The 140,361-nt window shown below is 32.4% G+C and overlaps 19 protein-coding genes and 1 pseudogene across 27 annotated transcripts in view; 9 read left to right on the top strand and 11 right to left on the bottom strand.

The window, feature by feature from the left end:
* LOC25485144 (protein TIFY 4B) overlaps window positions 1-1,353 on the top strand; it is a 6,613-nt gene extending 5,260 nt beyond the window's left edge. For both annotated transcript variants that reach the window (XM_013614312.3, XM_013614308.3), the window contains exons 7-8: window positions 1-4; window positions 899-1,353. The exon at window positions 1-4 is cut by the window's left edge and continues 205 nt beyond it. In XM_013614312.3, coding sequence (XP_013469766.1) covers window positions 1-4; window positions 899-915 — 21 coding nt within the window. In that variant the 3' untranslated portion in view covers window positions 916-1,353. The remainder of the gene's footprint in view (window positions 5-898) is intronic.
* A 2,013-nt stretch (window positions 1,354-3,366) lies between these two features.
* LOC25485143 (1,2-dihydroxy-3-keto-5-methylthiopentene dioxygenase 1) lies at window positions 3,367-5,393 on the top strand. Its single transcript, XM_013614307.3, has 5 exons — window positions 3,367-3,524; window positions 3,632-3,719; window positions 3,802-3,896; window positions 4,643-4,882; window positions 5,068-5,393. Exons 1-5 carry the CDS (start codon window positions 3,513-3,515, stop codon window positions 5,194-5,196), a joined length of 564 nt encoding a protein of 187 aa, XP_013469761.1. The 5' UTR covers window positions 3,367-3,512; the 3' UTR covers window positions 5,197-5,393.
* A 2,648-nt stretch (window positions 5,394-8,041) lies between these two features.
* Window positions 8,042-11,369, top strand: LOC25485142 (uncharacterized). Of its 2 annotated transcripts, none has more exons than XM_013614305.3 (6): window positions 8,042-8,260; window positions 8,402-8,481; window positions 8,994-9,099; window positions 9,587-10,240; window positions 10,337-10,537; window positions 11,111-11,369. In XM_013614305.3, the coding sequence occupies exons 1-6, from the start codon at window positions 8,159-8,161 to the stop codon at window positions 11,156-11,158; spliced, it is 1,191 nt and encodes a 396-aa protein (XP_013469759.1). In that variant the 5' UTR covers window positions 8,042-8,158; the 3' UTR covers window positions 11,159-11,369. The 2 variants fall into 2 exon arrangements, with proteins under 2 accessions (XP_013469759.1, XP_013469756.1); XM_013614302.3 differs by having other exon boundaries at window positions 8,183-8,260; window positions 9,014-9,099.
* Window positions 11,370-13,841: 2,472 nt separating this feature from the next.
* LOC25485141 (1,2-dihydroxy-3-keto-5-methylthiopentene dioxygenase 2) lies at window positions 13,842-16,850 on the top strand. Its single transcript, XM_013614301.3, has 7 exons — window positions 13,842-14,000; window positions 15,072-15,183; window positions 15,316-15,410; window positions 15,576-15,690; window positions 15,776-15,900; window positions 16,320-16,390; window positions 16,479-16,850. Exons 1-7 carry the CDS (start codon window positions 13,983-13,985, stop codon window positions 16,543-16,545), a joined length of 603 nt encoding a protein of 200 aa, XP_013469755.1. The 5' UTR covers window positions 13,842-13,982; the 3' UTR covers window positions 16,546-16,850.
* A 2,152-nt stretch (window positions 16,851-19,002) lies between these two features.
* On the top strand, window positions 19,003-21,217 carry LOC25485140 (heat stress transcription factor A-6b). The gene is made up of 2 exons (XM_013614299.3): window positions 19,003-19,578; window positions 20,326-21,217. Exons 1-2 carry the CDS (start codon window positions 19,282-19,284, stop codon window positions 21,019-21,021), a joined length of 993 nt encoding a protein of 330 aa, XP_013469753.1. The 5' UTR covers window positions 19,003-19,281; the 3' UTR covers window positions 21,022-21,217.
* A 7,293-nt stretch (window positions 21,218-28,510) lies between these two features.
* On the top strand, window positions 28,511-36,060 carry LOC25485139 (dymeclin). The gene is made up of 18 exons (XM_013614298.3): window positions 28,511-29,108; window positions 29,644-29,868; window positions 30,562-30,625; window positions 30,725-30,854; window positions 30,951-31,095; window positions 31,288-31,536; window positions 31,617-31,701; window positions 31,895-31,997; window positions 32,371-32,496; window positions 32,579-32,692; window positions 33,573-33,691; window positions 33,801-33,888; window positions 33,986-34,078; window positions 34,189-34,278; window positions 34,428-34,547; window positions 34,664-34,755; window positions 35,000-35,057; window positions 35,618-36,060. The coding sequence occupies exons 1-18, from the start codon at window positions 28,919-28,921 to the stop codon at window positions 35,693-35,695; spliced, it is 2,169 nt and encodes a 722-aa protein (XP_013469752.1). The 5' UTR covers window positions 28,511-28,918; the 3' UTR covers window positions 35,696-36,060.
* A 704-nt stretch (window positions 36,061-36,764) lies between these two features.
* Window positions 36,765-37,963, bottom strand: LOC25485138 (early light-induced protein, chloroplastic). The gene is made up of 3 exons (XM_013614297.3): window positions 37,690-37,963; window positions 37,385-37,447; window positions 36,765-37,238 (listed from the first exon to the last, which is right to left on the bottom strand). The coding sequence occupies exons 1-3, from the start codon at window positions 37,840-37,842 to the stop codon at window positions 36,894-36,896; spliced, it is 561 nt and encodes a 186-aa protein (XP_013469751.1). The 5' UTR covers window positions 37,843-37,963; the 3' UTR covers window positions 36,765-36,893.
* Window positions 37,964-41,992: 4,029 nt separating this feature from the next.
* Window positions 41,993-43,134, bottom strand: LOC25485136 (early light-induced protein, chloroplastic). Its single transcript, XM_013614295.3, has 3 exons — window positions 42,888-43,134; window positions 42,592-42,654; window positions 41,993-42,443 (listed from the first exon to the last, which is right to left on the bottom strand). Exons 1-3 carry the CDS (start codon window positions 43,026-43,028, stop codon window positions 42,099-42,101), a joined length of 549 nt encoding a protein of 182 aa, XP_013469749.1. The 5' UTR covers window positions 43,029-43,134; the 3' UTR covers window positions 41,993-42,098.
* A 2,327-nt stretch (window positions 43,135-45,461) lies between these two features.
* LOC25485135 (early light-induced protein, chloroplastic) lies at window positions 45,462-46,483 on the bottom strand. Its single transcript, XM_013614294.3, has 3 exons — window positions 46,295-46,483; window positions 45,997-46,095; window positions 45,462-45,865 (listed from the first exon to the last, which is right to left on the bottom strand). Exons 1-3 carry the CDS (start codon window positions 46,442-46,444, stop codon window positions 45,521-45,523), a joined length of 594 nt encoding a protein of 197 aa, XP_013469748.1. The 5' UTR covers window positions 46,445-46,483; the 3' UTR covers window positions 45,462-45,520.
* A 10,000-nt stretch (window positions 46,484-56,483) lies between these two features.
* On the bottom strand, window positions 56,484-57,700 carry LOC25485134 (early light-induced protein, chloroplastic). Its single transcript, XM_013614293.3, has 3 exons — window positions 57,404-57,700; window positions 57,132-57,236; window positions 56,484-56,997 (listed from the first exon to the last, which is right to left on the bottom strand). The coding sequence occupies exons 1-3, from the start codon at window positions 57,554-57,556 to the stop codon at window positions 56,653-56,655; spliced, it is 603 nt and encodes a 200-aa protein (XP_013469747.1). The 5' UTR covers window positions 57,557-57,700; the 3' UTR covers window positions 56,484-56,652.
* An 8,804-nt stretch (window positions 57,701-66,504) lies between these two features.
* Window positions 66,505-67,840, bottom strand: LOC25485132 (uncharacterized). The gene is made up of 3 exons (XM_013614291.2): window positions 67,280-67,840; window positions 66,959-67,236; window positions 66,505-66,745 (listed from the first exon to the last, which is right to left on the bottom strand). The coding sequence occupies exons 1-3, from the start codon at window positions 67,838-67,840 to the stop codon at window positions 66,505-66,507; spliced, it is 1,080 nt and encodes a 359-aa protein (XP_013469745.2).
* A 1,532-nt stretch (window positions 67,841-69,372) lies between these two features.
* Window positions 69,373-78,104, bottom strand: LOC25485131 (perakine reductase). Of its 2 annotated transcripts, none has more exons than XM_039829953.1 (7): window positions 77,957-78,104; window positions 71,264-71,434; window positions 70,783-70,986; window positions 70,506-70,678; window positions 70,299-70,395; window positions 69,973-70,126; window positions 69,373-69,645 (listed from the first exon to the last, which is right to left on the bottom strand). In XM_039829953.1, the coding sequence occupies exons 1-7, from the start codon at window positions 78,011-78,013 to the stop codon at window positions 69,470-69,472; spliced, it is 1,032 nt and encodes a 343-aa protein (XP_039685887.1). In that variant the 5' UTR covers window positions 78,014-78,104; the 3' UTR covers window positions 69,373-69,469. The 2 variants fall into 2 exon arrangements, with proteins under 2 accessions (XP_039685887.1, XP_013469744.1); XM_013614290.3 differs by lacking the exon at window positions 77,957-78,104 and adding an exon at window positions 71,764-71,923.
* LOC25485130 (perakine reductase) lies at window positions 74,490-75,809 on the bottom strand. Its single transcript, XM_013614288.3, has 2 exons — window positions 75,615-75,809; window positions 74,490-75,267 (listed from the first exon to the last, which is right to left on the bottom strand). Exons 1-2 carry the CDS (start codon window positions 75,763-75,765, stop codon window positions 75,092-75,094), a joined length of 327 nt encoding a protein of 108 aa, XP_013469742.1. The 5' UTR covers window positions 75,766-75,809; the 3' UTR covers window positions 74,490-75,091.
* Window positions 78,105-80,612: 2,508 nt separating the features above from the next.
* Window positions 80,613-83,303, top strand: LOC25485128 (transmembrane emp24 domain-containing protein p24beta3). The gene is made up of 4 exons (XM_013614286.3): window positions 80,613-81,021; window positions 82,254-82,440; window positions 82,631-82,738; window positions 82,921-83,303. Exons 1-4 carry the CDS (start codon window positions 80,809-80,811, stop codon window positions 83,052-83,054), a joined length of 642 nt encoding a protein of 213 aa, XP_013469740.1. The 5' UTR covers window positions 80,613-80,808; the 3' UTR covers window positions 83,055-83,303.
* Window positions 83,304-84,854: 1,551 nt separating this feature from the next.
* On the top strand, window positions 84,855-93,504 carry LOC25485127 (protein GFS12). Its single transcript, XM_013614285.3, has 16 exons — window positions 84,855-85,068; window positions 85,156-85,247; window positions 85,618-87,663; window positions 87,790-88,117; window positions 88,230-88,445; window positions 88,560-88,632; window positions 88,728-88,933; window positions 89,026-89,088; window positions 89,548-89,756; window positions 89,998-90,109; window positions 90,245-90,763; window positions 91,316-91,626; window positions 91,726-91,969; window positions 92,044-92,117; window positions 92,480-92,618; window positions 93,112-93,504. The coding sequence occupies exons 1-16, from the start codon at window positions 84,940-84,942 to the stop codon at window positions 93,262-93,264; spliced, it is 4,914 nt and encodes a 1,637-aa protein (XP_013469739.1). The 5' UTR covers window positions 84,855-84,939; the 3' UTR covers window positions 93,265-93,504.
* Window positions 93,505-102,507: 9,003 nt separating this feature from the next.
* On the top strand, window positions 102,508-105,269 carry LOC25485126 (stem-specific protein TSJT1). Its single transcript, XM_013614284.3, has 4 exons — window positions 102,508-102,854; window positions 103,969-104,209; window positions 104,304-104,424; window positions 104,767-105,269. Exons 1-4 carry the CDS (start codon window positions 102,655-102,657, stop codon window positions 104,955-104,957), a joined length of 753 nt encoding a protein of 250 aa, XP_013469738.1. The 5' UTR covers window positions 102,508-102,654; the 3' UTR covers window positions 104,958-105,269.
* A 48-nt stretch (window positions 105,270-105,317) lies between these two features.
* On the bottom strand, window positions 105,318-108,624 carry LOC25485125 (meiotic recombination protein DMC1 homolog). 2 transcript variants are annotated; one of them, XM_024769945.2, is made up of 15 exons: window positions 108,475-108,612; window positions 108,287-108,372; window positions 107,892-107,983; window positions 107,718-107,789; window positions 107,578-107,616; window positions 107,399-107,456; window positions 107,227-107,272; window positions 107,087-107,132; window positions 106,831-106,892; window positions 106,648-106,714; window positions 106,457-106,549; window positions 106,300-106,368; window positions 106,134-106,212; window positions 105,845-106,011; window positions 105,318-105,641 (listed from the first exon to the last, which is right to left on the bottom strand). In XM_024769945.2, the coding sequence occupies exons 1-15, from the start codon at window positions 108,489-108,491 to the stop codon at window positions 105,597-105,599; spliced, it is 1,038 nt and encodes a 345-aa protein (XP_024625713.1). In that variant the 5' UTR covers window positions 108,492-108,612; the 3' UTR covers window positions 105,318-105,596. The 2 variants fall into 2 exon arrangements, with proteins under 2 accessions (XP_024625713.1, XP_039685886.1); XM_039829952.1 differs by lacking the exon at window positions 105,318-105,641 and having other exon boundaries at window positions 105,651-106,011; window positions 108,475-108,624.
* A 2,434-nt stretch (window positions 108,625-111,058) lies between these two features.
* On the bottom strand, window positions 111,059-115,720 carry LOC25485124 (trafficking protein particle complex subunit 2). Of its 3 annotated transcripts, none has more exons than XM_039829950.1 (6): window positions 115,247-115,720; window positions 114,068-114,258; window positions 113,387-113,472; window positions 113,196-113,257; window positions 112,796-112,881; window positions 111,059-111,530 (listed from the first exon to the last, which is right to left on the bottom strand). In XM_039829950.1, exons 2-6 carry the CDS (start codon window positions 114,146-114,148, stop codon window positions 111,438-111,440), a joined length of 408 nt encoding a protein of 135 aa, XP_039685884.1. In that variant the 5' UTR covers window positions 114,149-114,258; window positions 115,247-115,720; the 3' UTR covers window positions 111,059-111,437. The 3 variants fall into 3 exon arrangements, with proteins under 3 accessions (XP_039685884.1, XP_039685883.1, XP_039685885.1); XM_039829949.1 differs by having other exon boundaries at window positions 114,068-114,173; XM_039829951.1 differs by having other exon boundaries at window positions 114,068-114,167.
* Window positions 115,721-128,900: 13,180 nt separating this feature from the next.
* On the bottom strand, window positions 128,901-131,642 carry LOC25485123 (AUGMIN subunit 2-like; annotated as a pseudogene).
* Window positions 131,643-132,982: 1,340 nt separating this feature from the next.
* LOC25485122 (protein argonaute 10) lies at window positions 132,983-140,057 on the bottom strand. 3 transcript variants are annotated; one of them, XM_024769924.2, is made up of 22 exons: window positions 140,038-140,057; window positions 138,648-139,130; window positions 138,212-138,420; window positions 137,625-137,774; window positions 137,379-137,512; window positions 137,037-137,146; window positions 136,852-136,958; window positions 136,632-136,770; window positions 136,432-136,548; window positions 136,247-136,354; window positions 136,074-136,145; window positions 135,797-135,919; window positions 135,541-135,700; window positions 135,314-135,435; window positions 134,843-134,980; window positions 134,607-134,749; window positions 134,456-134,518; window positions 134,302-134,365; window positions 134,077-134,212; window positions 133,893-133,966; window positions 133,582-133,708; window positions 132,983-133,460 (listed from the first exon to the last, which is right to left on the bottom strand). In XM_024769924.2, the coding sequence occupies exons 2-22, from the start codon at window positions 139,086-139,088 to the stop codon at window positions 133,261-133,263; spliced, it is 2,937 nt and encodes a 978-aa protein (XP_024625692.1). In that variant the 5' UTR covers window positions 139,089-139,130; window positions 140,038-140,057; the 3' UTR covers window positions 132,983-133,260. The 3 variants fall into 3 exon arrangements, 2 of the variants coding, with proteins under 2 accessions (XP_024625692.1, XP_013469734.1); XM_013614280.3 differs by lacking the exon at window positions 140,038-140,057 and adding an exon at window positions 139,833-140,021; XR_003006747.2 differs by lacking the exons at window positions 132,983-133,460; window positions 140,038-140,057 and adding an exon at window positions 139,833-140,024 and having other exon boundaries at window positions 133,893-133,976.
* Between the last annotated feature and the right edge of the window lie 304 nt (window positions 140,058-140,361).

Here is a 140,361-nt window from a genome sequence, read left to right as displayed (position 1 = left end):
AAAGGTCTGTCGCAATCTTTTCTTCAACTGTTAATGTAACTAAATAACGTTCATTTTTTGCTAACAAGAAAGAGACAATAAATCTCTCAAAAGTATATTAATTAGAGGATCTTCGTAAATAATAAATAAATCAGTTGTCCTGCTTGCTGTTTTGATATTTATCGTTTAGGGATATTTATAGTGTGTCTATACCTATATATAAAGACAATACAAGATTTTGACATGACTTTATTTTCTTCCAATTTTACCCCTTTTAGCATATACTATCTCCGGTTACTAATATGAGCAAAAAACCACTTTTTAGGTTAATTGAATAATTGATGCATCTTGTCTTTATTATTGACCAGATACATAAGTTATTCAATGAATCTGAAAAGTTTTTTTTTGCTTATAATAAGGACTAGAGAGTAAAATTAACAAACAAATGAAGGAAGCGGTTGACAATTTGTGTACAATTCATTGGTTTCGATAGTTGTTCCATTCCAACTGTAGATGAATATTAGACAATAAATGCAATAAATTAGACATACTAAACACAGTAGAAATACAGACGGGCGCGTTAGTTCTGTCTTTCTACTAGTAAATATGAAGGTGCTCACTCATTTTCATAATTGATCACATAACTAGGTTATTATACACCCAAAACCATAGTTGTGAAGTTCTCCACTTGTGACAACCAGTAAAGGAGGATCTTAGTTAGTTGCAGTTGTGTTGTATATAACTTATGTAGCAGATTCTTACTGTTTTAACTAGTTACCAGTTAACAGCAGATGATATTTGTGATAGTGATCACTAAAGTGTAAACCAATAATTGGTGATACACCAGCTATTGCTAGATTACCAGAATATTGTTCAATAGTTTTTGTCATGTGTTTATGTAATCTCGTTCTCTTGACAGATGTTCAAGAATGCTAAAACCTGAGACTAGATAGATTGTGCAGATTTGAAACTCGTAGATGATTGAAGAGAACCATGGGTGTATGACTGAAGAGAAGAGACCATAGCTTCTGGGATCCTATAAAAGAAACATTGGGCCGAGACTAGAGTGGTCAATTTTTAGTAGCTTTAACTGCTGGGAAATTTATTATGTTTAGGATAGTCTAGTTTCCTGCTGACCTGATCAATTTTGTAATAACAGTTCTTTAGTTTCATTTTATCATTCGGGAATTTCTTGCTTCCGTGACTTGAGGTTTACTAAGTTAGTAAAATGTAGCGTCAGGAGCAGCCATTTTCCCAGGAATATGTGATATGTAATGTAAATTCAATGTGCTGCTGCCTCTTCTTAATTGTTAATAGCTTTTGTAGCCTAAACCGGACTCTTGTTTTTATTACTTTGATGCTACCTTTTTTTTCCATCTATGTAGTACGCTGCATGAAGTTAGAATTCTCACGGTGTGTACCTGTGCTTGTGGAATTAATCTTCAGGTTATGGGTAGTTAGGTAAAGTCATCTTCAGAGTGCAGGTTTTGAAACTTGAACTCTTGACATTGAAATCAAATTTTTATTCTGGATGTTGCAATTCATTTCGGTGTGACTGAGTAATTATTATTACTACTTTTAAGAGAGAGAAATTTTACTTACTGTGAGAAGATGCTACAGTTAGTGATGTTGTTACCTATTTTGGTTCTGAATGACTTCAGTACTACCATTAAATGATGTTGGTGCTTTTTTGGTAGAACAAACGTGTAAAGCTTTGTTGAGCTAGTCTGAAAGAAAAAGAAGGCATATATTTATAAAATAGGGTGCTCAGATGTAGGTCAAGTAGTGGAGCCCATAGTTTTAAAGAGATGGATAAAGGTTCAGGGTTGAGTTTAAGAATTCTTGTAAAACAATCAGAGTAAAAAGCTCAGAGTGCTAACCTAAAGTTTCAAGAATTTTTTTTTTGGTAGCTACCTAAAGTTTCAAGATTAACGTATGGTGGTTTTCATATGTTAACTATGTTATATCAACTTTGTTGAACGTATCTTTTTAATCCATTTCATTTTGTGAACCTATCTTTTCTGTTGCAACACTTTCTTAGAATTTTGCAAAACTAACTGCACTAAGTTTCGCTCATGTTCAAAGAGAATTGGACCATTTATTATAATACAATCAAAATTGATACCACCTCTCTTTCTAATTACGAGACCTTTTGAGATTTTTTTTTGTCCACTTTTATAAGACCCTTTTGCTATTTTCAACTATATTAATTACTTCTTTACATACATGCCCCTATTTATTATACATCTTTTTCTTCAATGAGCAATAAACATCATATGGAAAACATAAATCAACTCTCTTTCTTAAGGATAAAATTGTAAAAATAATAGTGATTACAAACAACTTTAATACAAATATCCACTTTTTTTATTAATAGTTTAATGTAATTTATCAAAATTAAAGATGAATTTGTTTAAGGTGTTTTCGACCAAAGAAAAGAAATCAGTCCAAATTGATACATCTCTTTTTTTCTTTCTCTGTAATTGATGTATCTCTGTTCTTTTTTTTTTTTTGACAAAATTATGCATCTCTTTATATAATGTTATGTTATAAATATAATTGAACAAAGTTTTTTTTTTTTTTTGAAGAATAATTGAACAAAGTTATGAATCAAACAAACGAATTATACATATAGCTTAGCTTAATTTCAATTAATTTGATTTATGAATCAAATTAATTGTTTTACGAAACCATATTCAAATTGACTCGGCCCTACTAAACAGGAAAGCAATCTTGCAATTTTATCATTTATCGGTGAAATATGATAAATAAAAATTGTTTAATTACATTTTGTCGATTCTTTCTGTGCCATAAAATTAAATCGAGTTAACAAGAGAAGAGACTAGAATCATTCAGAAAAAAAAAAAAAAAAAAGAGAAGAGACCAGAAAATCATTTGTTGAAGCACTAGCAAGAAGAAAAAAATCTCATAAAACGACAATTTTTTATTTGACGCAACGCAATTTCATAAAATGACATTGTTGATATTTTTCACGGATAATATTACACAACATATCCACAATGCGTAGAAAAAAACATTAGACCACAAAAAAACATTGCACCACAATAATATAGAATTCAATTTTTTAAGGCTTAATAATAATTTTAGCCCTAATTTTTCGAAAGTTGCGATTTTTTCCTTAAGAAAAAAAGTTACAAAACTGTTCCATAAGTTTTGCATTTGCGGCAGTTCTGGCCCCCAAGACCAATTTTGGCTCGGTTTACGTTGACGTGACACCCTAAGTGAGGTGCCACATGTTTTTTTTTTATCATAAATTGCCATTGGGGGCCAAAAAAGCCACAGTTGCAAAACTTAGTGGACGATTTTGTAGTTTTTTTTTCTTAGTGACCCAAAATCGCAACTTTGAAAAAATTAGGAACGAAAACGGCTATTAAACCATTTTTTTTTTAATTACATTTCCCGTAACAAATATATAATATACTCTCAGCAGATTTTTGTGTTTGTAGGAAACGAATATTACAGTAAGCTTAGAGAAGAGTCATTGAATTGAAACTACTAAAAAATTGTTACTCATGGCGATTGAGGTGAGTTCTTATTCTTCTTCTCTATGGATTAATCTTAAACTAATATTTGTGATGTTTATTAATCTTAATATAAGATTTGTGATGTTAATAATTAAAAATTGTGACAGGCATGGTTCATGGACAATAACAATGAAGATCCAAGACTTCCTCACCATGGCTACCCCAATGAATTTGTTTTCTTGGACCAATTAGCAGGTTATTAATCATATCTCTTTATGTAATATATAGTTTTAATTTATTGTGACACAAGTTTAAGGGAAAATTGTAATTTTTGCAGAATTGGGAGTCTTATACTGGAAGCTGAACCCTAATGACTGTGAGAATGATCAAGAATTGAAGAACATTAGAGAAGCCAGAGGATACAATTACATGGTAATAATATTGCTGTGTTTTTAATTTTTATTTTTTTATTAAATGCAATTATTCATATTCAGTTTTCTAGTGGTACTACAATTACATGGTAAGACTGAAAATGGATTTTTTCTTGTGGGTTTAACATGTTCTAAGATTAAAACAGGGAACATATGACTTATTATCGTATTTTATTTTAAACAGCCTTCAAATTTTTGTTGATGTAAATTTCTTAGGACATGCTGCACAGAGCTTAGCAGCAACGCCACTGTTAGGTAAACAACTTATTAAGTGTTTATAGCATAAGCTCTTATCATATAAGTGTTTGTCTATAAACTATTTTTATAACAAAAGATAAAATTAGGTCAATTATTCCTATATAAGTTATAAGTTGTTTTGATAAGTTATCTTGAAGAGTTTATAGAAATTGGCTGAAAATAACTTACGGACATATCAAAGGTTGTTTTCATAAGCTCTACCGAACAGTCTCACAAATACTTATGCCGGTAGATAAACTCAAATAAGTCAATTCCAACATGCCTTTAGTTTGAGACCGACAATAATATTTAGGAGCACCTGCACTAGAGTTGTTAGAGATATGGCGATGTCAAGATTAACTTTTGGCCTGTTGAACATTTTGATTGGACTAATTGAAGGGGAATGTCATCTTTCAAAATTGCTAACCATTTGTTAAGGATGTTCTGGGTGTTGGTAACATATATCTTCGTATCTTGAATATTTTTCCGTACAATTTAAATATGTTGTAGGATTTACTTGATTTATGTCCGGAGAAAGTTGAAAATTATGAAGAGAAGTTGAAGAACTTCTACACTGAGCACATTCATGAAGATGAAGAGATTCGTTACTGTTTGGAAGGAAGTGGCTACTTCGATGTTCGAGACAAAAACGATCGCTGGATTCGCATTTGGATCAAGGCTGGTGATCTTATCATTTTACCAGCAGGAATCTACCATCGGTTCACTCTTGACACAAATAACTATGTGAAGGTAATCAACCTATCAATATTCTTGATTAAGGCTTCATTTTTGGGATGTGGAATGTAGAAAGTAATGCAGTTTTACCTTTAAGCATGTTAAAAACTTCAAATTGATCAAGATTCAAGGTGTTATATTGGATGATTAGAATTAATTGTTTTGTTATATGCATATGTTATGTATGTGGTTTTGTGCAGTTAATGAGATTGTTTATGGGAGAGCCAGTGTGGACAGCATATAATCGACCACAGGAAGATAACCCTGCTAGAAAGGAATACATTAAGGGCTTGACTGAGAAAACTGGTGTGCCACTTGCAGCTCATTAGGACCCTTAAATCTATGCAACTATATTTTATTTTAGACATTATAACTTTATGGTCTGTAATGGAACTATTGGAATGTTGTTGTATAGATTTTACCCTAAGAGGAAAAGACCTATATATCTATGAACCTAAAACAGATAAAGTATGGGAAGAATCTGTCTTAAAGAATTTTAAGAGCATTAGTGTTTGTTAACTTATGACCTGTTGTGTTCCGTCTACAGTTGTTCAATTTTGTTTGTCTGTTGATGAGATAATGACATATAATACTCATGTTTGTTATTATCATAATACTTAGAGATTATAGATTTGCTAAATTTGGTTTGGTTGCCTAAGGAAATACATGGAACCTTTTTATGTTCCATGTATGCGTCCTTGACCATATTTTTTGGATGAACAATCATTCTTATAGTTTTCTTAGAATACAAAACAATTGGATGAAATAGCTCTGTATTGAATTCACTAAAAAACACAATACAAGAGAAATTGATCGAATAAAATGTAAATTGACAACTTAATGAATTAGTAGAAAAATAGAAGAAGACTTAGTCTAAAGACCTAAGCCATTACTCTCAAGGAGAGTACCAAAAAGGAGGAGACTTTTCTTCAATATTTGATTTTTTTTTATTCTGACCTTGTATGTCAATTTTTTTTTTCAAATCTGACCCCTTATCAGATTTATTTCCAAAATGATCCACTTTCTGTTTTTGTTCGTTTTTTTTTTGTCGTTTTCTTCATTCCCGCCTTTTGAAACGGCGGGAATGAGCCTCCTCTTTGACACTTATTCTTTCATTCCCGCCGTTTGAAATGGCGGGATTGGATATTTGATTTTTTTTCATTTTGTTTTTTTGGGCAACATATGTATATTAAAAACACAAATAATAATAAATAAAAACATATTAATGATAATGATGATAAATATTAATTTATTTCGATATAGGTTTGGATTGTGAAATATTTATCATTATGATGAACCAATAATCCCGATGTGTTTTTTATTATTACTTTTACATCAATCAATTTGCAAAAATCCAAACTTTAATTCTTTCAGCTAACTCTAAATTAAAACGAGAATCATAATTACAACAACTCCATGTGAAACGATGATTTTATTACTTCGATAAAACTATGCATTTGCGGATTTTACACATCAGCATACCGGTCATAGTAGGAGAAATTGTCCGAGTATAAATAACCGATAGTTAATAACGTTATGTATTATGTGTTCAAATAAATTAACATTTATCATCATTATCATTGATATGTTTTTATTTATTATTATTTATGTTTTTAATATACATATGTTGCCAAAAAAAACAAAATAAAATTCAAATATCCAATCCCGCCCTTTCAAACGGCGGGATTGAAAAAAAAATTAAACAATAAAGCAAGTCAAACCTGCAGAGCCTATCACGCGCAGACATGTGTCAGAGAGGGGGTTCATTCCCGCCGTTTCAAATGGCGGGAATGAGGAAAACGACAAAAAAAAAAAAGAACAAAAATAGAAAGTGAGTCATTTTGAAAAATAAATCTGATAAGGGGTCAGATTTGATTTTTTTTTGAAATATAGGGTCAGAATAAAAAAAAATCTCAATATTCTTTATACCTTTGCTTCCAATCATTGGCCCCTTTTATAGAAGCTTAAGAGAATATTTTCTTGTTAGTTTTATTCCTTTAATTATTGGATCAAGTGATTCATGTCCCATGTGCTATTTTGGATCATAACATCGCATTAGAATCTACCGAAGAAATAAAAAAGATATGATTAATTCAAGTTAGATAGATCCGTTTCAACCGGAGAAGTTTTCCTCGTCCCATTTATTATTATTTAAAGAAAACAAATTGAACTTGAATTCTTCCTCGTCATGTTTTATTGAGTGGTGAATGTCATGCAAAATATAAATGAGTTAAATTATCGTGTTAAGTGGTTAATTAGCTTAACCAAATGACGGTCATTTAAAAAATAGAAAACTTCAAGTTTAAATTTTAGGTGAAACAATTAATGTTAAATTATATCATTACCACCATGTTGTCATTATTTTGACAGATCTACCGTTAAATATAGACTACATTGTAAATTATAAGATTCACAAATGCAATTTTGATTTTAAATATTTGAATCCTCACAAAACAGAATGCTTGTTGTTTAAGTGGAACAAAGGGAATTATGAAAGTAACTTTTGTAGGTCAATTTATCCTGCTAATGATGTTTTGAAGCGCATTTGAGATTAAAGGCCCGTTTGAATAAGACTTATTTTGAGCTTATATAAAACAATTTATGTAAATAAATGAGCTTTTTTGTATTATTTATAAGCTTGTCATTGTAGTTTATGAAAAAATAGGTTATGAAGATACAATTTTCCGTTAGTGAAAACTTATAAATCAACATAAAAGCTTATTTATTTGCATAAGTTATTTTTTATAAGATAAAAAATAAGTCAATCCAAACGGGCTCTAAGCTGTATATTGTTGGCTCTTACGATGTTAAGAATAGTTACAATAGTTCTACAATATATCAAAATTTTAAAATAGTTCATAATTATGTACTTTGTTAGTCAATATAGTCTCTAACACTAAAACAATCCCTTAATACTCACAGTAACTTTTCATATTGGAACTGAAATAACAATAAATAAATATTTATAAGGATTGATATGAGAATAAATAAATACATTAAATGATTAATTTGACAAAATAAACAAAGTATTTTAACGTCAGAGACTAATTACGAAGTGCATAATCAAACAGTATTTTAAAATTTCCTTGCATAATCAAACAGGATTATTATGATTATATGGACCAAAATAACTAATTCCCCATTCAAAATTATTTGTACCTTACGATTGAAATGAAGTTATTTATTTTGTGATATGTCTGTCTGGTTGAAGAGTGGTTACATAGGATAGGCTAAGACAAAGATCCTCCGATAATAATTCTGTTAAAGTACATACATAGTTTCTCTGTAATAATGACATCATTCTTCTCTGTAAACGTCACCACTTCACCTTCTCCCTGTATTCTTCAACAACGTTGTTTCTCCACCCTTTCATCCTCCACTCATCTACCACATGTATGTACTTCCTTTCACTCATATTTTTTCTTAATTTTCTCAAATCCCTTCTTTATGTAATGCAATTTTCAATTTTCCCTTTTCAGATTGATGTTTTGTTTTTCTGATTATGCTTAAAAAATATATCTTTCTCTTATTCAGAGTTCACTGCAGCAAAAAGGGAAATTTGGGGCTTTCCTATTGCTTGGTTTCAGACCATTTTCTTTCAATTGGAGGAGGAGGTAATAAAATTCCATATATTTAGGCCCTATTTGGACAACCAATTTTGTTAAGCACTTCTAACATAACTTAACATATAAGTGCTTATCTATAAGCTATTTCTATAAGAAAAGATAAAATAAAGTCAAATTGTTTTTATTTAAGCTTTCATGGAGAGCTTATGAAAATAAGGTTAAAACAGTTTAGGGACATGTCATAAGCCGTTTCCATAAACTCTTGCAATCATAATTCATAAGTGCTCATGTTTGTAGATAACCTCAGATAATTCAATCCAAATATGCTGTTAATTTTCTAAATATTGTTGCTTTCATTGTTATTCGGGGTTTGATTTAGCTTCCATTTTATGGTTGTATTGAGGGAAAAATGTCAATGTATCTAAACTTTATTATTCCAAATTAATTTGTCATTTTCCACCTCACCACTTTCACTGGTACAATGTAGTGTGTAATCTTGTAACACACTCTTACTGTTGAAGCTATGAATAGTAAATTGGAGTGTTTGAATCTAAAAACAGGAGAACTTTGATGTGTGCAGCCAATCAAGATGCAAAGGAAGCAGTGAAAGAAATAGGCGAAATTGATGGTCTGATAGGTGTAATGGGCGAAGTCGATTCTCATCAGGTAAGAACAAGGGTGATTTTTTCAACTTGTTTCTTATCCATCCTACCATTTCATCTTGTCTTGCCTTGTGGTCATCTGTTTTTGAATTTTGAGTAAATATATATACATGAAATTGGTCTGCCAAAACTATATGCATCGTTAAACTGGTCCTTCAATGTCGCATTTTTACCCAAATTAGTCATCAAAGGATGAAACTAGTGGTATGCGATGTTTGATTTTAATGACCAAATTAAGTGGAGGACTGATGTAATGTAGAAAATATTTTTGAAGGACCTTGGTGTTTAGTTTGCTCTTTATCTTTATCAAACTTAATTGTAGATTGTGATTCTGTAACCTGTTGCTGCTGTTGAATTTTGCCACCTTGCTTAACGGATGATGACACAAATTTACCCTTTCCCTGGTCTTGTTTGAAGTTCATGCAATACTAGGTAGTTAGAATATCAATTTGGCTATTCCATATTATGATGAGATTAGAACTTCTCTAAAGGTACATGACAAAAGTATTGAAGCTTGGTCGCAATTTTCCGGAAGAATATCTGGTGAATGGGATGGATTTGGAGCAGACTTCAGTAAACAAGGGAAGGTGATCGAACTGCCAGAGTCGGTGGTGCCTGAAGCATACCGAGAATGGGAGGTCAAAGTATTTGATTGGCAGACTCAATGCCCCACTCTTGCTGATCCAAAGGATCATGTTATTCAGTACAGGTCTGTTCAGTTACTTCCCACTGTTGGATGCGAGGCTGATGCTGCTACAGTATACAGTTCTGATGAAAGAAAAGTGAGTGTGGAAAACAGTGAAGTTAACGCCTTTGCTTACCAATCCAGTGGCTCTTATGTTGCTGTCTGGCAAAAGAAGGATGACTTGATAGAGTTGGAGTACTGCTTGATCAATCCTCAAGATTTTGAATCTCGGGTTAGGTTTATTCAGCGTATCTGTGTATTAAATAATACAGAGATGGAGCTACAAGGTATTAGAGTATTTCGTGAGCAGTGGTATGGACCATTCAGAAATGGCGATCAACTTGGAGGTTGTGCTATCCGTGATTCTGCTTTCGCTTCTACTGCACCCATGATTTCTTCAGATATTGCTGGTATCTGGCAGGGATCTAAAGCTGTCACCACTTTTGACACTACAAACACTGTGAGTGCAATGGTCTCTCTTATTACCCATTGTTTTTCATATATGTATTTTTCTTGTTTTGTTGGTTTCAGTACACTGCTTTCTATTTGACTCCAGGGGATCTTTCGAGAGCTTTTAGGTGACGAAACACAGAAGTCTGTTAGAGATGGAGAAAACAATGTATTACTTCCTAAGCAACTGTGGTTTTCTTTTGAACAAAACAAGGTTGGTGAAACTCTAAGTGAAGTAGGATGGCTTTTAGATCATGGGAAGGCAATCACATCAAGCTGCTTATTCTCAAGCACTGCAAAGCTGAAGGCAAGTTACATATTATAATATACCGTTTTTACTAATTATGTTCACATTGATAGCCATGGAGGATCACATGGATCCTAATTCTTCAATTCCATTTAGAAGAAAGAGAGAAAAAAAAAATATAAACAATAGGTTTGTATTTTCATCTTAATCTAATAATATACTGGCAAGTCACACTCACGAATAAGGTAGAGACCCTCTACTTTTCAATAGAAATGATAAATTTCATTACTGTGATTTTGTTTATATACCAGTTCTAGCAATATGTGTGTTTATACTCACAAAATGGATGTATCCAGTATACGAAAAAAAGGCACAACAAACACATGAAAGATATTATTACAACAAATATAACTCTTCTTCAGAAGCTGTATGGTCTAATATTGCATTAAAGTAAATAGTTTATAGTCGAAAGAAAGTGTACAAGCTGATTTTTTTAGTTCATTGTTTAATATGTCAGCATGAAATGTATGCCTATATAGCTTGCTTATTGTCTGGTTCAAATGTTATATTTTTTGTGGAACATTTTAAACTCTTCTGTTTAATGTAAAATAACCATACTCTTCATCTTTGCAGGAAATCTCAATAGCATTAGAAACTATAGCCTTGGAACATGTAGTATAGCCTTAGTGGCAATCCATTCAGATCCAAATTTGTATACATCCCTAAACGGTGTCACAATCCAAGGTGAAATTCATTTATATATATGATAAATTTATAGCAAAAGTTTGACTTATTTAAATGTTTGATGAATAATGTGATAAATTTGTATCAGAAGTCTTCCATATTTATATATCTCATTTTAATTTGTGTATATAAGATCGACTCAGTTTTATTTTCCCCTTTCATGGAAGCTTGTATCAATTGATTGCCGTGTACTGTGTTTACATTGCATGCAGATGAATTTAGTGCTTCGAAATTAAGTTATCATTCTGTGAACTTTCATTTGATGCAAGAGTGTGATTTAAATCCTCTTTCTTTTTCTAATATCTAAAGCGTTATTGATTCTAATCTATTTCTTTATTGGTTGTATGGAATATGAATACAGTAGTTATTAGTCTTTTTGACGAGAGGAAAAACTCATATTATTTCATTCCTCAGATAGTAGCAATACAAGATGGAATCAAATAAAAAACCTGGTGACGAGCATACAAATTTGCCTCCTTTGCTAAGCAATGTGCGATCGAATTAGTTTGTCTCCTAACAAAACCTATCTTAAAGTTTAGGAATTGCTGCAATAGAGTTCCTACATGCAGTAATGATATTGCCAAATTCGGCTTGATTTTTAGTCAACGAGAGGAATAGTTAGTTCTTTTTAGGTAGAATAGTTATTATTTTTTTTGTGTTAACCGTCCGTTCTCGGGAGAACAAGCTATGATAATCTGGAGTTTGACCACCAATCAAACTCAATTTTTACAATTCGTCTTTGTTGGAATTCATTAACTATTTTTTTTTGAAGAAATTAAGTTAACCCATCTAAATTGACACCTGGAAAAATCAAAATGAAAAGAGAATAGTTATTTAGTTAGACAATCGAAAATATCAGTTCATGTATATTCGAAAGTCCAACAAGTTGGTTTGTAAAAGCATCAAAATACACCTAAAGATTTAAAATATGAAAAAACCGAAAGTTTGTATTTTCATCATCTTTTCATTATCAAACAATTCTACTGATCAATACACCTCTCAATTCAATGTCGTGTTCAATGATTCGAGTTATATGACGTCAAAAGAAATTATATATATGAAACATATACTAATAGACGATCCTATAAAAAATATTGACATCATATGTATAATTTTTTTAATATTCCATCTGTTCAGGATTAACTGAGCCATTTGCTCAAATGACACATATTAAGACAAATATATAAATGAAGGAGAGAAAAATGGTTTTGAGTGTTCTTGTTAAGGATTGATGTATTCTCCATTATCATAAATGCAAAGTGGAATATATTGAATTAGGCGTGATGAAAGTAGTATTAATTAGAGTTATAAAGGAAAAAAAATAATTAATGATGTATTGAAAAATGAAATGACTCACTTATTTTGAGACACTTTTTTATTGAAAATGATTCAGTTATTATGAGATGGACGGAGTAAATTATAGTTACCCCCAAGAAAGTATTGTAATTATTTTGTGAGAGCATGCACCATGTATGTTTGAAGTTTTGAGGCTGATTTTTTGTCGCGTGTTAATCCTTCTGCGGCACGAGTCTTCTTTCATTTGAAGCAGCCAAGTCCATCTTCAATTGTCTATCATCCTTTTCCTTTTCCCACACAATTTTGTGTGAAATTTAGAGGTTTAGTATGTGACTTACAAAAGAGAGAAAGTCATACCATAATATTTACATCTTTTAAGGGAAATGCAATTTGGCACAAAATTTGGATTCACTAGAAACACGAAAAACATACAACCGTGTTTTCCATAAAATAACAATTTTCTTTGTTATTCACTCCCTCTGTTCCTTAATGTAGCCACATACTGTATTTGATTTTATTTTTGTCCGTAAATGTAAATCCTTTTTTAAATTACAAGATGCATTTATTATTTTTTCCTAAGCATACGCTTAATTAATACTATTAACTTGTCTTTGAAATTTGAAAAGTCAAATTTAATATACATACAAATAAAGGACAATTTGATAATATTAACACACAAAACAGACACATTAATTACACTGACAATTTTTTTTTAAAAATGTGAAAAAAACAAAGGAGGTTTACATATATGGACGGAGGGAGGATGTATTAAAGAATAGACAATATTATGTAAGGGTCAATATTTGTTTTGACAAAAAAAAAAATGATAATATTTGCGACTGTAACCTTTAATGTATCGTGGAAACATGAATAACACATAATGTAATTTTGTTGATACATATCAAATAATAAGATTATCGTGATATTCTTTTGGTTTATTGATAATGATAAGACCACACGTAATAATAAATTTAATGGTCTTTATTAACTACATACATCATTTAATAAATAAATCTAAAATGTTGATTTTTGATTATAACATGACCAAATGACATATCTCTTTATTATTCTCTAACTTATTTATTTTTCAAGAAAAAAAATTGACAAAAAAAAACCTTGTACCCGTAACTATTTTTTTCCTTCAACAAAGACATAAATAAGAGTCAAGAAAAAAACAAGGAAATAAATATTTTTTCAACAGAGACATAAATAGGAGTCAAAAGGAAAAAACAAGGAAATAAATAATTTTTTTTTTTTTGATAAAAAGAGAATATAAAAAATAAGAAAAAACAAAGAAAAACTTAACTAAAAATTTTGCAAGACTGAAGGGCGTTTTGGTAAATAAAGAGGGTGTGTTTGGAAAATTATGGAAAATATAAATCGCGTAACCATTAAGCATTTCTGGTAAAGTTCGATCGAGATAAACCTCGAGACTCAAACCAAAGCTCAAACACCATCATTCATCATGGTTTCATCCAACAAGGTATTATTCTTATTCCTCTTCATCTCTCGTGAATTTTTTCGATTATATCATTTTCGTAGCTTTGATTCAAAAAATTATACCATTTTCCCTGAAAATAATTATGTTGTTGTCAATGATTGTACCATAAATTATTTGAATTCAACTTCCACCGTTTCTCTGTGTTGATAATTTTAAGTTTCTGTAAGAAAATTACAAGCAAAAAATTACTTTTTAGATAAATAACTAATGTATCTGGTCTGAATTATCGACCAAATACAATACATTTGTTATTAAATGAATCTAAAAGTGAAATGTTCCTCATAATTAAGACCGTAAATAGTGAAGTGGGTTTGATAGGAATCTACATACATAATACATATTAGGTTTTCATATAGGCAAAAAAAATTCATGGTTAGTTTGTTAGGAGGAGGGGAATTGATTTGTAATAGGGATCAATCCCCCAACCTCCTATATAATATTACTTTGTCGTGCCAACCTTTACTACTGTGGGCTACTCCTTCTAAAAACTAAGATAATAGGTTTGGATTGTGGGTTGCGAGAATTGGATGCTTACCGTCATTTTTTGGGTCTGAATGTCCTATTGGAAATGGCTCTTAAATTGATGACTCCTTATTTGTGCTATTATTGATATGTTGTGAATATGAAAATATTTTGGAAGGTCAGTAATTATTTTTGCAACAGTCTTTTGCTTTGTTTTTGTTTTTGTTTTCCAATCATAAGTACATTTTTTATTTTTTTTTTATTTCATTCGATTTGTCACTTGAATTAAAAGGGTGAATTTTAAAAAATTGAGTACAAGATAATGGCTGATACTTGATATATATAATATAATCACCCCTTCAGCATTCTACACAATTGTTTTATTGAAATCTTAATTGTTAGTTTTATTGATTTTGTCGTCTAAATTGCACGCCCTCTTTTTTAGAAGTGTTATGCCCAATCTTGTTTATATCATATGCCCAAGTTGCTCTCTCAATAAGATGCGTACTACAACTGATGCTGTTACATTATGGGTTGTTGAGAGGTTGTAGAAATAAGATGAATCATATTTTCGTATGGCATTTTTCATAGGATTCCCGAGAGGAAGTTCTTCAAGCTTGGTATATGGATGATAGCAAGGAAGATCAAAGACTTCCCCATCACAAAGAACCGAAGGAGTTTGTCTCGTTGGATCAACTTGCTGGTAAGGTTCTTGTTGCATGTGTTAGTTATATTTACACGCTTCTTGTTGCATGTGTTAGTTATATTTACATGCTAATTGTAGGGTTTGTGTTCACAAGTCACGTCTGAACTTTGACTCATGTTAAAATTGCAGAACTTGGAGTCCTTAGCTGGAAATTGGATGCCGATAACCCGGAAACAGATCCAGAGCTGAAAAAGATTCGTGAAGAACGTGGTTACTCTTACATGGTTAGTGATGAGAGAAAAGTGTGTGTTTAATTATATGTAACATTCAGAACTATTTATGAAAAGCCTAACATTTTTTCATTTCGTTTTGATGTCAAATGTCTGCATTTTAACATTCCGGCTACGTCATGCTTTTTGAAATTTTTATCTGAGGCGCATTTTCTGCAGGATGTTTGTGAGGTCTGCCCAGAAAAGTTGCCAAATTATGAAGAGAAGATCAAGAACTTCTTTGAAGAGCATCTGCACACTGATGAGGAGATCCGTTACTGTGTTGCTGGAAGTGGTATGAACAGATTTCTTGTTTGATCTGATTTTCTCGTTACCATGCCTACCCTGTCAAATTGCTAACATTCCCTGTTTTTCTTTAGGTTACTTTGATGTCAGGGATCGCAATGAGGCTTGGATTCGTGTATGGGTGAAGAAAGGAGGAATGATCATTTTACCTGCTGGAATTTATCACCGCTTTACATTGGATGAGAGCAATTATATTAAGGTATCGACTGCATAGTTGTAAATTTGTAACTGTGCTACTTTCTTCTGTTGCTAATAGCAAATCATTCCCTTAGCTTATCATTTTTCTGTTAATCTGTCTCAATTTCTGATAACCTTAGCTTTTGAACTTTGGTTCTTTGAATTTAAAACATTGTCCGGTGCTCTTTTTGGAAGTCCTATTGTGCGTCTGCCCTTCACATACTTTTTATTAAACAGAAGGATGTGATTGCAATGATTTTGGTTAGTTGCATTCTTGAATATATGTTAAGATGAAGGTGTAACTTGTGATGTGACATATTGCAAGCCTATTTTTGTTATCTTTTAGTTGTTGATATGCATTTTCAACTTCTTTCTTTATCTTAACATTTGCTGAGATTAGTCTACTTCATATGTGTTTCTTACATGATTGTAATTATACAGGCATTGCGATTTTTTGTTGGTGAACCAATTTGGACTCCATACAATCGCCCACATGATCATCTTCCTGCTAGGTATGATTTAACCAGTTTAGTAATTAGGTAGCATATGGGACAATCAGAGAATTTATGTCGAACCTCATATTGCGATTTTAATGCGCAGAGGGCAATATATCAAGACTTTTGTGGAGAAGGATGTTGCTAGCCATGCTGTTGACGCCACTGCTTAAGATTGATTCTGCCTGATTGTAGCATGGGATAAAAAGGACCAAGGCTTTGATACTTTAACCAAGTTTGAGAAATAAATAATGATCTGTAAAACAAAGAAAGAAACCCGTTCTTTTATGTTGTGGTATGCAAGTTACCCTTTGAACCCTCAATGTTATATATATATATATATATATCCATGCCATTGTGTTTGTTGCCTGTGTTGTAAAATAATTGTATTTGCAATATTGTTATCAGAATTGCAGACAGAATAAAACATATACATCAATAGACTGTTAATGTTTTCTAATTCGAGTTTTTTGGTCAATTAGTTGTCCCTTGTAATGGTTATGAGTCCTACTCAATGTGTTCTTTGATTAAGTAGAGGCCAATACTAAACTGGGACTCGAGGAAAGCCCATAATGTAGTCCGCTGAATACTGCCGAATTGAGTAGGAAATAGGCATGGATCATCTACAGCTGCAGCTGTAGAAAGTAGGAACCCTTGTACTAAAACAATTCTCTTCTAGAAATTTCTGTCAAAATATAATGATTCTTACTTACAGCATTGGAACCATAGGAATACCATTAAGCAATTTGAATGTATTCATTTTTGCTTGATTTTTCATTTTGACGTGCTTTAAGGCAATGTTTGGAAGTTTTAAGGCAATGATTCTTAAATGATAGTTTCTCATCTATTTGACTAAAATCGTCCAATATCGAGGGAGTAGATAAAAATGTTCAGTTAAGTTTTCCCAAATCTCACCTAATAGACTAGTATCTATCTGAGTTGAGCTCGAGCTAAGTCTTAACAAGAAAGGTGTGAGTAGTTATTTAATTCAAGAGTGCCATAGGTAAGCACAAGGTTCAATTAGTATTGGGTATGAAACTACTGGTTCAGTGAGGAAGATGGGGTGATCAGTGGTATCAACTCTTAATTGCGTGGTGAGAAACACTACACCTAATCATTAATTTGCCTAATAGTCTGCGAAATAAAATGTGATTTGATACCAAAGTTTGAATTAAACAAACTAAATTAAGTACCCCAGAGAAAAAACAAAAAGCAGGACACGGGACACTACACTACAGTTATCTGCGATTTTGCTTTTTGAATTTTGATGGTGTCGGGCATATTCTAGTCTCATCTCTTTTCATTGGAGTATATAATTATTTTTTTAATATCTCTAGTTTCATCTCTCTAATCTCTATTTTATTTTGACAAGACCTCTAATCTCTCAAAAATATATTATTTAATTTGAAATGATAACCATATGTGGATACACGTTTCGATCTCTCCTTTGTGCCAAAAGGTTTGACTGCCCCACCTTCACTCGCTCTTAAGAATTTTTACATCTTGAAAAACCACGAAGAACAATTATAACGCAAATATATATATATATAACGCAACTTTTTTTTTTCATACATTGGTTTTCTTAGAAATCGACATGATTTCACAGCAAACATTGATCCAATGCCAACCAATGCCCATTTGATATTCCACGCCTTGTGTAACCAAAATCATTTCTCATCCGTCGTCTAATCAAGCATGTACATTCCCATTACTCATAAAAATTTTGAAGTCAAATTTAGCATTTCCTCTATATCAAAATATCAGTAAAATGGATTCAAAAAGTTAAATGTATTTGTTGTAAAATGTTGGACCATATATATCTATCTTTTAAAATTCTATTGTGTATATCTTATATTAACTTTTGCGTGTAATTTATAATCACTTATATATAGAAGATAAAAGAAAATAAGTGAGACCAGATAAATTATATATATTTTTTACAACTTTTGTGTCAATCATCTAACTCTTCTGTTAAATATATTTGTATGTTGATGTTGAAATAAAATGTATGTTTTGTTGTAAAAAAAAAGTATGTTTTTTAAGGACCATCTGAATTAGATTTTCTCAAGCACAAGTCCTCATCTGTAGCTTTTCATTACTCGGTCCTTGACAACAGACAAAGTTATCACTTTTTCATTAAAAAAGACCGAAAAGGAATTATAAATTAATATGTGAAGTACAAAGTAGAGATTGCACCAATAATTAAAAAGGATATGGACTAATCGGTAAGAAATTAACTCACCGATAAAGTTGTGAGTTCAACTTTCATGACTGTTTTGATGATTTTTTTGTCGTACAAACTGTCAATGTCTTTAAGTCTTGAAGTCTGTTTTGACTTTGATGAATTTCCGAAACTCAACCACCTAAACCCTAAACTTTATCTCATAAAAAAATAATTATGTAGTGTGAACTTAATGAACAAAAGGTTTTACCGACGGTTTCAAGAAAATAAAATAAAATGAAGTAATAGAAGTATGGAAGTGCAATGCAACGGCTTTCCCAAAAGAGAAATAAGAGAGAGGAGGGAGAAAAATATCTAGTCGACATCTTAGATTTGTCTTGTACTTTACCTTCCCCATTAGTCACTTGACCTATATAATAATATATTTCGCCATCTATAAAGAAAAGGGGAAAAAAACACAAGAACAATGGCATATAACATAACATAACAACTATTTTATAAATGAATTGAACAAAACTCAAGACAGCATGTACCTGCTTCATGTTCCTTCACTCACATCATTCCAATCAAAAACACTTCCAAAGATCATAAATCTCTCTGTACTCTCTCTGTGTGTCCCCCCCTCATGATATGATCTGATTTTCCTATTATGTTTAGTAATCATGATCAGTCTATTTAGTTTAAGTTCTCATTATTCAAACCCTACTTGCCAAACCAGATCCTTTTTATGAATATGAATCCTCATCATGGTGGAATGAAGGAGGAATTTGTAGGAGGAAGTTCTTCCTTTTCTGTGGTTGGTGAACCTCAACCAAGGGAAGGACTTCATGAAAATGGTCCTCCACCATTCCTCACAAAAACATATGATATAGTTGATGATCCTTCCACAAATCATATAGTTTCATGGAGTACAGGGAACAATAGCTTTGTTGTTTGGGATCCTCAAGCCTTTTCCATTATTCTTCTCCCTAGATTCTTCAAGCACAACAATTTCTCCAGTTTTGTCAGGCAACTTAATACCTATGTGAGTAGTAGTATTTAATTTCAACTCTCTACTCAAGTAGTGATGATATATTATATATATGTTTTTTTTTTCTTTTTTAATCTTTGGTTTTCTTAATTATTCTGATGAGGTGAAGCAACCCTTATCATCAAAAGAGACAATATATATGACATCACTAGAGAACATTTTTGTTTCATTCATTATCTGGAATAATGCAGTTCTAAATTGCATTTTGCAATGCAATATTGCGGTTGAAATATAAAAGTCTAAGCTATGTTTGGGAGTGAAGGACTTTGGAAAAAAAAAATGATTAATAGACAATCCTTTAGCTTGATTGTGTGAGTTATTTTTCATGGTAATACAAATTTCACCTAATAAAGGAAGTCAAAAAAATTTATTGGAGGAAGATTTTAGAGAATTTAGATAAATTCTTCGAATCAATTTAATGTTTAAACAATACTCTCAAAATTAAATAAACATCTATTTAATTAGTTGGAGATATGACATCATGAAGAAACATTTTTGTTTGTTTCTCATGATCGAGAAAATGTCTACTATATATGTGACACGATTCCAACACGACACTGATACTTTGGTTATATTCAATTAATTCTATTTTATTTAAAATTATTAATGATGTCTATGTGTCGGTGTCATGTCATACTTCTATGTCTACGTCAATGTTAATTAGTGTTCGTTTTCATTGAATGGAATTATGGATTGCATTTTGATTTGAAAATGAAGGAGAAATTTGAAATTAAATTGTAGGGGTTTAAAAAGGTTGATGCAGATAGGTGGGAATTTGCTAATGAGATGTTTCTAAAAGGACAAAAAATCCTTTTGAAGAACATTAGAAGAAGAAAAGCAAATCAATCTCAAGTAATGCAAGCACTAGACCCGTCATGTGTTGAGCTGGGAAGGTTTGGATCAGACGGAATCGAAGTGGATCGGTTGAGGCGCGACAGACAAGTTCTAATGGTTGAGTTGGTGAAACTTAGACAACAACAACAGAATACTAGAACTCACCTTGAAGCAATGGAAGGAAGGCTTAAAAGAAGTGAACAAAAACAAAAACAGATGATGAATTTCTTGGCAAGGGCAATACAAAATCCTAATTTCTTGCAACAGTTAGTTCAGCAGAAGGAATGGAGAAAAGAGTTAGAGGAAATTTTTTCTAAGAAGAGAAGGAGAACTATTGATCAAGGGCCTAGTAATGTTGAAGCAGGTGATGAATTAGGATATGTTGATAAAGAGTGCTTAAATTTTGTCAAACTCGAAACACATCAAGATGTTGAGGAAGATTCCAATCAAATCAATCAACTTGAAGTAAGAGATAAAGAGATCGATATTGAAGTGTTTTGGCAAGATTTGTTTAAAGAGGGTATTGAAGATGAAGTGGATATTGAAGATGTTGATGTATTGGCTGAGCAACTTGGTTATCTTGCCTCTAGTCCTCCTAAATAGGAAGCTTTTATCAAAACTTGGCTGCATTCCTGACTTCTTCTAGTTTGCTTCATTGATTAATGATTTAGCAGGTGACTGTATTTTCTTTTGTTACATACATACCTAAGAATATGCATGCATGGAAGCTGACTTTAATCTCTTGTGTTTCTTAAGGCTACATTTTGATTGGCTAACCGTATAACCCTGACATTTCAAATTGAAGGTGTGTTTGATGTTCGTTTACACCGACATGCATTTAAATATACAACCTTTTCAAATTATTAATGGTGTCAAGGGTTTCTTGTCGGTGTTACCGCTTCATAGTCAACACATTTGTTGAGTTTGGGTGGAAGCTTTTGCTAGCCATATAAGCGCATCCAAATAGGAGATACCCATTTTTGACGACATAAGTGAGTTTTACATGTACAAAACAGTCCTTTATAATTTTTTAATAATAATACCTAATAAACACTCAATCCCTCCAACACATCACCTCTAAATAAAGTTTCAAATGAATTCCACCAATAATTTTATATCATCAATTAATAACTCTATGATTACCTACTAATAGTTGAGTTTGGATCCTCTCAAATACCTTCATTTAAGAGAGATCGAGAGAAACTAATTTTGTGATTAAAATATTCAATCCATCCATTTTTGTTTTTCTTTCTCTCTCTCTCTCTATGTATTAATCTTCGTCACAAAATTAAATGAATAGTATTTAATCGCACACATAAATTGATTTGTCTTCGAAATATTAAATAATTTTTTATCAATCTCGTTTTTATTATTAAAAAAAATCGTGTCTAAACACTATTCATTTACTCTTGTATGATAAAAGTATACATACCCTCTCCAAATGAACTTCTCAAGCACTTGAGGATCCAAATTCCTAACAATTACTCATACTACCATATATCCAGAATCCAATGTATCATACGGGCGAGGTACATGTCTTGAGATCGTGTAATGTAGTATAACCCTTTTGCTTTGGTAACAGTTAGGGTAATTTAAAATGAAGAAACATTTTTTTTATATTTTTTTTTTATGATTAGGAATGAAAATCTTATTTGCATTTTTATTTTATTTAAAGAAGCTCTTATTTGCATTTGATTTCTTGTTCTTGGACTAAGCGTCTCTTTCGTCCTAATTTTTCATGTATGGTGTTTTGTGATGTATTTGTCTCAATCAACTTATGATTTCAAGCTTGGAATCTAGTTTAGATTTCAAACACATCTTAATTATGGCTAGAACTACAAGTTGCCAGAACAGAAGGTGGCTTTTACATTGTACTCATAATTTCTTATTTTTCCACACACAATTTTTGTCCTTTTCTACGTTCTTGCCCTAACATCCCCTCTTCTCTGTCTCTGTTAATAATCCTATAAAATTAGTTAGGGAAAAAGTCAAATATTGTAGAGAGTAATACTTAATCTGTATTCAAAAGGGACAACTTATTTCAACCATCAATTCATGATTCTTCTACATAACTCTCCAAGCAAATTTGTACCAAAAAAAACAAAAACTCCAAGTAAATAATTCCATATCATAACAAAATATTTAATTTCATTAATAGTTGAAGAATATTTGATTTGTTGAGAAGAGGGCTAGAGGTCCAAAAGTTAATTCTAACATAAATCGAACTTTAGTTCTTCGAACGATACGTTTTCTGGTTAACTCATTAATCACTTTAATTCGATTACTAGGTTTTGAAGAACATGTTATTAACCAAAACAACTTGAATATGCGAACAAGTATCTTTCAACTTAATTAGATAAGTGACGCAAGTTTCTTTCTTGAGAGGCAACGTTAAAACTCTTGAAATTGTGTTTAGTTGTTCATGTAGTTATACGCAATTGGAGAATTACAAAACGTGATTCATTAAAAACCTTATTATTTGCTCAAAATTGTGTGATTGTTGTGTCGCAAAAATTGAGTTGGATTCCATACCACTACTGCAATGCAATAGTTTGATTAAGCGATAAGAAGATTGCACAAGTCATGTATGACACGAACAGTGTAGCTGGCACGAGACAAGATCGATTACCTAGGAGATCAACCATTTGACTAGTATCATTTTGCAACTTTGTTATGACTTGTGTGACGTTGAATTTTCTACTGGGGCAATGAAAAGTTAATTTCATGAAGAAAATCTCTAACATGTGTTAAGTTAAGGCTTATGCAGTCCAATTAAATTGAAGTGCCGAAAATACATTACTGAAATGTCAAACATTGTTAGTTCAGACGCCGTGATCGGAGTTTCGAACCCGATCACTGCATATGTGTGTCAGTATCAATGATTATTTATCATTTCGCATATCTAAAAAAAAAGGCGAAGTCGTTAATTTCAGTTTTCACTATTCATTTTAAGTAAATTACATTTTCATTTTGAGTAAATTACATTATCTTAAAAATGCTTGAATTGCTTTTTTTTTTTTTTTTGATAGATAGAAGATGCTTGAATTGCATGATTACCTTCTATGATATCATAAAATTTACACTCCTTCTTGTTATGCCACAACAATACGGTTGACTTGTTGCTGCCTTGTTTTAATAGAATTTGATTGCTTGTTATAATTTATTTGTTGTCCATTTTTTTTTTATTACAAAGAGGGCTTAACACCGTGTTTTTGTCAAAAAAAAAACACACACCATGTTGTCCATTATTTTTAGGCTCCGTTAATTTTTTAATTTAAAAGTATAATCAATGAAAAATATTTCTCTTAGGCTCCCTTAATGTCAAAAAGAAAAGATATAGCATGTCTAATGTTAGTCTCTTAAGATATAAAAGAAGGTTTTTGCCTTTTCGTGTATTGTTCAAGTTTAATTTGAAGTAAGTAGTGTATAGCATCACGAAACATCATACTGAAAACGTTAGGTTTGGTGCTTTAAAAAGAGGTAACGTCTATGGTGTACAAGTTTACTAGGTCTTTCACAATGCAAAAACTTTTTTTACACCATTAGATATGAATAAGTTATGCCAAATTTATGACACACGCTATAAACCAAATCATTTCCCTCTTCCTCCAATGGAGAAAGTTCATTTGAAAACAAAAAGAAAGAACAAAGATGGTCGAAGCTTTTTACCTGCGACTGTACAATGGTGACTAGCGTTGATACATATAACATAAAAATAAGTTATCCAATAGACAGGCCTCACGAAGGTGAGCAAGGAATTGATGTTCATCTTCTTGATCCAGAATCGTGCTCACTCAAAATGGCCTTTAAAGGCGGTGGTCTAAAAAATCAACTTGATCAAATCTTGAAATAAATTGAGGGGTTTGCTTGGAAGAAGGAGATGAGTTGATTGGTGGTGGTGGTTTTGTGACCAAAGGCGGTCCACAAACGACAAACTAAAGGATAGAAGGTGGCAGAGTTCCGGTGAATATGTGACAAATGATCTGTTGGGTGTAGGAGATAGAGCTTGACAAGGGGAGAAAAATGGCGAGGGTGGCACAACCATATTGGTGACTAGAATATGATGGGACGTGGCCAAAAAAAATAGGGCGGTACGACTAAAGATGGTTTATCTTGACAACCCCATGCTTTTCTAAATCCGAATTGAGAACGAGTTGTACAATTTGAACAAAGATATTCATCAACGCCATAAATATCAAAGCTATTCTTCCAATTCTATGATTCATTATAAACTTTCTTAATCTTAATTCTCCGATTATCAAGAGAATGAGATTCTGATAATCTTAAATTGGTTGAATGATCATATAAATTTCAATCACATCTAATTTAATTATGAAAATATTTTATAGTTTCCTTAATTTAAAAAAGAAAAATAAGACATTCTCTTTCCGCTACTTTAATTTTTTTTCATCCCCTCCTCCACGTATTAGTCATTTGTTTGTTTCATTGAAGAAAAAATCTGAATCATTCAACAACATTATTGCTCTTTTGTCTCCCCTTTCACATATCACGGTTCTAGGATGGTGACACTTGCTTTCATTCAATTTTTGTATCATCAACTCGTAAAGATCAAGTGACAAATTGAACAATGCTCACAACAAAACATTGATCAGGATGAGACATTTTCATCGTGTTAGTTACAATAGTATCTGTAATGATCTTAAATAGAGAATGCCATGTCATCAAATGAAGCTAGCAAACTGTCATTGCAGTAAAGACACGTGGGCAAGTATTGGATGAAAAGTGTACATCAAGGAGTGAACAAGGCATATATAAGGGAAAGAAGGCATTGAGGATTATTTCTCCTGCGTTGCTTAGTTCTCTGTAATAGAATATTGAATCCATTACAGTATCATGGCTTAGCTTTTTGATACAATACTTTGCTCTTAATAATGATAGTAGCATAAATTAAAGCACACCAACCAACAATGATAATCACATCTGGGGCAAAAATAAAGTCTACTCTTGGGCGAGACTACAGTGGAAACAATTCAATTTTTTTTTACGAACAGTTCAAAAATTAACGGTCTAGATATTTCAGGTTAGGTTTTAGTCCTATGTCAATTGTCTAATGAGGTAACAGTTAAACATCTAAACAGTGAAGGCATTGACTTCTCATTGAACATTATATGATCAACAATGCTATTTATTGTGATACCTTATCTCGAGAATGCATCACAAATTTTCCGTCATTTAATAAAATCTCTTTCTGACCGGAATCCACGATGTGATGGGTGTAAGCTATGCGGTCAACTTTTTTTTCTTTTTTCTTTTAGATAAACAAAATGATAAAATCATTAAAAACTCAGTAGAGGAATCGGGGTTCGAAACCCAATCATGATATTCGACTTAATAATTTTAACATTTTTGTGAGTTCATGTAGAAATGATATAGTGTGTGGCCACGATGTGATGGGTGAATTTATTTTTCCCTATGTGATGAATTTATTTTTACGAGTGTCTCTTTCTTGAACAAAAAATAAGGATAATAGGGATGATTACAATATTATTGTCATTACTCCTTTGTGTCTTATTATAGCACACAATTTGCCAATTTTTTTTAACTCAATTCTAAATATTATTAGGATTACTAGTTGTGCTAATTTTATAGTAAGCTTTTTTTTTTTTATAGCAATTTTATAGTAAGCTAATATGTTACAACTAAAATATCCATATTAATTAGAGAAATTAAAAATAGTAGTAGTATATAGTTGGCTAATATATATGTATATAAAGTTGTTTTTAAGAAGCTGAACAAACTATATCAAAAAACCAACACAAACTCCTCTAGCACTAACTGTATTAAAGGAAGTTAAAGTATTCAAAAATCATAAAAAGACGATCTACATGCTACCACAAAGTAGCTAAGAAAAATAAAATTAGTTACAATATGAAAACATAATAAATGATTTAACCTCCAAACTTAATACTTAAAATAAAAAACAACATAATAAGATTTAAACCACCAAAATGCTGATAAAGATGGCAGCTGTTCTAATTTATTATGAAAATGCCTCATATTGCGATCCTTCTAAATAGTAAAAAGAGCTGAAATTGAAATAATATTAAAAGTCAAACGAGACTTGTTGGAAATAAAAAACTCCCAAAACCTCCAAACTGAAGAAAATGCTCAAATAAGAAACCTTGAAGAGTCATTGAGATACCTAACCATCCCGATATAAAAGCCAAAGTTGACCATTAAAAGCACAAGAAAATAACAAATGTTCTTGATCCTCAACCAATCCGCAAGTGCTTGAATAAAAAGATTCATTATAATCCATGATATTTCTCCTAAACAGATTCGTCCTAGTCACTAATTTATTATAGAACAAATGCCAAATAAAAATATTGACCTCAAGCCGAATTTGCTTGAGCCATAAGATATGACTACATCGGGCATCGATTGCCACATCCGAACTAGTCAAGTGATTTATTAAGCACTTTTGACCGTGTACATGTGAAAAGAATGAAGCTTCCAAATTCACATGTTCGACACACCAACATGCAAAACCACAAGTGATTATATAGTTTAACTAACTTTATATGTATATAAAGTTAGTTAAACTATATATCATATTTTTTGTCAAATAATCAATTGACTAGAGATTCACAATATAAGATGAATAAGTGAGAAAGTTGTGGTTCGAATTTCAATCCTTACATAATACAATGTTCTTATCAATTGAGCCAAAAAAACATATAAACTACTTATTTAAATAGGAATACTATTAAATAATTACTCCATTAGATCCTTTTAGAAGAAACAATTATTTTTTAATTTTTTGTAAAAAAAAATTAAATTTTAGATTTATTGAATAATTGATTTATCTGGTACTATATACTATAGACCAAATACGTGAGTTATTCAATAAATTAAAAAATTAATTGTTTTTATAAAAAGGACCAAAGTGAGTAATAAATTAGGGTATATTAATATTTCAATAATGATAAAAATTTCAAATAAAACAAATAATGAGAACAAGTGTTTATTTTTATGTCGGTGGGATTGAAATTGCCCAAGCACATTATATAAATTGTATGTGGCTAATTGTCACTAAGTGGGGAATGATATGCAATTGAGAACAACACCTTCGCACGAATTGACTCAAAGACTTTTATTTTTCTGTCATCAACAAGCTTACGACTTAAACTTAAGTTTTTGAGAGGGACTTGAACTTAAATTATGTGCTATGTTATCCCAACAAAAAAAAAGTTATGTTCTATACTAGTATATTCGATACTCAGACGCATCAGGAAAGAAAAAATAAATAAAAAATTCTAGATTGACAATTAATGGATTATGTTAGTCAAGCGTTAGGCTAAGTGCACACTGCATTTGCATCATTAAAATTGTCTGTATGAGTTATATTTTCCCATAACTATAACAACCTCATGTACAATTCTTTAGTTAATTGTCCAATTGCGATGTGATAGATCTATCACATTTTCATATCAAAAAAGTCCGAAAGCTAGGCCATACCAATTAATTTCCACAAAATGAAAATTTATTGAGGGAATTTGAATTGTCTTGTTTGGATTGTTGATTAAAAATACAAGTTAATTCAGATCACAAAAGATAACAAAATTCTCTATTAAAAAAATTTAACACTTGTTAATTTTCAATCTTGAGTTCAACCAAAAACCTCCAATTAAATTAGAAAATATTTTTTAGCATTCCATACAAATGTTTTTGTATACTTCTAACTAACATTTGACACAAGATTATGTAGAAAATTAGAAATAAAGAATGTGCTATTATTTTATTTTTTCATATACACTACACCCTAACAAAAGAACAAAAATGTATGCTTGTTTGGCATACCATTTGGATTTAAGTTGAAAATCATGTTAGAATTTTTGTTAGCGTTAGGCTAAATGCACATAAAGTTTAGTTAATTATACATTTGCAAAGTGATGGATCTGTCACAATTTTCATACATCAAAATCAAATATAAGTCCGAAAGCTAGGCCATGCCCATACCAATTAAACAAAATGAAAAAGCATTTAATTCTTATATATGACGTTTTCATTATTGTGTTAATCACATCTCTACTTGTCATATACACACATTCTAATAAAAAAATTAGAAATAGAAATTTTAGATTTATAAGAAGAAATTCGAGTTATGTCTTGTTTGGCTTCTACCACTCGGTGACGTCGAAAACCTTATTATTATTAACTGATAATAACCGCTGATCCAAACAAGTCCTTACAATTAATTCATTTTTCTCTGCAAAACCTTCGTTTCGAAGAAGCCTCCTTCTCGCTCTTCTTCTTTTTCTTCTCTTCTTCGTTACACTCTCTCTGTTCTCTCCATTCCCTTCACGAACCATCGAGATTTTCAAAACCAATCTCCATAATCGCGTTTAGATCAAATCATTTTCATCTTCTGCGAATTTTCACACAATGCAGCTTTGAAATTTGAATCTCCCACCAAATCAGACGCAACGAGATTTGAACAACACTATCGTTGAAAATAACCGTTTTTTTTCCTTTCTGAATGGGTTCGGTGTCTTCAACGCCGCGTAAGCGTGGTGAATTCTCGCCGGAGACGGCGGAGTATCTGATCGGGACTTTTGTCGGTGATGAGTCGTTCCCTTTCTCATCGGAGTTTTGGCAGAAATTGCTTGAGCTTCCTCTCAATGTTCAATGGCCTGCTGAACGTGTTCAACAAGCTTGCGAGCTTTTGGGTTAGTCTTCTTCATGACGAAGCTTCAATTGTTCCATTTTTTGATAATAGCATTAGTTTATAGCTTAGTTTTATTGAATTCTACGACTAGAATGTTGTGATATGATTTTGTTTTATCTCAAAACGATATTAATAGCAAGGAACTATGAACCACTAACACCGATACCAAATACGACACTGACACATTAAAAATTGAAAAGATGAATCAATTGAACTTAATCACATGTGTTGATGTATCGGTGTCGAACACTGGTATGTGTTGGACAGCGGACACACATTCCATCACAAGTGTCGGTGCTAAAGAGGCAAGGAGCTATTCATGTTGTTTCAAAATATTTGGATTATGATAGAATTGATTAATTGAAGTTGTATGGTAGATTGTTGAAGTGATTTTGGATGATTTTTAGTTTTAATCTCTCTGATTTGTATGGGATATCATGCGCTCATTATGATGATTTTAAGGTGAGTAAATTTGCTTCTCGTGTCGAATTCTTATGTGAATTTTGGATTTGGGATTTTTTTGAATTGTTTTGCAGCGAAAAACAATTGTCAAACCAGGCATCTTGCAAAGCTTTTGTTCCATCTAGCATGCTACTTGCAGGAGTCCATGTCTACTTCTGGTGTGCCGCCCTTGGTTTATGAAAAGGCTGCTAATGCAGTGTACATCGGTTCTGTGTTTTTGAAGCACTTGATTGAAAGTGGTATGCAGTTGTATCTATCTTTCGATGGTGATGAAGCTGTACTGAAGGATGTTTTGGGAGGTATGTATATAAGCGCGTGTCAGATTTTACTTTCGGGATCTTTAGATTAGAAGTTAGAACCATGAACTTGGGAGATTTCCCATGCAAAACCAAACACGCTATAATTATTGTTGTTTTCTCTTTAGAATTAAGATCTGCAAAACCATACATACATATCATTGTCATTGAACTGTTGTTTTCTCTTTAGACTTAAGATCTGCAAAACCATACATACATATCATTGTCATTGAACTTTGTTGCTGATAAGTATCCAAGGACTTGGGGAACCCTTCCTTAAAACCTAGCTATAAAGGGGGAAGAACCAAATCACTTAAATAAATACTCTACCGAGCATCGCATACTACTCGATGTGGGACTTGAGTGCCCCCTAATACCCAATTCCCTATCAGTTGCATTTATGATTCTGGGCGGTGTATTAGCATAATATTCATGTAAAGTGCTTGAGCCGAATTTTGGCATCTACTTGGGTAACATGCTGAACCTTATTGCATTTGATGTGATGTGATATATGCATAATTTCTTTCTCATGTTTGAATTGGAAATTCTTTATGTTTCATGTAATTCGTTTTTTTTTTTTTTTTTCTTTCCTTCTTTTCTCCTTTGAAGTATCTTTTGGTTTATATGTGTGTATTTCCAGTGTTTTTCAGATTTCTTAATATTTTTTTTTTTTTTTTTTTTTTAAATTTCATACAGATAAAACCATTGAAAATCTTGTTATGAGGAATGTACTGAACTTTATAGCATCAGTAGAAGTGAGGTATATTACAACTCATAGGCAACTTGACCGGTTAATTATCAGAGTTATTGCGTGAACTTTCTCTCCTGACAATTTTTCCCTTTTCTATTATTATTGTAGTCCAAACACATTTCTTCTACATCTAGAACTGCTTAATTTCTTGATTATTACAATGTCAACTCAGCTTCTATGTGGTTCATCTCCTGGACCAAATGATGTGAATCCATTTCTTGATGCAGCAATGGCTCAGGTTAGAAGCTGAGACTTTAACATCAACCGTTGGTCATTGAGTTATTCTGTATTTGCAGATAGTAAATAACAGGTTAGTGCATTATTGTTTTTGCAGGACAGTGATCTGGTTGGTTTAGTTGTTCGCAAATTGCTTCTAAATTTCATTACCCGTCCTAGGGTTCCATTCAATCGGGCAACTTATCCCATCTTTTATGACGGAAGTCAGAGTAGTGTGCTACAGAGAGTTGGTTCTGCAGCTGGTACGAACTGGTGACTGGATATGTTTTTCTATTTAATATCATGAATTTTTTTAAGTCAAGTATGCCTTTTTATTATTATTATTATTATTATTGTTGTTGTTGTTGTTGTTGTTGTTTTAATTGCTTCGAAATTTTTGTTTGGAAAGTTAGAACTTATTTGACAGGTTTATTTTTTGATTTATTGCCTTGCAGCAAATATTGTTTTATTGCCATTCAGTTATTTGGTCAGTTCTAGCGGTGAAGGGTCAAGAAACCCAATAGCGGATAGCAGTCTTCACGTGCTTCTTATTCTCATTCATTATCATAAATGTGCTGTGAGTGAGGACTACTCTGCCATTGAGAATAACAAATCTTCAGCTTCAGATTCATTAATCAAAGAAAATCCCCAATTTTCCGACAACTCATACTGCAAGGCCTTAGAGCAAGCAATTGATTGTGAATGTAATACATTTTACATATCTATCTATACCGTTTTAATTGATTGAGAATGCTAGCAAATTTTGATCAGTCTTAAAATGCAGTGGATCGTGTAGACATCGAGGGCAATGCACATAGTGGCCGACACATAAAGTTGCCTTTTGCTTCTTTGTTTGATACACTTGGCATGTGAGTATCTTTCTGCTTGTATATGTGTTTGACAATTAATATACTACATCCGTACAATGCTCACATATGCTTTTATTAATAGAGTCAAAGTCCGCAAAATAGAATTAACATGTTTGTAATTGTATGTTATACTCATGATGATTTTTAACATTTGTTGTTTTTAAAGCACCTGGCAACTTTTATTCCTCTACAGGTGCTTAGCTGATGAGGCAGCAGTCCTACTGCTTTACTCGTTGTTGCAAGGAAATTCTGCCTTTTTGGAGTATGTCTTGGTGCGGACTGATATAGATACATTGGTACGGGACAGCAAACTTGAATTTCTCTTATGAAAGATAATGGAATGAATTTATTATAGTTTTTTTTTGGAAAAAGAATTTATTATAGTTTATTGGTGAAATATCATCCATCTCCCTTGAGATATCTTGAAATGACATATATACCCCTTTTATTTCTTAAACAAACACTTGCCACCATTATTCACTTATTTGTCGTAGAAATCAACACTCATTTTCCCTTAGATCTGTCAAACGATACACACTTGCTTTAAGTCATTGTAAATGATATGGATTTGACCGATAACATCTAGAATGACTAAAGATTGAGTTTTACTCCGTTTCTTGTTTATCTTATGACATTTTTTGAACAAGATTTATCTTATGACATTAACAGTTAATGCCGATTTTGGAAGCTCTATACAATGCTCAAAGTAGGACACCTAATCAAATATACATGTTGCTGATTATATGTCTTATACTTAGTCAAGATTCTTCTTTCAATGCAAGCATTCATAAGCTGGTAAGAGTTGTCTTTCACCATTAGAATATGCCTGAAACTGCACCGATTGTGTTAAAGGTTAATTTGGTATATAAATGGACAGATATTGACGGGTGTTCCATGGTACAAAGAACGTCTTCTCCATCAGACTAATCTTGGTTCTCTTATGGTCATAATTCTTATCAGAACTGTACAGTATAATTTGTCTAAACTACGGGTATGATTCTTAAAACTTTGTTACATTATTAATTTACTCTCTTGTATCTAATTTCTACATTTCCCTTTTCTACTTGATTATATATATAATGCAAAATCTAATCCAATGGCCAATTAATATGCTTATTAGTTATTACTGAGAGGTGTGCTACTATTATCAGTATTTATTGGTGGAATATATGAACTGATTGATGCTATTGACTTTTATGTTTTATGGGAAATACTTTGTCCTGTTTGAGTTCACTTGATGGTTTTTACCCAAAAGGCCCAATATTGAAATCTCTTCTGATACTTTGTTCTGTTTGCGTAACATGGTTTACTGTAATAACCTTGGTCCAATAAAATGGGATCCTGTCTTGAAATTCTAGTGCTATTTTAGAAGTGTAAGGATTTATGTTTTTCTGTGAACATATTTTCAACATCTTAAATTCAAGTTTCAAGGACTCTATCTTGATAATGTAATTTTCAGTCAACTATGTAAGCTTTAAGTTTGCATTAGTTTGCCTACTTGGTCTAATGCTATATTTTGTTGGTCTGATCTAATAGGATTAGGGTATTGTGTACTAGAAGTAGCTTTGATGAAGAAAATTGGTATCTCTTTTAAGGAAAGACTGACAGAAAATTTACATTTGGGAAAGTCTGGGAGCTGGGTGAAAGGAAGGCATTGAGACTTCAGATCTGTTATCCTATATCTACTGAAAACAGTGATTAGATATATCATATCATTCATATGCCAATGGATACTCGTAGAATTGCCATGTTTCAATGTTAGAAATGTTTCTGATCCTTGTTTACGCAAGTAGTTTATGTGGATTGAACTATTAAAATGTTTTTGTATAGATTTCTTCCGCTAACCATTCTTTTATGTAAAAAAATGATAGGATGTCTATCTCCACACAACATGTCTGGCAACTTTGGCTAACATGGCACCTCATGTTCATCGTTTGAGTGCATATGCATCTCAGAGACTAGTCAGCCTTTTCGATATGCTCTCACGCAAGTATGTTTCCGTTCTTTCTTTACCTTTGTAATGTACCATTCAAATTTATACCTTTTAGAGCTTGTTATCTCTGGTTTAAAAATTTGTCACTATTCTTGCTTCTCATCAGGTATAACAAATTAGCTGATCGCAGAGATAATAAGCTTCATATTGCAAAAGACAACTCAATTGAAGGAAACAGCTTTGTAGAGGATGTGGTATATAATATATATACCATCTTGGTGCTTTTGTGACACTATTGATCACAATCTTTAGACCACTTCTTTTTCTAAATTGAGTATTCTTTTGGTGCAGTCAACTGAAATGCAGATTTACACCGACTTCTTGAGGCTTGTACTAGAAATAATAAATGCAATCCTGACTTATGCACTGCCTCGGAATCCTGAGGTTTGATTTGATTTTCTACTTGATTAATTGAAGATTTATTTCACCTGTTTTTGTCTAGTCCAAAACAGTCAAAATTTACGTTATGGTATTGCTTTATGTGATTGGAGCAGGTAGTGTATGCAGTAATGCACAGGCAGGAAGTCTTTCAGCCATACAAGAGTCACCCACGCTTCCATGAACTACTTGAAAACATTTATACCGTATGTTTAATATATTATATTTAAGTTGAAGTTACAATATCTGCTCACCCTATTAAACCTTGCAAATTCTTATAGAGCATGTTTTGCGCTATCTTTTTTACATCATTTTTTTTGTGTCATTGAAAAATGTATCTATTGAATATTTGCAGGTATTAGATTTTTTCAATACTCGTATGGATGCTCAAAGAGTTGATGGTGACTGGTCAGTCAGCGAAGTGCTCCAAGTGATAATTGTCAATTGTCGTTCTTGGAGGGGTGATGGAATGAAGGTAATATGGAAAAAAATATTGTGCTTTGTGGTGCGCTTCCAGTATGGAGTATATCATTAAGAATTTAAGAGGATTATTTTTCCTGCTTCTAATGTGGCTGTATTTTTTTTTGGCAGATGTTTACTCAACTGCGCTTCATGTATGAACAAGAGAGACACCCCGAGGAGTTTTTTATCCCATATGTCTGGCAGCTTGTATTATCCCACTGGTATGCTTCTTTGAGCTTCTTATTCACATAGTCTTGAGGCTGCTAGTCAATATTTTACACTTAACAGCTCAATCAAGAGTATTGAGGCTTGAGATACACTAGGTTTAGGGGAATTAATTATACTATTATTTATTTCAACTTTTATATGTTCTCTTCTACCAATGTTTTTTTTTTTTTCTTTCCCTTTTCCGCTATATTTTTTTCACTCTGCATGTTACTAATGCAAATTTTGTGTCACCTTCAGTGGATTCACGTTCAATGCAGAAGCCATAACTTTGTTTCCAGTTGATCTACACTCAGAAGTACGCATCTGATTCTCTCCTTTTCTGTTTGTGTATGTCTATGTACAGACAAGCAATGCAACTTTTAATCAAATTGTGTAACTGCGTTTTTTTTCTTTCTTTCTTGGGTGATAATTTTTTATTTTATTATATTATTGTTTTTATGATGGATAAATGCTGGCCATAACTATCATTTTCACGTCTCATTTGTGTACTGTAATGCATAATTAAAAGATACCCGTTTGGATTGAGCTTATTTTGAGCTTACGGAAAATAGGTTATGCAAATAAATAAGATTTTATATTAATTCATAAGTTCTTATTAACGAAAACTTTATCTTCATAAGTTGTTTTTTCATATACTACCTTAAAAACCTCATGAATAATAAATAAAAGCTTATTTATTTACACAAGCTGTTTTGCATAAGCTCAAAATAAGCTCAATCCAAACGGACGCTAAGTCTATAGTATGTTTGACAAAATCAAACCACACAATTATATGCATTGCGTGATGTGATCTCAATTTCGTATACCGATTTCTTCCCTTGTTTTGGTCATTGATTTGTTATGAACGAATTGCAGAAACTTGAAAATGGGGTGGAGGGGAGCACATTTCAAAATGGCGATTTTGACAAGCCCGAGTATCAGCTTGATCCATAACTGCTTGTATTAGTACAATGTGGCTGCCAAATTTATTAGTTATTTGTACATATGGACTAGTTGATAAGATTTCTGAAAAAAAGAAAAAGATGCTAAGATGTGTATTGTTCTCTCATTCTTTTTTGTTCATATAATGTGAGTGTAAAGGTTCATTTCGTTGATGAAGATGAGATATCCATGTATTGAATAAGCGTTGATGCTAGTGTTCATGCAAATATCAATCATACAGCTTTTGTAGATGTGCTCGGTTGCACCTCAGTCCTCACTAATGCTGTTGATCGAAGAATTTCACGTTCTCTATTATGTGACTACTTTTGTGTCAACATTTTTGTTACAATTTATACGAAAGAAATTTAAATTTTATACACCGTAGTGTTATATATAAGTTACATATTTATCATCATTCAATTCATCAAAAGTGTTGGAAGAGAAAGGGATATGTAATATTTTCGGTCGTAGTTTTATCTCACTCTGATGGCAGAAGTTCCTTTTTTTGTTGCTAATAGTAATAATGGCAGAAGTTCCTTTAGTTAGTTCTCTAGCTACAATATTGTAATAAACAATGGCTTCATAATTGTCAATTATATGCAAGTAAACTTTCATAGTTAATATACTATTTCATATACATCTCAAAATGCATTTGATCTGATTTATTATTCTCGAAAACAACCTTATATTATTGTAAGTAGTCAAAATCTGTAGCAGGAAGCCTCACAAAGAACTACCAAGATGAATACATTAAGAAACATATTTCTGGAAATGGATGAGCTAGTTCAATATGCACTCCACTTCCTATACACTTGATCTTTGATATTCTTGGGGGCCAGTAAAGCATGTCAATTCTGATTTCGCCAAGGCAATTTAAGTTATAAGGGTTCTCATGTTTACTACATATGAACAGAGTTTCTCGCAAGATTAGTGATTACAATTGAGGTTATCAACAATCTTGAAGCTGCGTTTGTCTATGTTACAATTACAATTTTTACGGATTATAAAAGCATCATTTGATTTATATGATTAACGTCGCCTAGAAAACAGGTTTTGGTTTCTGTGTCAAAATTACAGAATATATTAAGAAATGTGCTTATCAATGCTAAAATATTATTTAAGAAATTACATAAGAATATACATAAGGTTCTATCTTTGGCTTCTAACCACAAACCCTATAGACTTTAATCATGTCCCTATAAAACTCTACTTACACAAGGGCAGTACCCTTAACATATTCTGTAACAGCCAGAGCAATCAAACCCAACATAGCAATTCTTCCATTCCAAAGCTCTGCATTTGAGGACATGATACCTTTTGACTTAGACTCAACACTAACACCTTCAAATAATGGAACCAAAGAAGCAACTGTCAACAACACACTTGTATACAAGAACCATGGGATTCCACCACCAGATATTTGATCGAACAAACCCTGCCCTTTTGCTAATTCCACCCCCATTGCAGATACAAAACCAATCATAGCCAACCTTCCATTGATTCTTTCAGGTGCTGCCCCACCAAAAGCCATCAAATCCGAAAACTTTGTGCTTATCTGCCATTATATAATCATCATTAATCATTTAGAAGGTCTCATTAATTTTGACCAAAATCAGTACTTTACATTCCTACTCTTCTTGGACACAATTTTGTTGTAAAAAATAAAGTTGTAATTTTTTTATTACTATGCTGTATGCTCACCTTTGGTGAACGAGTAGTAGAGGCAGGCTGTGGAGTCACCTTTGGTTGCTCTTTCTGCCCTTCCTGAATAATGTAAAGAGACATTATTATCAATTAAAATGACACAAATGACTATTCTACAACTGGGGGACGTTATGGATTCTCTGGAATTTACAAAAACAACAATAATTCATGTGAATATTTCTTAAATATAAATCATAAACACATTTGATATGGTGGTTTTTCCATGTATATAAATTAAATATGCATGAACAAACACTATATACATGACCTTAATATTTGTTTGATATATAAACCTTAATTACCTCAGCCATAGATCGAACTTTCAAGCTAGCATTCCTTTTAAAGCTAGGCATATACACAGAAGGGATGTTGTTAAATTGGTTAACTCTAGGCCTGCTAGAAATGCTGCTTGTAATGGAGCTAGACATGATAGATTGATAAGATGAAACAGCCATTGATAACAAGTTCTTAATGTTACAATGCAAAAGTCAAGATCTAAAGAGACCAAGTATATTTGAAGATAGGATATTAATGAACTCTTTTACTACACCTTAGATGGTTAAGGTTGGTATGTATAGCATTGAAGAAGGTTGTTTATAGAGAATTAAAATGGAAAGCATTGAGTGATACTTGGGTTCCAAACTTCCACGTAGTGTGTAACAAGGTTGTAAAGGTTACGAAAGGCAAGTGATATGGTGGATATTTAAGTTCCACGTACGTAATGTGTATAATATGGGTCCTAATTCTTAAAGGTGATTTGTTCACGTGGGTTCATTCATCCATAGATGGTAAAAGCAAGAGACGTGGCTATAGAACGGAACCATAAAAGTGCTACACTGAGAATTTGAGGTTGTCCTAGCTTGTTCACTTGGAATCAGGACGGAACCATAAAAATTTGTGGAAGGGGGCAAAAATAACCCGTGTATTGTAGAGTCATTTTCTTTATTGAAACCGTATAAATTAATCCATTTTTATTGTGTTTTAATTTTCTTATTGTATTTAATAACTCATTATAAAAAAATACATTTTACTAATTCAATTGTTAAATAAAAAACTCTATCGAATGGATCTTATTCAACAAAGCAATGTCACAATTTACCTCACTCTTCGAGAGGAAAACAAATGTGCAAATTTTATGGCTAAATTTGGTGCTTCATCAGACGTAAAACTCCGCCAAGAGATCTTATAAGCCTCCTCCTTAAGATTGACACGGCCAACACTTTCTTTTTTAAAAAATAGTTTTTTGTTCTTTTTATTTTTCTTTTTCCGTTTTGTTTGTTTTGATTAACCTTGTAACAAAAAAATAATTTTTTTACTTATGGTTAAGGTTCCTTATTTTTATCCTATAAAAAAAATGCTACTCCTATTTTTTAAAGAGCCAAATTTAATGTACACACTTTTTAAGGTAGAAAGCAACAATAACATTATGAAAAGATGATGAAACGTACACAACCAAAAAAAAAAACAAAAAAGATCACCAGAAAGAGTTGATCATGTGAAGCTTCATATTAATAATATATATAGTTGGGGTATTTTCAGTTAAGATCGCATGTCTTACTTTTAAGAGTTGATCATGTTAGAATTAATTGCACAAGTTAACATTTTCTAAATAAAATATATGAACATGAATATAATTTTAGAATCTACGACGATGATCTATCATTGACGTCTATATAAATACTTGGATCCATGGTGAAAATGTCTCTGAGCAGTATATACTTGAAATGAAACACAAAGATATGAGTGGCGAGCACTCGTTGACTTGCAGTTCTTCTTCTTCAATTAATACTCCTAATGAAGGACTTAATTTAACTTAAATACTAATATACAGAGAAGTGTCTTATGAAGAACTATCACCGTATACTAGAGCAATGGTTGTGGGACATCGAGATGGATCACTGTGAACAAATAGCCAAATTAAGAAAACATGTAATGACCACTATATTCAAGTGACAACATAACTCTTAATCCTAGAAAACTTTCCTAGAAATGCACTTTTACAATGCCACACATTCAAGTGATAATAATGATTCTTTTGTTTTTTTTGTTTTTTCATACTATATTGCAACCATAAGGCTTATCAAGAATTTTCCCATATACTTGACACCAGCGGCGAAGCCACTAACCATCTTTATGGGAAATAAGATAAAATATACATCGAGTGTTGTTTTGATAATTTTTACTGTTAGTAATTTTTTTTAGTTGTTTAAGATATTAAAAGTGTCAAAATAAAATACATCTACAAAACATGTGAATATATTACTGACATTTTTATTTATTCTAAATTTCGACAAATAAACTCATTTATGATAGTTAAATATAAGCTTAATAGGTCATTTGGTTCTTTAATTAATTTCAAATTTTTATTTTGGTCCCATAACTAATAAAACTCATGTTTCGGTCCATCAAGTTTGCCTCTGTTTGTCAAATAAATCCCACGCTGATAAGTTTAACCTCAGATATCTACAGCAGATCCACTTTAAGAGTGGTTCACCATAGACTTCATTAATTTATAAAATTTTAACCGTTTGATCTTTAAAAAAAAAAGGCTACCATTGGATTATGAAGGACTACTTTATCTTACAAATGATCCAATAACAACTACCATTGGATTAAAAAAAGGCTACCATTGAATTATATTTCCCTTTCTTCATCTTCTTCCTTCCTCTTTTTCATACATTCAACATCATCTTCATCACTCACTCATAAACAATCTAGATTTTTTTTTTCCTTCCACAATAACATCATTTACCAAAATAAAATAATTTTTTTTTAACAACCAGATCATGAACATTAAGCCAACATACTCGATTCTTCCTAGTATTAAGCCAACATTAACCCATCTCATACACCGTAAACCCAGAAGAAGAAAATATCCAGGAATCAACAAGATCAGAATCAACCAATTTCAATATGTTCACCTTTTCCAAAGATCACATTGAGGTTTGGATGCGACGGAACGCCAAAGGCGATCCATCTCAAATCAGAGGGATTGGATCTGGTTGATATCCCTCTTCACGGCGAAGGAAAGCTCCGAATCAATGCTGACGACGGCGGCGGAGGTAGAGGTGGAATGTTCAGGACGTTTGAGGCCGTCGCGGCAGCGGAGTAATAGCTTCTTTGCGCTTTGGTGTTCTTTTGAGAGTGTTCCTCCGCCTGCTGCTTTCATGGTAACGACGTCGACGGTGGTGGTGGATTTCGAGTGTTTCTCCGACGAAGATAAAGGTTTGGTAACGACGCGTTTTGGTGTCACGACTACTCTATCTTCTGTCAAACCCTTTCCCTCCATCTCTCTCGGGACTACTCTATCTTCATTTCTCTTTCCTGCAGTTTGTAATCATTTCAACTTACAGTGTTGAATTTTATAAAATTGATCTCAAAAAATGCAAAGAGAAAGGGAGTTGTGTTGACTGATGATGTTGCTGATCTTACTCTTGTTCTTTCTCTTGCTTTGGCTGTGTTCTGGAAGATTCCTAAGAGTGATGGGTATGTCAAGAGTGGCCTTTAGAAATGGTTCTCATCTTGGTTTTTTTTTCTTTCTTTTGGGTTACAATCTTGGTCTTCTTAATCTACACTTGTTGCTGTTTTAATTTTGGATGTTTTTTTTTTTTTTTTTTTTTAAATTTATTTTTCTGGGTTTGTTTGAAGTTCATTGATGAATGTTTGAAAATGTGAGTTGATTAGTTGAAGATGATGAAGATTAGTAAGGTAGAAGATGAAGAAAGAAAGAAAGAATTAGTTGTTGTTGGTGCACCGTAAGTTACAATAGACACGTATAATTCAATGGTCATCTTTTTAGAAAATATATCAAACGGTTTAAATTAAAAATTTAATAACATCTACGGTGGATCACTTTTAATGTTGGTCCACCATAGACATTTATGGTTAAACTTAACAGCGAGGGATTTATTTGACAAACGGAGGCAAACCTGAGGGACCGAAACATGAGTTTTATTAGTTATGGGACCAAAATGAAAACTTGAAATTAATTAAAGGATCAATTGACCTATTAAGCCTTAAATATATATTATTATAGTAGTTATTTACTAAATATACTAACCTATTCAAATATATATAAAAATATTACTAAATATACTAACCTATTCAAATATATATATATATATATATTTTTATTGGGGTAGAAGCTACCCCATTCACACAACATTGTTACGATAGAACTACAATCACATATCAATGACTAACATACCACTATTGGATAACACGGTATTAGTAAATCAGATATTTTACACGCGCAATTGTCATAGTCTTGTATAACTCAAATGGTGGTAAACTATCACCAAAGTTTTAACATTGCAACATGTTTAAACTCAATTAAGATTATGAGGGCTTGTGTTAAACTAAAAAAGATTTGTTTCATCATCATTTTATAAAACCGTGCTAGAGTATGCCAGTCATCTAGTACTACATAATTAAAATAAAAGATGACAAAAAAGAATTTGAACATGCAATAATTACATAGAAAAAACTTGACAATATAATAAGAGAAATCATAGTGCAAATGGAGAAGAATTTCAACAAAAGAAATTAGAAGACCGTTTTTTTAAGTATAAAGAGAACTATTACACTTTCTTGAAAATAACATAATTAAAAAACAAAACAAAGAAATTACATAAGAATATACATAAGGTTCTATCTTTGGCTTCTAACCACAAACCCTATAGACTTTAATCATGTCCCTATAAAACTCTACTTACACAAGGGCAGTACCCTTAACATATTCTGTAACAGCCAGAGCAATCAAACCCAACATAGCAATTCTTCCATTCCAAAGCTCTGCATTTGAGGACATGATACCTTTTGACTTAGACTCAACACTAACACCTTCAAATAATGGAACCAAAGAAGCAACTGTCAACAACACACTTGTATACAAGAACCATGGGATTCCACCACCAGATATTTGATCGAACAAACCCTGCCCTTTTGCTAATTCCACCCCCATTGCAGATACAAAACCAATCATAGCCAACCTTCCATTGATTCTTTCAGGTGCTGCCCCACCAAAAGCCATCAAATCCGAAAACTTTGTGCTTATCTGCCATTATATAATCATCATTAATTATTCATCAAAAAGATCTCATAATTTTGACCAAAATCAATACTTTCCATAACTAGTCTTCTTGGACAGAATTTAGAAAAAAAACAAAGTTGTAATTTTTTTTATTACTATGCTGTATGCTCACCTTTGGTGAACGAGTAGTAGAGGCAGGCTGTGGTGTCACCTTTGATTGCTCTTTCTGCGCTTCCTGAATAATGTAAAGAGATATTGTTATCAATTAAGGTGAGATAAATATAAATCATAAGCATTATGGATTCTCCGGAATTTACAAAATCAACGTTAATTCATGTACATATTTTATGAATATAAATCATAAGCATGTTTCTTATGTTTGCTTTTCCATGTATACAAATTAAATATGCATAAACAAACACTACATACATGACCTTAATATTTGTTTGATATATAAACCTTAATTACCTCAGCCATGGACCGAACTTTGAGGTTAGCATTTCTTCTGAAGCTAGGCATATACACAGAAGGGATGTTGTTAAGTCGGGTAACTCTAGGCCTGCTGGTCATGGAGCTTGACATGATAGATTGATAAGATGATACAGCCATTGATAGGTTTCTTAATGTTACAATGCAAAACTCAAGATGAGTCTAAGTATTTTTGAAGATAGGATTACTTAGTGAATCTTAATGAACTCTTTGACTAAAGCTTAGATGATTATGGTTGATATGTGTAGCATTTAAGGTGGTTGTTTATATAGAATAAAATGGAAAGCATTGTGAGGGATATTATGGTTCCACGTAGTGTGTAACTGGGTCTTAAAGTTAATTGGTTCACGTGGGTTCATTTGTCCATAGATGGTAAAAGCATGAGACGTGGATCTAGTGCTAGGCTGAGAATTTGAGCTTATAAGAGTGGTTGTCCACTTGGAATGTGTAAAACCTCAATTGTTGTTTTTACTGCTTACTATTTTCGTATTGCCTAGAAAATTCTATTGCAATGTAGATAAGATAATCGGTGGTTCTTAATGATCCTAAGTTTCCTAAGAAACTAAAACTCTATAAGTTTAAGACTTTTTTTTTTTTTTTTTGCTCCAACTAGATGTTTTCTTTCAAAATCATGTTGGTTGGGACACTAGTTGTTGATACAATACATTAGTTGGGACAATATGTAGAATTTACCGAACCTTTTTTTTTCCCAATTAAGATAGCATGTCTTACTTCTAAGAGTTGATTGTATGATTCCTTCCTCAACTTGCACTCTTAAATCCTAATGACTTGAATATTATCATAAAAGGAGAATGTGTAATATGATTGTGTTTGGTATATTGATGATCAAAGCTACATATATACTCTGCTGACCAAAGTTCCAATTATTCTGAAATTAATGATATTTTTCTTTTTTTTAGGGAGAAATTAGTCATCCACTTAGATTAAACTAATGTGCACGTTTATATGCACATTTAGAGAATTCTTATAAAATTATAAGAAAATATTGTATAATTAGAAGAGGTTTTTTCTAGATTACCCTCTCTTGTTTAGGGGGTGTTTATCCTCTCATGATATCAACCAATCAAATGTTATTATTATTATTATTATTATTTTCTAACTCAATATTCAAACTTGGCATAAAAATAACCCCAAAATTGAGAGCAGCTTTGCACATCAATTTTGTTGTTTCCAGAACAATCTTAACTTTCGTAAAGCCTAACCCTTCTGCCAGTGACAAAGCCTCCACCATCCGCCTTGCAACATTTGTGAAATTAAGGTTTTTATTTTTGTGTTTAAAAGAAGATTTGAGGTGAATATAACATTAATTCACGATATTTTGAGATATATTTTAGTAGAATTTTTATTTTATTTAAAGAAGATGATGAACGTCTTCATCATATTTCTGAATTTTTTTCATTTTTAATAAAAATATATTTTTAAAAATAAAATTATGTATTTTTTAATAAAAAATGAGAAAAAAGATGTATATGTGCTTTTAAGAGAGATAAAGGACCTGAGTGGGAAAAAATAAATATAAAGGACCAAAGTGTTACAAATAAATAAGATAATAGACCCCTAATGTAATCTTGCCTTAATTATATTTAGGTGTTCAATCTTAATTAATTTAGACTACATGACTGACTGACTTAGAACAATTAAAATTTCACATCAAATTTCTTTCATCTGAATGTCCTTAATTTTATCATTTACATTCATAAAATTTCTTATTCCCATTTCGTTGCCATAAGAGTTAAGGCAAAATTGCCTACTTTGAGTTGTATTGGCTCACAAAACTTATAAAAAAGAGTCAAAGACTCTAGAAATTATTTTTATTTATCCCAAGATACAAAAATTATTTCAATTTGTCCATAAAATATTAAAATTAAATTAAACTAAATACCTATTAAAAATAGTCTGAAAAAAAATGCATTGGATGAAAAACTATTACCCTTACATTAGAACAATGATTGTAGTATGTAAATCAGTTTTCAAGAAAGAGAGGTGGATCGCTATAAATAAATAATAAACTTAGAAAAACATGAGTATTTCTGAGATTTCTTCCGCGGATCTTTCAGAAGTGTTCGTAGCAAAAGAATAACGGTTGAGCAGTTCAACTAATTTTAATTAAAGAATAAGGAGTTGGAGTCCGGGATTCAAACCCAAATGAGCGATAAATATTAAATTAACAACTAATTCCTAACATTTTCCATTTAAAAAAAAAAAACTAGAAAGAGTGACTCAAATATCATTGTTGAATACCATTGTAGAAATATTTTTGGATTAGATCGATTCTCCGCGCATGACTTCAGTAATAATATTCTTGTGATGCCCAAATATACACTCAAATCTCCCTAATAGTTTTGAACACAATTATTTTGTAGAAAAACCCTTAACAATAAGAGAATAATCATAGGCAAAAGTAGAAATTTCAAGTGGAAGATATTAGAAGATTTCTTTTCAAGTATAAGAGAACTATTACATTCACTTGAAAAAAGGATAATTAAAAAAATCTCAAAGAAGAAACTATATGACAATATACACAGTTCCATATATTGGTTTCTAACAAAAATCTACAGATTTTAATTCATTCCCTATAGAACAGAAATCTATTACACAAGGGAGGTACCCTTAACATACTCTGTAAAGGCCAAAGCAATCAAACCCAACATAGCAATTCTTCCATTCCATAGTTCTGCATCTGAAGACATAACACCTTTTGACTTGGACTCAACACTAACACCTTGGAAAAATGGAATCAAAGAAGCAAGTGACAACAACACACTTGTCCCCAAGAACCATGGAATTCCACCACCAGATATTTGATCAAACAAACCCTGTCCTTTTGCTATTTCCACCCCCATTGCTGCTACAAAACCAATCATAGCCAACCTTCCATTGATTCTTTCAGGTGCTGGCCCACCAAAAGCCATCAAATCCGAAAATTTTGTGCTCATCTGCCATATTTTCATTATTAAAATTAATAAAAGGGCCTAATAAATTTTAAACAAAATTAGCACTTTGCATAACTAATCTTGCACACAATTCAGAGAAAACAAAGATGATTTATTTTTGCTACTATGCTCACCTTTGGTGCACGAGTATAGGCTGATTGTGGTGGTGGAGTTGGTGCTGATGTTGGTGTAATTGAATCTACAGGTACCTTTGGTTGCTCTTTCTGCCCTTCCTGATAAATGTAATGAAAAACTATATAATTTATTAAATGATAGCAATGACTATTTTATACCATTAACATGATTCTTAAAGCATATATCGTTAACTTGTTGTTACATATGATCGTTCGTTCTCAATAACCAAATCTATTATGCATGTACAAAAAATACTAAATATATGCAACCTTAAAATTTTGTTTTCTAAAACATTACCTCAGCCATGGATCGAACTTTGAAGCTAGCATTCCTTCTAAAGCTAGGCATGTACACAGAAGGGATGTTACTGATTTGGTTAACTCTAGACCTGCTAGAAATGGTGGTCATTGAGCTTGACATGATAGATTGGTAAGATGATACAGCCATTGATAATAATTCCTAGCCTTAATGTTACAAGGCAAAACTTAAGAACTAAATAGAACAGTATATATTCTGAGGACTAGATTATTTGTTAGTCTCACTGCAATATTCTTTCTTAAGTTTGGTAGGTATATCATTGAAGAAGGTTGTTTATATAGAATAAAATGGAAAGCATTGTGAGGGGCATTATGCTTCCATGTAGTGTGTAAAGAAGGTTGTAAAGGTTACTGAAAGGAAAGTATTGTGGTGGATGTTTTAGTTCCACGTAATGTGTAAATAGGTGCTAAAGTTGAATCATTTGTCCACACATAGTAAAAGCAAGAGACGTGTCTCTAGTTAGGACAGAAGGTGCTACATTCAGAATTTGAGGTTATAAAGAGAGGCGGTAAACTTAGAACGTCCAGCACCTCAATTATTTTGTTACTGCTTACTATTACATTGGTATTGTTGAGCAGCAGCGGAAAATATAGACTTCTAATAATAATATGAACTATGCACTCACTAAAGTTGAACATGAATGTAGCTAGAACAATAAATTTGTATGAAAAATGTGTAAGAAGAAAGATGAACTTCTAATTAATAAATTCACTTTGTTACACTCTACTTGTTTTGTTGTGATATCTAAATTACAAAACTCCTTAACATTTTATAGTAACCTACATGCTAAAAATTGAGTGAACAATACCTCAAACAATTATAAACCTCTCATGTACTCTCCATCCTATTATTACTCTTATCCTAGAGTAAACATTCCTTTGCATTATTCTTTGCACTTTCCATCTTTAGATTATTCCATATTTAGTAAACACTAAATATTTCACTTATTCTCACAATTCTCCACCTTGTTCATAATTTGAAAAGAAACTTCAAATTTTGGACGAACAAATTGCGTCTTATTATGCCTCCACATGCATCAACATGTTAGAATATTGAGCAAGTCCAGACAATGTTGGAACTTCCCACTTGACACAACCTTGGTTAACATGTGTTATCGCGATTTTCGGGTGTCAAGTCATTAATTAGGCTTGAACCTTTCAATCTTTGATATTCTCTATTTTTTCTTGGGAATGGCAAAATTGAGAAAAACCCTTAAAGTCTAAGTTCGGGGGTCGTTTTCGCTACGGGAAGGTGTTAGGCACCCGGAACGATTATGGTATTCCATAAGAACCGTTCTCCTAAGTTTATTTCTACGCTTTATTTTTATTGCCTACTTATAAAAAAGAGAAATTTTATTTGAGTGAAGAATGAAGGAGAGAAGATGATTGAGATTTTATTTTACTTGGCTTGGAGGAGTTTTAACTCATTGCCTACGTACCCTTTTAAGGGATCAAAACCAAACGTAGTTCATTCTCGAAAATTGTTTTTGCTTTTGTTGGTTGATTTTAAGTTTGAAAAAGGAATTTTGAAGAATGGAGATGAGAGGCCTCAAGGGCATGAGATTTGGAAAATGTGAGGTGGAAGTAGTTATTTTGCAAAATAAAGTCTAAGTATGATTAAAATTCATTAAGATTTTTTACTTAAGAAAACAAAAGGAAAATGAGGAGTTTTGACTCCTATTTTAGAAAAAAAGGTTTTCAAGTGAGGTTATTCACATTTTTTGGGAAAATGATTTTTGTCTAAGCGTTGTAAAACCTAAGCATACATCTAAACATACATTCCCTAATCATGCATCTAGGATATCCATGTGGGGTGTGTGCATGTGTCGGTGCTCGTGTCGGTGTACATCACTTATAATGTCCATAGTCCTTTACATCGAGTCCTAAATACATGCTATGACCTTGCAAGGAATTAAAAGGAAGCTAATCTTCCTAAAATTATTACAAACCCATTTGATATAGAAATGAATAGAAAAATAATGCCTAAACTATGAGATGGATGAAATATGAAATGAAATGATTAGTATCATAAGGCATAAAAATGGTAAAAAAAAGGTAAACAAAATTGAATAGAATAGCAAAAAAGAAAAGAGCAATGAAATGAAATAAAATGGCAAAACATACCTAAAATTGGTTATAACACTTAGATATGCACATGACCTATAATTCTTTCATCATAGCAATGTTAAAGGGGTTTGATTTTGAGCTATAATGTGAGGATAATAAGGACACATACAAGCCAAGCATTATAACACAATTATAGGAATATTTTACACTTTATTTCTTGGCACAAAAAAAGCACATATATTTTTATCAATTTTAATTATGTGAAAAGCATCACAAAATAAACCAAAAATGAACTAAAAACAATAGGAATTTTTCTAGAATTTTTGAGAGAAAAATTGAGCAAGCAGGGGTTCAATCAGCAAGAAAACAAGGTGTAAACAACACAAAAAATAAAAGAACGCAGAAACAAACAAACTGCAAGCCCAAGCCCATAACCCACGGATCTGGATGCACATGGAGCGTTGGATTGATCTAGAGGCTGAGAAAGAAAGGGAAGAACCGAAAATAAACCGGACCGGTTCAATGTTCTATATATATGCTTCAATTCTGGTTTTTTTCATTTTCTTCCTTTCCCTTCTCTCTCTTCTCTCATCTAGTGAGAGAAGCTCTCACTTCTCTCTAGAATTCCGGTTGTCTTCTCCGGCGTGGCTCCCCTTTCCGGCGCGGCGGACGGCGGTGGCGCCACCACGCCGGAGCTCAAAACTTCTCCGATTCAAAATTTTTTTGCACTTTTAAACATCCTTTTTTGTCTACTTCTCGAATCCGAGCTTAGATTTTTCAGAAAAGGTTCGAATCAGAGTAGATCTGAGTTTGAATCTTGACAAAATTTGTTGAAAAAACGGAAGGAAAAGGAAGAGGAAAGCGAAGAGGATTACCTCTTCGTCACTGAGGCTCTTGTTTCACGATCTGGACTCACGACTTTCGCGATTTTGGTTCGGCCTTGTGCTTCGTCGCGTTCGAACTCTTTCTTTTTTGATTTCGTCTTCTTCTCTGGTTCGAGCCTTTCGCGCTTTCCCTCTTCTTCTCTGGTGCGAGCCTTTCGTGATCGTGCTTGAGTCCGTTGCTAACAACGATGGATTCGCACTGGAATTGCGAAAGGAAAGGTTCGATGATGACGATTCAAGGACGAATCGCTGAGAACTGTAGAGAAATCCGAGAGATTTTGTCGAATTCTGGTGAATTTGTGATGAATCTGTTGAATTTGAGTTCTGGAAAATTTTAGGGTTTTTTGGTTTGTTCTTGGTGATTTTTCTGTTTTGATCTAACAGAAAAGAGAGAGAAAAGTGAAATCTGTTTCTGGTGATGTGTCAATGATTGGATCTCATTCTGACTTGTACAGTGATTGCACCTTTTATAGGCTGCCATGTGTGTTTCTGAGCCAATGAGAAATGGACACCTGTTTTGGACTTAGGGACTCTTCTGCAAAAAAGAAAAGTGAAAGGACTGAACTGCAATAAAAAAAGGACCTAAACGCAATTTAAAAAAGTTTTGGACTGAAAATGCAAATTAAAATAAAATTGGATTAAAATTGGCAATTTGAAAAAACGTAAAGTGAAACAAAAAAATAAAATCAACAAAAGGACTAAAACGAACCAATTACTGACATGAGGTATTTTAAAATACCTCCCTGCCGAAATTTTGACAGGAAAAGACCAAAATGCCCCTAGGGACTAAACTGACCCAAACTGACTCAAATGCAATTTTTGAAACGATTTTTAAACAAAGACTCAACAATGATTTGTACAGACAAATTGAAAAGACTCAGAGGCAAACACAGGGACTAAAATGGGTTCCACTGCAGGAAATGACCAAAATACCCTTTTGTATGATTTTTTGAAATAAAATGCAAGAAAAGTAATGCGATGTTTCAGAGAGTTCTTAAATGACTTATAATGCAAGAAAAGATACTTTGAATAGTTTTATGCAAGAAAATCGAGCTTGAACGTACTTTGAGACAGAGACAGTAAAATATGCAGATGAAAAGAGAGTAGAGATTCAGAGTAAAACAACAGCGAATTGACAAATATCAGTGTTAAAAAAAAGAAATTTGAATGAGTATTTTTAGGTCCAAAATCAGGGTATAACAACATGTCAGCTGGGTTCTCATCAGTATGTACCTTCGTATGAGAAATACGACCTTCCTCTATGACATCCCGTACAAAATGATACCTTACATCGATATGCTTGGTCGGAGCATGATGAACCTGATTCTTAGCCAAGTGAATCGCACTTTGACTATCACACATTCTTGCGTAACACCCAAATCACCTAGAAGACCTCTCAGCCACAATGCTTCCTTTACTCCTTTTGCTACGGCCATATATTCGGCTTCCGTAGTAGATAGTGCCACTGTAGACTGTAACATTGATCGCCAACTTACTGGAGCACTGTGTATTTTGAACACATAACCAGTAGTAGACCGTCGTCTATCTAGATCACCAGCATAATCCGAATCAACAAAGCCACTTATTTGACATGTATCTCCACCAAAACACAAACCAGTGTTAATGGTACCTTTTAAGTACCTCAAAATCCATTTCACTGCTTCTCAGTGTGCCTTTCCTGGATTTGCCATGAATCTACTAACAACACTTACCGCTTGTGAAATGTCTGGACGTGTACACACCATAGCATACATCAAACTGCCAACTGCACTAGCATAAGGTACATTTTTCATGTTTTCCTTATCTTCTGCTGTAGTGGGAGACTGATTACCAGAAAGTCTAAAATGTGGAGCTAATGGAGTAACCACCGACTTAGAACCTTACATTACAAACCTTTCAACAACCCGCTATAAATAGCCTTTTTGACTCAAGAACAGTTTCTAGTTTGTCCTCTCTCTACTAATCTCCATACCCAGTATTTTCTTTGCAGCGCCCAAATTCTTCGTCTCAAACTCTTTACCAAGTTTAGACTTCTGCTTATCTATCTCCACCTTGCCTTTTGAAGCAATAAGCATGTCATAGAATACAATAATAGATAGATATAATCACCTCCATGAAGCTTCTGAATATAGACACAACTGTCATAACTACTTCTAGAGAAACCTTGTTTTATATTAAAAGAATCAAATCGCTTGTACCACTGTCTAGGAGATTGTTTCAACCCGTAAAGTGATTTTCTCAAGCGACATACCTGACTCTCTTTACCCTCAACTTTGTAACCCTTAGGTTGATACATATATATTTCCTCGTCTAAGTCTCCATGCAAGAAGGATGTCTTCACATCTAGTTGTTCCAGCTCAAGATCACCATGAGCTACTAAACTTAATAGCACCCGGATAGAAGTATGTTTCACCACCGGAGAAAATATTTCATTGTAATCAACTCCTTCCTTTTGTGCAAACCCTTTAGCCACTAGTCTAGCCTTATATCTTGTACCGCACGACTTAGTATGATCTTCTTTTCTTTTATACACCCATTTACAACCAATAGCAGACTTTCCTACAGGTAATGGGACTACCTCCCATGTCTTGTTCTTGTGAAGAGATTGCATCTCTTCCTCCATTGCAACCAACCAACTCTCTTTATCCTTGTCTTTGACAGCTTGTTTGAAGGTGATCGGCTCATCATCTTCAACCGAGAGTGCATATTCCACCAAGTTTACCTGCCCATAATGCCTTAGAGGTTTGTCTGACCCCAACTTCTGAACTGTTTTATAATTTCTCTTTGGCCTAGTGGTATCCAAAGATTCCTGCAGCTGCTATTGCAATACATGTGTATTTTCCTGTTGAACCTCATTATCAAGTTCATCCTCCTCATCATCTTGAGTGACACTAGGATGTTCCACCAGAACATGACTAGAATCTGGTTGGTCTTTAGATTCTATGTCAACTATTTGATTTGATACTTTAACATCACCATAGTTAGGTACCATAGATTTCTCATCAAAGGTAACATCTCTGCTAATAAAAAATTTAGAATCTTCTAGACACCAAAGACGATAGCCTTTGACCCCTTTTACATATCCTAAAAAGATAGCTTTCTTGGCCCTATTATTAAGTTTGTTATCCTTGACGTGATAATATGACGTGCATCCGAAAATTTTGAGTTTGTCATAGTCCGCATATTCACCTGACCACACCTTGTAGGGTGTGTCTCCACCTAAACTAGAATGTGGGGATCTGTTTACTACATAGCCAGTTGTAGCAACCGATTCTGCCCACCATTCTCGACCTAACCCAGAATTAGAGCGCATGCACCTTGCTTTCTCAAGAAGTGTACGGTTCAGTCTTTCCGCGACTCCATTCTGTTGAGGTGTGCCTCTTACCGTTCAGTGTCTAACAATGCCTTCCTGGTCACAAAACCTCTTGAAAGCTCCATCTGTATACTCTGTACCATTATCTGATCGCAGAGTTTTCAGCTTTCTACCCGTTCTGTTCTCAACCATTGCTTTCCAACACTTGAAAATATCAAATACCTCATTATTATGCTTAAGAAAATAAATCCAAGCATACCTCGAATAATCATCAACATATGTAACAAAGTACCTGGAACGACCCATAGAAGTAACCGAAGCCGGACCCCAAACATCAGTATGCACGTAGTCTAACAATCCTTTGCTTTTGTGTTTGGTTGTAGAAAACTTCAAGCGATGTGCTTTTCCATACACACAATGTTCACAAAATTCCATGCATGGCTTTTTCATGTTCTTCAACAAAACTTTCTCACCAAGTAATGATAGACCCTTTTATGGCATATGCCCAAGGCGCATGTGCCATATCCTCGTGCATTATGTTTGATCTTTACTTCCATTGATTCGAACTGCCAAGTCTCTTGTAACAGTTTTACCTGTAAAAGGATAAAGATTTCTGTGTCGAACTACCTTCATCACAACCAACAAACCACGTACAACTTTTAAAACTCCACCTTCCATAACTATTTTGCAACCATTTTCCTCTAGAACACCAAGAGAAATAAGGTTTTTCCGCAAATTTGAAACATGTCTCACATTCATCAGAGTTCTTAACGCTCCATCATGCATCTTGATTTGTATTGTACCATACCCCATGATTTTACAGGCATGGTTGTTCCCCATTAAAACAGTTCCACCATCTATACTTTGGTAGGTAGTAAACCACTTCCCATTTGGGCACATATGGTGTGAGACTCCTGAATCAAGCATCCACTTACCTGAAATATCATGGTCTCTCTCTGAGACAGAGAAACAATCATCCTCTTCATTAGAGACATAACTCGCCTCTGACAAATCTTGTTGTTTGCCTTTGGAGTTGTTGTCGTTGTTGGACTGCTTATTCTGAAATAATACCCTCTTATTTGGACAATTTGCTTTAAAATGTCCAAGCTCACCACATTAAAAACATGTTTTTTCCGCAGGAGCTCTAGATTTTGATATATGCTTCCTTCCCCTGCCTTGTCCTCTTTCATTGGTTCTCCCTCTAGTAGAAAACAATCCTTGAGCTTGTTCTTTATGTTCTCTTCCACTGCTAGACATCCCGCTTGTAGCAACCTTTTGAAGATCATACGCTAAAAGTGATGTTCTAGTCTCATCCATGGTTAGAGTATCACCCACAAGCATCAATGTTTGAACTAGATTTTCGTAAGACTCTGGTAATGAAAGCAATAACATGAGTGTTTGGTCTTCTTCATCAATCTTCACATCTATATCCTTCAAGTCTGATATAATCCTATCAAACTTGTTGACATAATTCCGTATTGAGGTGCCTTCCTCCATCTTACATGTATACAATTTGGATTTCAAGTAGATCTGATTTGTCAGAGTTTTCGTCATGAAAGTTTTCTCTAACTTTGACCATACGCCAGCATCCGTTGCTTCTTCATTAACCAAGAATGCAACATCCCTATCAAGGCATAAGATTATGGCTGCCCGTGCTTCAAGATCTAACTCTTCCCAATCCTCATCCTTCATACTCACAGGTTTTTGTTCTTTCCCCACTAACGCCTTATGCAACTTTTGTGATATAAGCAGATTTTTCATCTGCATCCTCCAAAAGGAAAAATCATTTTTTCCATTGAACTTTTCTATTTCATATTTGCCGACCTTGACCGATCCACTAGAAGAAGCCATTTTTGGCTCTGATGCCAATTGTTGAGTAGCAGCGGAAAATATAGACTTCTAATAATAATATGAACTATGCACTCACTAAAGTTGAACACGAATGTAGCTAGAACAATAAATTTGTATGAAAAATGTCTAAGAAAAAAGATGAACTTCTAATTAATAAATTCACTTTGTTACACTCTATTTGTTTTGTAGTGATATCTAAATTACAAAACTCTTGAACATTTTAAAGTAACGTACATGCTAAAAATTGAGTGAACAATACTTCAAACAATTATAAACCTCTCATGTACTCTCCATCCTATTATTACTCTTATCCTAGAGTAAACATTCCTTTGCATTATTCTTTGCTCTTTCTATCTTTAGATTATTCCATATTTAGTAAACACTAAATATTTCACTTATTCTCTAGAACATTTTGTTGCGATCTATATATAGACGAGTAAGATAATTGGTGATTCTGAATGATCCTAATAATTAGTTTACTAAAAAACTAAAACTCTATTTAATTTTAAGACGTTGTTTTTGCTCTAGCTAAGATGCTTTCTTTTGAAATCGTATTAGCGTGGAAAATATGTAGAATTTTCTAAACTTTTATTGCAATTATGATGGCATGACTTAAATTATAGAGAATTTATGCATTCTGGTTTTGGTCCATTGATTTTTTATTTGGATTATATCCTATCCTAGTAGTTTAATATTCTCAAACTGACTAAAAACAACTTCTTGATTAGAAACCTTTACGGTAAAATTCAATGGTATAAAACCATTGTAAAGGGTAAAAGAGTGTGGTGCAAATACCCAGCAAAGAAGGCATAAAGAGACTTACTGAAAACGGTAATTAGGGAGCATAGCCATATTTTTTAAAATGACTTCAACAACAAAATTTGGAGTGATCGACCACCAATGAGTGTTATGAAAATAAATACAAAAGAACGTTAACATGTTAGATTAAACGTTGTCTTCCTTGTAGATATGAGAAACTTTGAAATTCATCTAACTTCAAAGAAACGAACAATTCCTCCACCTTAGAATCAACAACACTCAAGCCAAACGCTTTGCCAATTATACAAATAAGCTATTTCAATAGCATAAATAGCAGTAAAGAACTCCTCGTAGATGGTAAAATGAATACCCAAAGAAATATTGAAACACTCAATAACTGAGCCGAGATGATCTCTAGAAATTCCTCTTGGAGCTGAAGAGCCTGGAGAACCACGGGTTATCTGTATTAGCTCTAAACCAGTTGATTGGGGGAGCGGGGCAAATAATCTCCATGATGGAAGGAGGGGATCGAGAGTAGCAAGACACTAACGTACTAGAATTAAATGGACATAAAGTACACCAAAGCCTCAATACAAAACTACTTATATCATCACCAGACCAGACCTAGTCACATCTACTAGTTTATCTTGTTTTGTTTTGGGGAAGACAATAAGAGTATAATATTTATATTTCGCCTTTAGAACTAGCTGCTTTGTTGTATAGGGTTCCACCTTCATTTGAGGTACCGTAACACTCCCGTTTTAAGTGCTTTCTACCACATTTGTAACATTTGAGATTTAGATCAACTACATTTTGGCTCTGATTAGTGCGCTCTGTTGATTCTTCTTTAAGAATTGCACCAAACGCGTCACCAAACTAGAGTATTAACTACATTGTTGTTTTTAATGTTGATGATGAGTTCATCATAGGATCTAATAAACTATGAAGTAGAAGTTTAGCACACTCATTTTTCACTGCTTTGAAATATGAAAATGTTAAGCTAAACAAATTGTGTATCCAAGGTGTTCATGTGCTTTGTTATTTACTTGTTTTCACTCATTCGAAGGGTGTTATACCCTCTCTAATAGAGTATTTTATTGTCAAGTATTATGCATTTGTACAAATTCATCAAATCATGCCATAGGAGTGAATAATTACTCTCCCTCTCTTAAAAATTAAAACTAAGAAAAACCTCAAAGAGAAACTACTATTTATATTTATAGATTGGTGTTGGCTTCTAACCGCAAATTTTATAGACTTTAATCATGCCCCCCTTATAGAAGTCAATAACACAATTTTGTGACAATTACAAGCTTTTAGGCTTTAATCAACATCAAGAAATTTGCTTCAAATCAATGATAAAAAAATATGCTTTATGAAATTCCATACGAATATACATAAAGTTTCATGTATTGGCTCCTAATCATAAACCCTAAACCTTAATCGTCTTCCTATAGAAATCTATTACACAAGGGAGGTACCCTTAACATACTCTGTAAAAGCCAAAGCAATCAAACCCAACATAGCAATTCTTCCATTCCATAGTTCTGCATCTGAAGACATAACACCTTTTGACTTGGACTCAACACTAACACCTTGGAAAAATGGAATCAAAGAAGCAAGTGACAACAACACACTTGTCCCCAAGAACCATGGAATTCCACCACCAGATATTTGATCAAACAAACCCTGTCCTTTTGCTATTTCCACCCCCATTGCTGCTACAAAACCAATCATAGCCAACCTTCCATTGATTCTTTCAGGTGCTGGCCCACCAAAAGCCATCAAATCCGAAAACTTTGTGCTCATCTGCCATATTATCATCATCATTATTTATTAAAAGGGTCTCATAAATTTTGACCAAATTTAGTAATTTGCAAAATTAATCTTCTTTCACATAATTAAGAAAAAATAAAGATAATTTTATTTACTACTATGCTCACCTTTGGTGAACGAGTATAAGTTGGTTGTGGTTGTGGTGGTGGAGTTGGTGCTGATGTTGGTGTAATTGGGTCTACAGGCACCTTTGGTTGCTCTTTCTGCCCTTCCTGAATAATGTAATGAAAAACTATAATTTATTAAATAATAGTCATGACTATTTTATATCATTAACATGATTCTTAAAGCATATACCATTAACTTGTTGCATTATGCATGTACAAAAAATACAATATGTATAAATATGCAACCTTAAATTTGTTTTCAAAAACATTACCTCAGCCATGGACCGAACTTTGAGGCTAGCATTTCTTCTGAAGCTAGGCATATACACAGAAGGGATGTTGTTAAATTGGTTAACTCTAGGCCTGCTAGAAATGGTGCTGGTAATGGAGCTAGACATGATAGATTGATAAGATGAAACAGCCATTGATAACAAGTTCTTAATGTTACAACAACAAAGTGTGTTTTTGAGGATAGGATAGCTTTGTAAAACAAAACACTTAGAACTGTTTAACTTCACTACACCTTAGATTTAGATGGTTAAGGTTGGTAGGTATAGCATTGAAGAAGGTTGTTTATATAGAATGAAATGGAATGCATTGTGAGGGATATTATGGTTCCACGTAGTGTGTAGCATGGTTGTAAAGGTTATTGAAAGGAAAGTATTGTGGTGGATATTTAAGTTCCACGTAATGTGTAAATGGGTCCTAAAGGTAATTGGTTCACGTGGGTTCATTTGTCCACACATAGTAAAAGCAATGGACGTGGCTGTAGTTAGAACCAGAAGGTGCTATACAATAAGAATTTGAGGTTAAGAGGAGTTGTCCACTTGGAATTGGTATAGTCTAGAATATTCTATTGCTATATAGATGATTTAAACTAATTGGTGGCTCTTACTGATTTTTTTACATTATTGTTTTTGCTCTAAGATGCTTTCTTTTCAAATCATATTAACCAGGACAACATCTAGAATATTCTAAACGTTGGTTGGACCTAAGACTTCAATTTTGCAAATGAAGTATATAAGATATATTTTGTTTAGGATTCTGGTTTCCCTGTTTGCATTATTATTTGATAATAATATTATTTTGTAATTAGACTTTTCACATGAAAATAACGTCTTTTAGTTCCAACATAAGAGTTACAAAAAAAAAAAAAAAAAACATAAACAGATCAATTTTCTTATGTATAATTATATATAGTGTCTTATATTATTTTCTCCTTTTAATTCCACATTATAGTCATTATTATGTGGAGAGGTTATTTCATTAAGGTAAGCATAATGGTGGAATAGAAATACTCATTTATTACAGGGTTGCTCAGTTTCTCTCTATGCAATAACTTTGTCGGCATAGTTGCAAACTTCCATTCCAACTATATTGTGATAAACTGTGATTTTCTAGATTCCCAGCGATTTCCTCAATAGGAACTGCATCAGAAATTTCTTTCAAATCTTCTTCTGTAAGCTTTAAATCAGAGATCCAATGCTGTTTTCAAGTTCTTCACTTTAGTAGTTCTCCCTGTATGGTATCAAACAGACTATGCATGCATCCAAGTGATATTTAAGGCATTTCTCCTCAGCAGACATGTGATCCACAAATAGTTTGAAGTTTGAACCTCCCCTCATCAATGTTGTTAGATTAATTGTAACTAGCTAGCTGCATACTAGTATTATACTCGCTCCGTCCCAAATTACAAAGCGAAATGCAATTTGGGACGGAGGGAGTAATGATTTATCATTTATGGATAAGGCAAGCACAAACCAGTTAACATAATGTCTTGTTCCATCAATTTATTGCCCCCACTTGAGTCATAAGTTGGAGTTATCCAACTCGGCAACAGAGTTCTTTGACATAGATTTATAAAGAGCAATTTATGTCATATATTAACCGATGTGGGACTTAGGGTTTGTTTGATTATGAACTCGTAGGACGAAAAAAGACATGTTTGATAACTACCTTTTCATAGCGAAATTATAGCTTATTTCATTAGCTTGTAACTTATCATTTTTCTTTCTTTTTGACTCTTACTATCATTTTAATTAAAAGTCATATTTACCCTCTATAATATATTATAATTTAAAACAAAAAGGACGCTACTATTATGGTTTGGTATTATTAACAAGACAAAAAATAAAGGAAAAAACTAATGTGCACGACAAAAATTCGTGGGAAATGCACAAATATTTTTTTTTCTATCGCATCCATTCCAAGGATGTTTTTATATTTCACTCTATATAATCGGATTTTTTTTTGTCTTCTTGTTTTGTTCGTTGTTTCATTTGATTTTTAGCTGGCCTCAAATCTTACTTTACTTTTCTTTATTTTTCAAATAAATTTATAGCTTATTGAAAAGAAAGAAAGAAAAAAAAAAGATGATTTCATGTAAACCGGCATCATCCGCACACAATTGTAAAACATAATTTTCTGAGTCATGTGGAACCCAAATGGTCGGTAAACTCTCCAAACATGTTTTAACAATGCCGCAAGCCCAAGTCTAAATTTAAATTAAGGATCCTAGTTAAGCTAAAAAAAACTTGTGTCTCCTCATCTAAACTCTTGGGTAATTTTTTTTTTAACGACAAATATTATTAAAGCCTAACCAGCACAAGAATCGCAAAGTCAGTTATGAAAATGTGGTAAACAATACAAAAGGAGGTTCCGTATATAAGCGGAAAACTCTTGGGTAAATAATTGATATTCTTGGTACATATGAAAGTACACAAAATATTTAAAATTGAGAGAATTGTGAAAAGGATACAAATTTTATTCTTAAATTTAAGGCTTAAATGCTCTTTTAGTCCCTTAACTATTTAATTGGTATCGCTTTGGTCCCTTAACTAAAAAAAAGATTGTTTGAGGATTTTAAGTTTTTTTTTAGTCTCGTTTTGGTCCCTTCTGTTAGGTTTCCGTTAGGGTTTTAAAAAAAAGTTAACTCCTGAACACGTGTCACCTTGTCATTGGCTCTGAGTTTTTTTTTTTTTTACAAAAAAAAATTATTATTTTTTAAAATTATATATTTTTTAAAAAAAAATCCCAAAGCCAATGACAAAATGACACGTGTCCCAGAGTTAACACGTGTCACCTTGTCATTGGTTCTGGGAATTTTTTACAAAAAAATAAAATATATATATTTAAAAAAAATTATTTTTTTTTTGTAAAAAATAATAATAATCTCAGAGCCAATGACAAGGTGACACGTGTCCACACTTAACGTTTTTTATTAAAACTAACGGAAACCTAACAGAAGAGACCAAAATGAGACTAAAAAAAATCTTAAAATCCTCAAACAATCTTTTTTTTAGTTAAGGGACCAAAGCGATACCAATTAAATAGTTAAGGGACCAAAAGAGCATTTAAGCTTAAATTTAAAACATGAGTTCAATGAGTTCGTTTTAGGATTTTTTTTTTTTTTTTTTGAAACATTTTAGTTCATACAAGGATTGATTTTTTTAGACGAACATATAAGAATTAAATTGATCCTACTTGATATTGTTAATAACTAAATTAGTATTTTCATTTGTGTTTTTGTCGAGACCATTGAGTTATTAGTTATACTCTAAATTACGAAAGACGTGAATTTTTCAATTAACTAGAAGATTGGCTACCCACTCTCTAATATAATTTCTAACACACTTTCTACTATTAATTAAAATTCATATCAACCACCATCTTAGTGAGACACAAGTAGTAGATACTTAGGTACCTTTGACCTAGTAGAAAATAAAGGATATGACAACTCCAATTACACAACATTTGATTTGTAAAATAATATTAGGGATAGGATATAATGGAGGCAAGGGACCTGACAAAAACTAAAATTTTTATTCCTCCTTAAATTACATCACAACTTTTTGTTCCACGTACAAGTTATCTAAAATATCAAAATAGTCTTTTGTCCATCAAAAATCGTACTAGGCCAGCAATTATTCAATACCATTTGATTTAGGGTTAAATTTCAGGTCGATGCATATGAAAATACATTTGTTGAAAAATGTCAATCCTTTAAATAAGTCTCATATACCTCGAAGAATGAATTGTTTCCACCTACTTTAGAAGCAAGTCCCACTTATGTCTAGAAGTTCTAGTTCAACTGGCAAATGCCGAAATTGCAAGGCTCGACGTCGTAACCCGGGTTCGAACCCGGGACCTCACAGTTATGTGTGAGTTTAATTATTTTCAGTGGATTACCACATCATCTAAGACAAAAAAAAAAAAAAAAAGTCCCACTTATTACGCGTGACTCCCATACATTTGCATCATCAATATAATTTTCAATCTTAACCCTATCTAATCCACTTATCGAGATAACAATTTTAAAGTTGCCGGCACAGAGTTTAGAATTCAAACTTAACCCTACCAAGCATGTTTAAGCTCTTTATATTTGCTATACTCAGTTAAGCATGTATTCAAACTTAAGAATTCTATGGTAATACTTCCCATAAATACAAAGTAACATGCAATCTAGCAGAAGCGCAGCAGCAACAAATCGAAATATACGGTTTAATAGTAGTTCATAAGAATTTAAGGTCATAAGTGAAAATTTTGGATTTTTCAACCCACAATAGATTGCATACCACAAAGGTATAGTATATAATAAAAAAGAAAACTTAGAAAATAAATGATCAGAAATCATAATCTCATAGCTAAGCCATCACTTCAAATGCCAAAAAACGAGTTGTGATCGAAATGTTTTCGCTAAACCTAGAGCATCCACCATAGTCAGTAATGACATTCCTCGTCCTAATAGGTTGAGTCATTTTCAAGAAACACCACGAGACAAGACACGCTGACACTACCATCGATCACTTGGCAGAGTTGAAGAACATCACTGGAATATAAATATTTCAGAATAGTATTGCTTGGTATTAGTCTCATCCAAAGTGTTTTTTATTTTCACATATAGATATCAATAAGTAAATAGTTGTAATATATCCAAGGTAGATATCAACTTCAAAGTTCAAACCTTATTTGCAGGTGCAAAAACAAATATGGTACATTTTATTAAATTATGTCTATCATTCGAGGTTAAGAAAAGTAACAGAGAACACAAGATTTCCCTCAAGTTAAAGAAAGTCATTATTCACAAGAATAAGAAAATCTAAATAATAATAATAATAATAAATAACAACAACAACAGCCAAACTAATTAGGCAAACACGCAACAAGTGTTTCAAAACTAAAATAGAACCATAAGCATTTGTTTTTCAACTAAGATAAATATAAAATAATACTGATACACATATTATACTATGAAACCTAGCTATGTTGAGTACTTGAGAATGAAACTGGACTGTTGGTGTGAAGCCATACCTCATAACCGCCCTCTGCATCAATGCCCTCAATACATGTGAGTTGTTTGGTCTTGACATTGTAACCAAAATGTGTGACCTTGTCTAGCAACATATTCAATCGAGGACTAGTTACTCGGAAGATGATTTGATCGTTGACCCAAAAACGAAATACCACCGAAGACAAATTATTAAGCTCATGACCACAGGCAGCCACATAATCAAAATGTCCCATCTCATGATAAAGAGACCATTCCCCCGAATCAAAATCCAAAATGTAGATTTGATATGCTTCATAAATTTCATCTTTATATGCAATGCAAGAAAGATGATCTCCCATCGATAAAAATATTGGAACTCGATCACCGGGCATTGGCACATTGGGAAGTGGATATTCTTCTACAATAATTTCTCTATCAACATCCATTACAATTATATCATCAATTGTTATCCAGTAAAGATCATTGCCTCCACTATAAAGTGGTTGCCATGTAAAAAACCAATCACGAGGAGCTTCTTTTCTAGCTATCTCTTTCCATGAATTATCTATTCCAATTCTTAACACATAGAAAACATACCAAAAATTACCCGAAATCTCAAGGACATCCAAAAGGAACAACTTGAATTTTGCAGTGTGGGGAACACGTGCTATAGTACATCGAGAGCCAACTACTAAAAGTTGTTGAGAAATAGGAGTAGGGGGGATTTTAAGGCAGCACTTGAGGATGGGGTTTACCACGAAAAATTGTCCACAATTACTCGAAAGAAACAATAAGCCATCACAAGTACTAATTATATATCCCAGATTTTCAGGTATTCCAAAATCAAACCTTTCAAATTGGCCGTTCACATCATCATTAAATTCCAAGAAATAAGAACGTCCTTGTTTCACGAGATTTTCAACATACAGACCAAGTTTAGAACGTGGACAACTTTGTTCATAAGCTTCAACAAAACGGGAGCTGTGAATAACAGTAGCCCAAGATATGCAAACAAACCTTGCAGAGTTAAGCAGGCAGCTAAGAGGAACCAAAGTAAATAAATAAAGCATCAAGTCTTCAGGAAGCAACATATTTGAGATGGCTTTGCAATTTGAGTTTTGGTTCTTATTCTTTTTGTTGGCATGATCATGTGAGTTAGCTTTTGGATCATAGTAACAGTAAATGCAATTGCAATTGTTTAACATCTTGCCTCTTATATATACATCCATTATTAATAATTAAGCTTCAATCACTGCATAGAAATAATAATTATACAATAATAAGCAAATCGATTTGTATCATACGATAACGAGAGATGAATAACCTAACAATAATGAAAGAGAGTTCATGATAATAACTAAAGAAGAGACAGAGGCTTCGAGAAAGGGAGCTGCAAGAAACTCACCGCCGTCCACGCAACCGTAGGCCTTCCAAGATCTGTCCCTCTCTATTCGCGTCTAGGGTTTTAGGTTTTTTTTTTTTTTTTAAGACAACGTCAACAATGAGTCTTTTTCTTTTCTTATGTGTGATATATATACACTTAGAGCTGTCAAAATGGGTTAGATCCATCAGGACTCTCCATTGGTCCTCTATTTTTATGTGGGTTGAGCCGTAAAAAACATATGGAAAAAACGATCTTCTTTTTTGGGCCAGTCCATCAAGTCTATATTTTATATGGATCGACCTGGGCTGGGTCACTGGGCTCACGGATCAACCCTTTAAGAATACTAAAAAAATAAATAGCCTTATTATATAAGATTGATTTTTTTTTTTTTTTAAGAAACTAAAATGGAATTTATTACTGAAAATCTAGACATTTTAGCAAAAAAAAGTGCCAAAAAAAACCAGCAAAGAGAGTATCAGTTTACATCACAAAAATAAGATTGAATTATTTTATTATGTAAGACTATGATAAACACTCTACTTCTTTTTTTTTGAGAGAGAACACTCTCTACTTTTACATTGATGTTTTTGTGCTATTTATCCCTTATAAATGTTTATTTAATAGATGTTTTATATATCATTTCACTAAGTTTACGAACACATTGATTAATTTGATGGATAATAATTTATGTGTTATGTTTTAATTAAAAAAAAATGTGACATGTAAGTGTATTATTCATTGTATACCTTTTTTTTATAAATAAATAAATAAATAAAATAATACATTTTGATATGCAGGTCGGGCTAGCCCATCACGCCATGTAGCCCACTACTAATTGGGTAGGACTCAATTTTGGTAGCCCACAAATCAAGTGGACCGACCCTCTCTCGCCTATTTTATGAACTGGCCCATCGAGCCAATGCAGACTGGAACGAACCGGCCCAATTGACAGCTCTATATATACTTCATCCGGTCCTTTTTTTTTTTTGGTACAATCATCCGGTCATTTTTATAGGAAACAAAACCAAAAAAACATCAAAAACCAATACAATCATAAATTAATATAATTTTTTTGAATATTTTTACAAATATACCCACATAAAAATTGTGAAACATTATATACATTCACTAACATTAAAAAGAGAACTATAAATGAGGGATAAAAAAGTTTTTTAAGTAATAATTACACCTTAAAAGTTGTGACGTTTTCTTATAAATAGGATGAAATTTTAAAAGAAAAAATTCTTATAATAAGAACCGGAGGGAGTAACTGTGACTATCTTTGTTCTGCTCTGTTAAGTCAGTGTCAACTCTCAAATTGGAGCGATAAGGCAAGCACAAACTAATTAACATAATGTCTTGTTCCACCAATTTATTGCCCCAACTTGAGTCATAAGTTGGAGTTATCCAACTCGGCAAACAGAGTTCTTTGACATAGGTTTATAAAGAGCAATTTATGTCATATATTAACCGATGTGGGACTTAGGGTTTGTTTGGTTATGAACTCGTAGGACGAAAAAAGACATGTTTAGTGTTAGGATTTAAGGGACTTTGTTTTAACTTAGTTAATTGTTGATTTAAAGTTCGAGACATCTAAGAGGAACTAAAAGTACTTCTTTAAGAAAAACTAGTTGAGGTAAGGACACTTTCTAACTATACCATACCATATATTTTTAGGAGTAATGTTTTTTCATAATTAATTAAAGGGTTAAATATGTTTTTCGTCTTTATAAATATATAAAATTTTATTTTTACTTCATACAAAATAAAATCACACATTTTAGTTCCAGTAATATTTTCCTAAAATTTTACAGGGACAAAAATGCTAACGGAAAATTTTACATAAGACTAAAAATTGCGGTTTTTTTTTTGTTCGGATATTTAACAAAAATCTAAAATTTTATAGGGACCAAATACATATTTAACACTTAGTTAAATGTCCTTTTGATGCCTTATTTGTAAATGAATAATTGTATGCAATGTAAATGAGACATTGTATGATCTACTAGCCTTTGGAGCATTTGGAGCTTCAAAACAATGTGTTTTTAGAACAGCAATGCCAGATATCACAATGTTGGTAGAGCAAATTAAGAACACTTCTTGGAAATGGTTCAACAATATTTAAAGGAGTAGTATGAATGCAAATAATCGATCCATTTTTGTATTATAGGTTGGATTAGTCTTTGTACTCCTTTGCTTATGAAAATAAGCTCTTAAATAGATAAAAATAAGTTACCTCTAATAAGAGATTGTTCAACCTGTCCATTAAAAATGTCTTTAAAACCACTCTTGAGAATTCACCATATAAATAATAATTCCGTCAATAAAGTTCCCATTCATTTGGAACCGAGAGATTTTACCAGAAAAGGCGTAAACATAAATGATCCAAAATCTCCACCTAGATGTCATTGAATCCAAAATCTTACACCTATATTCTCAAAGTGAACTTTGAATATATATGCTAATCAAGAGTATAATAAATAAGTAGTAAAAGATCACCAATAATCAAAAAAATAAAGGTAACAAACTAACAATAATTATTGAAATCCATCAACATACAAACATTAATCAATTTTGATGACATGAAAGTTCATCAACCTTGAAACAAATAGGTGTTCAAAAGCATAAACTTTATTAAATATTGATCAAGATTGATGGCAAAACCATACTATCGCATCTCAATCATTAAAGTAACAAAACCAAATTATAAGAAAACAACTTCAAGGAAAGTTCCGAGATGGCGCAGCAGGTTGAAGTGGTTGCGCAAGTGGTAGCTTGCGAATGTATTTTCTAACCCAAACACTTTTTCCATTAATGGAGAATTTCATTCTTGGATTATCGTCAAGGAAACGATCAACCATATCTACAGCCTCACGACGAACTACAAGACGAGCATACATTGATTGCTCCGGTGAATTCGCTTCTTGCATGATTAGATTGTCAATGATATTTCCAAATTTCCTGTTTCGATAGGAAAAAAAAACAAGTAAAGAAAATTAGGAAAAAATTCACGCAATAATGAATTAGAACAAAAATACAAACATGAAACACATAGAGTCAACTTTCGTAAGATGTGATAATGATTATTAATTAAATAATTAAAATTTTATATAATTAAGAAATTTGATATATGTACATGAATATGGACATAAATAAATAAATCTAAAATGGTACCTCGTAAAAAATTCCCTAAGTTCATTCTCATAAACCGGACAATCTTTGGAAAATGTCATAAAGATGGTTCTATCATCAACTAGCTGTCTGGTCTCCCTCCTCTTTTCACCATCATTACCAACGTGAGCAACAATACGAGTATCAACACCAAAAATATCATTCAAATTTAAATTGTTCAAAATTTCACTTATATCTAGTTTAATTAGAAGTGAAACATCATAATTTTCATGAGCATTATTAAAAGAACTTCCTAATTCATTAACTTGGGGCACACCAAACTTGTTGTAAAATAATTGGGATAAAATTAGTAGCAAAGTATACCTCTTCTGGATGCAAGTGAGTAGGAATAACACCAGCTCCATGAATATTTGCAAGATATAACTCTTGCTCCTTCATAGCCCTGTGATAATTCAGTTGTTCAATGATATCCGTAAAAGCTCTAACACATACATCATTGATGAACTTGGTGATGTCATTGATCACTTCGAGGCGTTTTTCATGGAAAAACTTGAGTGTCACATTTCTACGCAAGATGTGTTGAATCAATGGCAAATTTGATTCGTGTACATAAACGTTAGGGCAATGAGAACTCTCTAGGAAATTAAGGATGACAACAACCTCATCAGCAAGGTTGTTTAGCATTATGTCCGACCAATGTGAAAGAATATTTGCTACTAAATTACCATCTTTACTTATCCACTCAATCCACATCAAGAAAGCCATTACATTTATCGATTGAAAAGCCTCACGGCCAAGCCCCACCACCAAACGAGTGAAGAGTTGCCTGTCAACATTGTAAAATAAGTTGAATTGTTCTTTGGTCACAGTCATGTTGAAACTAGGGAGTGGATTCAGAAGAATGGATGGAAAAATGGAAGACATTGTTAGATAATGGTGAGGATGATGATCCTAAAAATTGTTATGCATAGTGATTATGATGTTCGTTAGATGGTCCAGGAGATTATTTATAAAGTTATTGCATTTTTAAAATAATGTTTTTCTGTTTTGACTCTTATTTTTATCTAGAAAAAAAGTTGACTAAACTTTTGAAAATAATAATTTTTTGACACTTATTTGACTAACTTTTTAAGATAATATTTTTATTTTTTGACTTTTATATTTTTATTTGTGATCTTTCTAAGATAATTTTAATATGTAACTTTTTTTGTAAGGATGGTAATATTCCAAGTATGGAGTTATTCTAATATATATTAAATTTTATTTTTTGCGGTTGTATCTTATTTTTTCATTGGAACCATTGTGTAATTGAATTAGATTTTGTTTTATGTTTTTTATTTATTTAGAGGTTAATCTTGCAAATATTATTATTATAAAAAAAAAAAATTCTAAAAGTTCAATTATTCAAGTATAATATAATTTTCGTTCATAGCAATAATAATCTATACCATAAATCCTTAAAAAAAATATATATATACTGTATATAAAGAAAATCATGAGTTTGGCTTGCTTTTTCAATTTCTAATTTTACCCTTCAAGTATTTTATTTACTATTTTATCATTTTTATAACTATTTAAATTATGAATTTAAAAAATAGATAAATCTCATTATAATAATCCACTACAATAGGAACGATATTATTTTTAATCTATATAAAGAAAATAGGAGATTTTGTGTTGGATATTTCGTTATTCCAATAATACTCTTAAATAATTTTTGCTATAATAAAAATATTTTTTCTGAATTTTTTTTTCTAATTATACATTTTTTATTTTCCTGAAGGTCGTAGTGCTTGAATGTTTTATTTTTTAAAAAAATTATTTTTAAAATTTCTTGATTTTTAAAATAATTTTTAATTAATAAAAAAATAATTGAAAAAGAATTATAATGCCAAGTAATCATATGCCACGTCATCAAAATTGCACAGTCAGCGTACCATGTCAGTTTTTTCGTTTAGTCAGATGGCCTCATGGTCTACAACGAAAGAATCTTTATATTAGAAAATTGGAATCTAAACTTGTTTTTTTTTTTTACAGGATAAACCGAAACTCGCCCAAATGACAGGAATCAAACATATTAACCCAAAAAGTAACAGTGAAGTGAATGGCAGATTTCTATGTTCGAAAATGAGAAATGTGAGTGGCATATTTTACACTCTTAATGCAAATTTTGAGGGTGCTCAATAAGTATTAGTCCAATTTCCATCATATTCCCATTTCAGCATGCTTAATTCTCAATGCCTAAGCTTTTCAATTAATTTACATCGCTAATTTTTTATTAAGCGCCTAAGTTGAGAAATAAATGCAAATAATAATTGATTATTTTGCCAGTAAAATGATGGTGACAGTATCATTTTCAAATAAAAGGCCGTAATTCATAACTGCTTTGTCGTTTACTAATGAAAATCCAAGAAGATAGGCTTGAAATAACAATTCTCCCATGTAACATATTGTCATTATCTTGTAGAGAAGTTATTTCATTGAGGTAAACATCATAGTGAAATACAAACACAACACTCAATTCATTACAGTTGCACAGTTCTATCTATGCAATTACTTTGGCGGCGTAGTTGCAAACTTCCAAAGATATTGTGATATACTATCATATTCTCGCTCCCCAGCAATTTCCTCAACGGGAACTGCATCAGAAATTTCCTTCAAATTTTCTTGTGTAAGCTTCACATTCAGAGATCCAATGTTGTTTTCAAAGTTCTTCAGTTTAGTAGTCCCTATGGTATCAAACAAATATATATCATAAAGCACTTGGTCAATAGAATCGATTTATTCTCATGCTTACGGTATCTACACAGTATATGGTCAAGTTTTTAGGTACTGTCAATGAATAAATGCACATTATGCCAAACAAAGTTAGATGATGGATATGTGAAAGTAGGTACTAATAAAAGGGTTTTAATATCATCATGCTTTTTTTTCCTTTATCGATTAGTAAATTTTAAGATGGCCAAGTAAAATCCGAAAATAGATTGCCTAAATATATTCTTCTGAAAGAAAGCTAAAAAAATCATCATATTCTTCTGAAATATAAAATACAGTACCAGGGATAGGGATTATGTCATTTCCCTGATGCAGAAGCCAAGCTAATGCTAATTGAGAAGGAGTGCATGCATGCTTTGAAGCCAAGTCATTGATTCGTTCATAAAAAAGCTTGTTCTTTTCCAAATTTTCTCCTGTGAACCTTGGATGCATAGCCTGTTACAGAAATAAGAAAAATATTCAAAAGAAAATCGCGTCAGGAATGGAACTAATTCAGTGATATTTATGACATTTTTCCTCATCGATGTTATTTTGACCATTATAATAAGATATTCTCCAAATTTATGCAAACATATATAAAACTGCATTATCATAACTAGCTGCGTACCAGCAAGCTCTGACTAGACAAAGCCTCTACCACTGACTTTCCTGCAAAAAAGCCGCGACCAAGGGGGCTGTATGCTACAATTCCAATGCCAAGCTCTCTGCAAGTACACAAAGCTTCTTAGTAACGATAAAAACAATTTATGATATACGTACTTGAGTATCATTGTAACTAGTGCTATATGAGCAGAAAACATTTCAACTAATATACCTGCAGAGTGGAATTATTTCTTCTTCAATGTCACGGGACCATAAGGAATACTCCATTTCCAAAGCAGTAATAGGATGAACTGCATGTGCTCTCTTTATAGTATCAGCATTAGCCTCTGACAACCCGATATATTTTATCTTTCCTTCATTTACAAGTTGTTTGAGTTCCTCCATCTTCCATAAAGAGGTCAATGTTAAAGCACTTAATCACCTAGAGTTTACGTGATGGAAATGATTTGCATGCATAAATCAATAGAGGAAAAATATTCAAAGCTTACGGTGTCTTCAATTGGAATTGAAGTGTCAACTCTGTGTTGATAGTATAAATCAATATACTTGACATCAAGCCGCTTCAGACTAGCTTCACAGCACTCCCTCACATATTCAGGGGTACCTTTTACCCCCAAAACCATCTCATCAGATAAAGTAACGCCAAACTTCGTAGCCAATTGTACTTTTTCGCGGGGAAGTTCTTTTAATGCCTATGACAGAAGAAAAGATTCATCCATAAATTTGTTTTTCCACAAAAATTAGTGTAAACAAAACCTATATTTATACCATGTTATAAAGATATCAGTAAGACATATAAGTTACATTCCATTTGTCACATATAAATAATTATTTATTTTTGAATCAATTTTGAATGCATGAGTGTTTAATCAAATTATTACAATTTGTAAACCATACAGATGCTTATGTATTTTCAACACTCAGACTTACAAACTTAAAGATTTATCAGTTTATTGGATAATATGTTACCTTACCAACCATGATTTCATTATCATGTTTGTGTCCATAGAGATCTGATGTATCAAAAAAGGTAACTCCCCTATTGAATACTTCCTTAATGATTGAACATCCATCTTCATGTGAGAGAGGAGCATTATAAATTCCAGATAATCCTCCACATCCAAATCCCAACCTAGACACCTGCATTCCACAAAATGAAAAAACAGGAGATGCATGATGGTAAATAAGTAAAAACATCATTGCAATCATTAGGAATGGAAACAAAATTTGGAGAACAAAGCACTATTATGAATATATATCTGAAGGACTCTTTATCCATAAGTTTCATCTAAATTAGAATGGGGAACCATATAGCTTTACATATCAATCTTGAAAGAACAAATTTCCACTATGAACTGGTTACTAATTACCTAGTAGTTTAATGATTTCTACCTCTTAATGTTGAACTAATCATTCAACTGTGAAAAACAAATGTTAAGTGGTTGTCAATAAGGAGGATGAAAATTTACCTCTAAACCTTGGGTACCCAGTTTGACTCTTGGGACTTGTATCTCCATTCTTCAACTCTGTTATTGCCTTGCTTAAGATGCAAATTGAAATATAAAAGCACATATTAGAAGAAATAAAACTAAGCCAAAGGGTTGTTGAAGTGTGTCCACTCAGTCAGCACTACTACCAGTACCAACTCCCCATAAACTTTTGCTTCCAAAATATAAAATAAGTACATAATATCTGTCTTTAATAAAGTAAATCTGCCTTTAATGTTAATATCAGCAAAATAAAATGTATCTCACTTTAAATTTAATCTGAAACATGTTAAGGTAAGAATTTTTTTTGACTCCAAACCTGCAATGATGTTATAATGATATAAATACCAAAATAAAAGATACTCCCTCCGTTCCAAATTGTACGTCGCTTTGGAAAAAAAAATTGTCCCAAATTATATGTCGTTTTATAATACCAATGAAATATTAATGTTATTTTTCCTATTATATCCTTAACTATTGATTACTCTCTCTTCTTTCAATTATTTTCATTTATCTTTTCCATACCATTTATTAAGGATAATTTTGTAAAACAACTCATAATTTCTCTTCCCCACACAATATTAATTATATTTCTTAATATGTGTGAAATGGCCAAAACGTCATACAATTTGGGACGGATGGAGTACATCTTAAGAGTAAAATGTCATTTTAATTCGTGAATGTATGATACCCTATCAGTATAGTCTCTGGATGAATTAATGTCGTAAGTCATTTTGTTTCTCGAATGTTCTTTTTTTAAATTATTTTGATCCTCAAATTTATTTTCCGTTAGTCAATTTAATCTATAAAATTACAAACAAATTATAGAGAATGGGGACGCATTTGCAATTTAGATAGATTCAAAGACTATAATGACTGCGCCTCACACATTGAAGAATTATAACGACTATTGACCCACATGCTAATTGCCACGTCCAGGGGCGGAGCCATGTTGGCTCTTGTGCAAGCAAGTGCCCCCACTAATTTTGAAATTTTCATATCCATCCTATATAATACTACATCATAGATTTCCAGCACCAGCACATACATATATACATAGTATTATAAATATGATGATATAGTATGATAACTAGATTGCATATTATAAATAATACATGCACCTCTTCTCTATGTGTTGTTTCTTTTTTTTAGCTTCATTTTTCGGTAACATTACTTCTAGGTGCTGCTAATTTACACCCACCTAAATCACTAAGGTGTAAATTAGCAAGCTACACCCACCTAAAAATACTAAGGTGTAAGTTAGCAACCTACACCCACTTGATTATGGATATCTCGGATACCACTTGTGTACCATTAAGGTACCAATGGTATATACAATTGGCCAATTAGAGTGCGTCACCTTTATAGATGCTTTATTTGATATATATTTTTAAAGGGTGTGTCACATGACACATTCTAATTGGGCAATGGTATATACCATTATGGTACACAAGTCCTATCCCTTGATTATATACACTCATTTTTATAAATTTTATCAAATTGTTTACAACCACCTTACTAATTTACACTATCACTTTCATCTCATTCTAAATATTGTTTCCTTAAAAGTTTGTCTCTATTACATGTTTTATACCTTAGACATGTCATTGTTTTTTTGTTTCGTTTTTTAAGGATCTTACTTAAGATAGTTAAGAAATTGCCCTTCTATTTAAATTTAATTAGAATAGAAACAAAAAGGTGTTTTAGTAAAATATAAGTGTGTGTAATTTACATGTTAGTGTATTTAGGTGGGTGTAAATTAGCAGCCCCCAATATTATATACCTATATATAATTTATTTATTATTTGAAATAATAATAACAATTATAATACTTCTTTCTTTCTAAAAGAAAATGTTCTTGTCAATATATTTTTGTAACACTTATTTTATTTCATTTTTATTTTAGAAATTTATATGTAAATATTGCCCCTGCTACTTTAAATCTCTGGCTCCGCCACTGGCCACGTCTAAAGAGTTATTTATTCATTTATGAAACTGATGTTTGAAAAAAAAAAAAATTATTTAATCAAATTAGTGAATTACTAATAGTTTGCATCTCATACAACTTATCAAAAAAATTATAATAATTTCCATCTCATTTAAATTGTATATTTCACAATTTACATGTGATCATGACAATTTTCTGTGTAAAACAACAGTTTGAGTTGATGAGTATTTTTCAGTTGATTGCTTTGTCGAGGAAAAATAAGAAAAACAAGCATATTATGACAGTTGAAGGTACTAATAAGTAGTTTAGTGTATCTTCTTAATGTTAACAATTCCATTGTAATTTGTTCGATCAACGCTCGAGCTTTTTAAACCGATAGTAGCTGCAGTGTGATATTTGTATATAAATGGGATGAGATAGTCATGGTTATATTCCCCTTTGAGCATGGCCTTGCAAAAGCTCATATCACCATATTTATTTGTTGATGGACCTAAGAAATGTGTAGCAGCATCTTGACTGGGAAACCAAAAAATAGCAGTGTATCATAGATAGTCAGGTTCAATTGAAACATTTAATGCAGCAAGCCAGAAAAGTATACACTAGCATCATACTCCTGGCCTAACCTCTGAAGTGATCCATATAGGCAAAGTCCTTCAACATTACCGTTAGTAAAAAAAGCTATAGATTTTACAAAGTATCTATTGATGAAATTTAAAATGCAACTTTAAGCATGTCTAAGTTTATAAACGATATAGTATATCTGTGAAATATGTGTCTTCTCGCTGATGTGGATTCCCATGGTTGACATAGATGTCTTTGTTGTCGGGGTGCATCCCTACGTTCTACGAATTGTCCTGTCTAAAGCAAACTGTCTGCACGTTCAATTTTGTCTTGCTCCAAACTTTTCTCCACCTTTTCTCTCATGGATAACATCCCTTCGAATCCATGTTCAAATAGTTCTCTCCGTGCTTTCATGTCCCCTCTTATCAAACCCATCAAAACAACCAAGATCTTGATTGCTCCGACCAGTTGATAGGTACCAATTCAATACAGAGTAAATTTAGGATAATTTCTGGTCTTTATTGTTACAAACTGAATTAATACATAATAACATTAGGACACAGATCACACATTATAATTGCCACAACATGCAATTGTCCTATTTATTGCACACCCTAACTGCCTGATCTTAATAGCTTCCATAATTACTATTTATATTCAATAATAAATTAACACAGAAACAGTCATATGCAGCCCCTAACACCACCCTTAACTGTGCCCTTTCCTCTTATACACATTTCTTACAAGAGATCTAACAAAACACTTATTTATTGCAGGGTTGCACAGTTCTCTCTATGCAATTTACTTTGGCGGTGTAGTTGCAAACTTCCAACTATATTGCGACAAACTGTGATTTTCTAGATTCCCAGCGATTTCCGCAACAGGAACAGCATCAGAAATTTCCTTCAAATCTTCTTCTGTAAGCTTTACAATCAGAGATCCAATGTTGTTTTCAAAGTTCTTCACTTTAGTAGTCCCTGTGGAATCAAACAAATATAAGCACTTGGTCAATAAAATCAATTTGTTCTCATGCTTGCAATATCAATGATTTTATGGTCAAGATTTTAGGTACAATCATTACCGATGATTTTTTTGACAGTAACTATCAGTATCAAGGATAAAAGGCACGTTATGCCAACAACAGATAAGGGTTTTAATGACATCATGTTATTTCTTTCTTTATCCAGTAAGTGGTATTCTTTAAGATAGTTTAAGTAAAATGAAGAAAATAAATGCTAGAATATGTGAAGCATTTAATAAAAAAGCTAAAAAAATCATCACATAAACACACAAGTATTCTTTCTAAATATTATCAAGACAGTACCGGGGATAGGGATTATGTCATTTCCCTGATGCAGAAGCCATGCTAATGCTAATTGAGAAGGAGTGCATGCATGCTTTGAAGCCAATACATTGATTCTTTCATAGATTATCTTGTTCTTTTCCAGATTTACTCCAGTGAACCTGGGATGCATATTCTGTTACAGAAAAAGGAAGGAATTGTTGGAGATGCAGAAGATCCAATCAATTATGTAACCAATTTTAGAATTAATAAATATTCATTATCTTGTTTACTATTTAGTGAAATAATTAATTTGATAATGTCCTTTGTAACATCCCGTTTTTCCAACTTAAAAATTTTAAACATATCAGAGTATTCAACACATAAACGGAATGCTACACTTCATAAAATCATTAATGAGATAATTAACTAATTATCCTTCAACATAAATCAATTCCAAAACATTGCAGCGGATTAATTTCATCAACATAAATAAGTGTTGTAGTATGACTCAAAATTTGATGGATGGAGAATATTGTTGCTAAAAATATAAAAGATTTGTTTCAAATATATTTTGTGCTGAAAATATATTTATGGACAATAAATATATTTTGGCTAAAGTCCACTTTTCGCCCCTTAAGTTTCAAAATGTTGCGATTTTGGCCCCCTATTAAAAAAAATGGCAAAAGTGACCCCCTATGTTTAGGGAAATATGCTCTTTTGACCCCCTAACATAAGGGAAATATGTTTTTTGACCCCTTATCTTTACAAAAAGTTGCGATTATGACCCCTTTTCTGGGACACGTGGCATCTTCCGAGCAATTTTGGGATGAAAGGGGCCAAAATTGCTATTTTTTTTAATAGGGGGCCAAAATCGCAACATTATGAAACATAGGGGGCGAAAAGTGCACTTTAGCCTATGATATTTTTTGTATCGTATGAAGAACGATTTGATGCAAATATATTTTGAAAGGGAATATTATATTTTTGATGCAAATATTCTTTCACTGAAGGAGAAAAAAAAAACGTATCTTCACTGTGGTATTTGTTCCAAATTTATGAGTTATACTTTTACTATAAATATAGACCTTGTATCAGGCTAAACTTTGAGAGAGAGAGAGAGAGAGAGAGAGAGATGGGGGCTGAAACAAGGGTTTAGAAAGGCAACAACAAAAGTAGGGTTTGTATAGAGTTTGTCTCTTCGGAACAAACACTAGGGTTTGTGGGTTGATTCACCTTGGGAAACACTATTAGGATTGAGTCTCTTGGTTACGGGAAGAGGATGGGACTTTGGGTAGAATTAGGCGGGAGACTTATTCTTGTAACCCATTGATTTCTCTTTGTAACGATACTCATCATATAGTGGATCGGAGGGCTGCTCTCTCCCCCCCAGACTAGGTCAATTTGGACCGAACTGGGTCAACAAATTCTTTTGTGTTCTTCTCTTCTTTTGTGTTCTTCTCGCCGTTGTTTTCTACTTTTGGCTTGTATTTAATTGTTCCATACGCTTTGTTTTGGTTGCTTGATTATCTCTTGCTCCAAACATCAAGTTGTTATTGGTGTGATTTTTCATCGAATTCGCAACAATAAGTTTTGGCACGCAGACCTCATCAAAACATCTCATAAATCAGCTAAACAACTTAATCATTTCAAACTCATAAAACAAATACGTAAAAGAATAAGAAATAGCCACAAAAGATCTCCTCCCGTTACGTATCAGAGCACCTAAAGACTCGGTGAGGGATAACCACTCACGATAGCAAGGCAACAACAACTATTCTCGACCTGCAAGTTACTCATACGAAGATCAACATTTCCAAGTAGAAGGGGTGAGATTTCACAAATGCATGGTTGTTTTTATGTGTGACTAAAATGGATCTACGGCATACCATGAAAGATAATAGGAGTTACATGATGTTAAATAAGTAAAAACTTCAAAGAAAGCATTAGGAGTGATGTAAGCATATTGATTGCAAATTCAGAAACAGAAGAAATTTGAGTATTCATTTTAAATTGTATCTTCACAATTTACATGTGATGTAAGCATTAGAATCATATCAAATTACTATTTTGCTAAATATCTCATCGAGTCGATGATGGTGAAAATAAAATAGAGATCCTTCCTTTATTCAGTCAAGCATATGATGACAATTGAAGGGACTAAAACAAATGGTTTAATGTCACTTTCCTCTTAATGTTGAAGTTATTAGTCTCTGAGAAAGAACAAATTTCTACCATGAACTGGTTTCTAATCACCTAGTACTTTTATGTTTTCTTCGTCTTAATGTTGGACTACTCATTCAATTGTGAAAAACAAATCTTAATGATCAAGTGGATGCTAATAAGGAGAATGAAAGTTGTCACTTGGGGTAATGAAAGGTTACCTCTAAACCATGGCTACCTAGTTTAACTCTTGGGACTTGCATCTCAGTCTTATCCATTCTTCAACACAATTATTGCCTTTCTTTGCCTAAGATGCAAAGTTGAAACACAAAAACGCATGTGTTAGAATAAAAACTATGCCAAAGCCAAAGGGTTGTTGAAATGTCCACATGATTATAATGTTTCCTTAATCAAATTATTGCAATTTGCATCTCATACAAATAATTATGAGGGTAGTCGCTGCTCTGTTAAGCCAGCCTTTCGCTCAGGCCCCATTAATCAACTCCCAACTTGGAGTGGGCAGGCCACAAATTGCAGTTTCAAGCCCAACCGAGTGTTTCCTGAACCATGTTCCACCACATTAATGCCCCCACTTGGGTTACAGGTTGGTATTACCCAACTCAGCGAACTGCCACCTGTGTAAGAGGTATATAAAGTGTTGTTTGTGTCATAAACTAGGCGATGTGGAACTAATTGATGCTAACTAAAACTTGTTCCCCTTCAGCAAGCTCAATACATAAACTTTTGCATTAACATACTATGCTAATTTTATTACTGGAATTTGTTTTTTTATTTTTCCATTTGGATTCTTCCTTACAATTCAACAATTAGTATCAAGGTTGATTTCCCATGGCATTGTTCTCTCAAGACTGTCCAGCACATATATGATGCTACTGGGTGAGAAAACATGAAAAGTGTATAAACTTGTGACATTGGCATACAGGTACAGAAGAGACTCCGCTATTCGTTTACATGTGATCCTGAGAATGAGAATGAGAATATTTTTTGTGCAAAATAACTTGTAGATGAGAATTTTCCTCAGTTGATTGTTTGGTCTAAGGAAAATGAGAAAAACAAGCATATGAAGTTTATGAACAGTTGAAGGTAATAATAAGTTGTTTAGTGTCATCTTCTTAATGTTCAATCAGAGTTCCATTGTAATTTGTTTGATCAGCACTCAGTTTTTTCAACTGATATTAGCTGCAATTTGATGTTTGTATATCAATGAGATAGTCATGGTCCCTCTACATGAAAGCAGTTTTTTTTAGTAGATTATTACACAATCATCTACCTGTTGCATTTATCTGTTGAAGTTTTAAGTTTACTATTTACCAGAGTTACTTCTTGACATTTGTGAAGAATGATCTGAATGCTCTTTTCATGTCCTACGTTTTAGTTAAATGTGCTTCTCTAAAAGTTTTGACGGTGTGAAGAGCACTTGGACCCAATCAATGTTAAAATTGTCGAGGGAGTCATAAGGTGATTCTGGCGGTATTGCATGAGGGACTTAAGAGATTGGGAGGTATAACGTCTTGGTTTGATCGCTGCCTGCTAACATTCTAATAATTATAGACGGCTATGTTGGCTGTTTCAGAAGAAGAAGAAAAAAACATTAAAATTGCCTAGCTCACAGTAAGTAGTTTTCTTTTCCATCAACTTACATTGTTCTACTTGAAAGATTCGATATCATTCTTGTGATTATGTAAATATGGTCCAATGAATAATTCTTTAACTGATGATCATGAAAATAGAGATATTTCTTCAACTGCGGAGGTTAGCAAAAACTACCATGTATGACAGTTGAACAGACTTGCACCAAGGAAGAGGCTAGGACCCCAGAAGACTCAAGCTTTCGCCTAGGTCTCATTGGCAAGCATGGTGCAGCCACCAACCCAACCTGACAATTCCACCTTGATTGATGCCCCCAGTTGGGTTACAAGTTGGGGTTACCCAACTCAGCAAGTTGACAGCCTTGTCAGAAGGTTATAAAGACTTATTTCTTTCATGAAATACACGATGTGGGACTTCTAAAAGTTAACTAAAACTTTTTTTTCTCTTTCAGCATGCTCATATCTCATTGCCTAGTTAGCTTTTGAATTAATATATGCTATACTAACTTTATTGCTGTGCCTGTTACTGTGGGTATCAAGAGTGTAGAACAGACTCCATTTTAATTGCATTCCTTTCCATTCACAATTTGCATGTGATGTGAGGGAAGCCACAACATTTTAAGATTATGAATTGATGATCATGTAAAATATATCATTCCTTCGACCAAGCCATCAACAAGAGATTGAAGAAAACAAGCACAAGAATTGTTTAGTGTCATTTTTTTAAAACCATATGAGGGAGGTATGACAAGTTTAAAAACATTTTTTTATGGATAAGTAGGTTTTTTTTGGGTGGGTTTGACAGATTTTTTCGGGTAGTTAATTCTTTCAAAAAAATTATTGTAGTCAATTATTTATTTTCTTTATTCCATTATTACCAACAAAAAAATATTTCTTTATTTTGTGTCTAATTTCAAAAATCTCAAAAAAAATAATGTTTTTTCTAAATTACCTTTGAAAAATGGTGGGTAATTTACCCAGCAACCAATGAATATGAGCAATTTATTGATGGGGTCAAGATAGTTCATGAATATGTGTTTATATGGCTAATGTGTATTGGTTAGAGTAAATTATCCACCATTCGGTACCCTAGTTGTCACGTTAAAAATGAGGTATGTTTCAAAAAAAATAAAAATAAATATGAGGTATATATCCTATATTTTTTAGGCAATTTACGTATCCTGTTCTCTGATTGGCTGATGCACGTTGTAGTCTCTCTTCGTTTTACACGTAAGCTCTTATAAACGACATCACAGTCATCGCAAAGTTACCCTTTCAAGACCGCAACGACGCCCTTTTATTGCATTTCCTTTTGCAGCAACGAAAAACAAGAGAAAGGATCAAAACCTTCTCAAAAATCCAATCTTTAAGATCCACACAACACTTCTCAATTTTCTCATTCTATTTTTCAATTCAGAAAAAATCACAAATAAAAAAACCCTAAAATTCAGAAAGGGGGGAAAATGATGGAAAAGAGAAACGCGAAGATGTGGATGGCGTTGATGTGTTTGGTGTTTATCTTCGTTGATCGCATTGAATCGTTATCTGTAACTGTGCAAGACGTTGAATGTCTCTATGAGTATGTGCTTTACGAAGGGGACACCGTTTCGGGGAATTTTGTTGTCGTTGACCATGATATTTTCTGGAGTTCCGATCACCCTGGCATTGATTTCACGGTAAGTCGAATCTCAATTCCAGAATTCCGTTTTTCCGTGCAATTTTGATTTTTTTTTTTTTTTTTATCTTACGATTACCTTTGCCCAGTTCATCATTTGTTGAATTATGATTTATCAAGTTATTGGGGTGTTTGTATTTTGCTTTGGTGAGGGAAAAAAATGGTTTTTTTTTTTTTTTTAGGGTGTTTAAGAGGGATTTTGATGTGTCATATAATGAAGATGAATTATTATCCACGTAGCTTTGAATCATATCATATATAATGATACGAAATATAGAATTGAAGTTTAGGTGTCCAAGGAAGTTTTTTTTTTTTTTTTTATGGCTATAAGCAAACAAAAGACCAAAATTAACTGTTAATTTAACACTTCATAATTTGATTGCATCTTTCTTAAGCTGCATTATATATTATTGATACAGAATTGAAGTTCGTGTGTCTATTTAACACTTCTTACATGGCTGGATTGTATTTTCCTTAAGCTTCATTATATCAATTCCACTTAAATGTGATTAAGTTTTATTATATCAATTCCACTTTGTATGATTTGATGAATGGTTATTGGTGAATCCTTGGCAGTACCTTCTGTAACATTATTGTAAACTTGTCTAGTGCTGAAACTTTAGCCAAAACGAACATCAGCACTTGTTTTGTTCGGATGTTAACTGATCTTTGTTAGTGCATAATAGGATTAAATCAATTGATCAATCCATGTTGGATCAGTGTGTTTTTGAGTTATATAAATCAGAACTTGAAAATCGAATCGTAGAAAGTGATGACTGAAGATAGTTAACGTAGGAATAGGGAGGTAAAAGATAAACACTTAAAGGGCATCATGTATTTTTGTATTTATGCCCATTTGGCTGGTGCTGATATTCAAATGAATGGTCTTACTCTTTATATTGTGCACCTAAATGGATTTATTCTCAACCTTTTATGCTTTTGTATATAGCAAACTGCGGCTTGAGACATAGATACCTTGACGCTTGACTATATTGTTATTGGCTGCGGGAGTCTCATTGGTTACCCCTATGCTTGAATGAGGTTTTGTGTGAAAAATTATGTGTGCTAGCTAGTATTATATTATAGGAACAACAGTTGAAGCCATTTGTTATTATTTCGATGAATCTATTATTGCTTACTAATCAGACTCAGTTCAGAATGACATGCCCAAATTTTCATATTGTTTTGTAACTTTAGCTTTTCAGATATCCTAATTTTCGCAGTAATCTGCAGGTAACATCTCCTGGAGGTAATGTTGTCCAAGATATCAAGGGGACATCTGGAGACAAATTTCAATTTAAGGCCCCAGTACACGGAATGTATAAATTTTGTTTTCATAACCCATACTCAACACCTGAGACTGTTTCTTTCTATATCCATGTTGGTCATATTCCCTCTGAGCATGACCTTGCCAAAGATGGTATGTTCTACATGAAAGCAGGCTCTTTTAATTTATTACACTATCATATTACCATATTCATTTGTTGAAGTGTTAAATTTACTATTTACCTGACTTACTTCTTGACATTTCTGATGAATGGTCCGAGGTCTATTTTATTTTCCTATGTTTTGGTTATCTGGCCTTCCGCTTAAACTTTGATGGTTTGCAGAGCATTTGGACCCAATTAATGTTAAAATTGCTGAGCTTAGAGAGGCATTGGAATCTGTTACAGCTGAACAAAAGTACTTGAGAGCTCGAGATGCAAGGCATCGCCACAGTGAGTAGTCTTCTTTTCCATCAACTTTCATTGTTCTACTTTGAAAATTCAATTGTGGTAGTCTTGTTATCATTCTTGTGAACATATATGATATATGGACACATTTCTTTTTCCCCATTTCGGTCCTATCTGTACCCTTCTTATATTCTTACTTACTCAACTCAACGCTGTGTTGTTTGTAGCAAACGAGAGTACACATAAGCGTGTTATCTTCTACACTGTTGGAGAGTACCTTCTGTTGGCTGCTGTTAGTGCACTGCAAGTCATATACATCAGACGCCTTTTCAGCAAGTCAGTGGCATACAACCGTGTTTGAGTCCCCTCCATCATTAACCTTATGCTTTCCTTCTTTTAGTTAAGTTAAATTAAAGGGTTAGGGGTTTATAGACTTGTTTCTCTGTGAAACATTATAATTATTATTCTTGGTGAACATTTTGTTGTTCTCTTTTCGTCTTTGACATCAATTATGCTTTGATACAACAAGAATTTTTATATTCCTTGGTCTGAATTCAGTGGATTTTGACTGAAAATTAAATCGTGTGGGAGCAGTATTACTTGAGCAAAATGGTACCTTGTACTTTCATGTTTTATTTCACTGGAGGGTTGAGGGTAGGAAAGGGGAGGAGGGACATTTTAATGGGAAAGAGGGGAGATGTTTTAGATGTTGGTTTTCAATTCCCATACAAGGCATAAAAAGCAAGGAAAATGCAAAATCGATTTTTTTGGGTACCCAGAATAGGAATATCCGATTAATAACAAGGCTTATTCTAAAATTTTGCATACTTTTTTCATCAATTCTTTTTTTATTTTTTATTTTGCATACGTTCATTACTACCAAACACTAGATGCAATCATTATTTATTAATGCCATGCCTAAACCAACAGCAAAAGCAAGTACCTTTTCCTTGTATACACTAGACAAGTCATGTTTATGTATATGATCAAATGGAAAATATTTCTATTTCACCATGATCCGATTGCCTTTGTAGCTTTTCATGTATGCAAAATGGCACCTTGTGCTTCTATTTTTAATTACCAGGGAGGGAAAAGGGAGGAGGAAAGAAGAGGTGAGAAATTTTAGATGTGTTGTGTTTGGTTGAAGAGAAATTTTTATTTTTATTTTTATTTTGGGTTTCATGAGAAGAAATGTTATACATAGTAGAGAGAAAATGTAAATTTACTATTTTTTTCTCTCACCGTTATTACATTTGACATCACAGTAAACAAAATAAGGGTCTTAATAGTGATTGTCTTCGAGACACTCTTTTAGAATTTTAAATTAAGAAATGATTAGTCAAATAATTTTCAATGCATTGATACAAATTTTTATTTGTTTTTTAAGGTCTTTAAAGAGTCCTCACGATACTTCATACTTTTTTTTGAATAAAATAATATAGATAAATCCAGGTTTTAAATAAATCTACCATCCTTTCATATAGTTTCGCTTTTAGAGGGATCTAAATTGGATACTTCAAAAAACTTAACCAAACAGCTTGTGTAAAATTGCATTATACGAAACGGAGTGAAATGGAGCAGAATGGACGAAAATTCCGTCCCACCGTTTGGATGAAGATTTCATCCCACTATTTGGATATTATATGATTGACAGAATAATATTTTCATTCAATTGTTTAAAAAGTGGATGGAACGAAAAACATTATTATGTTTTGTTTCATTTTTACCCTTATTTAAAAATTATTATTAAAAGAATTACTGGCCGGAAATCATGTGTGTGCTTTGTGCTATTGTTATTTACTTGTTTAAAAACCATGTTGTTGCTCTTTTAAGATGAAGCGATGAATTCATTAAATATAAGATCCAATGGATGGTGTGTTGTCAACTCATGCTTTCGTGAAAAACCCTCTTGCTGTATCTAGCATTTTTCCAAGAAGTATTATGTAATTAAAGTAGTAAATTATATCATCCTATTAATTCACTAATATCATAAAAGAAATATTTAAATATCTAAACCTATATTTTTAGAGAATAAAAAGTAGTAGTTATAACACACTAGTTAAACCTTTCAAAAAAAAACACACTAGTTAAAATAACCTTTTAAAATTAAAAATAATTTTTTTTTCCTTCCGGAAATACCGAAAGGCTAATTTAGTAATTGCATCAAATTCTGAAGTGTGTTCTCGGAGAAGAAGAAAGAAGCAGAGCATGAGAAAATCACCGAGTTAACTCAGTAAAGTGATTCCATGAAGGAAAAGAGCGAATGCTTCGAGTGTCTTCAACTCAGAATCAACTCAGATTTCTCCGATCAACTCGTCTTCAATTATGCAATCTCCAACTCCCCTTTTCCTTTCGGATCCTCTGCTATTCTCCATGTCTCTCTCTCTTACTCTTTTTTTTTTTTTTTTTTTTTATCTTAATAAATTTTTAATTTTGTTAAATTTTGGTTTTTTGGATTATAGATTACTAGTTCAGAAGATGGGGAAGCTCCAAGTGGTCAATTCATATTGCAGTACATGTCTAGCCATCACAACAACTGTTTTACCAATTATGTGTAAGTTAAGTTTAATGTTCCTCATTTTTTTTTTTAAATTTACTTTTTTCCTATAGAAATAACTTATGAAAACAGCTTATAGCTTATGCCAAAACAATTTAACTATTTTATTTTTTGCTATAGATATAGAAAAGATTTAGAGGTCAATGAGTTGGATCCAAATATGGTTTTTGATTGAACATGGCGTCATTTGATCCATGTAGCCGACCCCACTTAGTGGGATAAGGCTCGGTTGTTGTTGTATATAGAAATAGCTTAGACATAAGTGCTTGTGTTATAAGCTGCAAATAAGTTGTTTATCCAAACATGGTCATTGTTTGGGTTTAATTAATTACTTGTTGTAAGTAATAAACTCTTGTTCTGTTTACAGAAATCAATATATCTTGGATAGTAATGAAAACACCAAGAGTGATGATCTTGATGTCAGTCATGGTGGAAATGGATTTACGACTTGTAATCATTCTGGAAGGTTTTCTTGCTCGAGGACAATTTCTGGAATTGCACCGATTGCTTGTGTCGGAAAGTCTTCATATTCTATACTTCAACAGGTTGCCAATGATTTCTTGTCCGGGTTAACTGAAGATCATGTATTAAAATCACTTGATCTCTTCGTTGAAGGGAAAGCATCTGGACGAGACAGTACGAATTTCCTTAGTTTAATTGGGTTTCCGTCATTTGAAGAAAATAATTTTCCTGGCTCTTTGAGGCATCCAAACATAGCTCCTGTACTTGCAATTTTGAAAACATCTGGTTACACTAACATGGTGCTTCCAAAGACTCAATACAACTTAGAAAGTATTCTTCATTTCAACCCCAACGCCTTAAAGTCTGATTGGCATAGAAGGTTTCTTATATATCAGCTACTATCCGCCTTATTGTACTTGCATGGTTTAGGGGTTTCCCATGGTAATATATGTCCGTCCAATATCATGTTGACTGACTCGTTATGGTCTTGGCTTAGATTATGGAATGAACCTGTACTGGAATCTAAATTAACTTTGCAAGAGAGTGAAAGTGTAAAATCAAAACCTGCAAAAATAGGTTGTTGTAATGATGGTTGTCATTCGAATGATCTTTATGCTGATCTAAAGCTTTCTCCATTAATTGATTGGCATTCTAGCTTTCATCAGTGGTGGAAAGGAGAACTAAGTAATTTTGAGTATTTACTCATCTTAAACAGATTAGCAGGAAGGAGGTGGGGGGACCATACATTTCATCCAGTAATGCCTTGGGTTGTTGATTTTAGCTCAAAACCAGATGATAATTGTGATGTAGGGTGGCGAGACTTAAGCAAGAGCAAATGGCGCTTGGCAAAAGGTGATGAACAGTTGGATTTCACCTATTCAACATCTGAAATCCCTCATCATGTATCAGATGAATGTCTGTCTGAACTGGCTGTCTGCAGCTATAAAGCAAGAAGGTTGCCTCTAAGTGTTCTTCGAATGGCTGTTCGTTCAGTGTATGAACCTAATGAATATCCTTCCTCAATGCAGAGACTCTATCAATGGACGCCTGATGAATGCATTCCAGAGTTTTATTGTGACCCCCAAATTTTTAGCTCAGTACATGATGGTATGGCTGATTTGGCTACACCTTCTTGGGCAGAGAGCCCTGAGGATTTCATTAAATTGCATCGTGATGCATTGGAAAGTAATAGGGTGTCGTTTCAACTACATCACTGGATAGATATAATCTTTGGGTACAAAATGTCTGGCGAGGCCGCAATTGTTGCCAAGAATGTTATGCTTACTCAATCAGAATCCACAATGCCAAGATCAACAGGACGTCGTCAGCTCTTTATGCGGCCACACCCTATTCGCCACGCCACTGCAAAAATAACACGTAATGGGTCTAATAAATATGCCAAAGTTTTGACCCAAACAAATGAAATGCAGCGAGAGACATCTCTTCTATCTGAAACTGCGTATCTACAAGAATTGGAACAAGCATCTGCATTTTCGGAACATGCTAGGCATTTGAATGCTTGCTACCGTTACCCATTAAATCAAATGAAAAGGAAGAACATCTCATCCCTGGGAGATCCAACCACAGGGACATTCACTAAAAATATAAGCGATGTATCTTTCATTGACAAAAATTATCGGCTGCCGAATAAAATGAACCATATATCTTTTCTTCAACATATGAAAGAGGAAGATGAAGGCTTTTCAGGATATCCAGACTTGCTTCTCTGGAGGCAGAAATTGTCTTCTTCAAGACTTGCCTCTGAAGATATTGCAAGGGACATATTTTCTGTCGGCTGTCTCTTGGCAGAACTTCATCTTTGCAGACCGCTATTTGATTCAATCTCATTGGAAATATACTTGGAGGATGGAACATTACCAGGATTTCTGCAGGAACTACCTCCTCATGTTAGAATACTTGTTGAAGCATGCATCCAAAAGGATTGGATGAGGTATCAGTGCACGCACGTACATCTACATTCTGCAACTGAATGCATGTGTTTGACCTATTAGGTATGCTTTTTGTGGGCTTGTTTTTTCTATCAAGTTATTGAAATATAATTTTTTTTTCTATATAGGAGGCCATCGGCCAAAATTCTTCTGGATTCACCTTATTTTCCGAAAACAATCAAGTCCTCCTACTTGTTTCTTGCTCCACTTCAGCTTGTTGCTAAAGATGAATCTCGTCTTCATTTTGCTGCAAATCTTGCAAAGCAGGGAGCTCTCAGGCAAATGGGTACATTTGCAACTGAAATGTGTGCTACTTACTGCTTACCACTTATAGTGAATGTTGCGAGTGATACTGAAGCTGAATGGGCGTACATACTACTAAAGGAATTGATGAAATGCTTAACAGCACAAACAGTGAAAATATTAATATTGCCAACCATACAGAAAATTTTACAGGTTGCTAACTTCATTTTGTGAATTTTATTTAGTCAGCAGATGTCTTTTCTATCTTCTATTTTAATTTTTTGAAAAAATTCTTCAGCCTTTATAATTAAACATCTTTTTGCAGAACACAGGTTATTTACATTTGAAGGTTTCCCTTTTACAAGATTCATTTGTGCGCGAAATATGGAACCGAGTTGGCAAACAGGCATACCTGGAAACTATTCACCCGTTGGTCTTATCAAACTTGTATATTTCTCCGGATAAAAATTCAGCTGCATCTGCTTCGGTGCTACTAATTGGTTCTAGTGAGGAGATTGGTGTACCAATTACCATAAATCAGGTAATTTTAGTTTTGCCACAACCTTCAGTAATGTGTTTTGCTTTGTCCACATGAATGTACTCCCACTTAGGTGATACCATTAGTGTTTTATTAACCTTATATTTATTGAATCAGACTATTTTGCCCCTTGTTCACTGCTTTGGGAAAGGACTATGTGTAGATGGCATTGATGTGCTGGTCAGAATTGGTATTTTTAATTAATTGAATTTTGTATTTTTCCATATTTTCATTACTGAGATCTTCAGTTCTAACCCCCTTTAATTTTTTTTCTTGACTTCCCAGGGGGTATTTTTGGGGAATCCTTTATTGTTAAACAGATGCTACCATTACTGAAAAATGTTGTCCGATCATTCATTGACGTGTCATTCGTGAATAAGCCTGATCCTGTCCAGAGTTGGAGTTCTTTAGCACTTATTGATTGTATGATGACTTTAGATGGCCTTGTAGCTTTCTTGACAGAAGAAGTCATTGTAAAGGAGCTGCTTGAAGTATGTTTTTTTATTCTTTTTTGGCCACAAAAGGCTTTAAATACCAGTAAATATTGTATAAATTATTTATTGAATGCTTTGTGAATACACAGGACATAAGTTGCATACACGTTGGGGTTCTTATGCAGAAACATATGGAAATTACTGTGCTTCAGGTTCTTCAAATTCTTCATTGGTTTGTTTTGGATCTGTCACCCCTTTTCTTGGATTCAATCGCTCTAAAAGGCATCTTAGATTTACCCTTTACGAAGGACATTTTGCTTTTCAATCACAAGTCACTAAGGATTTACAGTTTTACATGAATACAATGTGCCTTGTTTTAATTAGAATGATCAAAATTAAGACTTATTTGGTTGTCAATGATTGAGATACGTGCCTTGGCTCATGCCTTTTGAAACTAAGCATCGCACCTAATACAAATTAGCACAGTACAAAACTTCTTCCAAAAAAATTTGAGCGCTGTGCAACTCTCTGAATTTACATTTCAATCAGTATACTTGACTTGTATCTTCGTACTGTGGTTATGTTCGAACCATTTATTTTCCATAAGCCATCTTGTCCACTGACTAGTTGCTTAAATTGTTAAATAATTCTTGGTTGCCTTCTGTTTTCAGGTTGCTGCTAATACTCTCTTTGGAATTTGTCAGCGGATTGGAGCAGATTTGACGGCATTGCATATTCTTCCAAAACTTAAAGAACTGTTTGATGAGCTTGCTTTCTCCCAGGAAATTTCTAAAGGTTCGACTGCTGTCAGCAGAAACTCGAAGGTTACCAAATTAAAAATTGGAGGGGACTTCCAAATTGAGAGTCGCATGGATCTAGTGTGAGTGTCCAAACTGAATTCCAGAGTAGGTTTTATGCTGGGAGGAACCGCTCTCCTTGGCTATTTAATGCAAAAGTAAAATAACTCTAGGTAATGGAGAGGAGAAAATAATATGTAATGAAAGTAGATGAGAAGGAAATCGCAGAACGATAAAGATAAATGAGATTTTTTTCGTGAGTCATATTAGTGGTTAATATCAAATTCTTAAAGTTAATTGTACTGAACCCCTTTTTATATGCAGGTTGCTTCTCTATACCTTGTTTGCATCTCTTCTTGGGATAGAGAAACTTCGTCAATGTTGTGCTACATGGTTACTTCTTGAACAACTACTTCTACGCCGTCATAACTGGAAGGTATAGATCTTTACATTTGTTTCTTCTCTCGTCCCATATAAGATTTTTTTTAGATTTTGTTGATGTGATAATTTCTGTCACATAGCCTCATGTATATCTTTCCTTTTTGTTCTTTCTAAACCTATTGTGATTCAGTGGGAATATGCAGGAGAATCATCAAGAAATAGCTCAGAAAGTAACATTGCTAAAAGACCTGCAATTGCCCAGGGATTCACATCTGAATACAATCCAGCAAAGTTGTTGCTTAATGGGGTTGGATGGTCAATTCCACAATCCCAGGGAAGTAGAGGTGCCAAAAATTTGATTCAGAGAAGACCATTTAAAGTTCATCAAAGCCTAGTAGTAATGCAAGAAGGAATGTCAAACCAAGTGAACCATGAACCATGGTTTTGGTTCCCTAGTCCAGCCACCAACTGGGATGGGCCTGCATTTCTTGGGCGGGTGGGAATTCAAAAAGATGACCTTCCATGGAAAATCAGAGCATCTGTAAGCTACTCTATACGTGCCCATCATGGAGCGGTGAGGTCTCTGGCTGTTCATCAGGATGAATCTACCGTTTATACTGCGGGAATTGGCCAAGGATATAAAGGAACTGTTATGAAGTGGGAATTGAGCCGAACTAACTGTCTGTCCGGCTATTATGGCCATGAGGAGGTTAGTTTCTTCACTTTTTCTGAAAATAACACTCTGCAACCATACAAAACTATTGTTTGGTGTACAACCCTGTAGTATGTACATATTTCCCATGGTACTGTTAAGTTTCAACAATGATATCGATATTCTAACTACAAAGTGAAGTGTGATGGATGGTGATTTTAAACATAAGGGGCTGTGGTATAATTGGATATATCAGAAGTTAGTGCAATAAAATAAAACTATTAGTGGAGCCAATATGACAGTTACCCTTGTCCTTGAGTTGAGCTGTGCTTATAGGTTTTTTCCGCTATGGCATCAAATGTGCTAACTACAAAGTGAGGCCTGATGAGTGAAGAATTTAAACAAATGGGGCTGTGGTATAATTTGATGTATTAGGTACTAGTGCAATAAAATACAACTATTAGTATAGCCAATCATAATAATTACTCCTTGACCTTGAGCTGAGCTATGCTTATAGGTTTTTTCCACTTCAAGTGGCTTTTCAATTTGTATTTTTCTATGGTAACTTTTCCTAGGAATGTAACACTTATTATTCATCTCAAATTTTAGGTTGTAAACGATATTTGTATTTTATCATCTAGTGGAAGAGTGGCATCTTGTGACGGAACAATTCATATTTGGGATAGTCAAACAGGGAAGCAAATATCAGTATTTGCGGAGTCCGAAACGGAATCTGGCCATCCCACAAACCACTCAGCATCTGTGCCAAAAATTACCAGTGACCAGGCAAATGTCCTTAATTTGAATACTCTGTCAAATGGGATGCTGTCTAGTGCTTTTGATTCAAGCCTTTATACTTGTATGCATCTGTTAGACTCTGCTGAAACACTTGTAGTTGGCACTGGAAATGGTTCTCTCAGGTGAATTAATTATGTTTTATTTAGTTGCTATTTCAATCAGATACACATTAGAAAATATGTTGATGTCTTTCAACTTAAAGGTTTATTTGTATTGCACAGGTTCATTGATGTTGCTCGAGGTCAAAAGCTTCATATCTGGAGGGGGGAATCTAATGAATCTAGTTTTCATTCACTTATTTCTGCTGTATGTTCCTCTGGTTCTAGCAAGGCGCAGGCAGGTGGAATTTCCACCTCACCGTCTTTAATTGCAACTGGACAAAGTTCTGGTCACTGTAAATTGTTTGATGCAAAGAGTGGAAATGTCGTTGCTTCTTGGCGTGCTCATGATGGATATGTAACAAAGGTATGTGGTTCAAATTTCAAAATATTTACACAATTTGATTTTACTCACAGCTTCATCAATGTCTTTGTTTACAGTTGGCATCACCTGAGGAACATCTGCTTATTTCCAGCTCTCTGGACAGAACTTTACGAGTCTGGGACTTGAGAATGTAAGTGTGTCTGTCATTATACTTGTTCCTATCTTATCACCCTTTATGCCATATAAACCTGCTGGGGGTTATAAACTCCGCAGTAAGAATGTTTTTACAAGATATAGATGCATGCAATTGCACTGTAGGGAATTCTTTAATTTCTTAGTAATAAAAAATAAAATAAAATATAGAAAAAAAACTTGTTTAACCTGCACTCTTGTATGTTTTCATACATTTGAGTCCTCTACAATCTTCTTGATATACAACACATGTTTATTTGAAGATATATTCATAAATAAGAAACTAATTATAATGACAAGCTTTCTTTCAGATTTCTGGATAGATATATCATGTAGCTTATTTCTTTATTACTCATGCAGGAATTTGCCATCACAGCCCATTATTTTCAGAGGTCATTCAGATGGAATATCCAGTTTCTCCATTTGGGGCCAAGATGTTATTTCAATTTCCCGGAATAGGATTGGGCTTCTTTCCTTGTCTAAATCTGCCATTGAAACGGTATGCTTCTCATTTTTTAGGCTCACACCCACGTAGAATGTGAATTTCTTTTTCCTTTGGTTGTTCAAATAGATTCCACTCCAGTAATAAATGATGGGTATACTGAAATCGTTTATAGATAACTCACCCTTCCTACCAATCATCTCTTAATAGATTTAAGGGAGTGGAATCCTCCCTTAATTTACTCTCTCCACTGAAATCATGACACATATCATTTCGTGTTTTTGCCTTATTTTAAAATTTTGAGAGAGCGGTGGAATTAATCAATTTTTTGTGGAAGATTATATACCAAGGGAATACTGAATAATTTCTAGTTTACTAGAAGCCGTAAAAAGCTTTCAATTTCCATATTCAGTTGCATGGGTACCTTGTAGGCCTGAATTCCTTTTTTTTTGGTGGTCGGCCTGAATTCCTTTGTGCTTGATGTCAGTTGTTTGATGATGATATTTATTTTTCAAAATTTTGGTCATGATTATATGGTTTCATGATACAGGATGGGCAGCATCAGATTATCCCCCAGAAACTCTATGTTTCTTCAGATAACGGAATGAGAAGCTTGTCAGCGTTATCAAGTATCAGTATACTTCCTTTCTCTCGATTGTTTCTTATTGGAACAGAAGATGGTTATTTGAGAATTTGTTGTTAAATATGCCATGTTGTTCTCATTAATGTTATTTTGGAAGATGGTAAATCAGTTGTGCATATGATGAATTAATTGTGAATCAACAGCCCCCGTTATCCCCACTCCTTCGGGTTTCAAACTCAAGTCTTCATTCTTGAACTTCATGAAATCATGTTATGTTATATTGTAGGGGTAAAGTCATACATTATTTAAATTGTATGATTCATATTAGAGTTATATTAAATCAAGTCCAATTAATACTAATTTCTCTTTAATTAACTTTCAATCAAATAGTTTACTTTCCTTATTGTTTTTTTAAACTTTTTGGCAAATGCTTAAATAATTCCCCAGCAATGGTTAAGTACTAGTATTTAAGTACATTGTTTAACAGGACTATTTTTTTTTATATATGGATCCTCTAAATTTAGCAAAGAAAAATGCAACTGCCATTGACAAGGGAGACTATCGACCTTACTTGTACATGTGTACTTTGAATATCAATCAATCTTAGGGTGTGTTTGACCTGTTAAAAGATAACTATCGGACATAACAGGACAATTTTTTTTTAAGTTATTGAATAAATTAATTTTTGTCTTTGACAATGTTTGATGGAAAGAAAAAAAAAAATGTTTTGATATTTTAATATCTTGTCCTTGAATTGAATTGAAAAAAAAAAAAAAATAGTAGTGTTGTTGTTTAGTAAAGAATAGATGTTTCACTTTTGTCCGGTCTCTTGCCACTCAATTGGCCAGTCTCAGAACAATCTTAAAATCAAACACATAACTATTGAAGTTGTTATGTTCAATTCTTTATTTTTTTAGCAAATCAAACAATCAAAAATTAAAAACAATTGTGCAGAATCGGAAGCTCATTGTAGATTCTAGTTTCTACAGAAGCCAAACATAACATTCCCTCCTTAAAATTTACTATAATACCAATTAGATATATAAAAATTATAATTGACCTCTGCCCTCCTTAAACAATTGTACAAATGAAATCCAAAACCAATAGTACTAAGTTTGCTTAAGAATGAATCCATAATTGACGTCTGCCCTCTTCCACTATCGAAATTTTCATAAACCAAGGATTTTTTTTATTGAAGAACATGGCGTTCGTTGATCCTTCAAAAGGTACGTACTAAATATATGTATAAGTTATAGTAGTACTTCACGACTCTTTTATTATTATGGTAGTACTTCATTTTTGCGGTACCGGTATTTTCTAGGATTAAATGCAGTTGAAAATTGCTTTTCTGACATACAAAACTTCATAAAAATATAAGTAAATGACGTTTTTGCCCTCAACGGCAGTTAACTACCGCTAGATTTATCCGTCGGTAGTTAACTACCGTTGTATACCAACACAGCATAAAAAAAATTAAAAGAGAAAAGCTCCAACAGTAGTTAACTACCATGGACCATGAAAATTAAAGTATATATTATAGATTGTTGTTACTGTTATGTCTTCTACGCTTTAGCATGTTTTAGCGAAAGTTATTTGTTTAGAAAAATAGTCTGCGCTTGACAGGTTTGTATGTTTGTGCACTTGAAAGGTGGTGAACAACTAACTATGAAAGTAAGTTAAAAGAAAAAGACTACTGGCTAGATAGATATAATAAAATGTTTGTATACATCTTTTACTTCTCTATCATGTCAAGGAAACACTGCAGGTTGTGAAGTGAGATATGCAAACAGATTGACAGAAATTGACAAGGGGGTAAGAGATAAACTACACCCCGTATATGACCTACAATAAACAAAATCAAATGACAACTCCACAAATTTGAATACTCATACATGATATGTTAATTGAAAATTGTAATATAGTCAGTACAAGTACTTCTTATACACAAAGAGCATACACAGCAACATATATGCCCCCCTAAAACTTTGTTGTCAAATACCTTGGGTGTATATTGATCAAGCATTGCAATGAGGTGATCTCACAAAATTTATATATAATTTTCTGATAAAAAATGATAATATATACTTTTATATAATATAATTATATACTTCATCTGCCTCTAATAACTAATTAGTTGATATACTTCACACTCTTGGCTAACTAAGTCATATACAAAACATTATTAAAATGAAAAATCACAGGTCTTAAATGGTGTGTGCATGTGCTGGTTGTTAGTGGCATTGGATTCAAGGTGAAAATGTGCCACTGTGATAATTGCATGCCATGACACATGGAAATTTTGTACCGTAACCAATTTGGTGTTTTAGGAATGCAAAATTTTAATTTTCATGTTCCACGGTAGTTAACTACCGTTGAGCTTTTTTAAAAAAAAAAATTTATGATGTGTTAGTATACATCGGTAGTTAACCACCGACGGATAAATCTAGCGGTAGTTAACTACCGTTGTGGGCAAGAACGTCATTTACTTATGTCTTTTTGAAGTTTTGTATGTTAAAAAATAACTTTCAATAAAGTTTATTCGGAAGAAGTAGGAAGCCCCTTACAAATAAATTAATATATTTTATCTAGATAACAAAGCCCTCTGTTATCTACGGTCAAAGATGTGTTTCAATTTAAGTAAGGGCAATTGGCATCGATTTTGATCCATCTACATTTAATAATTAATAAGTCATGCTAACGAGTGTTGTAAATACAATGTTTAAGGAATACACCCTCCGATCACTATTATAAGTAAAAATTTACATTTTGGATTCATTCAATTAATGATGTATATGGTCATCAATCATTTAATGAATGAATCTAAAATATTAATTTTTGCTTATAATAGTGATCGGATGGTGTATAACATATGAAATTTTGTCTTAAAAGTATAAATTAAATGCATAAAAAGTTATAATCGGACAACTTTTTATATATAAAAATATCATTTTTAGTTACGTAAACAATGTTAAAAGGAAACTTATTAGTATTTTTTATAATTAATTATTTATATAAAAGCAAGCCATTTTTGATAGATATCAAAGCAAAGCTTTCTTCTTTTGGTGAGCTATATGTGGGCAGGACGAACTGAATATTAAATGTAAATAAATTAATGGTTGGATAATTCAATTGATTTGACTTAAATTAAAGAGTTTAAGGTTCATAATTCAAGTTATGGTAAGGAGAAACAAACAAACATAACAATTAACATAGTAATATTTATCATTTAAATAAAAAATTTAAATTGGTTTAATTTTTTTCTTTATGATAGAGTCTAGACTAATCCAATCAAATTTGACCTCTCAAAATAGACAACTTAGATTCGAATCAAACTTAATAAATTTTATATTTTTTCACATTATATTAATAGTGCAATCTTTGAACAATATGTTGTGTTTTTCGATCATCATACCCTTTTTTTTTCATTTAAAAAAATGTTAACTAAATTGAACGAAACCAAATCAACCCATTCTTCATTGGTTTGGTTTGATTGAAATTTCATAAGAAAATATTGTGAAAATCAAACCTACAAGCAAATTTTATTTGATTTTTTAAGATTTTTTCTGCTAAAATCCAAACTAAATGACATGAGTTGAGATTATCTTTGGGTATTGGATATTTTTTAGTTTTTGTTTTGAAGAGTTAAGTCGTCGCAACAAAACTCACACACATTAAATATTAAAGAGTTGAAAATTATAGATTCAAACTCTTGTTTCAAACATATCAAATATTTGTATAGCTTTTTTTTGTGTAAATTGGGTATCCTCCACGCGCGAAACTGCAAAAGTTTGTCCGTTGATTCTTGTGGAACTCAATTAAATGATAAACTCTCCCTATGAGTTTTAACTTTGCTACATGCTTAAGGTTGAATTCGAACTCAAGACATTAATTAAATTAGAAGAGACTCGTGTCATTTTATCTGAACTCTCTTGGTTATTTGTAAAATCATTTACCATTAAAGGTCTACTTATAGAATTTGGACAATTTCAGTTGGTAATAAAAACAAACAAAGAAGAAATTAATGTATAACTTTTTTAAATCATTTAAGCGTTATGGGTGAGAATCCTTTCTAGCATGTGTGGGTATGGGTGGGGGACTCTCTTGTTCCCTTAGTGAAGCCAATCGTGGCTTATATGAGGTTTGGTGTGTTATATCCCGTACTTGGGATGGGACATTGAAATGAGTTGTAAATATCGAGGCTGATAAAGATAGAGAATGGTCGTCGATACATAAGGTATGATAATGAGCAGTTCATGACAGTTTTTAGGTAAAAAAGAACAAAATAACATTGAAATGAGGAGATCATGAGGTTGTGCATGTATGAAATTGCACGGTTGAAGAAAAATTTTTAAGAATTATTTGGTACTACCTATATCAATAAGATGCATTATTTTTTTTTGTAGTCCATTCATAAGAACTTCATAGTTAAGCATGATTGATTTGGATATGTTTTGGGATGAGTGACCTTCTAGAAAGTTTTTCAAAAAACGTGTGAGGACAAAACAAATTGAAAAGACTCGTGTTGGTTTGTCGGTTCAATCAGCAAAACTTAAAGTCATCTAGGGACTATGATGTTACATGAGTAATGATATTTGAACATTAAAAATTGGGTTAAATATATTCTTGTTCTTATAAAAGTAAACCACCAAATTGGTCATTGTCTTTGTAAGTGATTCTCAATTTAGTCTATGACTCTAATAATATTTCAAAATAGTCTCTGTCTTTATCAAAAGTTCTCGATTAAGTCACTCGTCATGTGAAAAAAACATAGGAACATGAGTTTCTCAATTAAACTCAAGTTCCTATGTTTTTTTCACATGACGAGAGACTTAATCGAAAAACTTTTGACAAAGACTGAGACTATTTTGAAATATTAATATATTCATGGACTAATTTAAGAAATCACTTACAAAGACATGGACCAATTCGATGGTTTACTCGTTCTTATAAATATACTAAATTTTGGTTTTGTTACCTTAAAAAATTTCCTTTGACTTTTAGTTCTTTCAAAGTTTTCCATCCATATTTTTTATCCTTATTTTTAGGTTAGATCATTTACTCTTCGAATTTTTGAATGAAATTTTTCAGCAATGTTTAGAATATTATAAAAATCACTAATTATTATTATTTTTAAACAAAACATGAACTTTTAAACGCAAAAAATATAACAACTAATATTTAATTCATGTTTTAGTAAAAATTCAAAAAAAAATTTGTGAGATTCTTATAATATTCTAAACATGATTACGGAAAAAATTAAATTTTTTTAATTATATAAATGAGTTGCCTTACGAGAAGGAACCAAAAATTGTGATGAAAAATATTTGAAAGATCAAAAGTCAAAGAAATTTTTTAGGACGATTAAAACAAAAAGTCGAAATATTTACAAGGACAAAAACATATTTAGGCCCCGTTTGGATAAACAACTTATATAGATGCTTATAGCATTAGAGCTTATATCATAAGCTCTTATACTTGATAAGCTATTTATGTTTGGATATGTACACTAAAAAGTACATACATAAATTGAAGTGTTTGATGTGACATTACATAAGCAATTATCGAAATTTTGAATATTTTTAATTTAACAAAAAAAATCAGAGAACCACAATTATCAAGATTTTTTTGATAAAATTAATCAAGATGTAAAAAACAATATTAAAATATATTAATTATAATTATATATATATAGTATAATCAATATTTGTCCTTAAAAAAATATCAAGTCAAGTTTGTTTTTTCTATTCAGTTTCATTTTGTTACGTAACAACAAATAATAAAAATCTTCTTTCAAAAAAATAATAATAAAAATCTTAGTTACGTGTGTTACTTTAGTAAGATAAGTATATAGCAATTTTGTTACTTATGCACCGCCAAAGATAATTATAATGAAAATATATGTTTTGAAAAAGTGGATCCAGAGAGAATCGAAGGAGGTCACATAAATTCATAAGCTCCTTGTTAATTGTCGAAGGGTAAGCTGAAAATTTAGGCTTATTGAAATATGGCATAAGCAGCTTATGAAACTATGATAAGCTATTTTTATTTATTTACCCAAACACCTTTAAAAAGGCTTATGAGATTAGATAAGTCCACATAAGCTCAAAATAAGTCAATCCAAACGGAGCCTTAACCCTAAATATTTTTATATTGCAGAGAGACGCTGTATAAAATTATACACCTGAAAATGATTGCACACATATTCTTTTTCTTTTTCTTATTGAAATGTGGTTTTTGGGTGTGCTTCCTGGTGGGAGGACCATTAAGCTTGTCGAATGGTGTGATTTTTTGTTTGTATTATTGCATGTGGATGGAACTTGGAGCTCTTTGAAGACCCCATACATGTCTTCCCCGAAGTTTGTATACCATCTCATCTCCACTTAGGTGGATCACATTTGGAAGAAGCTTTGGCGTTGGGATGATCATCTGCATGAAAAGCATTTTTTCTACGTATCCTAAATAGAACTTCCAAACAATATTTCCTTTAAGAAGTCTCGTGGTTTGGTGGAGGCAGCTACTTGCCCATTGTGTGGTCGTGACGACGACGATAATATTCATGTTCTGCATGGTTGTATGTGGGTGAAACCTATATTGGATAAAGTTGGTAAGCAACACCACCATACCTTTTTCGCTTTCCCATGACGATCGTATGTAGTGGAGTTTATTATTTGGATTCTTGATTTTTAGTTGGAAAGAACCAAGTGATTTTTCAGTTAGTTGATTTTGATACATGTGTTGCATCATGCCCTTCGTACACTGATTGATGTTTGTTGGAAACCATCTTTTCTAGGAGTCCTAAACTTGGGAGGCTATTGAGATGCTCAATAATAGGTTGCATGGTTTGGGAAGAACCTCAATATAGCACCTGATTGATGTTTGTTGGAAACCATCTTTTACGATTTGAACCTCGACTTTTTCATTTGTATGTGAGTTTTCAATTATTACTGTTATTTTGTCGATTTAAAAGAAGAAAAAGGTAATAATGCATTTTTGTTTCACCTATTTTTTATTTTTAAAAGAAGTTTTGATCCTTTATTTTAAAAATCAGTTGTTATCCTTTAATTAACTCTTAAAAATCAGTTTTGGTTCCCTCGCCTCTTTTTTAGACAATTTTTTTTATAATGTGGTTTATTCATTTACAATATGACATCAATTTTTAATCATATTTTTGCGAATATAAATATGTAGTATGTTTAATAAACGTTGACATATATAAATGAATAGGTCACGTCATAAAAAATGACCAAAAAAATAAGACAAAAAATAAAAAAAATTAAATAGAGGGACCAACTCTTCAATTTTTAGAAGTAGATGAATCACAAGAGTGTATTGAGTAAAAATAAAGTCTATCTGAATTGCTTATATTCATATAGTGTGTGTTTGGTTTAGCTTAGATAGAATTGATTCTGAGAGAATTGATTTATGTTTGGATACAATAATGCAGAATTGATTAAACAAACTGAATGTTGTTTGGATAGTTTTATCAAAATTGCTTTTGAATGTATAATTACTAAAATGAACATAGTTAAATAGAAATTACTAAATTAGGATAATTAAGTGCAATATAGTTAAAATATAAGTTATTACAATACTAATAGCATGAAAATAAAAATTACAAATAGATAATAGAATTTAAATTGCAACAAAGTACTAATATTATTACAAAACTAATTTAAAGTGTATTATAGTACTAAAATATTGATATAATAATTTAAAGAACAATACTAATTATTTTGCTTGTGCTCAATAATTTCATTGCGGATTATGTTTCGAACGCGATCCATCTCTGACGACGAAACTACATTTAAAACATGGGATTGATCCAAGTTAGATGAGCTATCATCATGGTGAAAGATCGTGCTTTCATCTTCATAAACATTAAAATCAATATCAATTTCTGCCTTCCTTCGGATAAAGTTGTGTATAGCCATTGTTGCGACAACTATTTGAACTTGTGTCTCAAATTTAAAGTTAGGCATGCGACGTAGGATTGCAAATTTGTTCTTCCATACCCCAAAAGTTCTTTCTATTGTGCACCTTAAACTTGAGTGATAATAATTAAATACTTCATTATGATTTGCAAACCCGTTAGAACACCTAAATTCAGGAAGATGATACTGTTCATGTCTGTATGGACCAATGTACCCTATTGGTGTTGGATAGCCAGAATCTACCAAATAATACTTACCTAGAAAGAAAGAAAAAAATATTTAAACTTAAGTTAAATATAACAAATCATTTGGAGTAATATTAAATAACAAACCTGGCGGAGGGTGTGGAAAATTAAGATTTGCATTTGTTAAAGCTTGGTCAAAAACACGAGCATCATGAGCAGTACCTTCCCAACCAGCCAATGCAAAAGTGAAACACATATTCCAATCACATACGGCCATTACATTTTGTGTAGGATATCCCTTTCTTCCAATAAACCTTGTTTGCTCACTGCCACTAACTACGCATGACACATGTGTACCATCAATTGCTCCTATAGCATTCTTAAAAAAGGGCCAGTATCGTTGATCATTTTTTATTTTGGAATGACAATCATGAAACGTAGGATCTTCGGGTTTAATATATTTGATAGACAACTTAAGGACGACATGAAGTACTCGATGAAAACATCTACTAACAGTCTCACTCGAGTGTTGAAACCTTTCTTGAATCATTCTATTACCTACCCCGTGGCCAACAACAACTAAAAACATTGCAACCATTTCTTCAACCGTCGTTCGAACACATATAATGCAATATTTTTTGTAGGATCTTTGAGTGATTTTTATCAAACACATATAATGCAATATTTTTTGTTGTTCTCTTGAGCACAATATTTGCTAGCAAGAGGTGGTGTTGTTATATAACTTAATAGCAATAAATTTTTAGATTAAATTTGTGAAGGGTGGTTGAGTTCTAGCTAGAGAAAAGTGGATAGTGGACTGAATGAATTTAAGGTTTCAGGTAGAAAAAAGCAAATATGGTTGGAGAAAGGGTGATAAAAATTTATGATAATTTAGAGTGTAGTTATGGAATTGATAATAGTTTAATGTAGAATTGATTCTACAAAAGCCAAAAGCTAAGATTTGTAGCTTCATGGATAATTGCTTTTGGAGGATAGAATCAATTCTTAAAAGCCAAACCAAACACCATTGAAAATTCAACTTTTCACTTTTGAAGGTTGTAGAATCACTTCTTGATGGTGAAAAGCTGAACCAAACAGGCTCATAAAATAGTGGCGATGTATGCACACTCCCATATACACCCTTGCACGTATCACAATATATGTTTTTCAACAAAAAAAAATTAAGAAGATGACCATAGAAAAGGAAACATATAATATGAAGTATAAAATTTCGGAAAAGAAAATCCCAAAAAATACGGGGTAAAATGGGTAATTGAGATTCTATTCCATTTCCATAAACACCAGAACCTTATATTACCGATCTCAACATAAACCGCACTGTCTGCACACAATAATCATCTCCTTCATCACAGTCTTTCAACGATCCTCACAAAATGCTAGCTGTTTTCGACAAATCTGTTGCAAAGAGCCCAGAGGGTCTCCAAAGCCCTCAGTCAAACTCTGTTTCAGCCTTGAAAGATGGGTTTCTCGCACAACACTTCTCATCCGAGTTCCCTGGCTCTGTCACCGTTAACCTTGGTTCTTCCGGTGTCTTGGCCTATTCTCTTAATCAGCAGAACTTTCTCCTCCCAAGGTTCACTAACCCTTTTCTTTTTTCTTTCATGTTTTTCATTATTTTGGATTATTAAATAATAAAAAAATCCCATTTTTATGTGTTTTATGATGATAAACTTTAGTTCAACCTTGATCTAGGTTTTTTATATTAGGTTTAAGTTTTAATCCCTTTGTTTGTTTTGTGGGTTAAGGGTGTATAGTTGATCCTTCTATAGTATTAGTTTATACTGTTTGATTGAAGGACAAGTTCTTATCTTTGTCGTTCTCTAATCAAACAATAATATAGGAGTATTGGAGTGTTTTTTTTTTTTTTTGGAAGTAATGTCTTATTATGTAATTTAATATTTGGAAAATCATTGGCACGTAGTTGTTTGGATTGAGAATTTGATGACAGGGACATAAGTGGTTTAATTTTTGTGTAAAAATTAATCCATGATACTATATCATGTACATAAAATTCCTTAGGTTCTTTGGCTGTGTTATAGTTTATAAATAATACTATTGTTCTTTCACAGATCTAAAACTATACTTCTTTGTTAGTATATTCTCACCCCTCTTTTGGTCCTTCCTCCCCTGTAGTAGTAGATAATCTAAGATAGTCTTAAGTATCATTTTTAATCATTATATTATGGCCTTGACCTTTTTCTGTTGTATCTTGTTATTGTAAACAAAAGGCAACTTATAAAGCTCCTACAATAGTTGTGTGTAGGGAAAGATTTTGCCCGTCCTGGTTCTACCATATAGGAGAAACTGATTCCATGACTTCAATATGTAACCTTATGGTCATATAATATGATATCAACTCCAACCTGTACTTCTAACTTCCCTTTGGTTTCATATTATTGTAATTTTAATGAGATAAAGAAAAAATTATCACGGGGTTACCAATTATGTTTCTCGTTAGACCTTAGAGCAATACTTGCCTAATCTTTCTTCTCTATGTTAGGCTGAAATTTCTCTTATTGATCTGATCTGTTATGGTAAAATACTTTATTTGCCAAAATCATGATATTTGAAAATCTTGAATCAAGTTAGATCCTTACCAACGATCTAGTGAAAGACATTTAGATGCTTGAAGATTATTCCTTTTTCATGAGAATCTATTATTTATGTTTCTTTTCTTATGTTGCTAGGCTGTTCGCGGTTGTGGATGACATTTTCTGCTTGTTTCAAGGCCACCTTGAGAATGTTGCTAATCTTAAGCAACAATATGGATTGAACAAAACTGCAAATGAAGTGATCATTGTCATAGAAGCGTACAGAACTCTAAGAGACCGTGGTCCCTATCCTGCTTCTCAGGTCGTGAGAGATTTTCAAGGAAAATTTGCATTTATTCTGTTTGACAGTGGCTCTAAAAATGCATTTATTTCTGCGGTGAGTTATCCTAGGTCCATCTTTTTTGCTGTCATATTTGCTAATTGTTTGCTTCTCTAACCTGGCATCCATATGGGGGTCTTTTATGTAACAGGATGCTGATGGGAATGTTCCCTTCTTCTGGGGAACTGATGCTGATGGAAATCTTGTTCTTTCAGATGAGACAGATATTGTAACTAAGAGCTGTGGGAAATCTTATGCACCATTCCCAAAAGGTAATACTTAGATTGTAATAACCAAGACTTGTTGACTATACAAGTTCCTTTGTTGAACATCCCCTTTTAGACGTTCTGTTCAAAAATTATGAGTGTACATTAAAGTGAATTAAGAGGAAGAATGGAATGACAAGTTCAATGATTTGGAAACTTTGACACTACTTCCCTTTAAGATAAATAACAAATGATACTTTCTGTTGTTTTTCAACTACCTTTATATTATTGTTTACTTTGCAATTTGAATTTCATTCAAGCTCTTGATGTATTGTAATTTGACTGTCTATATAGTACATACAACGGTTTCATGCTAGAGGTAACAAATCTTACTGGATTTCATTTCAGGATGTTTCTTTACAACATCTGGAGGTTTGAGCAGTTTTGAGCATCCACTTAATGAATTGAAGCCTGTACCAAGGGTTGACAGTTCTGGACAAGTATGTGGTGCAACTTTCAAAGTGGATGCAGAGGCTAAGAAGGAATCAACTGGCATGCCAAGGGTTGGCAGTGCTGCTAACTGGTCTAATAATATCTGATTGCAACTCCATTTATTTGAACTAAGACTTTTATATTTGTTATAGCTGGATTGAATTTTCAAGTTTTGATTATCTGTTCTTATGATATGATATTGAGGCATCTGTTACCATCTGATAACTTGTGGCTCTACCGAGACTTCACTTATCATATTAGTTTACTGAACTGAGATATGATTTGATGAATTTACAAGTTGCCTGCAAGCAATTACTGAGACCATACTCTATTGGCACATATCATGTAATAATATTGACTTGCACATTGATTCATCTTAAAGTGAAGATAACTTACTGCCTTTGCCTGATTTCATTTCATTTAGGGTATTCTAAGCTCCCTACTTAAAATTGTTAAAGTATTTGATATTATGTAAGAAAATCTGCTCACCCCAGAAAGTCAATGGCATTAAGATTTTGAACTGTTAAGTTACATTATAATTGCCAAATATTAGCTGCTTGCTACAAAGGAAACATATATAAAAGGTACTCACATGGTACCTCTGGATTATACTAAGTGGAATATGCCAAGTGTTCAAGGATCAACACTTTCAATACAAACTATAAGCATATATAAAGATGATTAAGGTTACTAATAATATTCTGTCTCTGTTGTGGAAGAGCCTTAAAAGTCAGAAGCAGTTGCCTTTAGTCTTTTGCATCAGCAATGCCCCCTGGAGTTATCTGGAACACGTAACGCTGTCAAGATAAAACATGCAGATGAAAGTGGTAACTGTTTCCTCAAATGCACTACAAGTGGTTTCGTAATTTAAAGTTGATTTAAAACTCAGGCAGATTATAACGTTAGAAACCACAGTTTCAGTTTACCCATGTCAATATTATTTATAGTTCAATGAATAAATTATTTTAAGGGGGAAAAGTCTGATAAAGGATATTGCTTCAGCCTCTGGCAGGTTTGGGGCGTCAAACACTTTGCAAACACGTTGTTCACCTTTCCCCTTCCTGAACATCAGCCTTATGGTGGCTGCATGAGCTAGCACATGCCCCCCTGCTGGTTTCTTTGGATCAGTAATGAACATACCACCTCCTGGATCAGCTATGACTGCAACCAAAACTCAGTATCATCACATAAGCAAGACGCATCTGGTCTTAATAAAAGCCACAGCTTAAAACTAAAGCTGTGAACAAAAACAATAATCAGGTTGGACTTGGGAGTGAATTTACCCTGATTTGTCATATAAACAGCAACATTGAATTCCTCAGCTATCTTGATCAATCGAGAAAGCATCTGTGCCAATTTTTGCTGCAAAGGAACTTTTTCATTTCAGTAAAAGCTGACACAAAAGGGATTAAAAATCTGTTAGTGCATGTTCATGACAGATTCACGGACCTGGCGCTCAGCAAGCTCTCCTCTTCCAGTGAAGTCAACCCGAAACAAAGCAATCACAGAATCCACAATCTGCAAAAAATATATTCAGTCAACTTTCCACATCAAATGATATTGCAACGGAAGGAAACTCTATACCACTCTATGAGTAACATCTCACCAGAAGTCTGAATGGTTCTTCAGCCATTTTAGCAGCCAAACCAAGGAGAAGGTTATACTGATGCTCATAAGTGTAGGCACGGGCATAGATAATCTTGTGCAGTCACAAACAGAAATTGGTAAGCAATCAGCACTAAAATATTCACAATCAGGAACCAATTATGATACATACATGAATCAAAGGAAACTTACATTGTCTAGTACAGCCCCTGGATCCATGCCAAACCTCTCAGCTATGGCAACAATTCGGTCAGGTCGACTACATTGCAAATAAACATAAAAACTTTGGTAAGTGAATATCAATTGAAAAAACAATCATAAGTTATCAATTAGAAGTTCATCATAGTTTTTAAATGCGAAGCGTAAAAAGCATACAAAGTTCCTTCAGTGTCAATGTAAGCAACTTTTCCATTGCCTCCATGCATACTAGTTGGCAGCTGTAGTATACAACAAATTTTTCAATGTGGGTGAAATTAAGATTAGTACTGTACGCATAAAAAAATTTGGTGTTTGAGAAGCTATGAATGCATACAGTAATAGATATAAACACATGATTTAGATGATAAAAGTCACTAATATTAACTAACACCAAATACGTTATGAACACATGATTTAGATGATAGAACTAAACCTGAGTGGAAACACAGAGAGTATGAGCAAGTTGTGTTTTCCCAGATCTGAATACATAAAGTGCTATTATTAGCATAAACTTCTTCTGAAACTGAAAATGAATAAAATCTATTTGAAACTAGTTACATGCTGTATTCATACCGGAATTCTCCGAATGCTTCAGTAATCGACAGTGTCTCGATTCCACCTTTTTCAAACATTAAGAAGAAATTCAAAGAGAAAATAATTACAAACATATAGGATTCAAAATTAACGATTCGTATAAGTAGAAAAATGCAAAACTATAAAAAAGAAATTCTCGTTGAAAATCTACCTCCTAGCAATTCATCAAGCGCTTGACTTCCAGTAGTAATTCGAACCACAGACTTTCTCTGCAAAACAGAGGACAAATAAATTATTAAATTAAATAAAACTAGATGTACTTAAGCTTTATTAACAGAGCACAAAATTGAATCCATAATTCAAAAAACTAGAAGCAAAATAACAACGTACTTTGAGCAGTGCATCACTTCCAGTAATGTAACCAGAATTCTGCATCGGAAGTGAGAATTCAAAATAAGCTAAAATTATAAAAATTAAAATAGATTCTAAATTAACTTAGATTTCAGATGTTATATTCAGTAATCACTAACCACGAGCTTCTCAGCAGCTTCACAGATCTTATCAACCTTCGCCTCAGATAAACCTTTGATTCCAGTCAAATTCTACGGAAAAAATAATAACGACATTAATTATTTAAGTGATTAAACTTCAGCGTAATTCAACATTCTTAGATCTTCGAATTAGAGTAGTGTTTAGAGTTAAACCTTCTTCGTGTGCATCATCAAGCCATTGCAGGTAAAGATCCCTGCGTCCTGAAGCTTCTTCACATCTCCGGCATTAATTCCTTGAGAAATCACTGCGAATACGCAAATTCTTTGAATCAGAGATAAAACGTTTAAGCGATAATCAAATTTGTATAGAATTCTGCTTTCGAAACTTGATTTAATTGTTTAACGAAACTGTATAAGTTAATTCGCCAAAATTTTCGAGAAATCGGAGCTATTATAACAGAGGATGAATGTTATATAGAATTCTAATCGATTTGCTATGTAGAGAAGTGAATTGAAAACGAAAAGTAAATCAAACGAAAATGAAATGCAGAGATCGTTTTTTTGAACGTTGATCTAGAAAAACGAAAAACAGAGTTTCGAGAAATTACGCTTGTCGATAGCTTCGAAGAGGTCTTCTTCATCTTCCATGTCTTCGCGTTCAACCAGCTGCATCTGGCCGCTTGATTCTTCGGATCTGAAAACGAAAACGGAAAAGATAAATTATGAACCGATCAAAATGGAACTGGAATTGAAACTATGAAATGGAGAAGAAATGGATCTGGTTTCTGTGATTTACTTCAAGCTTGCAAGCATCGTGATAGTGGAGGGAAAGTTTGAATGCAGAGATAAATTTAGAGAGAGAGATTTTGAATTGTGAATGAGATTTGAAGAAGTGAAGGAATGCGTGTGTGTTTATATAGAGCGGGAAATGAGAAACTCGCTAAGACGTTAGAGCAAAGAAGTGAGTGCTATAGAAAACGGTTACGTTCCCGCGTTTTTTTTCATTCCTTTCCATCTTTTTGAATTTGGCATGGTCCCACTTATTTTTCATGATTTACCATGGCGGATCCATGTGTATACACAAGGGGCAAAATGGCAACTGTCTCCACTGGGTGAAAAATTCAATTATCTATTAGTAATATTTTATTTTTCTTTCATTGTTGCCATTAAAATTTTACTATTGATATCTATCCACATAACAAGTTGGTTAAAATTTTCTGACTCCATACACTTCTTGCATTATAATAATAATGCAATAAAGGTTTTGCTTCGATTAATGGCGCGGTGATTTGCCTCTCAAAGAAGCTTTTTAAACTTTTTTTTTATTTGACATCGTCGATTCCACTATATACATATAAAGATGGGTGAAGTTGTGGTGCAAACACTCAAGATCTTCCCTCCTTTTCTAGTGGCAGCAGAAAATGTGAATCTTTTGGGGAAGCGTTGTGGGAAAATTATGCTCATTCGAAGTGGTATTTTTCCGACAATTCCATTAACTTGGTTACTGAAAAAGAATAATTTAGGTACAATTAGGGTTTTTGGAAGGGATTGTGCCTCATGTTGTGTTTGGTGTGAAGATATTTCAGAGGCGGAAGAGCATTTGTTTACTAAGTGTGTTTGGTATGAGGTATTGATGTGGTTTGTCGTGAAATTGTGTTGACGGGAAATCTATCAACTTTGCTCCAAACTTTTAGTTCTCTTGTTAGGAGGGGAAAAGGATTAAAAGGAGTTTTGTTTGTTTTGAAAATGTTGTAGCTCTTTTTTTTTTATAATAACAAAATTATATTCATTCATTTAAATTGATATAGTACATCGTTAAAAACGTAAAGGATAAATCTACGAAAAAAACTCACATCATCCAAGTTAATAACATACAACAACAAAATGTTTATAAATAATATGATATAATTAAAGTAACTGAAAGACTCAGGTCTTCAGATATGCAACATTGACACTTAACCAACACCTCACAAGACGACAAAATCATGAATAAAAAAATCTAAATTTGTGTAAAAATTAATTATTTAAATTGAAGTAGAGAGAAAAAAGAACAAGAAGAATAATTATATATTTATGAAGTTTTCTAACATGTGCAATGTTGCACGGCTTAAGGTGTAATTAATGCACTTTTATTTCTTTGTCTTACTCCCTCCGTCCCAAATTGTATGACGTTTTGGGCATTTCACACATATTAAGAAATGCAATTAATATTGTGTGGAAAATAGATATTATGAGTTGTTTTACAAAATTGTCCTTAATAAATAATATGGGAAAGATAAATGAAAGAACTAAAAGAAGAGGGAGTAATAATTAATTAAGGTTATAATTGAAAAAGCAACATTAATGTTGCATGGGTATTGTAAAGCAACATATAATTTGAGACAAATTTTTTCTCCTAAAGCGACATACAATTTGGGACGGAGGGAGTATTAACTTTTCTTGTTGTCATAATAATTAGCATTATTTTTTAATTGGATGATGGAAACAGATTTTATTTACGGTGTTAACAAAAAACTTTCACCTTCTTCATTGTTGTGATCACATCACCATCACCGTACAAAGCACAAGTCTACCCTAACTCATATTCTGCAGACCATGTCCCTTGAGCACCATAACAATCAACCCCCATCCACAAACACCGTACTAGCCTGGCAAGCTTTGGTAACGTCGAATCTGATCACTGAAACCTTCACATATCAAGATCTAATCGATCAAAATCAAATGACAGTTCCAACGATTGACCATCCCTTACTAGCTATGAAGCCCCGATACTCCAAAAATGGTGTAGTATCGTATCCAACACGTATCTGATACCGATACGCTCCGATACGTTCCGATACGGGTATCAGAAAAGTGTCGGGCAATTAATATTTATTTTTTTGAAAAACAATGACCGATACGTGTCGGATACGTCCCGATACACGTATCGGAGAAGTATCGGACAATTAATATTTATTTTTTGAAGAAAAAAAAATGACCGATACGTGTCGGATACGACTAACTTGTACTCCCACACAGCTTACTTATACTCCGACACCTATCAAGTCTGACAGCGCTATCAAAATCATAGTCTTTTCTAACCTAAAAAAATAGGGTTTCTCGTCACCACATATCAACAGTTATTCTCTCTTCCAATCATTACCACCGATTGAATTCTACTGTTTCTCTTCTCTCTAATGTTATGTTTCTTCTGTTGTTTGTTTTCGATATAAATTATTGTTAACTATTAAGTAATCAACATTAGACAAAGATGCTCTTTTTTTATAGTACTGGTAAAATGTCCTTAATTTTTAATTAAACTAATTTTTTACATTATCATATATGTCTTTCACAAAATATAAGGAAAACAACTTATAAAAAGAAACGTGCTGAAAAAGGTGTTTAGAAAACACAACGACACAGTAATCTTTCAAAATGAATAAAGAGATAGTTTACTGTCAAACTTTTGAAGCACAAAGGGGGCAATAATATTTCTTTGCCACTTAAAATCAAATAGTTGATCATCAAGAACAACATCAGTAAGCATCGCAAATTGTAACACTAGCAATGTAACAACTTTTGTCGACGTACGACCTTCCAAACACGGCCTTCTGCTAATGACTGGAGTACACAATTCTATAGACAACAGGAAATCTACCATTGTCGTAAAAGAAAAAAGCTTTTCAAAGCTAATCAAGAACTAAGGTAGGAGAAGGGCCTCAATGCTTTGTGAACAAGCAACTAGTCAACCACAGATCATCAAAAGCAGACTAGTAGTTTCTACAAATACTTTCGTGCAAGGGCACGTACTTTTGTATCAAAATGTGATGATGTGATTCGGGAGCCAGGCAAGTATAGAGGATTAAGAAGAGTCTGCAATTTTCCAAACATACAAATAAAATTAATACAAATCCTATAATGCAAAACAGAATGGAATTCGGGGAACTTTTGTTAAAAAATTAAAATGTGGTTTTCGATATTCTAGTTCAAAATGATGTACTAGTCGAATACAAGGCAACTAATCATGTCTCCTACGGTGTAATACTGATAGTAAGAAGGGGGGTAGTCATATACAAAGCAACTAATCATGTCTCCTACGATGAAATATTGATATATTAAGAAGAGGTGTAGTCATATACAAGGCAACTAAACATGTCTCCTACGGTGAAATATTGATAGTAAGAAGAGTGTATATATCTAAAACGGCCAAGTCAACATCATAACACACCTAAAATGGAATTCAACAAACTTTTATTAAAAAAATTGAAAACACAACTTTGTCGTTCTACTCAAAATATGTACCAGGTATATGCTGGGCAAATAGCAGTGACGGATCCAGGATTTTTGAATAGTGGGGGCACTATATATAAAAATTTGTAGCATTAATAATTGTCCTCTACGATTATTCATATTATTGAAACTTTGAATAATATGTCTCTAAAATAATTAAACAACCATTTAACCAGTCATCCCCTACTTGATTTCGCATCTAATTGTTAATAATAGTTTGAGATATATGATGATAAGTGTGGGCCAAGAGAGAAATGATTTCTGATAAGTGTGATCCATGTGATCAAAATGTCAACTATTGATACATTATACTACCAAAAAAATTGTTTCTAAAAATTTTGTGTGGGCACAAGCCCACAAATCCCACAACCTACATCCGACCCTGGCAAATAGGCATATGCCTGCTATTTGAAACATATAAATGCTAATTACTAATAAGGAGGTAACATGTACAACATGGTTCATTTAACATTGATGAAACCAGAAAAAAAATATTACAGCAGCTATTGTTGTATTTGTCTAGCCATCAAAGCATACTTCAAGAATTGGCAAGCATGGACTTTATCATGAATCATGAACTCTATCAATTCATTTATGCTATTGTATTCACAAACTTCACAATATTCAAAAGATGACATCTACCCTTTGTGTTCTTTTATTTATACTTTCTAACTAATCCAAATAACCAACTAATAGTAAGTAACTAACTAACTTTACAACTCTTAACTACATTAACTATTCTAATTAGCCATTATTCTATATCCTAACAGATAGAATGAAAGTTAACAAATAATTAAAGAAAGGCAGCATATTAACCACGTTATAGAGTGCAGTAAAGGAAAGATTACCTTTATGTAAAGCTCATGCACCTCTTGGAAGAAGCTCTTAATGCCATCATCATTACGAGAATCGTGAAGCAACATAAATCGGGTATGTATACCACAGGTCAAGGAAATTATCACAGAAAAACAAAATGCATAAAGAGGTATGTGGATGTAAGGTTTGATTTGATCATTGTCCACTCTTGGCTCTTTTATTTTGTTCCACTTCCTATGAAGGGCAGGGAGAGGGTAGGGGAACACAATGGCATGATCGTCCCATTAAAGAAGCAAATTAAATTAAATGGTTCTTATAGTTGGGTTTTCAGAACTCTATTTATTATAAGAAATACAAGACTAAACCTAAAATATGGAAAATCAATATAGCTTTTATCTAAGATATAAAATAATTCTCTATGATAAAGGATATGACCAGCTGTGACGTACACGGACACCACGAGTTCATTAAACCGATCTACTGATTTCAAGTACCTGCAAAGAGAATGCTAAGTATTAAAATGCCGTGGAAACAAAAAAAAAAAAGAGGCAAAAAGAGACGATCATGAAACCAAAGTTTTATATTTGAACTTGAATTACATATCAACTGAATATGTAACTCACATAGCACTAGTAGTCCATGCAAGGTCCTGTACAACATCAAGAGCTGCATGCAGGATGAACTGATGCAGCTGAGCAGCATCCTCCCTCTGTCATACAGTGGCATTAGATTGCAAAATAATTTTAAATTGGTGAAGAAAACAAGATCCCTTGTTTTCTATGCCACGCAAAAATAAGGTTATGCAAGAAAAATATAAGCATTTACATGAATGCAACAATATCAACAACCAAGCCTTATCCCACTAAGTGGGATCAGCTACATGGATCAAGACATGCCATAATGTTCTATATCATATCCCTATCCAACTCATCAATCTCTAGATCATTCTTAAAAGTTTCTCTTATAGTTTTTCTAGGCCTTCATATGTCTATAATGATTTAACTACCCTCCAACTGAGCTACTCTCCTTACTACAGAATCTACAAGTCTTCTCTCTACATGTGCAAACTACCTAAGCCGAGTTTCCACCATCTTTTCTATTATGATTTATAATGAACCAGGTGAACAAATTATAATGTAAAATCAAATTGGCCAAATTAAATTGATCTACGAGTGACAAACCAAATTTATAATCACATTTTAAAAAATTCAATATTTCCAACAAGAATCAACTAAAAGAAATAATCCATAAACCAATAAAAGATTGAACTATAACTTAACAAAGAAAAAAAAAAAGGATCATACTTTAGCAGCTACTCCAACTTCAGCTTCATAAATGGGAATATCATTTCTGCTAACAATGATGAAACAAGCGGTGGTTGCCATTTATCAAAGACCTTGCCAACTGTACCTGTGAAACAGAAATCTCTCTTAATATCTCTTCTCTCTTAATATAAGAAGAGAAGATGTTGTGGAAATCCTATTAATGCCCCAGCCTGGTTAATTGACAAATCACCAAAGTAAGGGTAAAATTTGTCTTTAACTTACTTTATTCAACCAAATTACCACAATTAACTAAGATGATGTCATGTAACTACAAATAACTAATAGTTTAGTTCATTTGCTCTTCATAAAGTCATTTCCATTTGATGCCAACTAAATAAATCCGATTTTGGTTGACACGGAAAACAAAAAAAGTTTTCTTTTGTACAAAAAAGATATAATCTAATGTCAGATCTACAATCAATTGGAGGCAAATTTTCAATTTCAAATTTCAAATACTCTTATATTGTCATTCACTACTCTTTCATAATTTAATACTCTCTTTCAAAAAAAAAATATCTCTCTCATTCTCTCAACTGTCTCTCCTCTCTCATTTTCCTTTTCCTCTTCTCTCTTTGACAACAAGAAGAACACGGCAGGTATAAGAATTCATTTTCCTAATATCATTAATTATTTCATTTGTTGTTGACCTTCATATCATGTATATTTAACAAAAACAGTCCTAACACAATTTTAAAATTATATCAACAACAAAAAAGCAAATATACAAAATATATTCATTTGTAAATAAAAAAAAAAACTATGTTTTTAGTTAAACCACAACAAGTAAAGTAATAGCATAAAGTGAATTTTTTTTAGAAAGAAATGAATATTATTTGAGTCATATTACAAGAAAATCTAAGTGAAATTTTTGTTAAATCATAACAAGTAATAACAGAAAGTGAATATTGAAAGTGAAAAAAAAAAAAATCTTTTGATTTGCAAATAAAATTTTTATTCATCTGTAAAAAAAAAAAAAAATCTGTTCTATCAAAGATTCATTGAAAAAACAGACTTTTTTATCAGTAGCATCGGAACTAAAAAAGATTCATCTACAAAAAAAAATTTACATCTCTAGAAATAAAACAAAATCACATCCAATTTCATATTTGTATTGTTGTTGTTGCATGTAATGGAAACAAAATATGTAAAGAACTTGACCTTGATGAAGACAACAGCCCAGGTTTAAGTGTTTGTGTAAAAATTCTGACCCAGATCGGGATGAAAACACGTAAGCTCTTTCCCGGCGCGGTGGTTGCAAGCTCCGGCGTGGTGGTCACCGGCGAAGGTTGTCCGTTCCTGATATTTTTAAATGGGTTTTGTAGAGAAGATGGAGGGGACTCTTTTTATGGTGATGGATTTTCAAAAGCTTGTACGTGGATGTCAAGATCTAGCCGAAAAGATGGTCGTAGGGAAATTTAAAATCATCTTTGAGTTGAAATAAATTTGATAGAGTATAATTACAGATGAAAAGGAGAGGATGAAGATGGTGGAGCAATGCAACGACCGCCGGCGACACGCTGAAGGAGGGAGGAGGAGGCGGCGGCTAGGGTTTGTTTGAGAATGAGAGAGTTTTCCAGATTTCTTTGGTGAAGAGAGAGAAAATTAACTTTGAAATAAATATGGTGTGTGTGGAATAAAATTAAATGACAAAAAATAAAATAAAAAGAAAATTATAAAAAAATACTCTAAAAATAAATATAAATAAAAAGGGGTAAAGGGCTATAGACTTTTTTTATTGCAAAATTAGTGTAACATAATAAAAATAAAAATAAATAAATTCTTTAAAAAATATATAAATAATAATAATAATAATAATAATTTCTTTATCAAATAATAAAAAAATAGTAGTAGTTTATTTAACCTCTGAAAATATAATTTAATAAATGTTATTTTACACACACATATATATATAACTAACGACGTGTTTTTTTACAAGATCTAAAGACGTGTTGTTACATTAATTAATGAATATTAAAATTTAAATTTTTTTTATATTCATAAAAACATAAGGTAAATATATTTCATTGTTACATAAAAATAACGGTAAAACATTGATCGTTTGATACGTACAACATACCAAAGAGAGTAGTAGAAAAAGAGTGATGTGTATAAATTTGAAGTGAGGCAGTAACAGACAATGTATAAATAGTTTAAGAGACAAGTTTTAAAAAAGATTGATAAAATATATTATACAAGGGTCAACTCATCACTTCAGAATTTTAAAATAATTGTTGTAAACGAGACAAGTTGTCACTTCGTAAAATTTTTAAAAAATCATTATAAACAAGACATGCTGATATAAATTTTAAAATAAGTATTGACAATATTTTGGTGGTGGTCGGAATTTGAACCCCGGACCTTGGATATATTATGCATTATCCAAGCCAACTGAACTAAGCTCACGAGGACATAAGTATTGAACATATGATTTGTCATCACTGATATATATTATAAAATAATTATTATACACGAGACAAGAGATACACTGATATATATATTATTAAACATTATTCTCCTTTTTTTTCAAACCATAACGTAAGTGAAAAACTAACTTAAAAAAATAATAGAATTATACACAACATTTGTTATCATTGAGTACAAATTCAAAATGATTATAACACAAAGAGACAAGTTTTAGCCGATATGAATTTTAAGATAATTATTAACCATGTGACATGTCATCACTGACATATATATATATATATATATATATGAGACAGGATCCGTTGACACCAGGTGTCAACGGATTCGTTGACATCAAATATTAGTCGCCGTATAACACCCGTACAAGGGGTGGTCCTTCTCCATCTATCTAATGATTCTGGTTTATTGGAACGTCCGAGGTAAGTGTTGTGCTGATATGGTTAGACACCTTTCCGGCGGAGTTACATATGAATCTCCTGTGTGACAGGTTGACTTGCTTAAGTACAAATTTCCATAGTCTTTTGTAGCTTGTTCTCATTTTATTTTTCTTTGTTTTTTGAGGGTTTTGGCCTAGTCCCCCCTCTTGTATATATTTTTTCCCCTTTTTTTAATAAAATTTTGAGTTTGGCAGCATAGGATGGAGGTTTCCCGGTGGCATGTCAGTGTTTCCTCCTGATGCATGTCCTTACTCCTTGCTTAGCAAAAAAAAAAATATTAACCGTTGATTTCGTTTGATCTAATGGTTTACATTTGTTCAATTAAAAGTATCATGTGACCATATCTTTTGGAGATTTTCATCCCCATAAATATTCATAATATTTTTTCGGAAATAATACATATTCCTAATTAATTTTATCAGTTTCCTTATCTTCTCCCATTAGTCATTTTCCATGCTATAACTTTCAAAACTATTTTCATGGTGTTCATCTTCTTCTTTTTACCGTACGAGGCAATCATGAGTAGTAAAAAATTAACAAAGCAATAAACAAAAGCATATCTTTTAATTAAAAACAATTGGCTATATTTGATCTATGTTATGTTAATCGAAAGGATAATACTTATTCCCACGAAATGTTGATTAATGAAAACCACTATTACACTACCACCGAACCATGATTTCTTTGCAACAACAAATATGTATACTTCTTTTTATCAAAATAAAAAATAAAAAAATTGATCCTGATAGCCAAGTTTTTTCACTCCCATCGTGGAATTCATGGATGAGTGTTTGGTGGAAAATAGCATCGCTGGTTGTTGTTTGCAGCCATTTTCATAACAAGATGACCAACAGGAGAAAGAGAGAAACCGTTAGAACGAATTAGGAATATTTATTATTCCAAAAAGAAATTATGAATATTTATAGGATGAAAATCTCCAAAAGATATGGTCACATGATACTTTTAATTGAGCAAATGTAAACCATTAGATCAAACGAAATCAACGGATCCTGACTCTATATATATATTATAAAATATTTATTATACATGAAATAAGTTGTTATTGTTAACTTAAAAAAAAAACTTTAATAATTATTATTATGGCGAAATTGTCACTGATACAAATCTACTAACATCTACTTCTTCTAACAATATTTAAAAAACGAAGTCCAGCAAAATAAATAAATTAGTCTACAGTTATCAATTGAAATTAGTTATACATGACCATTATCTGTAATTAATTTTAAAAAAAAAAATTAGAACATAATAAACAAGTTGTCGCTCATATAAATTTCAAAATAATTATTAACCATGTGACATGTCATCACTTATATTTTTTTTTTTTTGAAGAAAATCACTTATATATATTATAAAATATTTTTTTGAGAGATTATATTGTAAAATATTTATTATACACGAAATAAGTTGTCATTGTTAACTTTAAAAATTATTATTATACATGGGCGAAGTCGTCACTAATATCTACTTTTTTTTAGGGGGACCGATACAAATTTACTAACATCTACTTCTACTAACAATATATATATATATATATATATATATATATATATATATATAATCGAAGTCCTTCAAAATTTCATAATCGTCCTTATTAAAATTCACTATCTTCTTAATTTCATGTGTTAACTTTAAAAGATTTATTATACACGAAACAAGTTGTCACTGTTAACTTTAAAAATTATTATTATACACGGGCGAAGTCGTTACTGATACAAATCTACTAACATCTACTTCTACTAATAATTATTTTTATACACGGGCGAAGTAATCAGTGATACAAATATACTAACATCTACTTCTTCTAACAACAATAACAATATATAAAAATCAAAGTCCACCAAAATTTCATAATAATCCTTATTAAAACTCATTATCTTCTTAATTTAATGTGCATAATTGCATTTTTCAAAGTTTAATTTATTTAAAAAAAAAAAAAACTAATTACGGACAACGATCATCACAAGTGTAACTAATTTCCGCTAATAACTATGTAATTTATTTATTTATTTTGATGGACTTCGATTTATATATATATATCTCTTAATATAAGAAGAGAAGATGTTGTGGAAAATATATTTATGCCCTACAATGGTTGATTGCCACGTCCTAACAATGGGGGTAAAACATGTCATAAATTTATTTTATTGAACTAAATTACCTCAAGTAACTTTAATGATGTCATGTAACTAATAAAAAGTACCGGTTTAGGTGATGACATGAGTAACTATGATGATATCATGCAAGTTGAACAAAGTCTTTAGTTTAGTTACTTTTGAATCTAAAATTTACCTTTTCTAACTGATGATGTCATCTAACTATTATTATTACTTTATGGTTTCAAATTTTTACACATTTTTCTCCAAATGACTTGACGAAATCTAACTGCCTTTCTCATTCCCATAGTTCCATTACTTTTAAAAATTTCCCATTTTTCAATGAAAAAAAAATGTCATTCATGATTTACATCATGTCATATCACATATTTCAAATTTCAAAACTCCCCCCTGAATTTTAAAACACAAAGATTTTGAAACCATATATTCAAAGTCACTTTCACTCATATTTGTCACTCTCAACTTCTTTCTTCCAAACTACAAATGTCAATACCTTTTCTTCTTTTCAAACTTTCTAATCTCCAACTAGTATTTTAATTTTATTTTGCAGAAAACTTGAAAGCTGTTCATTTTACAACTAAACAAGTAGTTGAAAGTCCTGCAAAATAAAAAAAATTATCAGAGATCCACAAAGGTATTTGATGTCTAAAATTTTCTCTCTTCATTATCTAATATGTACCTCTTTTTTGTTTTTCTTATCTTCATTATTTGTCTTAATCTTCAACTATCTCTTCGGCAAACTACAAACAAAGAAAGGGACACAAGTAAGTAATTTACTCTTTTCATAATCTATCATGTACCTCTTTGTTCAAAAAAATAAAATAAAATATGTACTTCTTCTTTGTTCTTCTGATCTTCATTATTTGTATTTATCTTTAACTACATATTTTGATCTATATATGTTTTTGCAGAAAGTTGAATAGAGTTTTTGTCCTTAAGCAAACTACAAACAAAGTAAGGAGACAACAGTGAGGAAATGAAAAGACAAATTAATTAATTTAGTACATATTGTATAAATTTTTGCTGAAAATGATGAATTAGTGTCTTGTATGTTGCTAATAAAATTGAAAACTATTATATTTTGCAGGAAAGTTGAATGGTGTTCTTATCACTTTAACAAACTACAGAGAAAGAGATGTTTAAATACAAGATAAAGGAAAACCGTGAAGAGTTTGATCAGTATATTTTTTGTGTGATTAAATATTGTTTTGAAGAAATGAAGATAAACACATAAGAAAAAAGTTTAGTTGTAATCCGTATACATAATTTTGTTTAAGGAAGTGGCGTCTATGACTGTAATTATCTACTAATTATATTTATTGTACAAAAAAGACTATTAGTTTTTTAGAACACTTCATAAAAAAAAAATTATGGTTAATGAGGAACACGGTGTTTAGTTTAGTTAGCATTATATATTAAATGTCTGGTTCATATGTTTATTCCACCGAAATGACAACTTTTTGGCTTGAAAAAAGAAATATCGTATATTAATTTGTTTTTAGATCCAAAAAATTTTATTTATGTTATTTAAAGAAATTAATAAATTTTTCTCAGATCTAGAAACAAACAAATGATTTTTCAAACCATACAACTTAAAATAAATTGAGAAAGATGTATCTGTAAAAATACAAAACTATGTGGCTTGACGGATAAAAAATGGTTTAAATTATCAACAAAGTAATTTCATTATATATATATAACAACACGAACAAATAGACAGTTGAGAGAATATCTGAAATTTTAGATTAAAACTAAAATATTTGGAGAAATTTAAACATTTCAAAAATAAACTATTGATCTACAGTTTCAATACTTGTGAAACTTATTTAATAAAAAAATCTCAAATCCAAACCAGATCTGATACATATAGTCACTTATGGTGTTGTTTTTGTTGTTGCATGCATAAAATTGAGAAGAAATTACACAGATCTGATACTCTTTTAGTGTCTCCAATGTTGTTTTTGTTGTTGTTGTTTCATGTATGAAGTTTGAGAAAAAATTGCACTCCATTCATGTAGTAGATGCAGAAGAAGAAGTATTGTGCATATATTTAGGTGCTATAGTGACAATTTCAGTTAATAGGCAGTCAAAAATATGGTTTGAACTCTAAAGCATCCTGAAACATTTGAGTTTTATACTGAGTGATGGGGTCAAACGTGGTAAAAATTTACAAAGAAACAACGAAAGTGTTAGATAACACATATCTCAAAATTACTAATTTTCAAGATTCCTCCTTTTGCAAATATAATTTGATAGAAAGATAGAGGAGAAAGAGAGCTTCAATAGTATGCATTTCGTTTGGAAAAAGAAGGCTGGTCGGAGTGGTTAGTCGCCAGAAATTGGGTGGCAGCGGCTAGGGTTTCTAATGCGGGTGGAGAACACTTGAATGAGAGAGAGAGAGAGAATGAGAAGCTGAAATGAATATTTGGTTTATGATTTTCTTTGTTTTAGTCTTATACTTTGGGCTATTGGCTATTAATGGGCCGAAATTTAAAGAAGTCCGTCCTATTTTCTTTTAACTCATTTAAAAACAAAACTTTTTTATCTCAATATTTTTTTTGAAAGTACCTTTTAAAATTTTGACAAAAAAATAAATATATGGTATACGAGCGAGCGAGAGAGAGAGAGAGAGAGAGAGAGAGAGAGAGAGAGAGAGAGAGAGAGAGAGAGAGAGAGAGAGAGAGAGAGAGAGAGAGGCCGTTATCTTCTCTTTCAAAATTAATACCACCCAATTAATTTTTATTATATATTTAACTATTTAAAAATATTAAAATTATAAAAATAATATATTTAACTATTTAAATTTCAAAATTATTTTTCTAAAAAAAAATAATATTAAATCTATGGTTATACATGTGACTATTCACCAGTATTTTTGATAAAAAATTTAAAACTATGGTCATACATGTGACTATTCACCAATAATATAATTTTAAAATGATTATTATACATTGGACAAGTCGTCAGTCTCACAAATTTTTAAAACAAATATTATACATAGAAGAAGTTGTTATTGTTGAAAATTTAAAATAATTATTATATAATGGACAATTCTTCACAAATAAAAATATAGAAATAATTATCATCACCGTTAAACACATACACGTACGGGATTGTATTGATTAAATGTCCAAAATAAATACTAAGCTACATATTATAAAATAATTATTATACATGAGTCAGGTTGTTTTTGATAAAATAAAATAAAATAGTTATAACACAAAAGACAAATCGACGTTGATATAAATTTTAAAATCTTTATTTCACACTTGATAAGTGTTTAATGTTCAAATTTAATAATTATTTGACACAGGTCAAATCGACACTGATAAATTTTTTAGCATAATTGTTATAGACGATATAAGTTTTTTTTTAAGGATTATAGACAATGTCACTGTTGAAAATTTAAAAATCTATTATTATACACATGAGATGTTGTCAATAACATAAAATTAAAATAATTATAACGTACAATACAAGTCAACAATTATATAAATTTTAAACTAACTATTCAAAATAGGACAAGTCGTCAGGGATACAAATTTTTAAATAAATATTATACATAGGTAGAATTGTCCATGGTAAAAATTAAAAATAATTATTATGCACAGTACAAGTCGTAATATATATAGTCAAAATGTCATTGATATGTGAGGATTTCGGAAAGTGAACAATAGAAAGAGAGTGATAATGTGTATAGAGTTGAAGTGCGGTAGTAGTGCGTGTGGTGTGGCGGAAATTTTAAAAACTATCATAAAAAGAAATTTACAATTAATTAATAAATGTACAGAATAAGTTGTCGTTGACTAACTTTTATACACATAACCAATTGTTATTTATAAAAGACTGGTCTTGCTAAAACGTTCATGCTATTTATAACATCACCTCACTTCAAATCTATAATGATATTGAACCCTCATAAACTAATATGCACGGGATAAATGAACATTGACTAAATTTTCAGAAAATAAAATAAAATACACGCGATAAATTATCATTGACTAAACTAACCTTGATTTACACAATAAGTTGTCCTTTATAAAAACTGTTCATGCTAAAACATTTAAACTATTTATAACATCATCACCTCAATTCAATTATACAACGATATTGAACACTTATCAACTAAAATGCACAGGATAAACAGAGATTGAATAAAATTTCGTAGAAAACTGAAATGCATCGGATAAGTGGTCATTGACTAAAATTTCAAAAGTAACATAAATGCACGAGAGAAGTTGTCGCTAACTAAACTAACTTTGATAAACAATATTTAGAAAAAATTGGTTTTGCTAAAATGTTCCTGTTGTTTATGATGTCACCTCACTTCAATTCTATAATGATATTGAACCCTCATAAACTAAAATGCACGGGAGAAACGAACATTTACTAAACTTTCAGAAAAAAATAAAATACACGGGATAAATTATCATTGACTAAGCTAACCTTTATTTACACGACAAGTTGTCCTGTATAAAAATTGTTCATGTTAAAACGTTTAAACTATTTATAACATCATTACATCAATTCAATTCTACAACGATATTGAACTCTTATCAACTTAAATGCACAGGATAAACAGAGATTGAATAAAATTTCATAGATAACTGAAATGCATCGGATAAGTGGTCATTGACTAAAATTTCAAAAGTAACAAAAATGCACGAGATAAGCTGTCGCTAACTAAACAAACTATGATAACCGATATTTATTAAAAATTGGTCTTGCTAAAATGTTCATGTTGTTTATAATGTCACCTCACTTCGATTCTATAATGATATTGACCCCTCATAAACTAAAATGCACGGGATAAATGAACATTGACTAAACTTTGAGAAAAATAAAATAAAATACACGGGATAAATTATCAATGATTAAACTAACCTTGATTTACACAATAAGTCGTCCTTTATAAAAATTGTTCCTGCTAAAGCATTTAAACTATTTATAACATCATCACCTCAATTCAATTCTACAACGATATTGAACACTTATCAACTAAAATGCTCAGGATAAATAAAGATTGAATAAAATTTCGTAGATAACTGAAATGCATCGGATAAGTGGTCCTTGACTAAAATTTTAAAAGTAACATAAATGCACGAGACAAGTTGTCGCTAACTAAACTAACTTTGATAAACGATATTTATAAAAAATTGGTTTTGCTAAAATGTTTCATGTCACCTCACTTCAATTCTATAATGATATTGAACCCTCATAAACTAAAATGCACGGGATAAATGAACATTGACTAATCTTTCAGAAGAAAAAAAAATACACAAGATATATTATCATTGAGTAAACTAACTTTGATTTACACAACAAGTTGTCCTTTATAAAAATTGTTTATGCTAAAACATTTAAACTATTTATAATATCATCACCTCAATTCAATTATAAAATGATGTTAAACTATTTATAATATTACATGACAACTTGTAATGTTTTTTTTTTAGCAAAAGTTGTAATATTATAATAAACTGTTGGATATTATTTTTAATATCTATATAGACTTAAAATATACACACAATATCTCATTATCCATTATATTCAAATATTATAACATTGTTTACGTTTCAAGTTTAACAAATTTAAATAAACTTATGTTATGTAAAAATTGTATTATATTTTAATGTGCATTATCATATTCTGCAAAATGTAACAATCGTTATAGAGAAATAACTGCCCATCACATGTAAAGAAGTTATATTAACATTTTCAAAACCTAAAAAAAAAATATTACATCAAATTTTTAAATAACAATATATAACAACCATTAAAAAGAAAAATCAGACTCTTTTAAACAACAAACGGTTACTGTACCCGTGCGTTAGCACGAGTATGTTACTAGTGCGTATAGAAATGAGAAAAAAAAATGAAAATTTAGGAAGAGATCTAAACTCAAATAACGAAAATCAAACCTTTTTATGACACAGTTGGACGTGATCAAGGAACTGGAAATCGAATTGTGTCGCTGAAATCGATAAAATTGTTCGATTTCGTAAATTACCGAACAGAATTGCGATCTAATCTAAGTCGCGTTGTTGGCACTGAAGAATTGAACTCTGAAAACCCTATGGAATGGAATTGAATTTAGGAAGACCTTATGTGAGTTTAAACGCATCGTTTTGAACTTGTACGTCTTCTTTCTTTTCTTTTTTATGAGAATGAGTTTAATCTTTTTTATCTTTTTTTGGTTGGTAGGAATTATAGCAACAAACATTTTTAACATACTCTATTTGATTTGTTAAAACTTACACATGTCCCACCAAATCATTAGAATATTTGATATGAGGGTTGGCGTTCCAACTCCGCTCTGCTTATTCTCATGTAACCATTAGACGATAAAAAAGTTAAATACCTAAGGTAAACGTTTGTAACAAATTATATTTTTTAAGTTTTTCTACAACAAATTGGTCTTTTACGTCGTATATTTCACCATTATCATCTTTTCATCGAACTCGTTTAAAAATTGTTTATATAGACATTTAATGTTAAGTCAATGGATCCAAATTCATTTCTCTCAAAACTAGGATTCATAGATGTATCGTTCAGTTTTGGTTTGAAACAAAATTGTTCGATTACTTCATTTATAAATATTTCTCGATAAAACTAGGTTTAAAGTTGGAAACAAAAAGAAAAAAATGTGCGTAAGTAATCTTAAACATTTTTTGTACTTGTCACATCAATTTTAAATTGTAACATAAACATTTTTTAACCAAGTTTGATGAAAAAAAATAGTAACAAAGTAAATATTTGAAGACTTTTTATTTTGTTTTGAAGAAGCCAAAATTGAATATATTAAAAAGTCGAATAAGTACTTTGAGCACAAGATGTATCAGAACTTATAAAGAGTTTACATGGTTACAAATACAATTGGAAACAACCAAAATGATATAGAATGAAACAAGCTAAGAAATTTTACACAAACGTTAAAGAGGGTTAAAACATCGATAATGATAGTCAAAAGCGAAAGTCGCATAATTCGCTTCCAACCATCTGTAAGACTGCAACTTTATTTTGTCACATAATATTGACAATTTTTCCTCCTTATGCTGAAAAAGACGCTTGTTCCTTTCCTTCCTAATAACTCAAACAAAAGATAAACTAATTTGTTGCAAAATAAAATTAAAAGACTAATTTGTTTCAAATAGCTAACCTAAAGAACATTTGGAAGTATTTGGCCTAATATTAAATGTAAAACATTACTACATTCAAAAAAGTATTTGTTAGCTGGGTGTTACACTGTCTACTTGTTTAAGGCAATAGATAGACCTATTTAATTTAAAAAAAAAATATTCTTACACGGTGAGGTAAGAGTAGACTAGGAGAAAGTTTCATATATAAACCTCTTCATCTAGATCACGGTGTAGAATGTTCTATTTGACACGATAAAGATGTTAATTAGACGAGGATGTTAAAGATAAAAGAACGTGAATGGTAGTCATTTTTACAATAAGGTTGAATGTTTCAAAATAATTAAGGCCAACACTTAGAGTAAAGGAAATTGTTAAAGTGTACGACACGGATATTCGTGCAGCTTGCACGATTGAGTGTTTCAGTTAGTTTCTCGCTCCCTCTCTTTAAACCCATATGCTTTTACTCTTTTGTTTTTGTTTAAAAAAAGAGAAGATAAACAAGGTGACATTTCACATGGGAAAGATTAAAATCTTTCCACTATAGGAAACTTTTTTTTGACCATTAGATCAACTAAATACCATGATTTTATTATAGACTTTCAACATCAGATTTTTTTTCTCTCTCCTTCGTGACTCATTCATCCACCACCAGTTGTGTATATCGTATACCAATCGTGAGTACCATTCAAACAACTTAAATGATACAAAGCTTCACAAAATGCTCTCGATATTTTTCTTCTCTCTTTCTACATTGTTTACTTCAATTTTCAGTGTTAAATGGGTCACTGCTAGTTAGTTTTCCTTTGTGTTAATGATGAATGAAATTCATTGTTACAGGTTTACTGTAAAATTGAAGAATCAACCGAAAATCGCAACCCCAATTGTTAAAGCTATCTTTGATCATTTACGATTTCAATTAAATAAATGGACCATTAAGATTTAACAAGATTTGTGTCAGAAAAAAAGAGAACCAACTAGGATTTATCAAAACAGAAAAAAAGTTGGTAAGTTAACAAGCATTCTTTTACAATTTTCATGCAACAAATACATGAATATATGTAACACCCCGTTTTCCCAAAGTAAACATTTCATTTAATTAATCAGAGTAATTCACATAAACGGAATGTCATACTTCTTTTCGTAAAATCATAAACGGAATAATTAACTAATTATCCTTCAAAATTCAATAACATAATATTTAATACTTCGCAGAGGAATTTATTCGAACATCTAAAATAATTTTGGCACGAAGGCCTCATCAAAGTATCTCATAAAAATCCAATTAACAACTTAATCATGTAAATTCATAAGCAATACGTAAGGAATAAAAAAGCATGCAACAAAGTTCACATCCCGTTACGTATCAGAGCACCTAAAGACACACATGAGAGATAATCCACTCACGACAGCAATCTAACAGCAACTTAAACTCGATCACCTGCAAGTTACTCATACGAAGAGCAACATTTCCAAGCAGAAGGGGTGAGATTTCACAAAACAATAATATCAAGCATATAATTCATTAATTATATTTAACAACATAAATAACTTCATCTATTAGTAATAATAATCGTTTATGTAATGATTCTTAATAACTCAACAAACTTCTAATTATCATTAACTTCATATTCATCACATTATAAACTTCATCATATAGCACATAATAACCAAATCGTAACCAACATAGATCATCACATCATAAATATCATCTTTAACACACAACATAATCATCATCTCATAATAACTTAGACCACACAACATAATCATCACTTAATAATAATAATAATCATATACAACACAACATAATCATCATCTTATAATGATATAAACAACACATATTTATCATCTTATAATAATACAACAACACATATTCATCATCTTATAATAATATAACAACAACATATTCATCATCTCATCATAATATAACTACACATATTCATCATCTCATAATAACTTAACAACAACATATTCATCATCATATAACAACACATATTTATCATCTCATAATAACTTAAACAACAACGATTAATAAATATTAATACTTCACTTAGTTCTTTATTAACAACTCATTGACAAATGACAACTTAACGATAACGACAACACAACTTCTTAATCATGCATGTGGTACCAACCAGGGCATCAAGCCCCCAACATATTGAACGTAAATAGGCTCACAGAGCATCAAACCCTCTCCCTTCACATATTATGTATAAATATACATTACAGAGCATCAAACCCTCACCCAACGTAAATGAGTATGCAATAGACTCAATATCTTAACAACTTAACAACTTAGACATCTCTTATGACTCCAATAATTTGGATCAACATCTTACAACTTAAAAAACTTAAACCAACATTAGCATCTTAATGATATTAATACATTACATCAGCATGGCAACACCATCAAATAATTTACAGCAAGTCAACATCAACAATAATCATCTAATAAAACCATTACAACTTCATATCAACATCTTTCACAATATAAATATTCTCACATTAATCATCAAAGTAAATCAACATGAAATAGGTTTAAATGTGGGACACCCCTATAAAAATTTTGAGTTGAATTTTATATTCAACTTTAATTCTAGACTATTCATTTTATAAAAAATTTAATAAACAATGACATAGAATTTTCTTATAAGCTTATTTTTTATTGATATATAAGGGTTTTTGATACCACTGAAAGATACAGAGATGTTGGATAACTAAGTAACCCTCTTGTTTAACTGAGTGAGGGCAACACAAGATCCTCTAGCTTGTACAATTATTGTGATGGAAGTGAAGTTAGATAATCAGAAACACCAGGTACTATTTGAGAAGAATCTCTTGTGGGTGTCTTGGGTAAAGGTGAGTCAAAATTGCCGACTCTCAGTTTTTGAAGTGCTGCAAGTGACTCTCTTGTGGCAGACATGGCTTCAAAGTACCAAGTGCACGATGCCAAAGCAACCGGAATAGGTCGAAGCATTTCCTGGAAGTAAAAAAAAAACGAATTTCATTTAATGCATAACCTTCAGAACATGACCAAGAGTAGTTTCTTATACACCAATCAAGAATTATAATTTTTGACACGTCAAAGTTTCATGGTAACATTTTACAAAGAAAACCATTTATTGTATTTACAAGTTAACTGACTTAGAGCAATTTGAGTGTCTCAGAATGAACTTATATAGACTAGCAATTATTCTTAATTTTCTAGGTGAAGAAAAATTAAGTGAATAAAAACATTGTCACTGATTCAAAACCTTGTTGCTTCCAATAAACTGTAATAACATTGAAGGTAGGCAACACAAGATAGTTGGTGAAAACTAGGGTCAAGGAATGAAAATTAGATGGAAACAGAAAATCCTATCATCAATATCAAGAAACAAAAAAATGATTGCAGAAGCATACCCCCCAAACTGAAGGAGGTTCCTTAAAATTCTGACTCCATTGGAAATCCGCTACAGATGCTGTCAAGGCACCATAGTCATTAGCTGCCTTCATCAGTAGTTCAGAAAATTGTTTCTGCAACGATTATAAAATCATGACATAAGCATTTAAATGTCTGTTGTACATTGTTTGAAAATTTACAGTCAATAATAGTTTAACATTTACACCAATTTTTAACTGAAGTTGGGTGTGAGGATATATAATAATATTTGAAAATAATTGGGTGAACTAGGTAAAAGCAAAGGGTAAAAAAAGACCAATGTTTCCGAATTGTAGGAGTGATTATATAAATTTAAATGCAATCCTTATGTTTTATTTTTCGTTATAAAAAACATTTTGGACGAAGTAAACTTTAGTTCAGCCACTCAAGCTTTGAAAATAATTGAATGAACTCGTAGCACACAAAATATTTGTCAGTTCACAAACTACATGTGTATTATTAGCATTAAAGATGCCAATTCATACGTGCCTGACCAAGATAGTGGTTAACTATATTCCTAATATCCGATGTGCAATGGATGGTGAAGCAAATAGATTAAGTCCTTTAATGTATAACTTTTAATGCAAACCAGAATCGTATATCTTATTTCCAACAGCCTAATTTAAGTCACTTCATCAATTATTTTCTTGAATGCTTTGTTTTGTACTTATTACTTAACATGCCTCGTTCAAGTAAACTGCTTAAATTATCACATCATAGACTAAATTTAGCAAAATATGGAACTAAATGCAATACAGCAATGTGTGTATTGATGAGGAATGCCACTGACACATCCAAAATACTACACACATACAACACTGCATGCGCACCATTGGGCGGCCAACAACTGTTCATTAAATTAACAATTTTGTTTGCATTTTCTAGCATGCAAAGTTTAATACAATGACAAATTATGTTCGCCAACCTGATATCCTGCTTCAACAGGAATGCAATCTAGGGAATACGGCTGCTGCAGACGAGCTATTATGCGATCCTGCCAAATTGTAGCGATGAAATATTATTTGAAAAGTACATAATAAGTTGTCTAGCTTGCTGTAAAAAAATTGGCTTGTTATATGAATAACCAAATCACTAGAACACCAATGCCAAGGTAGGAACTATTTAACGAGGAAAGCAAACAAGAGGAGAAGAAAATGTAAAATGAAACTTCAGGAAGAAATTCTCTTTGTATAGTTTAAACATCAACCAATTATATCTCTCCTGAAGCATTTTATGGAATTCAGTCACTGACGTCTGACAGCACAGTTCCTTTCAAATGAAAGCCCGATAAAATAATCAAATCAGACTGAGTTATTAATTAGCAACAATCTGTTGTAGACTGCAATTGATAAATGAGTAAAATAATGAAGATATTGGTTATACCTTATTCTGAATAACATCTTTGAGAATAGTAGTAATCCTTGACAACGTCTCAATCTTTTTCTCCATTTCACTCACATGTGTCAAATGTGCAACAGTTTTATCATCCTAAAATTTCACAAGTCTCAAGATGATTAAAAAATGAAGACAGATAGGTAAATCTAAGTATCATTAAAAAATGTATTGATTATTCAGCCATTTAAAAAATAACAAACTAGAAAAGAGATTAATTTTTTTTGAAGTTAAAACATTTAGATGTGGAAATCCAAATCCACAAAAAACCAGAATGGGTAAGACTAACCTTTCGACCTTGGAGTTCGACTTGCAAATCAGCTATTTTTCTTTGGACGGTGGTTAGTTCTCTCAAAACTTTGATCAAAACCTCACCCTTTTCCCCGGTTGCTGGGGAAGAATTTTGGCGTCCTTCCTATAAGAAAAGAGACGACCTTAACAAACCTCAATTCTGAAACAATTGATGCGAGTTGGAGGATAAAACAAAGATCGGTACCTTGGATGAAGGTGTGGACACGGAGTAACCAAGATCAGTTGCAATTGACAGAGCATCAGACATTCCTTCACAGGCTTCCTCCCAACCCAACTTAACTCGCTTGACATCGACATTTTCAAATTCCAACTCAAACACCACTACTTTTTCTGCATTAAAAGTCGAAACTAAAGCTTTTTATATTTGGTGCTATAATTTGAATTCCAATGCAATATTTATTAATTACGACAGAGAATAATGCAGAAAAATGATCTCCAACACAGTTTCTAACAGCATTCCATAATGGTATTCTAAATTTTGAATTCCCATTTCCAGTTCATATTTCACAATGACAAATCAAATTTATCCATAAAAAGGGACAAATGGAGACAATTTATCTTATCTTCTCTACAAGAATAAAGGATTAATTCATAAGCAAATAAACTGAGCTATATATTACTCAACACTTGATTAAATCAGGGAACTGAATCATCTCAATACAAAAAGAATGATCACATAAATCAACTACATTGTATATAGGAGAAAGTAGATAACCTAGCTTCGTGAGTTATCATAGGTTAAATAATTACAAATAGGGAAGAATCTCACCGTACCTAAATTTTGATGAAGAATCTCCCCCACTTGGTATTTAGTCGAAACTAAATTTTGATGAAGAATGTGAGAGTAAGAAACGGTCAAGGTAAAGTAAGCGAGACAAAGATATATACGAGATTGAAGAAGTTGTGCCTTCTACTGCCGGTATTGTAATGTTGTAGTTTTTTGAATCATTGTTTGTTACAACGCCTCTATGCCTATGGCTCCAACACCACTCAATACCAGAAAAATTGCAAGACTCCTTCTTTTTTTTGTTATCAATAATCAGCTAAACTCTATCTAATTAAAAAATAAATATTATATTGATTATAATGATAGCTAGTGAAGTAAAATGTCAAAAAAATAAAAATTAAAAATGTTCATTTGTATTTTAAAGTGTAAATAAGACTCTTTTATTTTTATGAGATAGTAGTCAAGCACAATAATAGTGCCTTTCTGTCTAGGACCAAACATTCGCCCATTAAGAAAATGAACCAGTGGAACATGCACTCTAAATCCCCCACTTGAGTTACAAGCTAATGTTATCCAACTCGGCAAGCTGCCATCATTGAGGGGTTTATAAACGTTCACTTTCTTTGTATTCTGGTCGATGTGTGATATACTGATGCTAAGATTTTATCCCTCTCGTGCATGTTCAACTCTCACTGCCTAAAGTTTTGAACTAATTACTAACATATGATACGATGCTAATTTGATGTATGCACTTTATTGTTTGCTATCACTCCAACGTTCATGTTAACTGCATTTCATTTCACAATTTACGTGTTAGGATTGGAATCATGGCTCGTTTGTTGGTGCAAAAGACATGTGAGTATTATAGCATGAAAGTGCTATGAGTTTCTTACACAGAATGCCAAGCACATGTTGGACCAACAAGAATTGAGATTTAAGTTTCTAGTAATATTTTTGCTTGTTTATTTACACAGAGAAATGACAATGAAATGTTACACTGACTTGACTCATTTACCTTCAGCTATAATGCAGGATAAACATGATTGTTGGCTTAATGTTTTTGTTAGACTAATCAGAAAAACTTCCCATCAACATCTGTAAAGAACTATGAGCAAAATTTTCTACAATGAAGATTGACACAGAATACTCTTTACAATTCCAACTTTAACAACATACATCTAAAGCAATCTAACAGTAAAACATCACTCTCTTCACATTATCTTTCAAGGCTGGTAACGGCTTAACACCACATTCTCCAGCTGCTCTTGTTGTTCCTTTGGAGCTATGACTAGAATTACCATCACCTGTCGAACCATTCTCTTGCATCTCTGGTTCCATATAGAAACGGGCTCGAAAGGCCGCTAAATGTGCATAATATGCTGGAGGAACTGCACAAAAAATATTTTGAAGACACTTAAGTTATGGACTTCCTAAACATGTTGAGACTTAGGTGCTTTATAACTGTGAGCAAAACTGAAACAATTCCTCTTTAATGTAAAACAGGCTTACCAATGGATACGGATCGAGTGCACCTAGCATATGTATAACAAAGATTGTTTGTTAAAGATTGAATTCCATCTGCTGTGAAATTGTTTTCATCCCATAAAACATGATAATGAGCTGGCCGACTAGTACCCTGCGTAAGAAAAGAGAATCCATAGTTAAGGAAAATAACAGGTTTATATTTGTATGGTAAACATTATCCAAGATAATTGAGTTTCACTTTGTGTTCATTTTTAATCTTCCCATCTTAAAATTAAATAACTCGGTTATCTTGAGAAACGTTTGTGCATTAAACATAAAATCAGAATAGTATCTACCTGGATGCCAGCATGACTGCAGAGATAAAAATCAAATTCTGTCGGATGGCAAATTTTAGTATCGACAACGGTCCCTGAAAGACACTTATATTAACAAAATATTTCAATCTTATTTGACAATAATTTTCAAAACAAAAAGATTCTGAAATAGTTTATGTATGCAATTTAGTCATGTTCAACTTACCAGGCAAAATATTCCCGCTCTTATCGGTACTGCTCCTGTCCCTATGGTTGTTTGGGAATAACCGAGTATGATGTCGCTTTTGTACAACTATGAAAGTTACTGGAGGCTGATAATTTGGTTCTAAGGAAGCGCAAGCCTGCAAAGATATGGATTACATCAGAACATCATTTTGTTATGAAAACAATTTTACATGTATGATAAGAGAAAGCAATTGACGACATTGACCTTCCGGATTGCATCCAACTCATAAAGTAATACTTGGTAAAATTGTCCTTCACTTACACCATCCCTGTTTAAATTTCTTTGTTAATACACCAATAAACTAATGCTTTCATCATCATGTATTATAGATATTGAATCATCAATTAAACATAAGGACCTGTAAAATATAATTCGTAGTGGCTTTTGACCCGTGGCCTTTCTGAAGGAAATCAGTAAATCTCTGCACAAGAAAAAGGTACATAACCACATTAGAAAACAACCAACAACAACATTCAGAATTAGCATAGTGAAATTCATATTGCTTTTACCTTATCATGCCACCACTAACTGTGCCGCGAGCAGGATCATGCCAAGTTTTGTATAAATCTTGTATAAGTTCCTGTCTATGAGCTTGAGCACACACTAAGCCAGCATATTTTGTCACTTCAGGCCAATCTTGGGAGGCTACAACCTATATAGATTGGAAAGCAAGTCTCAGCTGCAAAAAATCCTCAATACACATTACAATGCTAATAAAAATCAAGATAATAGATTAGATAAATACAGCTGCTATTGAGGGGCTAGAGTCTTCTCCATTTTCAGGGTGTGTAACATCTGCTCCAAAAATTATGGTTGGTATGTCGCTAACTAATGGTATTCTGTAGCTTGCAGCATCAAGAAGAACAGTATTTCTCCCTCCCATCTGCACCAAGAAGAGGGTAAATTAACACTTTCTAATTATCGGATATAACTCTGAGAATTGAGAGAAATTTTGACATAAATATTGGAAGAGAAAAAAAAAGGATGCTACATTGTTTAAAGATAAAATAACATGAATGTGTCATTATTTCTGCCTCATAGGTTGGGATTTTAATTCAATCCAAAAAGTATCTCTAGCTTTGATTTGGCCAACATTTTCTATGAATTTGTTCAAAAAACTGAGTTCATTTACGCAATAACGAAGAATTATTAGTAGAACTTAAAAAAAATTATACAGGAATGTATGCATTTTTGAAGTGATTAAGGGCAAACAAACCTTAACATTGATCTTCAGAGACACGTTAGCCAAATACTGTTTAGTGATTTTGAAGACATGCTTTGTAAGGCAGCATTGTGAGATAATACCAAGGTCAGTTTCACAAATACGCTTGAGATCACCTGAAAACAAAAAGATGATTAAATGAAAATTCTGCATTTTTAACTCAATGATTGATACCATATGAGAATCTTGTAGAGTTATTATCAGCAACTCATTTGGCTTACCATAGAGAGAACCATTACTGTCTGGTAATATTGCTAACAAAAGCTCCAACTCCTTTCCTTTAGTTTTGTTTGTTGACACATGGTAGACATGCTTCAAAGCTTTCTCCACCTGCTCAGGCTTGGCATTGTAGATAGGAATAACAGGCTCCAGGTTAAATTCCTGCGGGGAAAAACATGTGTTATTAGATGTCAGATTTTCTTTTCCTGCACTTATGACGCAGAAAAAAAATGTACAATAAAATAGATAGAAAACTACCATGCCAGATACTTGACACATTTGAGCAAGGTCATTACAAAAAGTGCGAGCAACACTATCTTGCACGCTCCGTGAGAAATTTATGCATGCCCACCGGTTAACAGTCATTCCATTAATCATTTTCTGTTTCATTTAAGAATTACTAGACATAAATATTAGTTATACAAGATATGACATAAAATCATAAGGCCAACCAAGAATAGACTTTAATGTTTCATTGCTGCAATTAAATTCGACAATGTCATGATTATAAACTACACTATAATAAACAAAGTACCTTATTCATCATGTTCCACTGACCAACGTGGGGTAAACAGTTCTTTTCTTTCCCACTTTCGTGATATTTAAGCTGCAGTAGAAAGTGATTCAAATAAATGGATAGTAGTTAAAAAGATAAATTATATTTTCAGTACATGACAAGCAAAATCTTTAGAAGGAAAAGCACATTACCCAAGGGGTGGGAAGAATTCGTGCTTCAACAGAAGCTAGCTTCTCACTGATATTAATTCCAAATTCCTTTGCGTAAGGATCTTGGTCATAAGCATTATGTTGAACAGTCTGCACACAACAAAATAAATGATTAATATGAAGGTTCAACCTTTTTTATTGTGAAGGTTCAGTTCAGTATTGAATACCTGTAAAATGTCATTTTCCCGATCACGAGGTCTCTGACAAGTAACTTTCAATAGAGAAGTAATTTGCTTCTCATTCAATCTTTTTGTATAACGTTGGCCTTCGACAATTTTGCATGCCTGGAGAACCAATAGAACACCAGAATAAGCAAAAACACCGATTAAGTTGAATAGTTACATCAATTACAAGGTGCTTTCCAAACCTCCATAGGTAAGTAGTTAGCCTTCTTTTGGTTGCCTACTTGAAGGCAAGGAAGGTGTGTGTATTGAATAGTGAAACCATACATCTCTTGAAAGTATTCGACTACTGACTTCATTGTTGAATTCTCATCCACAGGAAACCTAAAGTAATAAATCATCATTAAAAATTGATCAAATTCAAAATCGTTATAACTAGTTTGATTTTTGAGAAAAGTATCTTACACAAGTTCTCTTGTTGGTTGAGAAGTCAACCCTGAAACACGGTATTTTCTTCTTACACTTCCTCTGTGTGTTACTTCAACTTTAACTCCTCTAAGGCCTTTCTTAATCTGTTACACGTCAAAAAGTTAAAAAAACCAATATCGACAACATAATATATGAACTTCATAAGTGACATCATTAGGTACCTTGATGCGATCGGCATCCGACAATGGTCTTGACAGAACATCTTTCCCTAAAAGCTGGCCAACAAATTCTACAACTGGAAGAGGCTCGATGAATGCAGCAGACGCCATATCTGTGAAACGTATTAACAAACAAAAATGAAGAAAAAATGGAAGAGTTAAATAGTACTCGCTCTGGACTTAAATATAAGCGCAAAAAAGTTCATATATTTGGTGGACCAAATACAAATAGATATACCTTTGTGCTAAACACATGTATTTTTTTGCCTATATTTAAGTCCAAATAGAGTACTTTAATATTTTGACTAGCTATATTATATAATAAAATCAACACTGGTAATATACCTATATTGAGGGAAAGGCCCATCTGAGTAGGCCTTATGCTCTGGTAAAATCCACACCATGACTCTAATCCCTCTCCAAGCCGTTGTGGTCTTCTTATATCAGGTGAAAAGAAAGACCTCCCAATGGGGCAATACCTTTAGAAATTGAAGTAATTGTAAGATAAACAATAACTTAAGCTTCATACTTTCATTCTATATATCATTTATTGGTTCAAAATTTCATAAACACATGAATGACTAGTACTACCTCTTAGTTGATAGCTCTCGTAATACAATATCAAGAATTTGAAGCGCCTCTTGTGGCGCATCAGCACGCTTACCAGCTAGGAACTGGCCTAAATGATGCAAGTTTGCTCTGGCCACAAACTTGATCACCACCCTGTACTCTTTTACCCTTCTGGAAAAAATGACCAAATGTGTCAGCTGAAATTGAGCTTATTCAAACATATCAAAAACTATTTTGTTTTGGCAAATGCTATGTGACCCACAGATCAAAAGAAATAAAAAATATAATAACATTTATTGAAAAGGTACTGAGTAGCTTATTTTTGTTATCAATCAATGCATGGCTCTGAATTGCCGCAGTCACAAATCTCGCGCAATTAGCACATAGTAGTCATTGAATCAAGATTGGACGGTCCAAATTTCAAGCTTGGTATTTTAGAGTTTAAAAAAATTCTAAATTTGTTTGTTTTTTTACACCGCCCGATCTTTATCCAACGACCATCAATGTTCAACTGCATGAATGTGTGAATTTAAGATTGCAAATTCAAATCCATAGTCTCTCAGTGTGAGCAGAAATTATTAAAGTGGTTATAGGTAATAAATCCTTACTTGGGGCAATTAACTGCATCCTCTTCATCTACAAGCTTAATCGTAAAATCTTTCCAGGAAAAGGGTAGCTGTCCTGCAGTATACAGACTTTTTCTGCCATCATAAGCTGGGAGCCTCATCCCTAAATCAGACTCTTTATACAACCTTACAAGTTCAGCTATAATGGACCTGTTTACTGTTCTTGAAGACACCTCAGGGGTAATAGTAACCTTCAATATTAACCAACACATGATAACATTAATTAAATTAAACCAAAAAGCAACAATAGGAACATAAGCCTCAGACCAAATTAAAGTCTCATAAATAGCACAACAAAAAAAAAGGACTGCAAAAATCAGAACCACTCTCCCTATAAAAGGAAAATCACAGGATGAACTTAAATACCATTTAATTGCTTTTTTCAGTTTTGTGATAAATACAAAGGAAAAGGTCTTACATCATATTGGTTTAAGTCCTTGTCTGGTAACTCTGCAAAGAAGTGGTTAGCCTTCACAATACATTTTGTCCCAACTTGTCCAAATCCAGGTCTACGAGTAAAGTTCATAGACTTGCTTGAAGTAGGAAAACCAACATCAATGTCACCAGAGTTGTAACCATTTTCAACATTTCCATTTATAGCACTTGTTATTTCAGTACATGGTCTTGAACTGGGTCTCGTCAAAATTTCTCCTTGATCAGATTTTCTACCACCTCTTCCCCTTCTTCTTCCTTTGTTCCTTGGTTGAGGTGGTGAAGTTTGGTTATTGTTTTGTATGGAAGTTGGTGGTGGAGCTTTTCCATTTTGAGAAGAAGCCTTTGGTGTATTCTTAGGATTCTGCAAATTGGTTTTGATCACAATGTGTTGCTCTGAGCTTTCTTTCAATTGCATCACTGGCATCTTGGCCTTAAAACTTTTGCTTCTAGCTTTTGATTATTATATCTGCCAAACAGTACCAATTGTTTCAGCTATAAAATACAGAACAAGAAAAAAAACATGTAAATTAAGGTGACACACACAATATCCATGTACCATGAGAACAGGAAATAATTTAATGTATAAAGTTAAGGGTGGAAAATGGTATGAATGAAACTGAAAACAGACATTGTTTAAGGACACAAGCATTACCATTTTTTTGCTAAACTGAAATTGAACTTTTTACCCATATTTCAGGAAAGAAAATCCAAAAATAGTTTATTTTAGTGAAATAATCAACAAACAGTGAATTTTCACATCAACTTAAAGTAAATGAATCCCTTTGCAAGTTTGCAGCTCAAAACATTAAGCTGTGGAACACGAAATATCACAAACAGAAAAGGACAAAAAAAAAAATAAAACACCAAAAAAGAACATTTTGATTGTTCTGTGAACAAGCCAATGACTAAGAACAATGAAGAGAATAATAAATTAATAAACAAGAGAATGTGATTAGATTTGAGAAACACAGAAAATGGAAAATCAAAGAAGACAAGACCAGTTCCTTGTTAATGTCTTATAGGCTTGTCTTGTCCCCTATGAAACACAGAACTGTCATGAATGATGAAACTGAGTGTGAAAAAAACAACCTTAATAAAACAAAAACCAAGGACAATGTCCTAAGAGAAAGAACAAACACAGAAAAAGAAAGAAAAAAGTTGAACTCACCTACTATGACTTGGTTGAAAAAGAATGGGTTGGAAAATGGAAGGGTATAGAGAAAATGGAAGTGAATAAGTAAGAATGCTATAAGAAAGGGGAAGAGAAAATGAAGAAGATGGTGATGATGATGAAGTTATACACGCATGCAAAGCACTTTAGGTAGCTACTTTCTTTATCACGTGTAAAAGCCTTTCTCTGCTTTTAAACTTACTTGTCTCTCTTTCTTTCTTTCTCTTTCTATCTCTTCAGTTCAGTTTCTTCTTGCGCAGCCTCCTCGGGGATGTCATGTACCTATTTATGATAGGTAAATGTGAGCGAAAGCTTCGGAGTATTTTTTAAGGACTATAAATACCCCCTCCGTCCCTTAATAAGTGATCTATTTGACCATTTCACACAGATTAAGAAAAGTGTAAAGATGAAAGAAAGAGAGTGATACTTTTACTGAATTGCCCTTGTCATTATTTTGAAACTTTTTCAAAGTAATGATTACTTTCTTTGTTCCACTACAAACTTTAATATGGGACCACAAAAAGTA

This window comes from Medicago truncatula, chromosome 1 (genome assembly GCF_003473485.1).
Source record: "Medicago truncatula cultivar Jemalong A17 chromosome 1, MtrunA17r5.0-ANR, whole genome shotgun sequence".
Taxonomy (NCBI): Eukaryota; Viridiplantae; Streptophyta; class Magnoliopsida; order Fabales; family Fabaceae; genus Medicago; species Medicago truncatula.
The sequence above is the reverse complement of the archived record's forward strand: the minus strand, read 5'-3'. Positions and strand labels throughout refer to the sequence as shown.

Bases quoted from the DNA above. Each gene is read 5' to 3' on its own strand.
- LOC25485131 (XM_039829953.1), bottom strand. From the start codon at position 78,013: ATGGATAAGACTGAGATGCAAGTCCCAAGAGTTAAACTAGGTAGCCAT. The intron at 70,987-71,263 runs GTAACATATTAT...CTTCTGTCATAG, and splicing joins ATGAAATCATGGTTGGTAAG to GCATTAAAAGAACTTCCCCG. The intron at 69,646-69,972 runs GTACTGTATTTT...TTGATACCATAG, and splicing joins TGACATAATCCCTATCCCTG to GGACTACTAAACTGAAGAAC.
- LOC25485130 (XM_013614288.3), bottom strand. From the start codon at position 75,765: ATGCATCCCAGGTTCACTGGAGTAAATCTGGAAAAGAACAAGATAATC. The intron at 75,268-75,614 runs GTACTGTCTTGA...TTGATTCCACAG, and splicing joins TGACATAATCCCTATCCCCG to GGACTACTAAAGTGAAGAAC.
- LOC25485142 (XM_013614305.3), top strand. From the start codon at position 8,159: ATGACATCATTCTTCTCTGTAAACGTCACCACTTCACCTTCTCCCTGT. The intron at 9,100-9,586 runs GTAAGAACAAGG...ACTTCTCTAAAG, and splicing joins GCGAAGTCGATTCTCATCAG to GTACATGACAAAAGTATTGA. The intron at 10,241-10,336 runs GTGAGTGCAATG...ATTTGACTCCAG, and splicing joins CTTTTGACACTACAAACACT to GGGATCTTTCGAGAGCTTTT.
- LOC25485138 (XM_013614297.3), bottom strand. From the start codon at position 37,842: ATGGCTGTTTCATCTTATCAATCTATCATGTCTAGCTCCATTACAAGC. The intron at 37,448-37,689 runs GTAATTAAGGTT...TACATTATTCAG, and splicing joins AAGTTCGATCTATGGCTGAG to GAAGGGCAGAAAGAGCAACC. The intron at 37,239-37,384 runs GTGAGCATACAG...ATATAATGGCAG, and splicing joins CTACTACTCGTTCACCAAAG to ATAAGCACAAAGTTTTCGGA.
- LOC25485140 (XM_013614299.3), top strand. From the start codon at position 19,282: ATGAATATGAATCCTCATCATGGTGGAATGAAGGAGGAATTTGTAGGA. The intron at 19,579-20,325 runs GTGAGTAGTAGT...ATTAAATTGTAG, and splicing joins TCAGGCAACTTAATACCTAT to GGGTTTAAAAAGGTTGATGC.
- LOC25485127 (XM_013614285.3), top strand. From the start codon at position 84,940: ATGAAGGAAAAGAGCGAATGCTTCGAGTGTCTTCAACTCAGAATCAAC. The intron at 85,248-85,617 runs GTAAGTTAAGTT...TTCTGTTTACAG, and splicing joins AACTGTTTTACCAATTATGT to AAATCAATATATCTTGGATA. The intron at 92,619-93,111 runs GTATGCTTCTCA...TTCATGATACAG, and splicing joins CTAAATCTGCCATTGAAACG to GATGGGCAGCATCAGATTAT.
- LOC25485141 (XM_013614301.3), top strand. The intron at 15,411-15,575 runs GTTAGTGATGAG...CATTTTCTGCAG, and splicing joins AACGTGGTTACTCTTACATG to GATGTTTGTGAGGTCTGCCC. The intron at 15,691-15,775 runs GTATGAACAGAT...GTTTTTCTTTAG, and splicing joins TTACTGTGTTGCTGGAAGTG to GTTACTTTGATGTCAGGGAT.
- LOC25485124 (XM_039829950.1), bottom strand. From the start codon at position 114,148: ATGGCAACCACCGCTTGTTTCATCATTGTTAGCAGAAATGATATTCCC. The intron at 113,473-114,067 runs GTATGATCCTTT...ACTGTATGACAG, and splicing joins AAGTTGGAGTAGCTGCTAAA to AGGGAGGATGCTGCTCAGCT. The intron at 111,531-112,795 runs GTAATCTTTCCT...GGAAAATTGCAG, and splicing joins TGCATGAGCTTTACATAAAG to ACTCTTCTTAATCCTCTATA.
- LOC25485136 (XM_013614295.3), bottom strand. From the start codon at position 43,028: ATGGCTGTATCATCTTATCAATCTATCATGTCAAGCTCCATGACCAGC. The intron at 42,655-42,887 runs GTAATTAAGGTT...TACATTATTCAG, and splicing joins AAGTTCGGTCCATGGCTGAG to GAAGCGCAGAAAGAGCAATC. The intron at 42,444-42,591 runs GTGAGCATACAG...ATATAATGGCAG, and splicing joins CTACTACTCGTTCACCAAAG to ATAAGCACAAAGTTTTCGGA.
- LOC25485132 (XM_013614291.2), bottom strand. From the start codon at position 67,840: ATGTCTTCCATTTTTCCATCCATTCTTCTGAATCCACTCCCTAGTTTC. The intron at 67,237-67,279 runs GTATACTTTGCT...TTTTACAACAAG, and splicing joins CTCACTTGCATCCAGAAGAG to TTTGGTGTGCCCCAAGTTAA. The intron at 66,746-66,958 runs GTACCATTTTAG...CTATCGAAACAG, and splicing joins CTTAGGGAATTTTTTACGAG to GAAATTTGGAAATATCATTG.
- LOC25485134 (XM_013614293.3), bottom strand. From the start codon at position 57,556: ATGGCTGTTTCATCTTATCAATCTATCATGTCTAGCTCCATTACCAGC. The intron at 57,237-57,403 runs GTAATGTTTTTG...TACATTATTCAG, and splicing joins AAGTTCGGTCCATGGCTGAG to GAAGGGCAGAAAGAGCAACC. The intron at 56,998-57,131 runs GTGAGCATAGTA...ATAATATGGCAG, and splicing joins CTTATACTCGTTCACCAAAG to ATGAGCACAAAGTTTTCGGA.
- LOC25485135 (XM_013614294.3), bottom strand. From the start codon at position 46,444: ATGGCTGTATCATCTTACCAATCTATCATGTCAAGCTCAATGACCACC. The intron at 46,096-46,294 runs GTAATGTTTTAG...TACATTTATCAG, and splicing joins AAGTTCGATCCATGGCTGAG to GAAGGGCAGAAAGAGCAACC. The intron at 45,866-45,996 runs GTGAGCATAGTA...AAAATATGGCAG, and splicing joins CCTATACTCGTGCACCAAAG to ATGAGCACAAAATTTTCGGA.
- LOC25485143 (XM_013614307.3), top strand. The intron at 3,720-3,801 runs GTTATTAATCAT...TAATTTTTGCAG, and splicing joins TTTCTTGGACCAATTAGCAG to AATTGGGAGTCTTATACTGG. The intron at 4,883-5,067 runs GTAATCAACCTA...GGTTTTGTGCAG, and splicing joins ACACAAATAACTATGTGAAG to TTAATGAGATTGTTTATGGG.
- LOC25485139 (XM_013614298.3), top strand. From the start codon at position 28,919: ATGGGTTCGGTGTCTTCAACGCCGCGTAAGCGTGGTGAATTCTCGCCG. The intron at 31,096-31,287 runs GTACGAACTGGT...ATTGCCTTGCAG, and splicing joins GAGAGTTGGTTCTGCAGCTG to CAAATATTGTTTTATTGCCA. The intron at 34,279-34,427 runs GTATGTTTAATA...GAATATTTGCAG, and splicing joins TACTTGAAAACATTTATACC to GTATTAGATTTTTTCAATAC.
- LOC25485128 (XM_013614286.3), top strand. From the start codon at position 80,809: ATGATGGAAAAGAGAAACGCGAAGATGTGGATGGCGTTGATGTGTTTG. The intron at 81,022-82,253 runs GTAAGTCGAATC...AGTAATCTGCAG, and splicing joins ACCCTGGCATTGATTTCACG to GTAACATCTCCTGGAGGTAA. The intron at 82,441-82,630 runs GTATGTTCTACA...GATGGTTTGCAG, and splicing joins GCATGACCTTGCCAAAGATG to AGCATTTGGACCCAATTAAT.
- LOC25485126 (XM_013614284.3), top strand. From the start codon at position 102,655: ATGCTAGCTGTTTTCGACAAATCTGTTGCAAAGAGCCCAGAGGGTCTC. The intron at 102,855-103,968 runs GTTCACTAACCC...TTATGTTGCTAG, and splicing joins CAGAACTTTCTCCTCCCAAG to GCTGTTCGCGGTTGTGGATG. The intron at 104,210-104,303 runs GTGAGTTATCCT...TTTATGTAACAG, and splicing joins AAAATGCATTTATTTCTGCG to GATGCTGATGGGAATGTTCC.
- LOC25485122 (XM_024769924.2), bottom strand. From the start codon at position 139,088: ATGCCAGTGATGCAATTGAAAGAAAGCTCAGAGCAACACATTGTGATC. The intron at 137,147-137,378 runs GTATATTACCAG...TACGTTTCACAG, and splicing joins GGGCCTTTCCCTCAATATAG to ATATGGCGTCTGCTGCATTC. The intron at 133,967-134,076 runs GTAAGTTGAACA...AGTGTCTTTCAG, and splicing joins GAGCGGGAATATTTTGCCTG to GGACCGTTGTCGATACTAAA.
- LOC25485125 (XM_039829952.1), bottom strand. The intron at 106,715-106,830 runs GTATGCTTTTTA...TTTGCAATGTAG, and splicing joins ATTGACACTGAAGGAACTTT to TCGACCTGACCGAATTGTTG. The intron at 106,369-106,456 runs GTGAGATGTTAC...TATTTTTTGCAG, and splicing joins AAGAACCATTCAGACTTCTG to ATTGTGGATTCTGTGATTGC.